The sequence below is a fragment of the Lissotriton vulgaris genome, chromosome 10 (assembly GCF_964263255.1).
Source record: "Lissotriton vulgaris chromosome 10, aLisVul1.2, whole genome shotgun sequence".
NCBI lineage: Eukaryota > Metazoa > Chordata > Amphibia > Caudata > Salamandridae > Lissotriton > Lissotriton vulgaris.
The window spans coordinates 971,964,974-972,109,152 of NC_141698.1; positions in this window are offsets into that span (position 1 = coordinate 971,964,974).

Sequence of the window (144,179 nt, forward strand, 5' to 3'; positions counted from 1 at the left end):
ATAGTAGTTGTCAATTTTTAATTAATTAAAATAATTAATAAATATTATTATTAAGTAAGTATATATTATATATTGTATGTTTAATTTTAATTAAAGTTTTATTAATATGTATTATTTATTAATTTTAAACATTATAAAATGTTTAAATATGTTTAATTTATTTATAAGTATTATTTACTTTATTTTACTTTTTGTTTTACAGAAAAAAACTGATATTTTTAATTACGATATTTTTAACATCGATATTTTAGTTTCGATATTTTTGTACTTACTATGTTGTAGATATGGTGTCGATACACTTGCCTTCGATATTCCAGCGTTGATGTTGCTTAGGTCGATATTCTGTCCGCCGATATTCTGTCAGAGATTCCCAGGAAAGGGGTTGAGTTTATATGGACTGAGGCATGTGAAATAGAATTCAAACAGGTGAAAGATAAACTGGGTAAAGCTCCCAAGTTGTGAAGTTTTGATCCCAAAGGAAAGTTGGTTCTAATCACTTATGCTGGTATGAAGGGATTGGGTGCTGTTCTACAACAAGAAGTTGGTGGTTCTGAGAAAGTGATTTTGTTTCTTTCACAAAGTCTCCCTGTTGCAGAGTTACGATGCTCAGTCATTGAGAGAGAGGCACTGGTGGTCCACTAGGTCACTAAAAAACTAAAGAATCTATTGGGGGTAGCAAGTTTGAAGTCCGCACAGATCAAAAACCATTGTGGGAAATGTTTATTAAAAAAGGTATTTATGTGGTGTCTAGTAGGATTACGAAATGGGTGGTGGCCTTAAAGGAATATGATTTTCAGATCAAGTAGTGACCCAGTGTGAGGAATAAAGTGACACCTCACTCTCAAGGTTGGTGGAGGTGAATGAGGAAGACCGGTTGATCAGTTGTGAAGAAGACAGGGAGGCAGTTTATAAAATAGTGGTCTCGCGTAGAGCGCATAGCATGTTGCCTGTTTGCTGGACAAAGGAATGCAAGATGTACAAGTTTGGTTGAGGGAAGGTTGGCATTCATAAATGAATGGTGCCTCTGAAAACTTTTGGCATATAAGGCATAAATTGTCAGTGATTAATGGGATGTTATCTAGGGAAACGAGATTGGTCCCACCAGTCACACTGAGAGAACACCTCATTCGGTTAGCACATGCTAGACACCAAGGAATGTCCAAAACCAAAGAAAGGCTCAGATTGATGTATTGGTGACCAGACATGGATATCCAGGTTGAAAGGATGATTAGGGAGTGTGTCTAGTGTGCCATGAGCGAAACAACTGCAAAACCCAAAGTATAACCCATGGAGATTAGAGAGAGTCTGACCAAACCATGGAAGGAGGCAGCTTTGGATATATTGGGCCTGATAGATGTGGGTGGTGGTGAATCATATTTGATGGTGCTCATTGACATGCATTCGAGTTGGCCAGAGATGAAAGTTTCCACCGGAATTGAAACTGAGCATGTTGGAGGTTTTCTTGAAAGAGTTACTTGGGAGAGAAGGCATACTCCATGTATTGTTAACAGTCAATGTGATGCAGTGTGTGTCAGAAGAAATGGAACAATTTAAAAATAAATGTAGGGTGTGGCACAAGAAATGCTTTTTATATCACCCAGAAAAAATTGGCATGGTGGAGAGGTTTAACTGTGCGTTAAAGGAGACAGTTGCCGAAAGCAGGCTGCTTGAATTGGAAAGAGGAGGTTAACAAGAAGATTGAGATGTACAGAGTTTCTCCACATGCAGTTACAGGGAGGTCTCCTTTTGAATTATTAAAGTGAATATGTCCTAATACTGGGGTGGCTCCACCTAGGGTGACACAGTGTCAGGATCAGTAGAAGTGGAAGGTGATGGTAGTCGGTAACTAAGAGAAATGAGTAAGATAGAGGCTTGCAGAAAAAGTTTGTTGCTAGAAAGTGTTGAAGGTAACAAATGTCAAGGTGGGAGATGTGTCTTGATTAAAAAACCCTGTAGGAGGGGAGGGTCAGCTGGATTTCACAAGACCATGAGGGTTGTGAAAGTCTTGTTGAATGCTGTTAAGACAGAAGATTACGCATATAGAACCGTAATAGGGTTGTGATTCTCAAAGAGAGGATTGTCAAGAAAACTGCACAAAGGTTACCCACCTCGGACGTTGGTACAGAAAGGATGCCAGCTTTGATCTTCTGTGTGAGGAAATCTAACAGAGAGGGGAAAATATTCAGGGTGTTCATTTTTAATCTTCTTTCTTTGAGGTGTGATTAGCACTTGTATATAGTTTTGCTTCTTGTTTGTGTTCAAGGAAGGGAGGTGTGGGGTATTCTATAGGTTGGGGCATGTATAAACCAACCTTGTTGGATGTCATGGTGATTGAATGGCAATGAGGACACAGTCTAAGGGGAGATGTTAATGCAGTTTGTCAAGGGCAGCTGTTATTAATGCATGGGACCTTTTACTTGAAGAATGAACTACCAGTTTATCTCAACTCTGGTCTCCTGGATTCAATTTAACCCACCTTGTTACAGGCAGGACACACCTCATCCCCCCAGTGGCTGTCTACAGTGAATGCTCATCCTCAGGCCCTCTTACTCCAAAGCCAGACAATCAATCCACAAACCAGCAGAGGCACACATGATGGCTAAACAAGAAACTACCCACTGTCTAAATGTGGTATTTTGAAAACACACAATATAAAAATAATCTCTACAAAAAGATGCAATTTTATATTCTGAGTTCGGGCATACTAAACTCCAACTTTCTACCTTGTTCAAATGGGAAGTTATACTTATAAGATGTTATAAATAAATCCCCCTTTCTTATCCTATGGGACAGACAGCTGTTCAGTAGTGAAAAAAGAAATACACTGTATTTCACTATCTGGACATGTCACACACATCAGTAAATGTCCTTCCATCCACAAACACTGCACCCTGCCCACATGGGGTACATTGGAACCTACCGTAGGGGTGAGTCAAGTATTAAAAGGGAAGGTTAGTGAAGCATTCTGTATAATAAGTCCAGGACTTAGGAATGGCAATTTCAAGTATTTTATTCCAAGAGAATAAATCCCATCCAACAGCAAGCAGGCAGTGAAGTAACTGAACCAGATCAGAACCTTTTACATGCATAGAACTAAATGACATCCAGTGGCGGTTGGTGGATTTTTAAAGTGGTAGGGCGGAAATTTTATACCCGAGTATAATGAGCATGTGAGCGACCACCAAGTGTAAAAGGAGGGTGCGGGGAGAGGTTTCTCCCCCACAACAAATAACAGATTTAAATGATAGATTTCACACCACATCTTTACTACAAATTGTTGAATGAAGGGGATCCAAATATAGCATTTTAAAACTCAAGTGTAAAGAAAACTCTGTGTGTCAAGGGTTAATTCATTTGACCCATTCAACGTCAATCATATAAGCATTTCGAGCTGTTGTGCAGTGGACTGGCTGCTTCAAAGATGTTCTAAATCCTGGTGGGTGGGGATCTCTCTGTGGCAGGCACAATTCTGATACAGATGCGCATCTCTATTTAATAAGCGACATGCAATGACCAAAGGTGTGACACCTCGAGTGACACTTTCTTGCAATCAAAATCAAGAAATTAAGTCCTTGAAACAGATAAATATCAGAAATGACACCCACTTGAGCAATGAGAAACTACAAGAATAGATAAACTGCTGCATAGCACCTGAACTTTGCTGCAGGCCATTAACCATCTGTGCTTTTTTATGGTGACTAAAAACTGCCACTAGACGAAACTACAATCTCTCTTAAGCAAGAACATCATTCAGTAGTTAATTTTCATTTATGTTGTTGCCTAAAAAATGTGAGACGCCCAAGTAACTCTGCAACAGCTGCTTTTAAACCTACACGTTCTTTCTAAGCACAATGACAGCACCCCACCCACCCCAGTGCCAAGTGCGGACAAACCTCAAGTAAGAAAAGGATCTGTGTGACAAAATCAGTAACCCACTGAGCTATCACATTAAATATATTTCTGTGACATTATGGTACTCATTCTTTGCTGCAGACATTTGACCCACCCCACACTTCTTCATGGTGCATTTATTCAAAACAGGCACCATGGAAAACTCCAATCTCTGTCTATCAGGTCTTTGTCCGGCCTGTTGCCTCGGATTGCCGCTGTTGCTTCAGCTGCAATCTGTGCCATCACACCCACTGAAGACTGCTGCACTGCAGCTCAGAGTTGTGGTGGGCCTGCGTAGTGGTAGATGATGCTCTTCTCTGCAGTAGTACCAGTCAAAATGAGAGCTCATGATGTGGATGTGAGTTCAGATGTGAGTTCTGCGCTGTGCCGCTCACGTGCCTTTTAAAGTTACTCAGACTCAGCAGCACCTGTTCTCACCGTGAGTGGACAACCCCCCCACCCCCGGAATTCGAGGTGGTGAGGAAGACAGGAATTGTCCTTAATTTATTTAATTCTGATGGGCATGCAATTCCCGAGGAGGTGGCGGCAGCAATTCCTGTGGGCCCGGGCTGTCAGGAATTTAAAATGAAAACATCCTGCCTGGTCCCACACCAACTGGACCCTTGAGTTTCTAGCCAGCTAGAATTGGTGCGGCAACCGGGCACCGAACTTGAGTAAACAGTACACTGGAGCCATGAAAACTCACACATAACCCATGGCGGCTAAGTCTTTTGTGTATTGTTTGCGGTGCTACACAATCAGTGATCGATTGGTGATTCTGACCCACATCCTTTGCCAGCACATTTGTATCTCTATCTAGCTCCGCGTTTAGCCCTATCGATATCTACAGATATTTCAAAGCAAACGAAGAACAGTGCCTTGGGATGTCTAACAATGCACTTCCATCAACTATCACAAGGCAGCTGCAAACTTGGTGTAACTTCAGCAAGGAGAAATATCACTTCTTAAAAACTTCTCCAGGGTAAGGAAATTGACCTGCTACTGAACAGAGCTAATAATTACAATTATTTAATGCTTATTCTAAGACGCTCAGTGTTGATGTGTGTGCATCAGAAGAAAAATCTGATGCATTTTGTTAATGTTTTAACAAACGATATTCAAATACTGTTGCCGTGCATTCACGCACATCTGCAGTTTCCATCTTTCAGTGTACTTCAAAGCAGGTGCGCACTCATAGGCATAGATAGACATCCCTCATCGCAGCCACCAACGACATCAGGACCCTAATAGACAACGGGGAGACAGCGCCCTCATCCTCCAAGACCTCTCAGCCGCCTTTGATACTGTCTGCCACCGCACCCTAATAACCTGCCTCTACAACACTGGGATCCAAGGAAAAGCTCTGGACTGGATCACCTCGTTCCTCTCCACAAAACCCAGAGAGTCTGCCTCCCGCCGTTCCGATCCACGGCCACCAAGATCATCTGCGGCGTACCCCAAGCTCCTCGCTCAACCCAACCCTCTTCAATATCTACATGAGCCCCCTCGCCACCATCGCACGTAAACACAACCTCAACATCATCTCCTACGCCGACGACACCCAGCTGATACTCTCCCTCACCAAAGACCCAACCACCGCCAAAACCAACCTCCAGGAAGGAATGAAAGACGTTGCGGAATGGATGAAGCTCAGTCGGCTGAAACTGAACTCAGACAAGACGGAGGTCCTCATCCTCGGACAATCCCCATCCACCTGGGACGACTCTTGGTGGCCCACAGCGCTGGGCACCGCACTGTCACCCACGGACCACGCACGAAACCTGGGATTCATCCTGGACTCCTCGCTCACAATGACCAAACAAGTCAACGCCATCTCATCCTCATGCTTCAACACCCTGTGCATGCTCCGAAAGATCTTCCGGTGGATCCCCACAGAAACCAGGAAGACGGTCACGCAGGCCCTCGTCACTAGCCGACTGGACTACGGGAACGACCTCTACACAGGAACCACAGCCAAACTTCAGAATCAACTTCAGCACATACAGAACACCTCCGCACGACTCATCCTCGACATCCCCCATCACAGCCACATATCGGCCCACCTGAGAAACCTGCACTGGCTCCCCGTCAGCAAGAGGATCACGTTCAGGCTCCTCACCCACGCACACAAAGTGCTCCACGACATGGGCCCCAAATACCTCAACAACCGCCTCTCGTTCTACTCTCCTCCCACCAGCTCCGCTCCGCCAGTCTCGCCCTCGCAACCGTCCCATTGATCCGCACAGTGGCGTCACTAGGGTTGGTGTCACCCGGTGCGGGTAACTCATGGTGTCACCCCCTCACGACTTCCTGCATGGACCTCCTCCGCTCCGAGTCCGCCATTGGACACAGATGGAAAATTTCCAGAGTACTGACATGACCACCACAGCATTTTCATGAAAAGTTACGGCTGGCCAATCAGAACGTCAATTAGGGCAGTACCATACCAGGTTTTGCAGTACCCCATTGGCTGACTGGAAAAAATGCTCCCTCAGGAAGTAATTTTTTATTTTTAGTGCATAATGGTCCAGATATCACTACTTTTTCTGAAAAATGTACCCCTTCATAAGTACACCAAGGAGATTTTTCAACAAATATTTCTTAAATCTACTAAACAGATTTACCATACGTAATAGCATTCTTTCTGAGTAAAATCCTAACTTCTGCCAAGTTGTTTTTTTTTGTCTCCGTATCAGAGAACAGTTTCCAATTGGAATTTCAAATGGAAAATCGTTGTTTTTAGAATTCCCTTTTTTCTTGTACCAGTACCACGTTTAACAGAACAGTGGGAGACCTTCTAAGAAAGAGCCAAAGCAAAAGAGCTTGTTTTTTAAAGAACATTTCGTGTAGTCGCACATAAATAATGTAGTGAACACCAGCGCTGAAATAAATCATGATTAGAGATCGCTCCTTGACACATCTCTTTAAAGCTGAAGCTCTCCTTTTTTATAGCACTGTGTGTGTGAGACTGTCTATTCTTGGGCCGGTCTTGGGGACTGTCTGGGAGTAATGTGATTGCCACGATCTGAATCTGATTGTGTGCCTGCACTGCCACATTTCTAACTTTATTGAGTTCATTAACAAATTATATATTTCTCTCTCACCATGACCGACTGCCTCCGGACCCAAGAAGTCAAACACCTGGGTATTGAGGCGCTGCTGTGCTAATAAATTGTACTATTACCAGCCACATTGGCACCGGCGAAGGGTAACACGCAGAGTTTTGGAGCTTTTGGACATCCTGCGCACAAACCTAAATAACTTGAAAAATACATATTTGCGTGGTGGAGAGTGGGGGGTGGGGATTCTCCTACGCCCAGGCCTGCTGACCAACAACACTTTTTAGACAGAATATACTGTTGTGCTGTTGTTTACCTAACAACCCATACACAAGAAAAATGCAAACGGCGCCTCGATTAACATATAAAGTTTTGCAGTATGACACATGCACGTAGTGTTTAGCCTTGAAATTCCCCACAGCACTATTAAAAAATCTGGCGCAAACAAATTGAATACCCTCATCAAAAACACCGTCGACTGTAGTAAAAGCACAGGACCAGAAAAACAATTTGAAAAGGAGCTGAAGTTTGCAACAACTGCGGCGGCTGGGTGCAGTCTGGCTGGGGGATGGGCCCTCGCAGGGTTCATCCTCAGAGTGATAACTGGCGACACAGGTATTCTATAGCGCCTCTTCGGGGGTGCCTCATCACAACTCCCCACTTACGCATTACTGACGAGCAGGCAGAAAGATCACCGTCCTCTGCCAAAGTGTCAGGTCACACACATAGCAGGTCGTACACACAGCCGCCCCCCTCCCCCGCAGCGCCTGGACAGGGTGCGAACACAGTGATCAGGGCCTGGCACGCACTCTAGACATCTCCGCACCTCAGCGTTGGCAGTGCAATCTGGTGTGCGCTGCCAGCGCTGGTAAGATCTCTACGACTGTGGGGGTAAAAGTTGGGGTTACGGAAATGTAACAACTGAAGTAAAAGTCCAGTGGTCAGACTGGGACAACGATCCAATGAGGGAATGGATGAATTTAACATTAGTTTATACAACAAATTCAAAAACAAAGGTGTCTCTAGGTGCTAGGAGAATGACGTCAGACGAAGTTAATACAAGGCGCTGTATTTAGCAAATGATGCTTCGGGCCGGGGACAATCTTGTGCCCCCCAGCAAGCCCTTGTGCCCCCAGACATCCACTTCTGGTACCATTAAAGTGTTTGAGTGTGTAACTCAGAGCACAGCACACAAACTCTTAGATCGCGCGCACTCACCCGCACGTAACTCTTTTCCACAAACACGGACAGCTCCAGTCCCGGGCATCCCATGCCAGTCCCGTCGTCACCCCACACTGCGCCTACCTCTCGGCTCCACCGGTGGTCCAGCAGCCCTGTCCCAAATTTGAAGGGGAGACAACGGCGCTCCGGCCGAAATATCAAAGAAGGTGGTGGCAGTTGACCACATTATTTCTTTATTCCAGCAGCCACTGCACGAACTCCCCTGCGCTGCCGTCAAGTCTCCTCCCTGGCGCGTAACCGCGACGCGTCAGAGCAGAATAGCACGCGGGGGCTGTCCCAGGGCCGTCATTGGTAGCACTAAAGATTGACGGCCCTGGGACCCACAAACTGGAGTACGCGCGCATCCTCATCGCACCAGCATCGTCGGTGCATGCGTGGTGACGTGGTGACGTGCTGCAGTGCACACACTGACTGCAGAGTATTTTAATTTTGTAAGCAGGTGCGCAACTGGGCACCGTGGCGTACGCTTGCGGCGGCTTGCACAATGCACGATAAAAGCACTGTGCAGTGCAGCGCAAGAGCGAGCCAGCCAGCGTAACTAACCAGATTGGTGTCACCCCATCATGGGGGTGACACCCGGTGCGGTCCGCACCCCCCGCACCCCCCTAGTGACGCCACTGGATCCGCAGGGTCGGATGTATGACGTTAGCACGCATACTATTACCACGCATACCTTTACAACACGGTATTTACAACGAATACCGTTACAACGCATAGCGCTTTGAGGTGCTGGATAGTGGTAAGTATAATTTTATATTCCAACTCCAGTCCCCGTGGACACTAGGGAAGGTGTTGGATATAAAATTATACTTATTCCCTATCCTAGAGCGCCCCCCAGCGCAATGCGTTGTAATGGTATGCGTGGTAATGCCTGCGTTGTAATGGTAGTGCGTTGTAAAAAATGCGTGCTAAACGTTGTATACCGCAGACCCACCACCGGAGGAAGATCGTTCTCCTACCTGGCCACCAAGACATGGAACTCCTTCCCCGCACACCTACGACTGATCCAGGACCATCTCACCTTCAGGAAACACCTCAAGACCTGGCTATTCGAGCAGTAGCGCCCCCCGTCCCTTCAGCGCCTTGAGACCCTCGCGGGTGAGTAGCGCACTCTATAAATGAACTGATTGATTGATTGATAGGTGGCCATGCCATCTTGAAACGGTTAAAAACATTTTAGGATGGCTGTCCACTCTAGTAGAGTGGCAGGCGACCTTCAGAGCACTAAGCACAGGCTGAGCATTTGACCGGCTCTCCAATGGGGCACGTAGAATAGATAAAGCAGCAAGAGGCATGACGTTTGTTTCGTGACCTTTCATAACTGCAACTACTTTGCTATTCAAACAACAGGGTTGTAGGTTGAGAGAGACCATTCCTTCAGCATGGGTCGAGTGTTGTTTTAAAAGGTATAACAGCATTATTATCAAAGCGAAACAAAGGAGCCCGTATCTAAAAAAGCAGCCGGCAGTCACCTTTCTGTCTTTCACACGCACATGAGGGCGTATCCGATGGCGGTTTCACTTTGCAAAATTAATGCCAAGCCTGCATTAAGGCAGCAGAACAAGACTTGTAATACACCGCGATTACGCGCATATTTTGTGAGTGGGGCCTGAGCAGCAGGCAAGGCCGGAAGGTACCTGACACACATACAGGGATGTTACCAGGTGCAGCCGGTGCTCTACTGTGTCACTTCAAAGTCGCAACCCCGATGGCTTGGTTTAGACCTGAGCCAATTAGCCCTGGAGATCAGCCCACTGCTCTGCCAGTGACTGCCTAGTGCCTACGTATAAAGAAGAAACTAAACAATCATGCGCCACCGCCGCCGCCATGTTTCAAACAATAAAACAACAGACCTGAGACCTGACTGTGTACACTACAGTTAAGTTAAAAACTTAAATATAAAAACTTACCTTATCAGATACTGTTGAGGAAGTGTGTACACTAACTCCTTAACACACACGACACCGGGTGGCACGAGGTCTCGAGACCTCGACTCTAGTCTCGTGACTGACTAGTCTGTGTGTGGGTGGCACAGCGCGCCAGGCGTGGTGACGTGCCGACAGCGCAGAGAACTGGCCAATCACCACTGCATGGCTCGCATAAGCCACAGTGTGATTGGCCATACAAGTGCGTGCATGCCACCACCCACGCGCGGCACCATCCAGGCTGACTGGCTGAGCAGAGACTGCTTTCAGCCAATCCTGCCGCTGCATTAGCAGCGCCACTGCGCCAGGATTGGCTAAGAGCAGGGTTACTGCCTGCCCATAATCAGACCTGGGGGCCCGGGTCCCTCGTCCTCTGAGTCACAATAGGGGAGGGCGGGGGGAAGGCACTGAGCTGTGTGGGCATGCGCGGGCCAGTACTAAAAACACCTAGCCCAAAAATTGACCTGCGCACACTGCAGCTGCGCTGTTTGTGCTGCGCTGTCAGTCACTGCCACAGCCCCGCCCCCACACTTTCCGCGATGTCGGGCGTGTCCCAAAGCACTCTGAGTTGCCGCAGACAGAGCGCTCAGATTAGACTCCTCAAGATTAATTTTATTATTTTGATCATGAATCCTGCCTGAATCGCGTGACAGTCGCCCATGGCTAGTGGGGCAACGCCCCAACGCCCCCAATGGACGCACCATTCTATTTCTAAATGACATGCAGCATTACAAAGATAAACATTAAAGAGACAGCAGAAGTGAAATACCACAGTTAAGGCCTGGCAAGTGGGTGCACTTTCCAGGTTGACATGGCACCAGAGTTTGCACATAGACACTGCAGTGGCAGGTCTGAGACCCCTTTGAAAGGCTGCTCGTGTGGGTGGCACTATCAGTGCTGCAGGCCCACTAGCAGCATTTGACTTACAGGCCCTGGGCACACACAGTGACCTATACAAGGGACTTAGTAGTAAGTCAAACAAGCTAATCATGGAAACACCAATCCATAGTCACAATTTAGAGAGGGAGCACTTGCACTTTGGCACTGATTAGCAGTAGCAAAGTGCCTGAAGCATCTAGACCAGCAAAAACTAAATCCAGTCCAAAGTAAAAATACAGGACGACGAGGCAAAAAGCCATGGGGAAACCACACCAAGGATGCCAGGTCTAACAGCCTAACTACAGCAACTTACAGTTTATGTTTAAAGTAGATTTTGACTCCCAAGTCCCGCAAAAAAATACTCTTTTCGGAAAACCCCATAAAATTAAAATCTAACTTATTAACCTGATGGAATACTGTTTAGAATCTTTGAAAATAATATTTATCTACAACATAATTCGATATTAGATCATTGATTTTAGGATTTTCGTATCTTTCACAACAAGGTGTGTGTGTTATGTTTGGGTGTATTGCTGCAATATTATACTTCTTCTTTAATAACATTACTTTAGATATGCAGATATTTGTCTTTTCCATATCTCAAATATCTGCTATGAATTATTTGTATCTGAATGGTTGGGTAAATAGACATTTGGCACCATCACTAGTTTAAACTTTTTACAATTCTTAGTACTCTGTGGTTTTTTAATGCATTTCCTCCAAATTAAATCAACATTGTGCTGGCAGGCGCACATTTTAAAATGAGACATATTGGAAAATTGACGTTACATTAATCATGGTATTAAAAAAAATTATTTGCTCACTTTTTACGTCTAAATAGTTTTGAGTTTAAAAATAAAAAACATGTCACATAACAATGAAGTCTCTTTTGGTCAAATGATCACGTTCTTAAGATACATTGTCGAAAATCTATTCGGGCAAGTTCGTGAAAAAATAAATTTCGAATAGGTATATGTGCAGTCAAACCAAAATTATCGTTGCACTGGCGGGAGAAAACTTGTAGCAATTAAGATGTAAGGCCCCAGAACATGTTAATGTGCTAAACATAAGACAGTCGCCCCTTTCCCTGCTCTTCTTTCACATTAAATGATGACAATTGAGATATATGACCAAGGTGTTCTAACGAAAAAGAAAAATTCCTATGTTATGTGCGGTATCTTCTATAAACCACAAGATGGCAGTGCAAGCAAATTAATGTACTTGCTTCAGCACGCTATAAAAGAGATACACTGTTCCATTAGATACTTTAAAAATTAAGCAAACTAGCGAGCTGGCCTCACAGTTAGGGCGGTCGATCCAAATCTGGGGAACCTTGATCGAGTCTCGGCAAGGACGCGCAACATCCAGTGAATCTGGGAAAATCACTTAATCTCCCATTGCTTAACAAGGTGTCTTGGTGCTCGTGTAAATCCATCTGATACCCAATACCTTTAGGTCAAGTTCGCGATATAGAAAACTCAGTATAAAAAAATATATCAGTTGTTCAGCAAAGACTCCCTCCCACTTTTCCGGAGGTGAATGTATTTATGGTAACGTTATATTCAAACGTTAATTTAGGGATGATTAAGAGGAGGAATCAAGAAACAACTACAACTCTCATGAATTGAAATTATGGACAGTGCATAGTTCTAAATAAATTATTTTATGATTATTAAGAGTATATATTTTGTCTTATTTTCTGTCAGGTGAAAGTTGTTCTATTTATTTAGCGTTTGTGTGTTTATGTATTTATTTACTTACTTATGCATTGGTATCGATGTTTATGCCTCTGGTGTTGTTGATTTACAGAATATCTTTGCAAAGCCTGCCAAGACTTTGTGGGGCATTCGTACAAGCCCCTATCGCCACCACAACGTCACTTTTTTCGAAGTGGTGGCGTTAGGGGCTGAGCCTTATGTACAAGGCAGCATTAAGCCACTTAACGTGGTTTAATGCTGCCTTTTTTGTAAAGATTCTTGTAGATATAGTGCAGCCTTGCATTTCTGAAGTGGCGGAGAGAGACTTTAAGCCAGGAAGGCTAACGCCTCTCTCCTCCATTTCATTGTACATATGGCCCTCTGTTTCTAATTGTTTCATTTGCTGGCTTTAACCACTTCCGTTGTTGACATCATCCCATTTGCGCTACACAGAAAATATCAAATGAGCCATGTTAATTTGTAACTAATCTGTGGTCAGTTGATCTAATTTGATGTTATTTAGAAAATGAGTAAAATCTTCTGCATTTCTGTTCATTTTATTTAATTTTATTCTTTAGTGTTCAGGCTGCGTATCTGTAATTGTGCATACCACCGTTCTATGCAGCCTGTGGTATGCTAAAAATTTTAGGGGCATATTATCAAGGGGGTTTATCTCCGCTTTTTTGGCTTTAAAAGCAAAGAAAGCGGAGATAAAATTATCTCCCTATTACCTAGCTGTCGCTAACACCAGTTAGCGACAGCTATTAGGAGATAGCGACCATCTTGGGCCCCACTTTGCATGTCAGTGAAATTTATCACTAATGACATGCAAAGTGGGCGTGCCAAGATGTTAGTGACTGAAAACAGTCGCTAACATCGCTATCTCCTATTACCAACTTTTGGAGATATTCGCGCTAAGCGCGAATATCTCCAAAAGCTAACACCTGCCCTGAGCAGTTCTTAGCCATGTTATCCAATGGGAGGTGGATAACATGGATAAGAGCATTAGCTCGGTAATGCATGAATATCACTGACTTTTCAGCGATATTCATGCATTGCGGTGATTTTTATCGCATTTGCGATAAACCTTGGTAATACCAAGGTTTATTTGCGGTACAAATCGCGGCAGCTCAGCGGTAAATTTTTGTCTCTAACCAAGCAATAGCGATAATTATCGCTATTGCTTGGTAATATGCCCCTTACTTCCTTGCTCATGTTCCGCTACCCAAGGGGCATCGGTATCTCTATCCTGTCATATTCTGAGGGTGCAGTCTTACTCTATGCTCGAGTGGTTCCTGAGAGGAAAGGAGATGCTTTACTTGATCCTGACTCTCATAACCACTCTAGAGCTGTGTTTTACAAGTTTTGGTGGGTACCGAAAGTTTCAGCAATAAATAATATGCCCTTCAATTCTGCATTTATCGTCTCATGTATGCTGCACTTTAAAGACAGAGGTCAAATGTCAGGCTATTCCTTCTAACAAATTCCTTCTTTTTAGGTTGCGCCTGCACATTGCGCTCTGTGCTTGTGTAATATATTGTATTAAATATATCTTAAAGCCTGTAGGAAGCTGGCTCTGCACATACTACACCAAAATGAGGTATAGTGTGCACAGAGTCCTGTGGAACACCAAAGGTAGGCAGAGGTAAAAGTAGATAGAACCTTACTCTCTATTTGTGGTAGTGTGAGCGAGCAGTAAAGCTTAATAAGAGGGTAGTGTTAAGCATTTGTTGTACACATTCAGGCAGCAAATGATGTCACACGCTCAAAGACTGAACTCAGACCAATTTGTTTGAATCAAAAATGTTATTTAGTTATTTTATTTCTAGAACCAAGCCAAGCCTGGTGCAGGTAAGGGAAATATTACTTTGCAAAATCTTATGCAATGTTTTACAGTTGAATGCAGGTTCAAATGCAGTTGATTGAATTACAGGTAAGTCAATGTATCGAAATTACTTTTCAATTACTTTTCAGATTGCTATGTAAATTACCTTTCAGATTACTTTTCAGATTAATTTTGCTAATGAGTGTGATTTGCCTAAATATCACACTGAGACACCTCACCTACAAAAGGTGAGTAATTCACTTTTTCTACATATGCAGTTTTTTTAATGTTCCATACAAACCAACACCACAACAATTTTCAAGAAAAGCAGTCAACGCAATCCTATAGAAGGAAATGAAGTTAACGGTTTGCAGGTAAGTACTTAGTTGTGGGAGTTGGTATTCTGGGGTTAGAACCAGTGTACCTCCATGGTCGAGGATGCACTCTCAGAACACCCTCAGCTGCACTAGGGCGTGCAGAGTGCTAAGGCCCAATGTTATCCAATTGGGGATAGGAGGCCTCCGGTTGGTGGCTGCTCACGAGCAGGCCACAAAGTTGTGGGACCAAAGCTCCTGGTGTTAGGCTCAGGGCAAAGCGAGATCCAAGTTAGCACCCAAAGTACACCTGCAGCGGCGCAGGGGCTACTGAAGTGCAGGGTGCTGGTTTGGCGTTGGGTGCCCTGTTGTTTTCAATGGGAGTGTTGGTTTTGGATTTTGGCTGCAGACTCAGTTTAGGAAGACTTTTAGGAGGAACCAACAGCTGGGCAGGTAAGTTGGAAGGATCGGGGACGTAGGTGCACCTCAATGTTCTCTTCTCCAGGGAGCTGGGCGTCTAGATGCAGGGGTGTCTTTTGAGGTTGCATTTCACCTTACCGGGCCACTCGCAGTTGGAGGGGTCTCCGTGCAGAGGCTGCTGGTGACGTGGGGGAGTCCTGGAGGGGTCAGCCCATGGTGGACTTTGACTCTGGAGTGCTGGGGAACCTCGCAGGTACTGGTGGACCACTCGAAATCGGGCCCTAGGAGATGGGTGCGGTGGTGGTCCAGGCATCGGGTTTCTTTGTCCTCAGCAGGCTCTGGATCTGTCTTGAGAGTTTCTTTTGAACAGAACTGCAGTTCACAAGAGATCCAGTCTTTGTTCAAGGCAGTCAGTCCTCAGAGGGTTCTGGAGGTCTCTGGGTGCAGGACAAGGTGACTTTTGGGACAGGAATTCTGGATACTGCAGACGGGCAGATCTTCTCTGCAGTCTGCTCTGCTGGGCATCTTCTTTCATCCTTCTTCTTCGTAGGATGCGGAAATCTGTCTTCTTTAATCATGGCTGCCCCCTAAATACTCTATTTAGGGGCGTTTTAGGGGTCTTGAGGTCAGTAGCCAATGGGCGACTGACCTTAGGGTGACTACACCCTTGGTGTGCTCACCCCAGGTGGGAGAGTGGGCATAATCCCTAATCCTGATTGGAGAGTGCCTGCCATCTGCAAGATGGCGAGCACTGAAGAGTGGGCCACACCTCGCCTCACCGACCTGAGGAGTGGGGTTGGCAGAGGAAAGCACACCTTCTCAGCTGCTCTAATTTTTCCCGCTTTTCATCCCACTGAAAAGGAGGGGAGACAGGTAGGGGGGCTACTCCTGATAGCAGTAGAGACTGGGGGTCACATTACAAAGGTGGCAAGGCCTTTGAAGCTCTCCTGACACAGATGTCTCTTCCTGACTTAGGGGAGCTATGACCATCTCCGCCCAGGAGAGGCTTTGATTCTGGGCTCAGGGAACGAAGGTTTCCACCCTAGGGGTCCTGAAACATGTCTTGTGGTGGCAGGCTGGTGTGTACCAGTCAAGGAACCCACCAGAGGCTGGTCGTTTTTCAGGGGGCATCTCTAAGATGCCCTTGGAGTGCATTTTTCATTAAAATCCGCACTGGCTTCAGTGTTGGTTTAATGTGCTGAGACGTTTGATATCAAACGTACCAGTTTTCAGTAAAGCCATTATGGTGCTGTGGAGGTCGTAATGACAAACTCCCCGCACCATATACTCTTAATGGCAATACTGCACTTACAATGTCTAAGAATTGGTCTAGGCACTGTAGGGGTACAGGGGTACAGGGCTCAGGCACCAGGACCCTCACCACTGGTATAGTGCACCCATGCGGTTTCCGTCCGCAGCTTTTCCGCCGCGGCTGGCTTACAACCGCGGCGGAAAAGCTCTAATCTGGTGACGGTGTCTCTCAGACACCGTCAGGCAGATTAGGATGGGATGTAAAACATGCTTTTCCGCGGCGGCTTTTCCGCCGTGGAAAAGCATGTGTAACTTCACTGCGGGGGCCCGTTGCGGGCCCCCTAGGTGAAGGAGGGGGGGAGGTGCACATGGGGGGTACCTATGGTACCCCCCCTGCATTTGTATGCAGAAAGCGGCAGGCACCGCGAGGTACCTGCCTCTTTCTGCATGCAAATGCAATGACTGCATTTTTAACATTGCCGCGGGTGCAGCTTGAAGCCGCACCCACCGCAATGTTAGAAAATAGAGGATGTGACCGCCAGGGTGGCAGTCACATCCTAATCGCACAGGAAGGGACTCCGCAGCCCATGCGGACATCCCCTCCTCCTCAGTGATCGCGGACGGACGCAAGTCCGACCGCGATCATAATCGGCCCCATAATGTGGAGAAGAGTGGCTCAATGGTTAGAGCGGCAGACCCTGATGCAGTGGTCTGGTCCGTGACCAGGGTTCAATTCCCGCCTCTGCGGCTCTTGGACTCAATCTCCCCTGACCTGATAATTCTCGCCTTGGTGCCTAGTCTAATCATGCGTCCCACTCTGTGACTCAGGGCAATAGTTTGCTTAATCTCCACAATGGCCCCAGCAGCGCTTGGATGCCTGGCTTCACCTTGGGGGTGCCCAGGAGTGGACATTTCATAGGGAAAAGCCAGGAAGGGTTCCACAGTGGTATGTGTGCAGCGCCGGGACGCCCCGTCGCTCGGGCAGCCGAGTGCTTTACAAGTACAACACATTTACATTTACAATGTCTGCCTTTCTCACAGTTTATGGGTGTACTCTGGTCCGAGGCCTCCTTGATGGATGAGCAGTTGGAGAAGACTTCTGAAAATGGTAATATGTCACCTAAAGAAATACAGGAAATGTGCCGTTCTATGAAGGAATCCTGCTTGGGGTATATTTTCCCTGAGAAGCTAGATATATTTCTATTTGTTTCTGGTTCATACATGATGAGGAGATGCCCTACTGTGGTTTGACTACTTAAAGGTTGCTTAAAGGGATAAAAGAAAGCTGCTTTTCGGTCTTGCCAGTTATTGCTCTCTGTCATACCAAGACATATTATACTTAAAAGTGAGATATGGGTCATCCACTCTCACCACTGTTTTTTTTATTCTTGCCCCTGCAGCCTGCAGCAATTGGCTTGCCGCAATTTCAATCACATCTTAAATCAGCCCACAGAAGATTGGCTCTGTCACCCCATTCTATCAAATGTTTCTGAATCCTTCCACCTTCTTTGGTGTACCTTTAATAAAATGCATGCAGGACTATTTTCTCGTATTTCTCACTTCCTGCTCATTGCAGCTCTCAGAACCCTCATCACCTACTGCCTTTTCTCCTGCTACTTCCACCTCTACCTCTGTGTTTGCTCCCTCATTCCTTTCACCTCCTGCATTTAAAAATAAATATATTAGCGCACATCTTGTTGATTGTATTGATTTATATGTCTAGCAAACAAAGCATTCTTTAGTTTTTATCATTCTTGGAATTATTAAATTATTATGATATATTATTAATATATATCATCATTATTTATAATTATTAAATAATAATAAAGTATGATAAGCATTGACAATGCCAGTAGGAAAGACTTTAATGTGTTTCACCTGGGATCTCACTGGCATGCCCCTTACCTTGCACTCCCATGGGCATATCGTTTGACTTCTCGTGTAGTGGGATTAGCGACAAGAACAGTATTTGAGAAAAATATCCGAATTAAAATATAGTGATAAAAAAAGATTGCATCAAGAGTATAGGGGTTTCAAAAATATCATCTATAGGAATATCGAAGGTAAAAATACTGCTTTTAGAGTTGTTTGGAATATTGTGATAAAACATATTGATGTAGAAAATGTCATTGTATGCAATATCATTTGTGTTAATTAGTATGTCATTTATTGTAATGTGTTTGATTGTACATGTTTATTCATTTTTATTTGAGTTTTTAGCAATAATTGTTTCATTATCAAATTGTTGACATTTGAATTTTAGTTGTATTAATGTTTATAAATGATTGTTTAATCTGTTTTTTAGTAGACGGATGTTGGATTTTTAGGAGTTAAGAATGGGGACATTTAAAAAAACTATGGGGCATTTTACCAAGGGTGGCGATATTGAATTATCGCCGCTAAACGACGATAATTCCATCGCCCTATTACCAAGATGTCGCGAACACCAGTTAGCGACAGCTTGTAGGCGATAGCGAGCGGTTTGGGGCCCGCTTTGCATGTCAGCGATATTTATCACTAATGACATGCAAAGTGGGCGTACCCAACCCGTTAGCGACTGACAGCAGTCGCTAACATCGCTATCGCCTATTACCAAGAAAGGCGAAGCGATTGAAATATTCGCACTAAGCGCGAATATCGCCAAATGCTAACGCCTGCAAATACCAGTTCTTAGCCATGTTATCCAATAGGAGGTGGATAACATGTCTAACAGCATTTGCACGCTAATGCGTGAACACCCTTGGTTTTCCAGAGATATTCACGATAACGCCTGCAATATTACCGCTTTTGATATAAACGTTGGTAATAGGACGTTATCTCCGCGATAATTTTGGGCGAAGCGCAGCGTTATAAAAACTAACGCTAAGCTCAGTCAGCGATAAATATCGCTAACTGTTGGTAATATGCCCCTATGTTTTAAATTAATTGTAAGTTAATAATTTTAAAGATATGGAAATTATTAATTTAGAATTTTAAATGCATTTTTTATATTAATATTTTTAACACATTTATCAATGAACATATATAATAATGATATGAATTTTTATTAGAAAAATAAATAGTATAAACATGTAAAATATAAAGCAACATTTTTTATAAAGTTAAATATTCAGCAAACTATTTATATAAAATTGCAAAATTGTATAATTTTTCGTACAAAAGTATTTAAATTGCAGAAATATTTAAAACATTTTTTGTTTTAAAATTGTCATTTTATTTTAGAATATTGTTTTACTTTTTTAAATTATAAAATGTATTTAAATATTTATTTATTTTATGATTGTTAATTTTGTGTTATGGTTTTAGCTGTCTTTTTAATATTGAACAATGTAAATATAGGTTTGTAGTTTTAGTTAGTTAGCTTTTAGATAAATATTTTTAATTCTATAGTAAAACAATTGTGTGTGAGTGATGGAGTTTTGATGGAATATTTAAAATGTTTAATTTGTATTACCTTGTACAAAATGTTGTATTTTGAAGTGCATTTTGTAACTTTCACCTCTTTAGTGTCCAACAGCTTCTTCAAATAGCCTTAGATTAGAATGGGAATGGCAAATGTCACCCGTTTAGTGTCCAACACCTTCCCCCAAAATGGTTTGATTGGAGAGGGAATAGTAAATGTCACCCCTTTAGTGCCCACCACCTTCCTCAAATTGGTTTAGATTTGAGGGGGGACAGTAAATGTCACCCCTTTAGTGTCCAAAACGTTCCCCAAATTGATTTAGATTGGAGAGGGAATAGTAAATGTCACAGTTTTAGTATCTAATACCTTCCTCAATTTGGCTTAGATTGGAGTGGGGTTAGTAAATGTAACTCCTTCAGTGTTAACGCCTTCACCAAATGAGTGTAGATTGGAATGAGAATAGTAAATGTCAAAACTTTAGTGTCCCAATCATTCCCCAAATTTCTTTAGACTGGAGTAGGAATAGTTAATGGCATCCATTTACAGTCCAACAATTTCTTTAAATTGTTTTTTTTGGACTGGAAAGGTAAATGTCACCTCTTTAGTGTCCAACACCTTCTCCGAATTGGTTTACATTGGAGTAAGAATAGTAAATGTTAATCATTTAGTGTTCAATGCCTTCCCCAACATGGTTCAGATTGGAGTGGGAATAGTAAAAGCCAACCCTGCCATGTCCAACACCTTCCATTTAATATGGTTAGATTGGAGTGGGAATAGTAAATCACACCAATTTAGGGCCAGTGCCTCCTCCAAATTGGTTTAGATGAGAATGGGAATAGTAAATGTCAACCCTTTAGTGACACCCTGACAAGAACTGTGGTTATTGCTTGAGTACGGATTTATCCCCCCCTGCCACTCCCCCCCCAACCAGTAAACCCATTTCCTGCAAGGGCCTACTTGGTCAAGAATTACTAGATAAAAGTTTCTAACTGCTTTCTTGTCTGTAAACCTCTCTTTATTTTTGATTCTTTCTCTCATTTTGAAACATACTCTTTATGCATATTGTTTTAATTAGAAGAACTAAAGAAAAGTCACATCCGTTCATGTTTGTTGGTTTATGACTGAACTTGATGCAAAAAAATCTATGCAAATAAGTGGAAACCTCTTGTCACAAAAATTGAACAAAAAATGTACAAAGAAACTTAAGCTCATGTTTGCCACTCATACAAGCATTTTTTAATGATATTCTAAGAAGGGATTCCCATAAAACTGTAGAAGTTTTTCCGAAGTGAGGTGCCTCTGCACCAGGGGATGTATGCAGAGGGACACATGGTGTGCCCCCTGTCTGCATGCACCCTCAGTTTCTGCAGGGCCTGGACTTGACAGTCCATGCCCTGCAGGAACTTGGAATTGCATTCCCATTGCGTTGCCTGTTATGGCTCTCCTATGAGCTTTTAAACAGGCACTGCTGTGGGCCAGCTGCTTCAGGACCGCATGACCTGGATTCCAGTCGGAATCCAATAGGCGGTCTGATTATGGCTTTGGCGGTGCAGGAACAGGGCGCTGGCATGAAGGTCCACACCTGTACTGCCAAGGTCATAATAAGGTCCTATGTGTTAAGCTACAAGGACACAAAAGCTGCAAGAACCCTACCTTCTTGAAGAACCCAACTGACCAGTTCCAACTGTACCTGCCCTGGATCCTGTTGGTGGGTTCCCCTGAAGTGAGTCCCAATCCCTTGAGTGTTATCCCTAAGGTCTTGGGCCCATGGATAGGTGTAAGGGTCTATTCCTCATACCTAACCCTAAAGGCTGGGACTGAGAAACTTTTTCATGGATTTTTTCCAAAAGAAACAGAGGTTACAGTATCCGGCCAGAGTGGGACTTTCCTTGGGTGTGAATTTCAACTTTCTCCAGAGTGGAGCTTTCCCGCCAAAAGTAAATCTTCAATGGAGATTCGCCCAATAGCTCTCTAGCCTCATAGAACCCATCTGGGCCACAACCTCTTGCCTTACCCCATTGATAATTTTTGACTTCCATTCCAGAGACTAAGCCAGAAGTTAAAACTTTACACTGAACCAAACCTGGTCCCAGTATCTGACCTGTATCTGACCTGCACATCATCGCAATCAGCTTAATCTTCGACTTTGACCCGGTGTGGCGTGACCAGATCAATGCAGTTGGTGCTTTGTGTTTTTTAGCGCTAGAAACATCCTTGAAACATTATGTCTCTTGTTCCCTACATCTGTTTTTTGTTGTATCACCATTTATTTACTCCTTAACACGTTCTCTATTTTTATAAATTGTAGTAGAATTTTTACTATTTTGAGTATTCTCCCTTTTAACAGTTTCGGTGCTGATAAATATTTTACACGTTTTTCCAACGTGAAGTCTGTCTTCCTTTCTATTCTTGTGTTTTTTCCACTAGAAACATTTTGATCTCACAGGGTTCGGACTGGATGGGTTATATTTTTCCATGGCATATTTGAAGGCCTTTTTTTGTTTTTGTGCAGTTCATGATAGTGCGTGTATTTCCTTGCTCTCTCCTCATTTTCCTCTTTTGTCCACTCTGCTCTCAAAGGCTTCTTCCCTCACTCCCATCTTGCTCCTCATGTTGCTGGCTATGGAGTCACTTTTTTCTTTTTCATTTGGTTATTTAAATATTTATTTATTTTACGAGTGCCCAGCTTCTGCCAACTCTGATATGCTTGGGTTTGAATTACGAGTTTAATTGTTGTATTTAACACATCTAATAATTAGCAGAGGCATTACATACCTCAACCTTCGTCAGATTTTGACAGGGCAACCCTGAAAAAATTGTTTGGGAGAAAATTATATAGTTATTACCATCTTATGCAGATTTTAGTGTGTTAAACAACAAAAATCTGCATGCTATTCGTCAAAAAGTTCAAATAGGTGTTATTTATTGCACCAGGGGAATGACGAACCGTGGAGTATCGTTATTTATCAGGTGTGTTATTTTACATTTAATCCAGTAATATGGCCCTAAGAAGGCTATAGGACATTTTTGAATGATAACTTAAAAATGATCATGATGACTACATATGAATGTTAAACTACACATGTGTGCATGCATCCTGATGTGTGTATGCATTTATGTGGTAATATTGAAATAGATTTCATTAATAGCAAACTCATTTCAAAATTACTGGGCACATGCATGCATGGATCATTCAGATAACAGTGTAACTGCCGATTTTGCACTTAGTCCAAAGTTTACAATCTGCGAATTTGCACAATGATACTGCTAGTCTTGACGTTTGCTTAATGTATATACAGCACTTTATCGCTATCCTTTGCACAATGGCTCTATTCTATCAATGAGGTTAGACTTGACCAAACCCTATTTTTATTGTTTTTAATGTTTTTGTCAATTGTTGATTGTATATTTTATGTCCTATTGGTGGTGATGATTTGCACTTTCATGGATATTTAATATCCGAATAAAGATCATTTGACTTGACTTGAACAGTGTGAAGCATTGCAGAGTTAAAAGCTGCGCTTTTAAAGCTGAGAGCTGTTAGTTTTGCTTGTTCTACATATAATCGTCATACACATTTTAATATTAGTAATATTATTTAGGTGCGCTTGAATTAATTTATTAGTTCTCTTATTGGACAGTGACTTCCTAGTCACTAACTTTAAAGAAGTGTGATGCAAAATAGTAGCTCACTGGGGACAAGACAAAACGTGAACATGTTATTAGAGAGTACAATTCAAACATGTGGACATTGCATGTATTTCACCACACACATCTTTAGGCTGAATCTGAATTGTACCTTGAAACTTTATAATTTCCCTAAATGCCACTTTGTCCAATGGTGATTTCGTCTAAAGGTCCAGGAACAGCGTTTCTGTCGGAAACGAAAAAGTGTTAACAGCATGCTGTGCTTTAACATATAAATATATCTCAGCATCTGTCAGCCTTCGCCTCGAGACACTTCATCTCAGACCAAATTATCACAAACTGGACACATATCCAGAAGCAGATGGGGTGTATTTCCACAGCTGTGAAAGTGATCTAAGAAAAGCCGGCATCTCTGCTATTTTCAAAGCTTACATGATAATGCCCTTTGGTGACGTTCTGAATCTCCCTCTTAAAATAGACATTACATTAAAGATGGATATCTTATGAACAAGATACATTCAACTTTCATTTATAAAATGTATTATTATCACTTAGAGGCGTATTCACAAAAAGCCTGTTCCACCGGAATGTTTTTACTCTCGGATGGCACAGGCCTCTCAATCATATGTATGCGTGGCTTTGCTTGGCCTCATAAATATGGAGTTACGCAAGGCAGCGCAAAGCGATGCACTGCCTTACTTTGCATTCAGGAGGTATTCTATGGGCATTCCAGTGGGTGTTCCACGCATCACCAATGGATTTTGATGCTGACAGAAACCTGAGGCAGCACCAAAATCTTGCACCTCCCCAGAGCAGACGTAACACACAAAAATGTTGTCATTACTCCTTGTTTTTATCTCTTTCCATGTGTCACACAGAATGAGGAAAGTCCCTTCATGGATTGTTTTTGTGCAGGAAGGCGACCCTTCCAGCACAAACATAATCCTGCCAACAATGCAGACTCCCTTGCACCCCTGTGCAAGGGTGCCTACGTTGGCGCTAGCTACCAAATGGTGCACTGGCTGAAAGGATAGGAATGTGCCTTATCTCGTAAATATGGTGCATTCCTGTTTTTTCAAACTGGCATAGGGCAGTGCAGCAAAATGACATGCAGCACTGCCCAACACCACTTTTTTGTAAATAAGGCCTTCAGGGTCTGATTTACAAAGAACTTGCAATGCCATTGTATCATTTATTTTGACGCACCAGGGTCACTTTCTTTTCTCCATATTTACAAGGTGAGCATGTAAGCAGATGCGTCACTTTTTGTCAGGCTGTGTTGTTCTTACCTTTGTCGGAATCGGCTGCGTTACGTCAGAATGAATAAATGCAAAGTAGGCATTCCCACGTAAAATTCCCAGTAAAACTGCAAAGTGGCATTTATGACTTTTTGAAAAAGTGATGCATCGTCGGGTAGCCAGCCGCTTTGTCTGCAATGCATCAAAATTCCTACGCCTCTAAAACCCAGGCATAGGAATGATGCATTGATTGTGCAATGGAATCTGACCAGCTAAATTCACTTCCAAGAATGTAATCTGCAAAGAAATCACATCCCCTCAACAGGTAAGTGCACACATAAGGTAGGTAACACAGTAAATGCTGAATTACACAACACTAATGACTTGTATACACCCACATAGTGAGCTCGACACAATATGTCACACATACGTCGGTGTAGAGGTACACAGAAGTACACTTTGCCCACTTGTCTGAGAGACATACAGGACCAATGCAAAAAAGTACAAGGTGAGTTTTTACCTTTTGACACTCTATTGAAATGGTACCCATACAGTAGGCAGTCAATGTTGAGGCATCACCTCTGTTTTTGACATATTGCTGTAGTTGCGTCAGTCTTATGACCAACTATAGCAAGGCGCCACATTTGGCCCTCATGCCTTTCGGCATCCTTCTCACATATGCATCGTGGAGCCCCGTATTGTATATAAAGCACATCCATTGCGTGGAAAGAATTTTTGCCGCAGGCGTAAGTAATTTTGACGCATTGATGCGTTACCACAGTGATGTGTCATTTCTTGTAAGTAAGGCCATCAGTTTTATATGAGTATGGAAAAGTACAAATATCCTATTAGGCTTACCACTTACGTAATTCACAGTAATGTAAATGTACATCTACCTTAATACATTTGTTTTTTTCATTTTTGAAGAACTGTGAGTGCAGAGTGATAAAACAAAGGGTTAATTCTCTTTCAAGTGAATCTAAAAAAACAACTTCTTGAGTTCAAATAAAGAAATTTGCAAGATAACTATTTTTCTCAGATGAAATTTCATGAAACATAATGTTACCTTAACCTGCACATGGCAAGACAGTGCTTCACCAGTTTCCATCTCTTCATCCTGACTAGTATCAATGAAAATGGTGGAAAACCTTTTAAGACACAGAAAGTTGCAGGACGTCCTACAGTAAGAGGGGGAGAAGGGACCCGATGGAAGCAGGACACGATGAAAGGTTGTGAGGGCCTGAGGGACATGGACGATCAGGAGGGTGTCAGAGCCTGGGTGACATGGAAGGTCAGAAGGCAAACAGGAGCAGATGAAACCCTGATGAAATTGAGAAACGGAGAATTGACAGAGGCCTCTGGCGAATCAAACCTGGGACAAAACAGTGATACAATGTGGCAGTGCACCTAAGAGCAGGTGGGAGCACAGAGAAGATTAAAGGAAAGAAAAATTAAAACAACGCGTAAAACCGGGACAGAGGAAGAATGAAGACGTGAGGTGGACTTGAAAGGGACAGTAAAGGCAGAACAGCATGCACAGAAGGGTGTGCCAATGCTGGAATGTAAGATGGACGATGTAAAAAAGAAGCATGAGAGAAGAAGCTCTAGGAAAGAAACTAAACACAAAGAAGAGGAGGATCCAAACCATAAAATGATGAAAAGAACGTACCTGCAGTCTTAACCCACATAATGAACAAGCGACAACACTGCCCATAAACTACAGACTGTCCCAAGACCCAAAGGGCAGACCGCAGACTATTTTATAAATTACTTGAAGCAGAACAGGAACGGTCAGTACTCGGATTTTAATGTTTAAAAGTGCTTTATAGTTTCACATAGTAAACTAGTCGTGGTCAAAATATATGAAATGTATTGGAGAGGACATGTTCACTTCTGGTTGGATTGCGATATGAAGGAAAGCTACACAAGAGCCAAATTGCCCCTCCTCCATGAATGAAAACTTGAATACCTATGTGTTTTTAACATTACTCAGTAGACTACGTAGATGTCAGAGAAGGCTGCACCCACACCTCCGCGCTTCCATATACCCATATCACTGCATGAAGAGAGAGGCACCCAAGTACAGTACCAAAGGGACAAGTGTGTCAGCAGAGACAGATGAAAGTGACCAGAGGAGGTACTTCCTGCTCTGCTGCTCACATGCCCCGGATATGTCTGGCTGCACAAGCCAGGAATGAAACTGACCATCTTGCACACAGAGCAGCTTTAAAGGAAACAGAACCTTTGGGGCCTGTCGTGTCTAGGGACCGCCCGCCATAAGGTCGGTGGTCCCGTTGGGGGCATTAGGATGCGCCCGCCACAGTGGCGGGCGCATCCTGTATCTTCAGCATTGCGGCGGGCGGTGCTGAATGCACCACCCGCTGCAATGCTGAAGATACATGCAATGCATTACAAAGCACAACGTGACAGGCACCACGCGGTGCCTGCCACGTTGTACTTTGTAATGCTGTACCCCCATGTGCACCCCCCAACCCCCCGGAGTCCCTGGAGGCCCGCAACGGGCCCCCGCAGGGTGCCGCCACGGAAAGGCATCTAACTAAGCCCATGCTAATATGGCTGGCCGTGTCTCATAGACACCGCTACCATATTAAACCTTGCGACCGGGGCGGTAAAGCGGCGGACGGTCTTACCGTCCGCCGCAATCCCATCTGCCATCCTGATATGGCGGGGGAATTTAGGTGCGGATGGCGGGCGGATTTCCCCCGCCAGGCTGGTGGTGGCTACCGCCAACCTTGCGGGGGCAATCCGCCCGCCCTCCTAATGGGCCCCTTTGTATTTTGTCAAAGCATGTCCTTGGACCCCTTTCAATCTCCATAAAGCCCTTTTAGTAAGTACAGGATTACTACAAACCGTAAGTGTGAAGAAAAACAGACACCCCTACCAGTATCTTCCAAAGTAGCCTTTTGCAAAAGCCTAAAAGGACTTGGAGGTGAGGATTCGGTCTCTTTTGCACCGTGGTCTAAGATGGCAGGGGGCAGCAATACCAAAAAGTAATACAATGATGCTCGGAGGTTATTCTTCCTGGCAGCAGAGAATCTCTATGGGGTAATATACAAAATATCTATGGTGGGGCCACTGGGAGTCTCTTTGTACAGTGGGACTCCAGATGCATGTGTAACAGCACTCATTACTTATTTGGGCAGCTGGAGATCCTAAGGACATCGGAGATGGGTCCGGTATCTATCCATCACATACAGGAGTATTCTACCTGTGTAAATGTCTATGGCTTGGGGAAGTAGGAGCTTCTACAGAAGGGCCTTGAAATGAACGGACTATTTCTATCTGCCTAGTGGAGGAGCAGTCTACCGGAAAATAGGTTTCCAAAAGTGTGCAAACCCTGATGAAAATAGCACTTTAAGAGCATGATACCTGGATGCTTCAATTTAGGGAGCGTTAGTAGTTGGCTCATCAAGGACAAATTCTTCATTGCCTGTAACTTGACAAAAAACCTGTGTTTTAGACATTTAAATTATTAACTTTCAAAACAAAAAAATTGTGGGATCTCCATTACTGTTTTTTTTAATATTACCAGAGTAGCCTATTAGGGAATAAACGGCTCAGGGAATACATACTATGAATAAAGAATCGAACCTTGAAGATAGGCAATGCAGATGAAGAAGAGGGGCAGTAGCACGGTAGTATTGTATTTGCCCTGTCACTTGTAAGGAGAGGAGTGGAAAGGAGTGTTTTCACACTGTGATGGAGCTCATCATAGGAACATACCAAGAGCTTTAGGCTTTCAAAGCCCACACGCCCTGTTGTTGGAGGTGGTGCTAAAGCCAGCTCCAGTTCCCACCAGATCAGCTAACTCATTTAACATCCAACACCACCTTTTCCCAAGTTTATGGGTTGGCTTCAGTACTTGGGAAAATGTAAGTGTGTAGTTGGACTACGAAGAATTCTAATGAGCTACAGGGGACGAAGTGATTCAGATGACAGCGACTTGAGCAGGTTGGGAGTCCTCTGGCTTCATGCTCCAATGTGAACAAAATTTCTCCCTGAGGCAAGTATTTGCTGGAAACATTCTTCAATTCTGAGGCTTTGAGTGATTAGAGAGAACATACAAGGCGGGCTGCACATTCGCAAAGGCTTGTGCTCTAGCACTAGTTTCAGCTACCACAACATCCCTCCAACCGCAAACTGTTTGATGAGTACGGAGAAGCAGAGATAAAATCACGCTCCCAAATCGTCAGCAGAGCCCCTAAATTCCAAACACATGTTCAGTTCTCAAATCACTTCCCATGTTGGAAACATGTCTAAATCTCCACTCCACCGCTGATGATATTCTAATTAATTTTATTAATATTACTAAAGCAATTAGTAAGGAGCTGCTCCGCAAACAAAAGCAGACTGGTTCTCAAGATAATGGGTGGTTCAATTCGGAATGCCGCAGAGGCCTTTCCAAATTAAAGGAGGCACTACACAAAACCGAAAGGGATCAGCAAGAAATCAGGAAGCTGAGACGGAATTATAACCTGGCAAAAAAAGAATGTAGAAAGGAAAGGAAAAAAGATTTATGGGAAAAGCTCCACGATAGCTGTAACAAAAAGGATGGTAAAATGTTCTCGAGAGTGGTTAATTCACCCTTCTTGAAGGATGGGAATATTGGACCAAGTTTAGAGGTAGCAATCAACGCAGACGGATGGGTATCTCTTTCTCAAAAACATTCTCAGCAAACGTTGGTGAATCAACTCCAAGTTCAAATACTACTCCATATCCAATCGACTTAACCTTTAGCCTAGAGGAAGTAATTGAGGCCCTGACTTCCTCGAAATCTGGTAAAGCCCCAGGGCCGGATGGTGTACCGTTAGATATTTACACCCATACCCAGGAACTCTGGGCTCCGGTATTAACCAGAGTACTTGAAGCAGCCTTAAAAGGGGGTCTCGTAAAATCTTGGTCAACTTCTATCCTGCTCCCCATTTTTAAGAAGGGCGATGGTAATAACCCGGCTTGCTATAGGCCCATTTCCCTCCTGGACTCCTTTGGTAAAGTTGCAGGTCGGTTGAATCTAGACAGACTTTGGATCTGGTCAGGAGATAAACACATCCTGACCGAACTGCAATATGGTTTCCGGGAGGGACTGGGCACAGTGGAGCAGCCTTTGAATCTCTCTCTCTTAATGGGGAAGTATATTCAGGCCAAGAAAGGCAATCTTCACCTGGTCTATGTGGATTTGACCGCAGCTTTTCACTGTGTTTCACATTCAAAGCTGTGGTCAATCCTAATAGATCTGGGTGTTGACCTCCCAATAATATGCTTTTTATGTGAGCTGTACCAGGGAGCAACGGCCAGGGTCAGATTCGGCGTGAATGGGGAGCTTAGTCATCACTTCCCTGTTACAAAGGGGGCTAGACAGGGATGTGTACTGGCTCCCTTCTTATTTAACCTCTATACAAACGGGCTTGAGAAGGACATGTTAGAAGGGAACCAGGACTTACCTGCTATTGTTCGTCGCCCTATTCCCGCGTTACTCTATGCGGATGACACAGTGATTATGGCGCGAACTCCAGTGCAACTCCAACAACAGTTTAACTCCTACTGTAATTTTTTGGCCTCATTGGACATCAAGGTTAATATTAAAAAAAGTTTTGTTATGCACTTTGGAAAAAAGACAACCAAAAATAAACCAATATTTATTGAGGAATCAAGGTTGGAGTGCACTAAAACATACCCTTACTTGGGTATATTATTTGATAATGTTTCATCTTGGAAACCTGCAATCATTAGCAGACATCTCCTATTTTTAAGAGCTACATCCGCCCTAATTATGTTTGCAGGCAAACTAGGGAAGCCCCCCCCCCAAAGAACTTTTACAAATATACTACGCAAAATGCCACAGCGTAGCTGTTTATGGCGCTGGGGTATGGGGCTATGTACCAGTCGATATTTTGCAGAGGGTGGAGAATACCTTGATTTGTTATTTGTTGGCCGTCTCACAGCGTTCTCCAACACACGCTTGTCATATTGAACTGGGAATGAACTACATAGCTGATTATATAAAACTTCAGCCTATTCTATTGTGGCACCGCATTTGGACAACAGAACAATGTACTTTAACTCGTGCTTTAATTGTAGACTGTTTGGGCTTACACAACTGGTCAAATATTCCATGGCTGTCTTTTGTACATGATACCTTCAGGGATTTGAACCTTTCTATATATTTTAATGAGCCGTTGCTTTTATCTGGAATCACAAGAAAGAGTCTGAAAATAACATGTCTGCCACATTTAAGAGAGCTACGCTTAGCCCAAGAATCTAATAAAGCTTCGTTTTCAAGGAGGCTTTTTCAGCGAGCACTGAAGCACAGCGGCGTTCCCTTCACCAAACCCGCCCACACCTCGCCGCACCCACTCCGCGGGTGCCGCATCGTCTTGTGGGTTCCAGGGCAGCATTTCCAACGGAGTGACGAGCAAGGCGGTACCGGGTGGGAGGCATCAGCGGGGCTGCGAGCGTGCGGGGACTCCAACATCCAGGAGTCCCTGCGAGACCGACAGGCAGCTTCCGGTCCGCTCTCCCTGCTGGCCCGCCCCCGCCCAATTAAGGATTTTAAGAGCATTCCTCGCCTTCCATTTGTGGGCTACCTGTTCGTTTTCAAGGAGGCTTTTTCAGCGAGCACTGAAGCACAGCGGCGTTCCCTTCACCAAACCCGCCCACACCACGCCGCACCCGCTACGCGGGAGCCGCATCGTCTTCTGGGTTCCAGAGCAGCATTTCCAATGGAGTGACGAGCAAGGCGGTACCGGGTGAGAGGCATCAGTGGGGCTGCGAGCATGCGGGGACTCCAACATCCAGGAGTCCCTGCGAGACCGACAGGCAGCTTCCGGTCCGCTCTCCCTGCTGGCCCGCCCCCCGCCCAATTAAGGATTTTAGGAGCGTTCCTCGCCTTCCATTTGTGGGCTACCTGTTCGTTTTCAAGGAGGCTTTTTCAGCGAGCACTGAAGCACAGCGGCGTTCCCTTCACCAAACCCGCTCACGCCTCGCCGCCCCCGCTGCGCAGGTGCCGCTTCGTCTTGTGGGTTCCAGGGCAGCATTTCCAACGGAGTGACGAGCAAGGCGGTACCGGGTGGGAGGCATCAGCGGGGCTGCGAGCGTGCGGGGACTCCAACATCCAGGAGTCCCTGCGAGACCGACAGGCAGCTTCCGGTCCGCTCTCCCTGCTGGCCCACCCCCCGCCCAATTAAGGATTTTAAGAGCGTTCCTCGCCTTCCATTTGTGGGCTACCTGTTCGTTTTCAAGGAGGCTTTTTCAGCGAGCACTGAAGCACAGCGGCGTTCCCTTCACCAAACCCGCCCACACCTCGCCGCACCCGCTCCGCGGGTGCCTCATCGTCTTGTGGGTTCCAGGGCAGCATTTCCAACGGAGTGACGAGCAAGGCGGTATCGGGTGAGAGGCATCAGCGGGGCTGCGAGCGTGCGGGGACTCCAACATCCAGGAGTCCCTGCGAGACCGACAGGCAGCTTCCGGTCCGCTCTCCCTGCTGGCCCGCCCCCCGCCCAATTAAGGATTTTAAGAGCGTTCCTCGCCTTCCATTTGTGGGCTACCTGTTCGTTTTCAAGGAGGCTTTTTCAGCGAGCACTGAAGCACAGCGGCGTTCCCTTCACCAAACCCGCCCACACCTCGCCGCACCCGCTCCGCGGGTGCCGCATCGTCTTGTGGGTTCCAGGGCAGCACATCCAACGGAGTGACAAGCAAGGCGGTACCGGGTGAGAGGCATCAGCGGGGCTGCGAGCGTGCGGGGACTCCAACATCCAGGAGTCCCTGCGAGACCGACAGGCAGCTTCCGGTCCGCTCTCCCTGCTGGCCCGCCCCCGGCCCAATTAAGGATTTTAAGAGCGTTCCTCGCCTTCCATTTGTGGGCTACCTGTTCGTTTTCAAGGAGGCTTTTTCAGCGAGCACTGAAGCACAGCGGCGTTCCCTTCACCAAACCCGCCCACACCTCGCCGCACCCGCTCCGCGGGTGCCGCATCGTCTTGTGGGTTCCAGGGCAGCATTTCCAACGGAGTGACGAGCAAGGCGGTACCGGGTGAGAGGCATCAGCGGGGCTGCGAGCGTGCGAGGACTCCAACATCCAGGAGTCCCTGCGAGACCGACAGGCAGCTTCCGGTCCGCTCTCCCTGCTGGCCCGCCCCCCGCCCATCACGCCTCCTACATCTCAGTTCAGGACTCCCGCAGCGCGGGATGCAGCTTGGGGCGAAGACCGGGCAAAGAGCGGGCCGTTTGAGGCCGTTCGAGTACGAGAGGACTGGACTGGGCCACCCCGCTTCGCCCTCTGCTCGGCCACTTGGATTACTCATAAAGCACGTTTTTTGCATAGGTGGGTCGCGTACCTTGTCTAGATATGTGCACTCGTGCAACCCGTAGTAGGGCTGCTAAGGGGGGCCGCTAACAAACGGCCCTATGGATGATTTTATTACACGCACAAATCTAGCTATAGACAAGGAAATTTCCAAACTGCAAACCCATGTCTCCTTGGACTTGGCTGCTGCTAGGAGATTGTCCCAGGACATTGCTAATTCTACAAAATCCTCCTTGGGACATATAGCATCTGCTATAACTCCAGAGCGTCTGGCCACTCCGCGCTGCGTAATCACGCAGGCAGTTGTCCATTACACTCCGGCGTCACTTGCCTTACCTCTATCCTTGTGTCCTATAACCCAGTTTGATACCCAGAATCCACCCATGGCCATCCCCTATCAGCATACTACTATCAAATCACCTACCCTGGTAACACCTGGTAAACCTGCATGCTCCACTTCCAAAGGTAAACTACACAAAAGGAAACGTAATTCTAGGTTCGCTTACTCTCGTAAGAAGGCTAAAATAGCTGTGGCACATCAGTTCAACGTTGGAAGTGTACCTGTGACCAACACTTCAGGAGGGTGTGCCTCCTTGCCACAGGTACACCGAGAGGAAGTTAAAGATGGTGCAGCCTCTGAATCTATTATCCCTAATACAAGTGCAGAGGAAGTTGGATTACATTCTGAGGGTCAGGAAGGGAGAGATGGGGAATTTATAGGCATAGTTTGGGAAACCTTAAAGAAGCTCCTTTCTCCCCTAGACCTGAGACTATCAGGCATTGAAAATAATCTGCTAGAGATGGAAAAGAGTATTATAGCCTTGGCTACTCTTGGCTTGAGAGGTCTAGAAAACCAAGGTCTCCTAGAGAAAGACCCAGCCCCACAGACCCTACAACCTCCTTCTTCAGCACCTGCTACAATACAACCGGTTCCCAAACCTCGAACCAAGGGGGTTGTTCGAAAAACCCCTGATCTTCCATCTAGGACACCTAAACTCCGAACCAACCAAACTCCTGTAAATATCAATGCTGGTGCTCCCTTAAGGCCAAATACCAGCAAAGCTGTTCACCAATCAACCCAGGGACCACGCAATAAGAACAATTTTCGAGGGGGCTACATTGATCTTCCTCCAGAGGCCAATTATTATGTGGTTGTGTTGACGGGTGTGCCCCAGATCATAAATGACCAGCACGAGAACCATTGGTCCCTGAAGAATAAGATCATGCACTGGCTCAACGTGAACAGACCGATTCAAATGGTCGGAGAAGTAGAGTCTTAATGGTCCGACGGGTTCCCTGGGTGGGTCCTTCAAGGAAATCCAGTCCTGGCGACTGCATAGTGGTATCATTTGAGGATCCATACACGGCCCACCATATTTGCTCATGGCCCATCGATGGCGAAGGCTCACCCATTGTACCTAGGCCACTGTCCTTTTTCTACCCACCGCGCACTACACATACCCCGGGAGGCGACTGGACACTGGTACACCAACAGACACGGAGGGGGTACTTTAATAAAGATCAAGATCCAACTAGACGCTGGCTTGGGGTGCCAACTTCGAACAGGTTTCGATGTCTTGAAGAAGTTGATTGACTCCTAAGGCAAGTTGTTTCTCCACCGCCTAAAAAGGCTCCCTTACCCTTTGGGGTCTCAGATTCTTCATTCCTGACAACCGAATCTGATGATATTAACTTCACCTCAATCCTACAACCAACGGCACACGCCCCGCTAACACAGGGGGGGTTGAACTCCCTAAACAATCTAGGAACCCATGCAGTAGTGCATGAGTTAGTCGTACCCCTCATGACTCCCATGTCACCCCATCAGATGGCCCTGCCCGATGGGAAGTGACCTATCGCAGCCAGGGCAACTACCCGAACCCAGAATGAGCCCCCCCAAGTGCTAATCAGAGATGTCGCAGCGGTGTCAGGATTGGAGCCTGTTCCCCCTATCCTTGTCGCCTCGCCTAGGCAGGATACCCCAGGTAAAACACAGCTAAAGATCCTAAGTTGGAATGTGGCAGGGCTTGCACGCAATTGTGACAATCCAGAGTGGAATTCCTTCGTAGAGCCCTTTGGTATCTGTCTATTGCAGGAAACTTGGTGCTTGGAACCGAGGCACAGGGTAGGCTATACAACTTACTTTGTTCCGGCCACCCAAAACTAGGGCAGCAAAGGTCGCCCTTCTGGCGGCCTTCTCATTTGGGTCAGTATTGCACTGGGTCTAAGTATAAGTCACAAACCTACTCAATCACCGGACCTTCAGAGAATAACAATACAGTGCCTTGGGGGCAGGAAGGTAGAAGTGTTTAATCTTTACTTAAGGGGGGCCAGGGGAGGGGCAACAACTTTATCCTCAACAGGATTAAATATGGAACTTGAATCCTGTAACATCGACTCCTTCGTAGTCCTCGCAGGCAACTTTAATTGCTGCTTCGAGCCCCTGGCCAGCGAGGATATTCTGGACACCTGGGAAGATGATGCAAAGAGAGGCATTCCCATGCTCTCCCTAGATCCGATTCAAAAATGGACGCAGAGTGCCATAGATATTAACTCACTCTGTATGGAACACGACCTCAGAGCAACCAATGGTCGTTCAAAGTCAGACCTCAGGGGAGCGCACACCTATAACAGGGTAGGACATTCCTCCAGAATAGACTACATTTTGTTGAACCACAAATTGTGGCCGTTCCACCAAGATATGGAAGTCCTATTGACCTGCGACAGTGATCACAAACCTCTGTCTCTAACCCTTACCCCCCCCCCCCGTGGCACGACAGGAACTCAGTCAAGACCACTCTCATATTGAAATCATCCCATGAGCTTGTCCCTTCAAACTGTGGTAGGCGGCTAAAATGGGCTAAGGTAGCAGCGGACGAGGGAAGGATGGCCCAAGCAAGGACCATAATGACAGCTGTGAGGTTGCGTCTAGATACATCGGAAACCACCAAACATGCTGTTCTTGCGGCCTTCACAGAAACCATCTCGGCCCTAAGTGAGCTGTTTATAATTCCACAAAATAGGGTAAGGGCGACAACGAGAGGTGCACACAAGGCAAGAGACAAATGGTATTCTTCAGAATGTCGGGCCGCCAAAGGGGAACTCCTTCTAGCTGTAAAATCCAAAGACCCAGGTATAATCAGACTTGCTAGGAAATCATATAAAAAAACTCTAGCTGTGGCAAGGGAAGCACATGATTCCATCTTCTGGAGTGAGCTAATGGATGCGAGCTCTAAAAAGGACTCTAAGGGGTTCTGGGATCTGATGAGAGCCAGGGACAAGCCCATCGACGCACAACTGACCTGCAATATCCCAGGGGAGACTTGGTTTGCCCATTTTTCTAAGCTTTACTCCATCCCATCAGGTGTAATACAATCAAACACGGGTCTCCCACCCAGACTGCCGGTTGCCACCACAATCAATGATTACCCCTTCAGTGTTAAGGAAGTAGAAGGGGCAATTAGGTGCCTTGTTGCTAATAAGGCTGCAGGCCGAGATGGCATTCCAGGCGATCTGTTGAGGGAGAACACATATGTATGGAGCAGACTAATTGCCTCGCTCCTGAATGAGGCTGTGTTGGGAGGCTGCCTACCTGACTCCTGGAGCGGTGCTGAGGTCGTCCCGATTTTTAAGAAAGGCTGCCGGGACGACCCAGCTAACTACCGCCCAATTAGTCTGCTCGACTCCACCCAAAAGGTAGCGGGCAAAGTAGTTCTAGGCAGGATCTTGCACTGGGCTGAAGAAAATCAGGTGTCAGATTTCCAGGCCGGATTTAGATCAGGAACTGGTTCCATCGAACAGACATTTTGCCTACTAATGCTGTATTGGAAAGTGGTCGTATTGGGCAAGGGCAGTTTGTATCTAGTTTTCATAGATCTACGGACTGCCTTTGACCTGGTCCCTCGAGACCAACTGTGGAATGTCTTAGAGGGGTTGGGTATCCCTCCATATTTGTTGGGATTGCTTATCAAGTTTCACGAAAGCAACTTTGCACAGATTAGGTGGGGTGACCAGGGGCAAAAAACATCTCGCATTCCTGTAGATAGGGGGGTCCGCCAGGGTTGTGTGCTAGCCCCCACTCTGTTCTCACTCTATGTTAACGGAGTGGTGGAGCATCTTCTTCAACATCCAGCAGATGCACCCTCCCTGGCTGGCAGAAAAATACCTACCCTCCTATTCGCAGATGACACCCTCTTAATCTCAAAAACTCCAGCAGGCATCCAAAAGTTGCTTTCAAGCTTTAAGGTCTTTTGCGACACCAAGGGCCTAGCTATCAATATAAGCAAAACCAAATTCCTCGTTCTAAACCCCCTAGGAAAACTGTAATCCCTCCCACTCTAGACTCAGTTCAACTTGAAAGGGTAAAGGAGTTTGATTATTTGGGCATTCGACTCTGTGACTCCTTGAATTGGAAGGCCCACCATCAAAAAGTCTATCTGACTCATAAGAGGGTTACAGGGGTCCTGCTAAAAGAACAACGTGCCTCATCCCTCAAACCCATTGGGGCAATATTAGACATCTATAGGGCAAGGGTTCTGTATGGTGCAGAATTGTGGGGTGTACAGAGAGTCGACACCTTAACTTACCTCGAAAACAATTTCCATAAGGATCTCATGAAGCTACCACACAGTACCCCTACACTCCCACTCTTACTGGATGCAGGTACACGCCCAATAAGTGAGCAAGCTAGGCTACGCCCCCTCTTATTATGGGCTCGGATATGGAATGTACCAGAACTGTCCAGCTATGCTGATGCCCTAAGAGAACTCCTTTCATTACCCGGCTGGCACACGGTCAGCTGGCTTAGGGAAGTCAAGCAACTGCTTTGTAAATTGGGTTTAGGAGAAGCTTGGGTCAACAGAACAGCTCCACCCAAACAGATGCTCAAGAAATTATATTGGTCATGGGCGGCCAATGACAGAATGAGCAACTCCAAACTATGTAGATCTGTTGTAGAGTTCCTATCAATCAAGGAGCTCCCCTCTAGAGAACCTTACCTGGACCTGATTCTTAATCCGGGTGACAGGTCGTTGTATTTCAAATTTAGGGTGGGTGTTCTACCTCTAGGGCAGCTAACATCGAGTTGGAAGCCACCGTTGCAAACCATTCCGTATTGCCCTTTCTGTGAATCAAGGGTTGAGTCTATTGCCCATCTAATGTTCGAGTGTCCTGCTTATGTAGCGCCCAGGTCTAGATGGCTGAAACCATTATGCAGGAGCCTGGGCACTAGATCACATCTGGAGGCTCTACGTATATTACGATCCGATGCTCGCCCTTTGTTCGCCTGCTGCCTGGCAAAATTCCTGGGCTGGGTGTGGCGGATTAGATCTATGAGGAAACTGCTGCTCCAGTAATATGTTCTGCATGATCAATCCCCTAGCTTGTTTTTACTATTCGGGCAATAATGCTATTTTTTACGATATTTATTACTGTTTTGTAGATTACATATAATGTATATTGTCTGTGAGGAATGTACTGCTATATTGCATTGTATTTTTATCCACTTTTTATTGTAATGCTTTTATGATATGACAAATATATCGAAATAAAGCTATTCAAACAAACAATAAAGCTTCAAATCGACACTTGTTAAGCATTCAATGTAACAAGGGTATTCAACCATATCTAACGTATAGTTTGACCAACTATGAAAAATATATGTTGACACGGTTTATATTTAACACTTTCTTTCGCCTGGTTACATTTCCGAGGAGACAAGATTGGTCTTCCTCAATTACTAGGTGTCCATGCGATGGTGTCTCGGAACAATCTAATATTCATGTAGTACTGTTCTGTAAGTTCTATGATTTACCACGCAAACGCTGGTTACTGCCAATATTGTTGACTCAAGGTCTAAGGAGATGCCGATCCGCGTTTCTGGTTTTACAACATCTAGAAACTGCACCAAATGCCAAAAGTATTGCTATGTTTCTTAAAAATTGTTTTAAAATACAATGTTCTTACGATCAACCATAGTCTCAATGTTGTAGTATAATATTTCTCCCTGGAGTCTTGGACTGTCTAATTGCCTCTGGTGCTGAAAATATACCATTAACCGGCGGTACCCAATCTTTTCATTTCATCATCTGTAGTTATAATAGACTCTATTTGGTAATTGTAACTAAACTGTTTAATATCAATTTTGCTTGTTTTTATGTTAAGTATGATGAAACTGTATAACATGTTGATTGCTTTTATGATTTTATCCAGTTTTAAAATCGAATAAAGCTTTTTACTACTACTTCCTACTTACTATATAATCTATATTCATATGGTGTATTCATTGTGTTACTGTGTGTCTGTGTGTTTGTTGCACAAATACTTTACACATTGCTTTTTTTTATTTAGATAAGTCTAGCTGCTCAGTGCCAAGCTACCAGAGGGTAAGCACAAACTATCTTTCAGTGTGTTGTTAGCTTACCCCGACTAGACTGGTGATTCCTGTCTGGCTTTGCTGCATACCTCAGCCAACCAGGAATTCCAGTTCTAACAGGCGTGTTCTGTCCCCATTGGCTTGAGAAAATCTGCAAAGTATTTACTGTAGTTCACCATGAAGATAATATAAGATGAAAGTTTGATTTGATGATGTTTGCGGTGGTCGAGTCTTTGTAACTGTTTATTGTTGGAGTTGTTTTACATTGTTAGGGAAATCTTCTTAGATTTCATGGAAAGGTTAATAGTTTCCAGTCTTATTGGTGTGATGATTGAATTTGAAGATGATGATGGAAGGAATAATATCATCTCTCTATGTAGTAGATATAAGGGCGGTACAATTGTTAGCAAGGTCTACATGAAGAGGTAATTTCAATAAAATTCACCTCATTACATTACATAGAGGGAGGGGAGAGATGATGAAAGATTACTATGTACTATTGAGCTTGTGATGAATCTGCCCTGTTTTTCGAATAATTGATTGACAGCATTAAAAGTGTCAGATGAATACAGCTTCACGGAGCTCTGGGGTAAACTAAAGCAATACGTTGTGGCTTTGATGATGGCACTGAGGGTTTTGAAGTTGCAGCATGATGGCTGACTTGTTACAGGTGGTTTTGGCTTTAGAGGTGAGAGTTCTTTATGAAGGGTGGATAGATATTAGTCATATTTGGACTTTGTGCTATTTCTTTTCATTCTTGCTGCTATCTCATTTGCTGTTAGAGTGTTCTCAGGTAGGCCGCGATGTGGAAATTTTTATTGAAAACAGCACACCTTCGGGAAGGTCCGAGCACCAATAGCGGATATGAGAATGGGAAGTACAGGAGGGTGCTTTAGAGTCACTTGTTATCAACATGATAAGTTATTTCTTCAGAGTTTCAATTGCAAGTCCACGGAGCTGCAGCATTGTGTTCTGGTAGATTTTGATTAACAATGGTGGTTCCTTAATAGGCCTGGGAAAACTTGTAGTTACGCTGTTGTATTCTAGCATTATATTAGCACATTCGCATCACTCTTGTTCTGCAAAATGTATTATGCTATCAGCCCAGTTTGAATATCTTTGGCAATACCTTACAATATATATCCTCCAAATGGGCCAGGGACTGAGCTTCTGTGCCTGTCCCAGCTCAGGAAAAACAAAATGAAAGTATTCATGTAAAATTTACATTGGTCAAGTCAAAGGCTTTATTTCGATAAAAATGATCATAAAAGCTTCATAATAAAATTTTACACAAGTTCATTAGCAAAAAGTACAACTAGTTAATTACATTGGAATTTAAAAACCTTGCTTTTCCATTAAAAGAAGCATTTCATAAGTATAAAAAAGGATTAAACTTTTTCTTTTATTCTTTTGCTCCTAATGCGCCAGGCCCACGATAGAAATTTTGACAAAGTGCAAACATAAAGCGGATGTGTGTCTGACATTAAAATACGAAGAGCCTCGACATGGTACCTAGTCCCCAGCATACGACACAAGTTCTTAAGCCATTTGCTTCTTGGTTTGGAATATTCTTGACACTCAAACAAGAAGTGTGCTACTGACTCCTGTCTGTGTGGACACGCAGGGCAGAAATCTGTAATCAGAGTTGGCTTTTTCCACCGACAGGTAAAGGAATGCAGGGGTAGTGTTCCAGTTCTAAATTTGAAATATAAGGCCCTATCAAATGGTTTCTCAATAATGTCCAAATAGAGTTCCCGGATTGGTAAGTCCTTAAAACACAAAAGGTCCTCTGTCAATCTGCCCAATGTGGAATCAGTGCTCCTTTTATTCTGAAACCAACTCCAATACAAGTTCTTAAGTACTGCCTTTGGCGGGGATGATTTGTTAGTCCAGGCTTTGCTTATACCCAGTTCGCACAAAAGGGATTTCATGTCCTTGAGCCATTTAATTTTATACCATCCAGGCAGAGACATTATTTCAGAAAGCCCTTTCGCATAGGACGCGAGCTCTGGAACTCGCCACAGCCGAGCCCATAGTAGTAGAGGTCTGAACCTTGCTTGATCTTCAATAGGTCGACAGTCTAGGTCAAGCATCAGTGGAGTTGTGGGAGTACCTTGTGGGAGTGACATAATTGCCCTACAAAACTTCCTTTCAGAGCTTGCCAGTTCGTTGATTTTGCATGAGCCCCATAATTCTGCCCCATACAGAGCAGAACTAACTCCCTTTGCTATGTATATATCAATGACTGAGCTATGGGTCTTATAGCACAAGAGCGTTGTTCCTTCAGAAGGGCCCCGGTTACCCTCTTGTGTGCTAGCAACATTTTATCTAGATGAGGGGCCCACTGCATGTTGTGTGACAAGCGGATTCCCAAGTAGTCAAATACGTCTACCCTCCCCAGAGGTACGCCATTCAGTTTAGGAGGGCGTATAGATTTTTTGGGGGGGTTCATTCAAGATATTTCGTTTTGTCGGTATTGACTACAAGGCCCTGCTCCACGCAGAAGGTCTGGAAGTTGTTGAGGAGCTTTTGGAGACCCATTGGGGATTTAGACAGGAGGAGCGTATCATCAGCAAAGAGAAGAGTAGGGATGCGCGTCCCCCCCAGGGATGGTTCATCTGAGGGATCTTTAAGCAGGTGCTCAACCACTCCATTGATGTACTAGGGAAAAAGAGTGGGGGCCAGAACACATCCCTGGCGAACTCCTCTCTCTACTGGAATGTTGGTAGTTTTTTCTCCCCCTGAACCCCATCTGATCTGGGCAAAGCTGTCCTCATGGAGTCTTACAAGTAGTGATAAAATGTAATTTGGTAGCCCCATGTCACTAAGAACTCTCCAGAGGGTCTCCCTCGGTACAAGGTCAAAGGCAGTCTTTAAATCGATGAATGCGAGATAAAGACTGTCTTTGCCTATAACCACCACCTTCCAGTACACTAGCATCAGTCTAAAGGCTTGTTCTATTGTGCCAGTGCCTGTTCTAAACCCTGCCTGGAAGTCAGAAAGGACATTATTTTCATTAATCCATTCCAGTATTCTGGTCAATAGTACCTTACTGACTACCTTTTGGCTTATATCTAACAGACTAATTGGCCTGTAATTGGCCGAGTCATCCCTGGTGCCCTTTTTGAAAATGGGGACGACCTCCACCCCTTTCCAGGATGTAGGGACTGGGGCGCCCCTACAAATGGCAATCAGTAATCTATGGATACATTTCCCCCATGTCGTGATATCAGAGCGCAGCAAATCCCCAGGGATGCCATCAGGCCCAGGTGCCTTTTTGGGCTTAATGGTACTGATGGCATATTCAACCTCTTTTATAGAGAAGTCTAGATGTATTGGGTCTGCTTCCCAGTCCTTTTGTATCCTAATTGGAACCACTTCTCGCACCTGATCTTTTTTAGATCTATCTAGGGGATTCTGATCAGGTTGGCGAGTGTATATTAGAGAAGTTGTCAACCCACTCTTGGCTAGTAATGTTGCAAGTTATAAGATCACTGTCTGGTCTGTTTCTTGTTCTGATGGTGTCCCAAAATCACCTTGAATCTTTCCTTGCACTAGCCTCTTTCAAGGTGCACCAGACGTCCTCATCCCACTCCTTTTTAGCTATTTCCAGTGTACGTCTGTACCTTTTCCTCGCTTCTTGTATTTGGGATTGTATTTTACCTTTAACACTTTCAATTAGGAGGGATTTTGCATGTCGGCATGCAGGATTATACCAATCATGCTTACCCATAGGCTTCCGGGATGCCTTGTTTCCTTTCACACACCCCATTTTGACAAATATTTCGCCTATGGACCTAAGAGTGTCTTCAAAGATTGCTGTTACCCCATCTATTACCAAGAGAGCGTTAGTGGTGTCTAATTCCGATTGTGAGGACACAATTAGTTCTCTTATATTTTTAAGCCTAGCCTCGTCACTGGCAATTTGGTTCCATTTTAAGCGTTTCCCACAGGTGGATACAGGGATTTCGTTGGCATCATTGGGAGGGTTCTCAGTTGCTTTGTTAGACCAGGGATTTGATGCAGATAGAGAAAGCGGATTATGATCGCTTTCCACAGTAGAGAGGACTACCATATCGTTGACTCGATCCCTTAGCATTACATCTATCAATATGTAATCAATCCTGGAAGTATGGTTGACTCTGTTACATGTGGCAGCACCCAAGGGGTCAGAGGGTGTTCGGCCATTCACAGCTCCTAGGCCAAACTCCACTGTCAGGGCGTTCAGTTGGATCGCGCTGTGCGACCATCTTTTGATCAGAGGAATATTTAGGAGAGGAATACCCCTTCTAGTATCATCCTCCCACAGGTCCAGAATATCATCAGAGGAGAGTGGCTCATACGTACAGTTAAAATCACCTGCAATAATGATTTTGGTACCCTCGGTTTTTTCTCTTAACTCCACTTCAAGTGTGGATACAATTGGGGACATAGACCTGTGTTTGGTGCCTCTAATTTAGATGTTATACAGGTCCAATGTGAGCCCCCTACAAGGACCATCAAAGGAGAGTCCTAAAATGTCCGGGCTATTAATCTGCCTAATTCTTATGTGGCAATTGAGAGAGATACTAATCCAGGTAAGCAGACCGCCTGAAGGGCGTCCCTTCCTATTTGTATGTCTCTCTGCAGGCACGAAATATGTTACGTAGTCTACTCTATGAAGTGATTCTAAGCTCCAAGTCGCCAGGAACAGGCAGATCTTGTGTGCCTCTACTAGAGAGTTCCATTCAGGTGATGCTAGTTTGCGGTGCATACCCGCTAAATTCCAACTAAGAATTGTTAGGGCACCCTTTTGGTCATACACATTACTCTTTTCAGGATCAGAAGCTTTAATTAAAGGCATAGACACAGGTAATGGTGTTAGCGCAACGTGGCCAGCCATTTGTGCAAGAATGGGGCTGGGACTAGAGTTAATAGTTTCCACTGGGACATTCCCTTCCTCTTTTAGGCTCATTTCTAATGATGGTGTATTTGTTTCCTCAATATTGAGTCAATCTACCTCATCTAATACGCAAAACCTGTTCCAGTGTGAGTATTGTGATAGGAATGGGTCAAAATTAGGGGTGTCCTGCCAGGATGGTTGTCTTTGCAGAAATCTTGGCTGGGGGACATATTGGAAAGCCCTGCTCATAGGAAATCTATTTCTTGGGGTTTGCCTTGGGTGCATTATTGGATGGAAGTATGAAAGAGGTAGGGGATAGATCTGTGTATTAGAAGCGCTTGCTGGAATGCTACATATGTAGTCAGCTGCAGCCATATCTCTAAAGTTGATGGTTATAATATCCCCTGCTATGGTTTTGATGTTTCTTCCTATCCATTCCCCTCGCCTAACCGCTAGTATTTCACCAGAAATATTGGGGTGTAGAGGTCTATTTACCTGCAGCCATTGTACGCATTTATTTTTTAGTTCAATTTGCGATTCCCTTTTTCCCTCCTTCAACGGTGGTACTCCTGCTAGTACAACCACAAAGGGTAGGGCTTTGGGGGGGAAATTAATTGTCTTACAGCGTGACGATCTCGTCTTTTCTACGTTACTTTTTGGCTGGACAGTATCTTTGTTTGTTCCCTCTGCATGCTGTTGATCAGTTTTACCTGCCAAGGATGGGGCCCCACCAATCAATGCCCTTTCTTTGGTGAGACCTGAGTATTAGTAGAAGGTGTACTAGTTTTCAGAGAGGCAGGAACCTTCTTCCCAGGCAAACTTTTGCTTTGGGTTGTGTCTATTGATGTAGCTAAGGGTTGTTTGTCTATAGTGACCTTGTCGTTCGAGGTTTTATTAGCAGTGCCCCCTTTTGGCCCTCCCTTGGATGGTGTACTATCCTTTACCGTTTGCCTAATGGGGCCCATCCCTTTGTTATTTATTAGCGACGTGGCCTGTCAATTTTTCACATGAGAGGTTTAATGTGGGCAGTGATTGTATCTTCAAGGTCTGCCTTAAGGTCAGCTACCATGTTTGCTACCCAACAAGGTATTCCTGATGTAGAATTAGGGATTGGGGCAACAAGATTATAATTTTGCGTGGCGCTCTGACCATTTTTCTTTTTAATATGTACCAAGGGATCACTAATCTTTTTGGCTCTTGTTTACTTGGAGTTAGTTTTCCTCCACCCTGAGGGTTACTCAAATTCAAACTGCTTTGGAGGGATTCAGTGACCCTTAATGGCTCAGTTGGGGCTTGGGCGCACGGAAGATCAGCAAATGAAGAAGTCACACCAAAACTAAGATCTAGGTCAACAATAGGGTCTATAGAGGTAGCCAGGGGGTCTGTAGCTACACCTTGCGAACCATGTAGGAATATTGTAGGTGGTAACAACATCCTTCTTTCTGTATTAGCAATAGCAGTTGCCACCACCCCTATAGTCTGTTGCAACATTTTGTCAATCGCAGTAAGTGGTGGGACCGGTTGGGGGGCGAGAGTCTTCTGCTTAGTGCTTGACCTTAAGGTAGGCATCCTGCTTGGTTTGGCAGTTTTTCTCATATTTCTCTGGGAGGGAGTAAGCCAATGGGTTGGTCACTAGTGGGAAGGCGCACACACAGGAAGAGTAAGTAAAAACAGAGTTTCCGGTAATATCAGGGTGAAATAAATACCTTCGGCGATGGTGTGCAGCAGTTAGGGGGGTAGCCCAGCCCGGCCTCTTCTGGCCTTGGAGGGCCTAAGAGGGCCTTCCCTTTGCCCGGGCTTAGCCCGGCTCCGCCTGCGCGCGTCCCACGAGGCGGGGAGTGACGCTTGGTCTTAAGCGCCTCCTGGCGCGCTTCCCGGGTGAGGCACTTCCGGACAAGGAGGCTGCTGGGAGGTGTAGTTCGCAGCCTCCAGTTGCTCGCCCCCACTCGGCGGCCGCTATAGGATATTGTAAGCGGCGGCGGGGGGTGAGCTGCACAGCCGGTGGCGGGAGAAGGGCTCCGGTGCAGAGGCAACAGGAATCGCACAAGTAAGGGTTCTCCGCTCTGAATAAGGATTGCAGCAGGTTGTCCCGCTCACCCGGGAGTGACGCTTGGTCTTAAGCGCCTCCTGGCGCGCTTCCCGGGTGAGGCACTTCCGGACAAGGAGGCTGCTGGGAGGTGTAGTTCGCAGCCTCCAGGTGCTCGCCCCCACTCGGCGGCCGCTATAGGATATTGTAAGCGGCGGCGGGGGGTGAGCTGCACAGCCGGTGGCGGGAGAAGGGCTCCGGTGCAGAGGCAACAGGAATCGCACAAGTAAGGGTTCTCCGATCTGAATAAGGATTGCAGCAGGTTGTCCCGCTCACCAGGGAGTGACGCTTGGTCTTAGGCGCCTCCTGGCGCGCTTCCTGGGTGAGGCACTTCCGGACAAGGAGGCCGCTGGGAGGTGTAGTTCGCAGCCTCCAGGTGCTCGCCCCCACTCGGCGGCCGCTATAGGATATTGTAAGCGGCGGCGGGGGGTGAGCTGCACAGCCGGTGGCGGGAGAAGGGCTCCGGTGCAGAGGCAACAGGAATCGCACAAGTAAGGGTTCTCCGCTCTGAATACGGATTGCAGCAGGTTACATTGGGCAAAATGGGTGTGTACTGTCCTGTGAAAAAACAGAAAGCATAGAAAATGATATTCACAGAGGGGCATAGTGCTCTGTTAATGCATGTTGATCTGTTTGCTTAAAGGATGATATACTGTCAAATATAGTTAAAGATCAGCATTAAGTAACCTCCTGTGCCTCACCACAACTGAGACTGCATAGCATTGTGCTTCCAAAAATGAAAATAACAAGCATTGCCAAGGCCAGTCGTTCTGGTTTTAAAATGTCAACACATGAAAACACATGCAGTCACAATTGTTGCTTGCATATGTTACGTGCACAAATGCTGTTTATCGCATTAAAGCCTGAAATATTAGGTTTGCTACAAAGTCGGTAAAGATTTTGTGACAAACAGTGTGATGATGATTAAGTGTACTTTGCAAATGTAAAATAGTCGTCCATGTATTCCAATTGAAGCACTTCCTGGAAGCAGGAAAGAGGCAACATCCAGTAGCACGAAATGAGAGTAATACTCCTCCTGGAGGAGCTAAGGTCTATTGTAAACAGTACATTTCAAAGAATTGCTAACAATGCACCTTGAAGCCAGACCAAAAAAGATGTAAGTACCACCCCAAGGCAACTCATTTATCTGGGCTGTCTTTTCATTCTGAAAAGGGGGGGCCCTTGGCCCCCTCGCCCGCATGGCGGCGCGGCGACCGTCCCCCTCCTCAGAGCTTCTCGGTGAGGGGGCGTGCCCGGCCGGGCACGCCTCCTCACCGATTGGTTGGCGCACCCCCTTGACCCGGATGTTATGGTTGGACTTCCGGGTCTGGGGGGGGCGGGATGCAGGAGGGGCCGGGTGGGGGCGGGTCCGCCCTCACCTGGCCCCTTGGGGATAAAGAAGCGGGGAGCGCCCGGGAGACCCTCTTGTTCCCTGGACGCTCCCCCACAGAGTGTCGTGCCCCGCGCTCGGGGCTTCTTGTTTTCCCACCCACCATCCCTGGAACTAGTTGATTGAAACTGTGTCAGTCCAATGTATATATACTTTGATGGATGATTGCTAGTACAAGGCCTGGTTTAACGAGCCTTTATGTGACTAAAGTATTTATTTGATATGTGATCTGGTAGGCCCTTTTTTCCCAGTTTTAGTGAAATATGTTTCATTTTGTCGCATTGTGAATTTTCTGTTAGGCCTTTTTTCCTTTGTAGCAATAGGTTGATTTTGATGTGATATTTGATAAATGATGTTGTAGGCCTTTTTCCCGTTTAGTGAAATATGCTTTATTTTGATGCATTGTGATGTTTGTGTTAGGCCTTTTTTTCCTTTGTAGCGATGTATTGACTTCTGATGTGATATTAGTTAGAGTAGTTGCCCTTTAGCTCCTTTTCTTCCATAGGTCGTCGTATTTATTAGGTTTGGGGCATGCGGTAAGGTCATGACCGGTGAGCAGCTATTTTAAGGTCTGAGGGGGCGGGCATCATCCCATGGAGGTGCCCGCACAAGGGGAGGTGCCCTTGGCACCTCATAGAACTTCAGGGGCAAGGTAATTGCTTTTCAAAGGGGCGCGGGTTGGAGTAGTCACGCTTTCCTTAGGCTGGTAGCCACCCCGCGCGCGCATACTCATGACGTCACCGGATGGCGCAGAGTAAGGGCCCTCCTTTAGTGGGTAAATGGAGTTCACGGCTTGGACCGGGTAAGTACCGGGCCCGGCTACGCATGCGCATATCTCTGGGTAAGGCGCAGCTAGTAATTGTTTCACGGCGTGGACCGGGTAATTTACTAGGGCCCGGCTACGCATGCGCACATCCTTAGGTGAGGCGCAGCTACTAGGACCTGACACCGGTTAGCGACCTTGCCATATGGCCAGAAATGTAGTATACAAAAATCTAGCTTAGGATGTTAGTTCGGTTAGGAAACAACCTGTATTAGAGTCTCTGTTAAGGTTAGTCTCTCATACTTGTTGACAACATTGTATCTAATGTCCTGCTGATTTTTGTATAAAGTATTTATCATGCTATTAAAAATTTTTAATTTTATAACTTAATAAATACGGCCGGGGGTCCCGCGACCCCCGCCTTCCAAAGATAACCATGTTTTGTGTGCACATGTCCGGGAGTTGGTGTGGTCATTTGGGAGGGGGGCGGCAGCCAGTCGCTGACCATGTTCTTCTTACACAGAGCTAACTGCTTCTAGGCAGAAACCGCAACTGAAGCTAAAATAGCCCTGCTGCACTTGGGGTTTCAGGGCAGGATGCGTAAGGGGCATCTTTGATACCATTAGATGGTGTTGAGCAAAACCAAACCGAGGGCACCACAACACAGCTCGAAATAACGCATGTTGGTGCCGTTCTAACAGGAGTCCTGCATAGGTCCTGGCTTAATTAGTCTAGACAGGATTTCCTCTTCTAAACACCAAAGGCTTTGAGGCCGCACATCACAGCTGCATGAGGGTCTACTGTGAGAAAGGGGAAGCCGCATTTTTTATTACTATTTCCAGGGTCGAACTAGGACAGAAAATAGGCCGGGGCACCAACATAAAAGTGGGCACATTAGTTAATTAGAAAGGTAAAAAAGTGACTCGTTTGCACATCAGGACGGTTTTTCACTTGTAAAGACAGGCTGCAGAAGTGTTTTGCAAAGTATGGAAGGGTGCATGGGTTGGAGCTTGCAGCAGACAACGACTGTTTTAATATCAGGGGAAATCAGCAAATAAAAACGACCCGGCAGACAATAAAACGGGGCCACAAACAGGCAAAAAAAATGGACTATGTACTGACCTTTCAGGTCTTCCTGTCAGGCACTGCCTGATTGCCCTATCGGCCAGTCCGACCCAGACTATTTCTGGGGGTTACTGCTGTCTTTATTAATTTACGGGGCAGTACTGGACATATATTTGTCCTGTGAACCTACACATTATGAACGCGCAATATACGGGGGCATATTATCAAGAGGGTTTATCTCCGCTTTTTTGGCTTTAAAAGCCAAGAAAGCGGAGATAAAATTATCTCCCTATTACCTAGCTGTCGCTAACACCAGTTAGCGACAGCTAGTAGGAGATAGCGACCATCTTCGGGCCCGCTTTGCATGTCAGTGATATTTATCACTAATGACATGCAAAGTGGGCGTGCCAAGATGTTAGCGACTGGAAACAGTCGCTAACATCGCTATCTCCTATTACCAACTTTTGGAGATATTCGCGCTAAGCGCGAATATCTCCAAAAGCTAACACCTGCCCTGAGCAGTTCTTAGCCATGTTATCCAATGGGAGGTGGATAACATGGCTAAGAGCATTAGCTCAGTAATGCATGAATATCGCTGACTTTTCAGCGATATTCATGCATTGCGGCCGATTTTTATCGCATTTGCGATAAACCTTGGTAATACCAAGGTTTATCTGCGGTAAAAATCGCCGCAGGTCGGCGATAGATTTTTGTCTCTAACCAAGCAATAGCGATAATTATCGCTATTGCTTGGTAATATGCCCCACGGTTCTAGTTTCATATGAGCGGTAATATTGCGGGTAAATCAAATTAAATGTCACCATTACTGCTGCCTTATGAGTAGATAAAGTGGAAAGGTATTAAGCCTACTGGACATTTATATTTTGTATGTGTAGTATGCCCTCAGAAAACTCCGTAAGCTCCTGCCGCGTACAGTTTAGAAACAAATGTCGACCTTCACATTCAAGTCACACGTTCCTGTATTTATCTTTCATGTTAATGAGATGAAAATGGCAAACAGAGGCAGCTTAAATTAACTCTTAAGTATCTTGCTTGACAAATAACAGAGCAATAATGCAGTGTTCCAGACCATATTATGTAATGTTGTTTGTTAAAAGGACAACAAATGCAGCAAACTAATTTGCTGTTTTTTTTGTTTTTATATAAACGAATGAAAGAAGCAACACATTTTTGTGAAGGACAAGTCTGTTTGGTTTCTTATTACGAACGCCGAATAATACATGAAAAAAATCACGGGCCTCATTTATGAGGAATGACGCATCGCTGCGTGAAAGCAGCGATGCGTCACTTCTCAGTGCGCACTCCTTGCGACATTCCTGATGCGTCATATTTAATGTATGACGCATCATGTCGCAAGGAGTTACAGATACGTCAGTATTTCTGACATATCTGTAAGCGCAAAAGGGACGCATTGCTGGAGTGTGTCACAAAAGTGACGCAACTCTAGCAATGCGTCCTTTCACATGGGGCAAGCCCCATGTGAAAGGGCCTGCGTCAGTCTTACGCCTGCTGTGAGGCAGGCGCAAGATTTTGACGCAACAGCGTCCAAAAAGTGACGCAGTGAAATCTCATAGATTTCACTGCATCACTTCTATGACCCTTCCTTGTGTCAATGCGCCCCCTTTGCATACATTATACCTGGTGCAGGTATAATGTAGCGCAGGGGTTTACAAAGTGACACATCTACCTAGATGCGTCACTTTGTAAATATGGCGCAACAAGGCGCATTTTTTACGCCACTGGTGCGTCACAAAAAGTGACGCACCGGCGGCGTAAAAGTGACACACAGCCTCATAAATGAGGTCCCTGGTTGGTACATTTTCGCACAACCGCTTTCAAGGAGCAGATTTATGGATAAAAACATATGATATGCATAACAATTTCTAAGCAGAAAGTGTAATTTTATTTTACAATCTTTTTTATTCATTTTGTTTCATTTCTTATATTATATGAACTAAAGTAAAATATGTTTGCACCATTACTCATTACTCTGGAAGTAAAAACGATGCAATAATGTATCTGCTACATACAATAATTGGTGCAAAGGTCAGGTGAGAAATCCATTGCATTTCCAAAAGGATAAATCCTCAATAAGTATACAACCTTGCAATTAAAATAAGCATTAACGTAGTACCCTGTCCGCCAAACAGGCATTCTTCCCGCCCTATTTAGGCTCTTCACTTGGCTCAGTCGAAGCATAGCTTCCCCCAAGGGACTGATAGAGTAGAGACTGTCTCAGAGAGGACATTACACTGCTGCCATATTTAGGGTAGACAATGTAAGGATGTATGACGTTACAACGTGATCAAAAAGATCGCGGTACATCACAACGCAGCTTTTACAACGCAAGTCGTTACCATGATTTGCGCTGTAGGGTGCTGGACTTGGGAATAGTATAATTTACTATTCCAACTCCAGCCTACGTACAGTAGGGAAGGTGTTGGAATAGTAAATCACACTATTCCTTAGTCTAGAGCGCCCTCCAGTGCAAGTCGTGGTAACGACCTGCATTGTAAAAGCTGTGTTGTGAATGTATTGCAGTGTTTTGACCGCGTAGTAAAGGTTGTTTCCCCAATGTGATGTCCTTTTTTTTGTCCGCCACATCCAGGTGCAATCTGATGTTTAGGGACCGCCAAAAACAAACGATATCCCCTATATGTAGGGGGAAAAATACCTTGATGTGGGGGTCATTGTTTTTTTTTTTTATTTTAAAGCAAATCTCCAATTTGGGACTTTTTTTTTGTAAAAGTTTGGTGGACTGGTTTCAAAACCAATGGAAGCCATCCACCAAACATTGTATTATTTGGCAGGATCGACCATGACAGCAGTTCTGTCAACGTACAGAGATCACCGCAGGGTCAACTGTCCTCTCTAAATTTGGCAGACAGCAGTCCGTTAGGGTGGAGGACATCACATCCTCCACCAATCTCATGGATGGGCTAATGTCTCCCAAACTATATCTGGTTCTTAGTATTTTGAAACTCAACTGTTAGACACCATTTGGGTGGGCTCCAGGGCAGACAGTGCTGCTGGGCCCCAAAGTTAGTGGATTGCTACTGGTGTCCTGGAGTCTTCCCACCTATGGCTGCGCAAACTGGGCCAAGTAAACCCTTTCTGTACTCAAACTGTCTCAGGGAGGTAGCATGGTGGACACGAACTCAGCAGTCAACCAACAGACATAATAACAGATCGTCCAGCCCAGTACAATTCTTTTATGTAACCTCAGAGCAAAACTAAATATTACACAGTTCAACAGGAATGCAATACAGAGTTATAATCTAAGTCGCATTTTCAATGGAGGCACTGCCCCCTCCCATCCTGTACTCTCTGCCCACTATGTTCAGAATCTCAAGATACCAGTCCCTAAAATACTACGAGCACAGGTGTCAGTTAGACACAGGTGGTATCAAACCACTCTCAATTGAACAACTCAGTGCCGTGTCTTTCACCCCTTATGTTTACATAGCAAAAGTCTCAATCTTACACAGCAGTCACCTGCACATGTTAGCCTCTTATCTCAGTTGCAGGGTAAGCTGGGTGTTTGCCTGTAGGACAATGTTGCAGTCCTGGGGGTGCAGCAGGTGCTGCTTATCCTCTTGCTGTCTTCATGATGCCTTCTTCCCTCTTGGTGCTCTGGTGACTGCCTTGCATTGGAACCGATATCACAGAATTCAGTTTCAGGGTCAGGATTGTGTGGCAGTATTCATCCTCAGATTTAGCCTTCCTCTCTGGTTGTAGCCAGATGCTCAAATTCAGCAGTTGCAGCCTCTTATGTGAGCCATACATGGTGCTGTGTCTTCAGTTTCTGAGACCTACAAGGCAAAATAGACTTTCCCATTTCAACAGCTACAGGGTGTCACTTCCTGATCTCAACGGGGAAGCACAAGTTTCCTGTGTATTTGGTCTTGGAAAGTCTTAATGTAGCTCAGAGGAACTATTCAGAGAGACTGAGAGGACACTTTCAAAGCACAGGTCACTCCTTACAATGGTCTCTGTGATAGTTTGATTTCTCTGTTGATCCTCACACCTGGAAGATAGTGGGCTTCTCCTCCTTTACAGTCTCTCCTCCTGCAGGGTCAAACACACTGCTTTTTTCAATTTAAAGTTTTCAGAACTGGCTTGGGTGGGATCTCTTCCAAATGCATTTTCTGACTGTTTCAGAGTCATAACCTTTGTGCAAGACAGTGGAGCTCACAGCAGATAGCAAAGGGTCTGGCATCAAGCAGGAGTACCCACAACAGGGACTTAAGGAAGTGTGAGATCTTGGCACCTGGCTGTCACCAGCCTTCATGATGAAGCAATCAGAGACAGACTAAAGGGCAGGGGCTTCCTAGAAACGTCTTCAACAATAGAAACTGCAGTCCCACTTCTTACCCGTACCATTTACCAAATGGCAGCGCTCAGCAAGAACTAATAAACAGTTCCTTTCTAATAGGTTCCACAATGACTTTCTAAAGATAGTGCTGGCTAAATCCTCTTTCACTTCAGTGACTAGGTCTCGATCCTCCAGCCACCGGAATGCAGGCAATTCAGTTCCACTGTCTAGGGGAATCTGTCCTCATCCTTTGTTGTGTGCCATACAAAACCAAAAACATCTAAAATGGATTATACTGCCCCCAAAACTGAGACACACATAAAACATAGGGGCAGATTTATGTCGGACTTGCGCCGCCGTTGAGTCACGCAACGGCGGCGTAAACGTGGCGCATCCCTGCAACCCATTTGCAACGTGACGCATCTAGGCAGATGCGTCACGTTGTAAAGCCCTGCGCCACATGTGGGCGTTCCGGCGCAGGGTGGGCGTTCCGGGGCAGGTGCACCTCGCAAAAGTGCCTGCGTTAAATCTACAAGATTTCACGCAGGCACCTTTAGGCCAATGCTGAGTCAAAACCCTGCGCCTGCTTGAAGCAGTCGTAAGGCTTGAGGCAGCATTGGATGGATATGGCCCCCAAGAGCATTGCTGGAGCTGCGTCGCGCTTGCGATGCAACTCCAGCAATGCGCCGCCTTTACGGCACAGATGCGTCACGCATCTGTGCCGTTTTTGCCCCATGGTGCACAATAACTGGCGCATCCCTGGGGATGCGCCAGTTATTGTAAATCTGGCCCATAGAGTCTTACTACCATGCATGTGCTACGCTCCACTGCACTTATTCACACTCAGTATGCACACAGTATGTCTGTGCAAGTTTCTGGGTTTACATTACAGAGAAACTTTATTTGAGAAGGGCCAATGGTCTCATTATCCTTGACACAGAGAAAAAGGTCTGTTACCACTGCTGATTCACAGCACACTGCATACTGTCACCAGCGTATATACGTGATGCACATGATAGTATTCTAAGGTCTACTGTGATGGCATGCTTGCTACACTCAAACTCAATTTAATAGTGTTTTTTGTTTTTTAATCTTTGTAAAATTACTTCCCATCAAAGGCCCAAACCCTTGCCTCACACTCCTAACAAACGTTTGTTCGGTCAAATAGAAAGATTCTGAATTTAATAGCTACTATCAGTGTATTAGTTAACGAATAAAGCTCAAAACTCAATTTACTAATCTTTTTTATGTTTGTTCAATAATTCCCCACTCAGGGTCCCAATACTTCTGACATCCCACTCCTAAAAAATGAAATTGTTTTTCGAATAGCAAATATATTTTTACATTAAAACAATGCTATCAGAGCAATAATTAAATATTAATACTCAAACATAATTCAATATTTTTTTTAATGTTTTTTAAATTACTACCCAGCAAAGGCCCCTGGCACCCTTACATCCTGATCCTAAAAATACATAAACTCACATTTTAGAGAGAAAATATTTCTGCAGGTATATTTTAAAACGTATTAAAATTATCAGTAATATTTTACATGATTATGATTGTTAATAATGGGGGGTTAGCCATGACAGCTCCATCTTTAATTTTTAAACTGATTTCCCCTAAGTTCATACTTTTTATTTATTAGGCACTTATGAGTTTCATAAAAACAAGTATACATTTATATAAAAAGATATACGATGAGACCACAAAATATAAATCCAACGTATGCGTATTTGTAATATTCCTCCTGGCTGGTTGTTAGGCCAGCCAGCCCTTGTAAGTTTTGGCGATATTAATAAGCAATTCTAAATGATCCACTGCAGTCCTAATGCAATGCTATGCAGTTCATAATGCAAGAATCAGGCACTATGCAATAATGCAGTTCCTTATGCAATAATCAAGCAGTTCGTAATGTCAAAATAATGCACTGCGTAACGCAACAATCAGGTAGTTCATTATGCAACCTAACGCAATACGTAATGCAACAATCAGATAGTTTGTAATGCAGAAATAATGCAATGCGTAATACACTAATCAGGTAGTTCATAATGCAGACGTAATACAATGAGTAATACGACAATCAGGTAGTTCAAAATGCAGAAAGAATGCAATGCATAATACACTCCAGCACCGATCATGGTGCCTTAGGCGGTCTCTCCGCCACTTGTACTGACTCGCGGTCAGCGTCCGCGTACAGATGTCTCCACAGGGGTATGATGTAAACTAAAGTACAGCTCCGTACTCCGGCCCCGGTACTGCCACGCCTTGGCGACTATTGGCCGGGATACGAGCCAAAGCAGGGGTTCGCACTGCAGGACTGGAAGAAGCCGAGTGTGTCTCTCTCTGAGCCTGCACCCCGCCCCAGGCGGCAACACATGTTACCTGGGGGGGTACGACCTCACTCTCCTCTCCTCTTCCCGCGACTTGGGCCTCCAATGCAACTTTGTGGATTCCAGGCAGTGGAACTCAGGCCCTCTCTCCATGGGGTTGGTTCGAGGTCCCGCTCTGGCAATGGCGGGCTCGGGCCGGGCGCTCAGCTACTCTGGGGCTGCTGGTCCGGGCCACTGGTGCTATGAAGATCTCAGGCTTCAACAGGGCACATGCTCACAGCGTTGCTGAGACTCACTTGAGCTTCAGTTGTGCACAATCACAGGGCACTCCTCACAAAGGTCTCAGGCTGCAGAAAGTACACGCACACAGCGTTGCTTAGACTCACTTAGACTCCAGTGCACACAATCACAGGACAATCCTCACGAAGGGTTCAGGCTGCTGTAGTGTAGTCCCTATATTCCCAATAGGCTCTGCGCATTGGAATAACATAAACGGCAGTTTAGACGTAGGACTGAGGCCGACTAGGTCTCTACTGAATATGTTAGACTTAATTAGGCATGCCAGCTAGCTCAGAGGTCACTACAAACTTTCTCGAATGAACAGGGAGGAGTTAACTTCCCTGATTAGACAAGAAGTGATTAGCTTCTGAGAACCGCATAAACATGACAACTTTGCTCCCTCCAGAATAAGGAGTATATCCCCAGAGTCGTGTGAAAACAATAGATAGCTATTTCACTCAGTTAATCGTGCATGCTTAGTTTCACCAGAGTGCAAAGAAATAGAGAGACAGGCGTTTTCAATAAAAGGTGTTATTTATTGAGCAGTCTTCTTTCTAATGCAAGAGAAGTGAATTGCCACAATTGCAATACTTGTCATAAAGTAAAGTGCGTAAAGTAAAAGGAGTATTATGAAATAATACAGTAAAAGCATTGATATGGTTTCTGAGCCATATGATACTTAAAACAGATAAAATATATACAATTATATACAATGATAAAAGTTGACTAAACGTACTCAACTGGTGCTTCTAAGATACACTTACCCCAGTGTACCTAACCTAAGCCTAGTACGTGGGAAGGAGTAAGGGAGTTGCAGTTTAAGTTAAGTTTAGTTTTGCCAAGAATCTGAATCAAGAATTCTCTAAGGGTCTAATCAGCTCCGTACTTTGGTTTTAGAAGGAAGTAGGTTTTGTATCTCATTCTCAGGACTCGATCTCCCAGTAACCTGCAAGGGTGACTGGAAACACCGGAGCTGGATTTTCTCGGCAGGAGAAAAGATAGCGTCTTTCTCAGTGCGTCAAATGGGAGGGACGGCTGCCTTCGGCACTCGCATCAGCTGGGCTTCGGGTAAGTAGATAGCCGCTCTGCTCCAAACCACTGTGTGTTGCTTAAGGCAAATGCTGATATATTTATACCTGAAAGGTGCCGTGTTTGACGTAAGGTTGGACATAAGATGTCAATAAGAACTGTCACTAAGAACTGGCAGTTCTTTCAGGACTCGCAGGAGTTCTAGGACAAATCAAAACAAAAGCAGGGGAAATTCCCGGGTTGCTGGAGGTTTGGTTTGTTTAAAGAACTCATTGTACTTTCTTGGAGTCTAAGGAAGTAGCCCTGCCGTATTTGGACTGCATTGGCTATTACTTAATATGGATATGATTCTTATGCCTTTATAAGGATATGATTTGTTATAACCACATAAGGGCATACATCGGGAATATTTAATTATGTTCCTAGATACGTTCACAACACTGCAAAAAGCACAAGCACACAGTGTCACTGAGACTCTCTTGGACTCCAGGTGTGCACGATAACAAGGCAATCCTCACAAAGGTCTTAGGCTGTGCAAAGCACTCACACACAGCGTCGCTGAGACTTACTTGGACTCTGGTGTACACGATCACAGGACAATACTCACAAAGGGCTCAGGCTCAAAAAAAGCACACGCACACAGCGTTGCTGACACTCTCCTGGAAACATTTGTGTTCCTGAGTTTCCGCAACAGGGAGGAAGCTCACCAAGGGGTCTTGGGGATAAGTTACTTCCGGACACAGCACACAGCAAAGTCCTTTCAAGCAGGGAGAAACAGCACACAGCAAAGTCCCTTTAGCCTCTCCTTAGTTAAAACAGCAAACTGCAGGCCAGCCCCTGAACACCCAGCAAGGTTCAGTCCTTTCCTTCAGTCTCTTCAGCTGTTTCTTCCTTGGCAGAGCTTCCGCTTGACCATGAAGTAGGTTAAATCCTTTTCAGTCTTGATCACTCCATTTCTCCAAAGTTCAGGAGCTTCAGCTCTCATAGTTACACCCCTAAATGTCTTTGAAGTCTTTGGCCTGGCAAACATAGTGCACTTTACTAGTAAGGCAAACATACCAATCATGGACAACCAATTCCCAATACACTTTACACAGGGAGCACTTGCACTTTGACACTGATCGTTAGTGGCAAAGTGCCCAAAGCATCTAAGTTAGTAAAATAAAATCCATCACAGCATCAAAAATAGAGGAGGTAAAGGCAAAAAGTCAGGGGTGATCACGCCAAATAAATGCTAGGTCTAACACTAAGTATGTGTGAATGATGAGGAGGGAGTAATGATTTAGCCTCTGATTACAGCTCAGTAGATATCTCTATCACTGGAGCCAAATCTCTTTTACGTCCAAAACAAGAATACAAATTAGGCATACAATGCTAATGTGTGGACCCATCAATGAGTGAATTCATGTACAATTTGTTTGCAATTCCCCATTCACTGGAGTCAATTTTCAAATCAGGTGAAACTTGTGCACTTGCGGTATTCCCCACCCCCAGGAACAGTAAATATAAGTTGACCAATTTGCACCCACATCTTTGCCAGAGTAGTGATCAGGTCCTTAATGTAAACGTTTGACAAGAAAATCATGAGATTTTGCTATAAATGGGAAATATGAATAACAAAGCCTTATAAATATGAAAAAAGGACATAAACCTTCCATGTCAACAGAAAAGTATTATGGCATTGAGGAATGGAATCAAGGGAGATCCCCATAATCAACTCAGAGAACATCCCACTGTGAGCTTAATAAATGAATGTGTGTTTTTGTATGCTCCTAGATAAGGATGGCACAGTTCTCAACCTAGCTGGATGTGTTACTGTATTGAAGCACTAAGGGTTATGTGCAAATAATATTCTAACCAGACCCCATTGTTCTTAAGACAGGCATGCGCAGAAAGTTAGGAAAATGTTGTGAGAAATTGGGTTGTTGGTTCAAGGGGTGACCCCCTATTCAAGCAATAGCCACAATCCCCATTAGGGTCAATGACAAAGAGTCCTAAATAAATCTGTGCTTGCACAAAAGCAGCAAAGCTTAACTTAGAGGCAATGTGTAAAGTGTTCATGCAGTACACAAATGGTAATGAAGGGAAAACACATCACAAGAAAATTCCCACACCAATTTTGAAAAATACAGTAAACTTTAACTAAATATTTGAACCAACATGACAAAAATCAGTAGAACCAGACTTATGAATTGAAAAGTGTTGGGTAAAATCTAGTAAAGATTAGCGAACCAATGGCAGAAATCTAGTCCTGAAAGCCTGAGGTCAAGGTCGAAAAATATGGCCAACCGTGATGGTCATATACAAGAAGTAGATTTGGGCTCTGTTGATGTTCACCTTCTGACTTAGAAGAAATTCTGAGAAGGTAAATTTCCATGGGGTAAGGCTCAGGCGGTGTTTGAAGAGTAAGCATTGTCATTGGACGCCGTAGGATAAAATCCTAGTCATAATTTCTACGTTCAGAATAAAAATCACATTTTTGGAACTCGAAAATCTCCAGCAGAAGAGGCAAGAGGCTGTAGCTGAGGAGTGTTCCAGGAGACCGGATATGCCTTTGGTGAAGGGCCATTGAACAGGACTTACCGATGCAGAGAAAATGTACTACTGTCACCATTTGAAAGGACTTAGCCCTTAATACAGTAGCTCAGACAAAGCTGGGATAATTCAAACCTCTCTGTCTGATCATTGCACAGTTGTTTGTAGATAATTCTAGCTTAGATGATAGGTAACGAAGAAGACAGAACCCAAGGGGCAGATTTATCAAAAAGTCAGAGTAGTAAAAAATTGACAGGGAGAGAGAAGAAATGAGCCATATTTACTAAGATGTGATGCATTCCTTCTCTCTCCCAGTGTTGACGCACTGAGTGATGTCTAGCACCAAAGCAGGCACCCTTGTACCATGGTGCGAGGGTTCCTGCGTTACAGGCAGTATTGTTTTATCCTGTCTGGCATTTGCCTCTGTCAAAATATCCTGCAGAATGCAGCACAGGTAGAACGAGGAAATAATGAGGATAAATAAAGACATTTCTCTTTCTCACACCTCTTTTGGGAAGCTGTAGCATTTTGATGCAATCCCAGGTTCAGTAACCTTTGTAAATATGGGATTGCGCCAAACGCCTTCCCAAAGCATAGTAAAGCAAGGCAACAATTTACTCTACCATGCGTTCATTTGGATTTACTAAGCCACAAAGAGCAACCCAAGGTGGTAGTGAGTGGCTTAGTAAATCCCACTAAAGGGCTTGCTTTGCCTTGGGTCACTTTGAGTGGCGCAAAGGAAAGGCAAGCCCTAGTTAACCCTGGGCCCAAATCTCCAAGCTCAGAATTATTCAGTAAACTCTGATACCTGACATGAGATGAGACATGTGGGCCTTCCCACAAGCTTCATACTTAAATGTTCTAGCAGAGATTGAGCCCTGACACATTTACTTTAAACTGCAGCTCACAGTTTTATACAGTGGAGGCTAAAAGCTACTGTGGTGCTCCATTACATCCAAGCATCACACTTTACCTACGAAGTTTAATTTCCCCTCGTTTCACAGTGTACTTTTTTCACACTTGCACTACATGGGAGGTCCGTGGTGTGTCATGCTTTTCCTTGGTTGCCAACTATTTTCCAGGGCTTTAATGTAGTAACTCGTGCAAACACAAGCATGCAAAGGTTCTATTGCATGCTTTAGCATATTAAATCCAGACCTTGTGGCTTTGCTAATGTTCAGTGTCCCCTGAGTGAGCAGTAAAAGCCTGCAGTAACATAGGCTGTTGCAAGGCACCCGAGTACCACATGCTTTAAAAGGTGCCCTGAGAGGGAGACATACAACATATGTATCACAATAGCACAGGAAAGTAATCGCGATATAAATGTGGAAATATTGAATAATTGAGGTATTATATTAGAAAGAACGGATGTATTTTTTTTCGTAACAAGCAACAATCAGGTGCACACTTTTATGCAATCCCTAAATTGGCCAAGTAAAGCATGTTTGCGCTCCCCATAAATTCAATATTAGACGGAAATACTGTGAAAACTTTTCCAGATTTACCTAAATTACCAATTAACCAGCATTATTTACTCAGACTCTGTTTCATAGTTCACCTTTCATCTGGGAAGCTATTTTGGTTTTCGGAAATTTTAGTGAGAGGGAATCACGCCTCAATTAAACTAAAAGGGAAACATTTAAACAAAAGGGCTTTCAGGATCGGTGAATTTGGGATGCTATGCGGTCTGTGGACCAAAGTGTGCACCGCATTACGTACCATTTACTACATTAAGTAACATTTAAATGTCAATGTCTTAACCGCTGAAGCATACATTATTTACTCAAGATTTTGAAATGCTTTAAACGTTTTCTTTTTTTAAGGAAAGGGTGGTTAAACGACAATTTATAACAGCGGAAGAGTACAAGAAAAACACCATGATTAAGTAGCAAAACCTCACTTAAAGATACTTTTTGGGACCTATCTATTCCAACTTTGGTGGCTAATGGGTTCATTTTTCAAACCACATTTCTGTTTCCTCTAATTACAATCCATATGTGTTTAAAAAAACACTCTTGTGACTTCATTCTTGCAGTGTCTGCCACTGGGTTGAATGGGAAACTGAGGGGCATATTCACAAGGATTTATCTCAAAATTATCCCCACTTTAACGCATCAAGAGTGGTGGTAGAATTAACACCCCATTTACAAGCTGGTGCAAACTGCAGACAACACCCGTATTTCCGTGATAATTGCCCCCAAATTTATGTACACGGTGGACACCACCAACTAAAACTAATGGGATGCAGAGTAAGCGTTCCCGTGCAAAAACACACGAGAAAACCACAACACCACATTCACAACGAACTGCCATATCTGAGAAGCAAAGCAAAAACAGGGGATAACCCGCGTAGCACGAGGGATTTTACACCTGCCTGTTGCTGGTGTTAAGCAAGATGACTACCTGCAGCATTGAAGGAAACACTGCCAGGAGCCTTTTAAGATGCAGGAATTCCAGAGGGAAGGTGTCTGCCTAAGTTAACACCACTAAAATGACATTATTTTTGATTAAAGCTAATGGTCAGACTTCGAGGAAGCTGATTGCTGTGGTTACCATGATGCCAGTCTCACAGTGACAACTGGCTTCAAGTAGGGGCAGTGTTGGGCCGGGAGCTCAAAGTATTGATGATGGGACTTTGCAGCCGATTATCGCCCATTCACAACGTATCGCCGGGTAACGCAGGATTTTAACTCACTATTGCAAAGCCTATCTCTCCTGTAGGATAACATTGGGATTACCTTATTACATTTTACAGGTGTAATTTCCAAATCAGAAGATATAATTGGCTCATGTTTCATATCTCTGGAATCCTAATTTAAAATCGTAAATTATGGGGAAGTTAGATATTAAATTACAATTCTGAAAATACCACTTTTAGAAAGTTGGCATTTTCCTGCCTTAGCCATATGGTGCATGCAGGCTGCCTCTGATCACATGACTGGGTGTAATTGGCAGTAAGGTTTTATGTATTCCACATAGACAGCCACTGACAATGGGAGCTTAGGTGTGACTGTGTGGGCAGCCCTGACAGGATGGAAGGGAGGAGCTGGACCCAGCCTGACTTACATCTAAATAGTCAGGGCCCTCCCCCATACAAAAGGCTGTCTACCCCTGTAGTTAGCCTAGAGCCAGGGATGTCAGGGCAGGGCATCTCTGCACCCAAAGACATGCCTCTAAATGTTTATCCCTACTTCATAGGCACAACTGTGTATAAAAGGAGGACCTCAGATATCACCACTTCAGTACACTTCTGGACCTGTGGACAATGCCAGGATGGACTGCTGTGCTGCTGAAAGGATTGACACTCTGCTGAACTTTTACTCTGCTGGACTCCTGCTTTGCTATGCTGACCTGCTTCCCTCTTGTCTTGGTGAGAAGGACTGAACCTGCATCAATTGAGCCAAGTACCCAGAGTGACCCAAGGGCTGCTTGGCTGGGCTCCTGATCTGAAGCCTCAAGGACATTAGAGGCTTCCAACAACTTTGCATCTGTACCTGGACTCTGCCATCTGTGCATCTATTCTATCAAGTTGTGCCACCTCAGTCCTGGACCCGTGGAAGTTGGTCTAACGTGCTTACCAGCAGAACCGTTGCGTATTCTCTGCTGAGTAGTGCATCCTCTGGCCAAACTGACACATTTCCTCATCTGAGGTCCACATCCTCAAGCAGAATCTACGAGAAGGTCTGCACCACCCTCGCATCTTTGGAACTGACACATTGCCAACGGCGCAGCACATCTCCTACCCAGGTCCTGGTATCTCTCAAATGCCGCTTGACGACAACACTGAAACTCCTCATATCAGCTTCACCACTCATCAGAACCGATGCATCACACCAGCTGCGCACTATATCTTTGACGCCCAGACTTCACATTTAAAGCCCTGTCAACAGGATCCTTTATGATAATGCAAATGGACCTCGCACCGCAGCCTCGCTGCATCTTGGAACCGGTGCACTACTTTGACTGTGCAACACTTTATCACCTTGGATCGATGCAGCACTTCACAACCATGATTTAAGGTACCTTGTTCAGTCGGCCTATCATGGCCCCTGTAGCCAGCCCGCACTCCAATCTGGTAAGCTTGAACTTGTAACTTTGTCCCCTTACAGCCTTACCAGATATCCCTTGTTGGCACGTTGTGCAATATTTTACCTTAACCCCTTCCAAGTGTGGGATGGCCAGGAGTGTGTGTGTCAGATGGCTCCCGGCCGTCCTAACACCCACCCACCAGGGGAGCTCTTTAGGTTGCCCCCACCAGGAAATACAGGGGAATCCCTTCCGATGCCCCCACCCACTCCACATCCTCTAATGACATCAGCGTAGGTGACCAACTGGCATGGGTGCAAATTTAGGATGGTAATTGTAAATATTCCAGACAAAGGGTCAAAATTCTGCCCAAAGATTCAGGACAGAAGGTCAATAGTCAGTGCAAAATTTCGGGACACAAGGCAAGTTTTACAGACACATGAGAAAGTTGCGCAATAGTAGAAAAGTAAGTAAAAAGACAATAACTTAATACAAGTCAAAATAAGTTTATATTAGGGCGAGACAATTGTGCACTTCATGTTTTTTTGCTATGCACACAGCTTTGAGCAACTGTGCAGGTCTTTTTGTGGTATTTCATATGATAATCTATTTATATGGTCACTGCACCGGGCTGTCCAGTCTGATATTTTGTTTACAACTCATGGTCCTGAGTAGGCATGTTTGGTGAGCGAAGTGCTCAGGAAGTTCTGCTTGGATAGACTTTGTTACTAGTATCTCATATCTGAATGCCATTTTGAGATGTAAAGTGGCAGGCATAGGTGAACTAAAGGGAGGATTGCTGTGATGAACCCACTATAGGGAATGCATTATGGGTGTTTCAGCAAGTGGAACTTAAAATATGGAATCTGACCCTGCTTATGGGGACTTTGCAGAGAATTGCACTAGCAGACATAAATCACAAATGTTCTTTTCCCTGCAGCTTTCCTAAATAAGGCACTATTTATACACTAGTAAATAGTGTATTTTTGACCCCTTGCCTATTCCTACAAACACAATATACAACTGAAGCACAGCTCATGGCACTATGAGGCTCTCCCTAAAACCTTACATCTAAAACAAAACAGGCACAAATTTACAATTACTAGTGTATCATTCAAGTAGCAGTTGAGTGTCACTCAATATGCATGATCTTTAAATCCCACACATAAGCACAAAGCAAATAGAGAATAGTAACACATAGGCAAGGGAGTAGCTGGAACTAAAGCATTATGGCACCAAGAAAGCAAAGTAAGTCATCACACCCCTCCTCAGAAGGGTTCACTTGTCCAAGGTTCTAGTCATTCATCCTTCCATCAAACCCCTGATATCCACCATTTCAAATACACATTCTGGCATCTAATAATTCTTTCATCCATCATTCAGTCTTTCACCATTCATTCTGTCCTTCCATCTGTGTGCCCATCAATATCCAAACCTTTTCACCATTTGCAAACCTATCAGCTATCCTTCCATCCATCATTTCACTCATCTATTTATTCGTCCACCCTTTCACTAATTCATCCATTATCCATCCAACCTTTCACCCAATGCATCCTTTCACTCATCCATCCACTCTCCAACCATCCAGTCATTTACTCATCCAACCAAACATTTCTCCTTTTACCCAAGCCATCATTTCACTCATCCATCCCCTCTTCCACCCATCCATCCATTCACTCATCAATCCAATCATATACCCTTTCACCCATCAGCCATCCTTTCACCTACTCATCCATACACCCAGTCACTCATCTGTCCACCCATTCAACTGTTCACTCATCCATCCATCCTTTCTTTCAGCTCTCCACCCTCCCTTTCACACATGTGTGCATCCTTTCACTCATCCATCATTACATCCTTCTTTTCACTCATCCCTGCACCCATTCGCCCATCCATTCTGCCAATCATTCATCAATGCTTTCACTCATCCGTCCATTCTCCCTTTCTCTCTCCATTCCTCTTTCACTTAGCCACTCATCCTTCTATCCACCCTTCACCCATTCACCCTCTCATCAATTACTCATCCACTCATGAATCCATCCATTGACCCTATCATTCATCCATCCATTCACTCAGCCATCCATCTTTTCACTCATCCAACCATCTTTTCTCCCATCCATTCACTCTTTTACTCATCTATCTATCCTTTTGTCCATCTAGCCTCTCTTTCACTCACTTGTCCTTCCTTACATCCACTCTCTCACTCACCAATCCATCCATTTATTCACCCTTTCACTTATCAAAGTATCAATCCAGCCGTCATTTCTCTCATCCATCCACCCATTCACTCGCCAATCATCCACCCTTTCACGTCCATTCTCCCTTTCTCTCTCCATTCCCCTTTTACTTAGTCACTCATCCTTCTAGCCACCCTTCACCCATCCACCCACTCTTCAATTACTCATCCACTCATAAATCCATCCATTGACCCTATCACTCATCCATCCATTCACTCATCCATTCATCCTTTCACTCATCAAACTATCTTTTCTCTCAACCATCCACTCATTTACTCATCTATCCATCCTTTTGTCCATCTACCCTCTTTCACTCACTCGTCCATCCTTTCGCTCACTAATCCGTCTATCATTCACCCTTTCACTTATCAATTTATCCAGGATGAAAAATCTGGAGGTCTCTCTAAGGGGCGTGTCTGAGGTGATTAAGGGCGTGGCTTAAAACACCTAAGCTGAACATAATGTGCCACCTAAGTGGTATTTTGCTGTTTCTATCATTGCATCCAGTAAGATTTGACCTACAACAAGCCATGACTATTGGCTTTGTCAATAGATGTTATTTGCATACAATAAATAAAAAAGCAGCAACTATGGCTTTGTTGTATTTAATATTAAAAATATTTCAGCTCTAAAATGATGAGACTGTGTAAGAACTATAAGTCCTTCTTTTGCCAGCTTCTTTTCACGAACGTTACATAGCAGTATGGACGTTTTTGTACATTTGTTTTGTACATATCTAAACCCTAACAAAATGCCCTGCCCTAGAGCACGACTGGAGGAGGCCGCCACATGCTGTAACAGCTCAAACTGGTCCATTATCATTCTGTATGTGACAATCAGCCAGCCTACAGAATGATAATGGGTGGGGTGGGGCTGCTCTTGTGCTCCGAGGATGAGTGCGAGGCAGGCTTTATAGGGAGCTGAGTCCTCTCGCAGGGTAGCAGCTCTGCTCCCTGCAAGACCCAAAATTACGGAAAAAAGGTATCTGTAAAAGGGAACCTCATGGAAAACGGACATGAGGTCCAAATTACAAATGGTCTGTGAAATTTACGGACGGTTGGTCACCCTACATCAGTGCACACTTATAATTGCTTCCAGAACATCCAGGAGAAAGGTACGCTTCTCCTCGTGGAGGGAGGGGAGTTTTAAAACAAAGAGGCATCGGGGAAAGGAAAGGGTTTTCCTTCCCTTCGATTTCTCTTTGGAGTATTCCTGCCTAGACCCCAGGTTTTTTTTTAATTCAATTTTATTGTGTCGGGGAGCAGCCCCTTAGGAAAGGGTCGCTCCCCTTTGGTTGGCATTTTGTGCAATTCTCTTGCTCATTTTGGATGTTGGAGCAGTGGACCCTTGGGCAAGGGTCGCGCCCCATTACTGGGGTAAATATTTTGGCTATTTCTGCCCTCCTTGGTGATGTCAAGGAGCGGCCCCGTGGGGGAAGGGTCACTTGCCTTTATTAGGGTGGTTCTTGGTTTGTTTCTGCTTCCCTTGGGGGCAGATCAGGTTTTTGTTTTAGGCCCATCTGCCCCCAAGTGGGTCAGAATCGAATAGACACCTGAGATTTCTATATATACCAATTTTGGTGATGTTTGTGAGCGACCCATTACTGGGGTGATTATTTTGGCTGTTTCTGCCTCCATTGTGGGCAGACCGGCCTAATGCTTTTAGGCCCCCTTGCTTCCAAGGTGGGCTGATGCCACTAGAAACCAGAGATGTTGCTTTCACGAAGTTGTTTTTGGGGAGAGGCCCCTTTTGGGAGTGCATGTTTGGGCTTTATTTTTAGGCCCATCTGCCCCCTAGCATGGTTGGTAGATTGTGTGTGGACTGGTGCATTATTTGCATATGTGATTGTAATGTTTTATTTCTCCTTTTAATTCTAGTGCAAAGCTTTTGATTCCTGTTTGCAGTTTCAGCAGTGGTTGATTTGCAGTTTGCGTAGTTGCAGGTGTTTGGTAAGAAAAATATTTTTGTTGTGTTTACTCCAAATGAGTATTATTGTCATGCATGAATGACATTTTGGTAAGTGGTATCATAATAGCAGCATATTTAGCTAATGCTTTGAGTGTGAAATTGTGGATTTGTGCACAATGTGTATTGCGTTGTCTCGTGTAATTTACTTTTTCTTTTTTTGTGGGATATTGTTGGTCCTTGCTGCACCTGTGCAGAGTAGGTGGTGGTGGTCTAGCTGTTTCTGGCAAGTGAGTGGTATCGTTTTAGAGTACATAGGCCTTTGTGATAAAGCCACATTTTGTTGATTACTTATTTTACAAAGAGTTTGTTGTTGTTGACTTGTTTGTCAAGTTACCTTTAATAGTAAGGATTATGGCTAGCCGCAAGATTACAGGTCAGCAGGTGGTTGGTATGCTTATTGAATCTTCCTCTGATCATAATTATTAGACTGACAGTACATCTGAGGCAGAGGAGGTAGTCCAAGATTCTGGCAGTAAGAGTTCTGTCCACGAGAAATCATCTATTGATGAGGGTACTCTCAGTGCGGATGAAGTGCCTGTTTTAGAGGAGGACACTAATGTGTTGATGATGCAGCAAAAGGCATCTGGATTTCAGCCTGGGGCAGCAAGGCTTCCCATTTGAAGTTCTGGACTTTGGGTTGATCCAAACATGGTGTCGCCGGTGTTGCCTGCCTTGAGTTGTGATGCGGGATATAGAGTGAATTGTGAAATGTCTTGCCTATACAGTTTTTTCAGTTGTTTATCGATGATGTATTTTTGCCTGAGATTGTTGAGCAGACAAATTTGTGAACTGTATTTGAGGGACAACAGTGCCAGACTTAGGCCCCACTCTATTGCTACCCGGTGGACTCCCACAAATCTGGATGAAATGAAGAAGTTTTTGTGTTCAACTTTTTTGATGGGCTTGATATTGGCCTACCAGTCCCTTGATGGCAACTGCTATATTTCCTGCACATATGAGTAGTAATCTGTATTTACTTTTGCTTTGGAGGCTGCATTTTGTTGAAAATGCTTCAGCGATGCCACAAGATCATCCTCACTCTGACCATCTTTTAAAGATTTGGCCAGTCCTTGATCACTTTGTAGATCGATTTTCAGAGATCTATACTCCAGGGAAAGAAATTGCTTCTGATGAGACTTTGGTCCTGTTCAAGGCCGTTTGGTTTTGAGGTAGTACATTCCTAGCAAGAGGGCAGGTAATGGAATTAGGAAGTATATGTTGTCTGATATTAGGACAGGATATATCTATATTTTCCGGGTGTTCACTGGTAGGGATTCCACAATAGACCCTCCCTCCCCCCCGGTTGTCCATCCACTTTAGGAGTTTCTGAGAAAATTGTGTGGGTTCTCGGTAGGGGTCTTTTTATTTGCCGTGCAATTGCTTAAAGAATTATTCAAAGTAGGCATTCTTGCTTGCAGCACAATCTGCTCTAGTAGTAAAGGTTACCCAAAAGAGCTTGTTTGCAAAAAGCTTGAGAGTGGGCAGTGCAGTGCCGTGTCTAGTGATGAACTGCTAGCTGTAAAATTTGTAGACAGGAGGAATGTCTACATGCTGACTACCATCCATGATGAAATTACTTCACTTATAACTGTTTGGGCTCAGGTTTCTGAAGTGTGAAAACCTGTGTGCATTGTAGACCACAATAAGCACATGGGTGGTGTGGATAGAGTAGATCAGAGGTTGGAAACTTACACTGATATTCGCAAGGCTTACATTTGGTAAAAGAATTTGGCCATCCATCTCTTCAACTTAGCAACTTTTAATGCTTTTGTTGTGTTCAAGGAGTGTTCCCCAGCATCAAGGATGACTTTTGTTCAGTTTCAGGAGTCTGTGATAGGCAGTCTTGTTGTTGTGGAACAGTGGTGGAGGATGTGGCTTTGATTGAAAGATCGCTACTTTCCTGATGTAATTCCTCCTACACCCAAAAAAATCTATCCCTGTAAGAGATGTAGAGTCTGTTGCGAAGAGATAATCCCAAGGAGAGTCGTATGCACTGTGCTGAATGTGTGCGTGGATTGGCGTTTGGCATGGTAGTGTGCATGTACTGGCGCGCATGGACTGGTTCTTGGCTGGTGGTGTACATAGACTGGCGCTTGGCTGGCGGTGTGCTTGGACTGAAGCTTGGTTGTCTGTGTGCGTGGACTGATACTTGGCTGGTGGAGTGTGTGGAGTTGCACTTCACCGGATGAGTGCGTAGATTGGACTTTGGCTGTCGGTGTGCATGGACTAAGGCTTGGCTGGCTGTGTGCGTGGACTGGTGTTTCACTGGTGGTGTGCATGGACTGGGGCTTGGCTTGGGGAATACATGGACTGGGGCTTGACTAGTAGTGTGTATTGACTGGCGTTTGGCTGGCTGTGTGTGAGTTGTGACTTGCTGCTGGTCATTACACACACAATGCTAACCAGGCACCACTGCACACAGTACGTCAGCCACCAGCTGGTGTGATGTCTGCATCAGTCATTTGGGTATATGACAGTGATGGGCCCTTGAATGCTGCTGTCTGTTGATATGAATGTTGTTAGTAACGTGCTGGGCCCGCAGTTGGTGGTGTGAATGGTCAAGTGTGTGTCACATATGAAAGATGTGTGAATGGCCTGTAAAGAACTTGATGCCTTGCCATGGCTTTACAGCTCAACAAGCTGTGAGTCATTGGTTCAGGTTTTCAACCTTGTAATTTTTAACATTGCATTTAATTTTTGTGAAATCTCTTTCATTACATTTTGAACTTTAACTCACCCTTGTACACAGTCCAACCAGTATGTGTGTATACTTGAGAAACAGATGGATAGGCAGAAATATTTGTCTTGTCTGTCTTTCTGTGCCAAGGGTAGTTTGTCTCTAGGGAAATTCTACCAATTTTAGATGTTTTAGTAAACTAAAAAAATGAGGAGTACTAGGTACACCTCTCATGGATCCCAACAACGTTTTTTACTCACAATACCATGCAAACCTCAAAATGTGAATATAATAACACATTTTCCTTGAATTAAAGAATCATAATCTTCTGGTATCAGAAAAACCACAATTTCACTAACACCCAGCATTCACCCAGGTCCCCCAATAAAAATGGTACATCACATGTGTGGGTGGACCAAGTACCCGCGACAGGCAAGGGTCCAAAACGTATTGTGGAGACATCAAAATTACCTGTCACAAAATGACCTGGTTTTGCAAGGGGGGTCACCTGGGTTTTTCTCCCTGGGATTGGCGGCCATCTAGGGAAACCTACCAAGCCCAGACATTTCTGACAAATAGACACCCGGTGGAGTGCAGAGAGGTATGGCTTGAGAGAGAAGATGCAATGTCAATTCAACTGGGGATGCAGCTCGGACGGAAGGTGAACAGGTTGGTCCCGGTCTCTTACAGATTCTCACTGGACTCCGGTGGAGTCCAGAGAGGTATGGCTTGCATTGACCCCCTAACGTTTTCCTATCCAGAATCCCCTTGAACCTCAGATTCAGCTGAATAAATTGCTACAGCACTTTGCTTCATCTTGCTGGAGATTTTTGACTTTCATTTTGCCTACTAAGTCTGAATGCGGCTTCGCCCAGGGCAATCAGATGATGATGCTCCCTTCACGGACATATCCTGCAGCCTTGCCCCCCTGAATTTAACTTTGTCAGACACTTTTTCTCAGAATTTCTTCTGTAAATGCTACGTCATATCAAGCCGAAAAAATGGACCTTCAACTGTCGGTTCTAAACTTACTGTCTATCTTTGTCGCAAACATTGATACCAAACTGGCGGATCTCAATAACCTGATCAGGAGGGCCCAAACAGAGTTGCAGTTTACCCAGTCCAGCTGCACATGTGTGACAATCGTAGACAAATTGTCAACTCTGCCATCATCGAAGGAAAATCTATTAGCCAACACAAGGGAAGCAACCACTAACATATCAACTAATACATTGGCCTCCTCCTCAAACAGGGGACTGCTTGTCTTGAACCAACCAAACCTGGAAAAGCCTGAAGATAGTCCAAACTTAGAATCCTGCCAGATTTATGTGGGGATCCATCCGTCGGAGGAAGAAACCAATGAGTTAGCTCCTCAAGGGGAGGCAACCACCCCAACGGAGGGTCCTGCACCCCAACGGAGGGTCCTGCATCGGTCTGCAAATCTCCACAGAGAAACTCCTCACCGGCAAAAATGCAAAATCCAAAACAATGAAGAAAACAAAGGAGAAAGGGTCAGAAAAAGAAAACGGATCTAACAGCATACTTCAACCATGGCCAGAACCAAACTCCTAGCAATCTTTTGCTGGGAGATTTAATGAAGGCTCCAAACCCAGAAGAGTGCACACTAAACTCAGTCATGAGGTAAGAGGGAATGTTACTGTGGATGAATGGCAAACCAGGGGGTTGGACCCCACACAAGAGCCAACAAACACCAACACAACTTCCAAGGACAAGTATCAGGGGAAAATACACAATCGGAACAAGATGCAATCACAGGCCATGGCACAGAACCAGTACAATCTGGTGAAAGGAACCCTCAAGACACCCTTGTTAGGATTCAACGTACAGTATTACTAAGAGATCAACTGACTCAACCAGAGTCATCTATCACCCTATTTCATCCTGAATACAAATCCAAAGGCCGCAGACTTACTAAACAGGGGAAACATCTTATGGTTCCTAACGTCAATCAGCAGTTTGAAGGACTTAAGTTCCCACAATTTGAAATCAATCGACTTTGTGGAGTCAACAGACCATCCAGGAATTGAAGCAACAGAAGCAACCTGGGCTTCACCAAAATTAGCCAAAATGATTCCGAATGAGCAAGCACAAATTAATGCCTGGGGCATCAGACTGCTGCCCTTTAACAAACCAAAATACCCAGAACCTTTGCTAGTCGTGCCCAAGAACTAACCTGAATCCTGTCAAGATCATTTCAAAGTTCGATCATTCTCAGTGCAGTGGGGGGCTCGTAGCACATCCCCCTGTAGAAAAGAATCACAGTGCTCTTCTGGCTTTAGGGCAAATAAAACAGGATCTTCAGCTTTACAAGATTGGAGATGGTTATCCAGGACAAAAAAACACCAGGAGCCACAACCCCTGGCAAAGCTTAACTACTACACCCAATACAAAAAATACTTGCATCTCTCCTCTTAGAATATAAACCGCATGGGGAATAGGACTGTGGATCTGGAGTTGCAATCACACCTTCTAAAGTTTGATGTCATCTCTTTACAAAGATTTAATTTACATCACCTACCTGCCACCAAAAGTGCCAAATTCAGTAGTTGCAAAGAAGGTCTTGCAACTTAGATTTCTACAAGGAACATCTATGTAGTTGATGCTCTTCCTACTACACTAGCACCCCCCAATACAATACAAGCTCTCACAATAATGACACAAGGGGAGAACAAAAGTCAGTACCTGGTACTAATAAACATATACTTACATCCATGTGACGAGACCAGGGGCATCATCCAGCTAGGAGAAAAACCGTTCAAAATACTAATGGATGAACAAACCACCAGGTTCTTAATCACCAGTAACTTCAACCTACACATGCTGGGCACAATAGTTGGCAATAACAATATGCAAGGTCACCCCCTAAAATGGATCGTACCAGCAGAGGAAGGACACAACTGGGGAAGACACCCCAAGCTAGCACAGAAACTTCTTCGGATCCTAAAACAGCTGAGCTTCCGCGCTTTAAATGGTTGATTTCAGGGAGACCAACAGTTGATTACACCTTCATCACTCCTTGGTAAAGTTGGTGACTACCACATAGGAGCCTTGGACTATAGTGATCACCTGCCATAGGAGATCACAATGAAGATGAAGGTTACAACCCCTGTTACTGCCAGTAAATGTAGAAAGCCCAGTTCACACCAATAACAATAAGAGATTAAGGGCCAGATGTAGGTAATCTCGATTTACCTACTCTTAAATACCAAATCATACCCATACGGTATTTAGGAGTAGGTAAATGGGATGTAGGTAATTTCTCTTTTAAATTACCGAATGGGTAAGAACAGGCTTCACTGAATCGGTATTTACCCATTCGGTAATTGCCATTCATTCCTATGGGCCTGGAATGAATATCAATTAGCGAATCGGTAAATACCGATTCGGTAACTGGGGGAAACATTGTAGGGTGGCAGGGTGTCACTTTGACACCCTGTTGCACCCCTCAATCGTGTATGGGTGCACATGTTGCAGACATACATGCAACATGGCAGCGTTTGAAAAGCAAAAAAAATGCTTTTTCAAGGCTTTTTATTATTTATCTCCAACTTTTAGTTGGTGGTAAATAACGGATTCTTAAAGCCCTGTAGCACTGATTACAGTGCTACCTACATCTAAAAATACAGATTCGGTAATTTTACCGATTGGGTAATTTTACAGAATCGGTAAAATTACCGATTCGGTAAAATTACTGAATCTGTGTTTTAGGTTGCCAACATCTCAGTATCCAAATACCGGTCGGTAACGGCCGAACATCTGTATTTTTGGCCGTTACCGACCGGTATTTGGATACCTACATCTGGCCCTAAGATGCTAAACCCTGGACACGGAAAAGCTAAGGGCCTTAACAAAAAAACTACAAATGGCAGAACCTAATACACCAGTAGGCTGGGAGAACTTTACAAAAGCGCTAGGAAAAGCATATACAGACAAAACCTTAGAACATACAAACCTCAAGAAAAATTCCCCTGCTTTCACAAACAATGTACAAGTAATACACCTCAAGGAAGCTACAAATCAAGCCGTACAGAGACTACAAAGTCAAGTCAAGTCAAGTCAAAGAATTTATATAGCGCACTACATACCCAGAGGGTCTCAAGGCGCTTAAGAAGGGGTGGGGAGTTACTTGTCAAATATCCACGTTTTAAGTTGCTTTCTGAATGCTAGGTGGTTCTGGGTAAGGCGAAGGTGAGTGGGAAGAGAGTTCCAGGTTTTAGCTGCCAGGTAGGAGAAGGATCTACCTCCCATGGTGGTCTTGTTGATGCGAGGTACAGTGGCAAGGGCTTGGGTTGAAGATTGAAGTTGGCGGGAGGGGGTGTAGAAGGACAGTCGTGAGTTGAGGCATTCTGGTCCGATTTCGTAGAGTGCTTTGTGTGCGTGGGTTAGGAGCCGGAAAGTGATCCTCTTATTGACGGGAAGCCAGTGGAGGTTTTTCAGGTGGCCAGAGATATGTTCTTTGCGCGGGATGTCTAATATGAGCCTGGCAGAGGCGTTTTGGATTCGTTGGAGTTTTTTCTGGAGTTTAGCGGTAGTCCCGGCGTATAGGGTGTTTCCGTAGTCCAGGCGGCTCGTGATCAGTGCGTGGGTGACCGTTTTTCTAGTTTCGGTGGGGATCTAACGAAATGTTTTTTTGAGCATGCGAAGAATGTTGAAGCAGGATGAGGAGACGGCGTTGACTTGTCTGTTCATTGAAAGTGAGGAATCGAGGATGACGCCCAGGTTCCGTGCGTGGTCTGTTGGGATGGGTGCTTTTCCAAGGGCTTCTGGCCACCAGGAGTCGTCCCAAGCGGAGGGGGAGGAACCTAAGATGAGGACTTCTGTTTTATCAGAGTTCAGTTTCAGACGGCTGTGTTTCATCCATTCGGCTACTTCTTTCATTCCTTCATGTAGGTTGGTTTTGGTGGTGCTAGGGTCATTGGTGAGTGATAGGATCAGTTGAGTGTCATCCGCGTAGGAGATGATGTTTAGGTTGTGTTGGCGGGCGATGGCCGCGAGGGGGCTCATGTATACGTTGAAAAGGGTGGGGCTGAGTGAAGATCCTTGTGATACGCCGCAGATTACTTCAGTGGCCTCTGACTTGAATGGTGGGAGGCGGACTTTCTGGGTTCTTCCGGTGAGGAACGAGGTGATCCATTCCAGTGCTTTTCCTTGGATTCCGATGTTTCTGAGTCGCTGTAGAAGGGTGCTATGGCAGACTGTGACTTCAGAGCCCATAGTGAACTGAGTTAATTAAAAGCTACACGCTAAATACTAATCTTACGGCTCAAAAAGAAAGCAGATGAGTGCTGTGGGCCACAAAGTATGACAAAAAGATTAATTATAGCCCACAATTTTGGCAAACAACCAGTACCTTATCAAACTCATTAAATCGTGGTATCAACTCATATGTGACAGAAGATGCTTGGACAACCTTTCTTTAATTTCACATCAACAGAAAATCTGGGAGTCAGTTTAACACAAGTACAAACCAGGCAATACGATTTCAAAAAGAACTTTCCAACCCACCGGTTAACTCAATTTCTATCACCAGCTATCAAATTTGTAAAAGAGTAGCTAAGAGCAGATGAGAGGGTGCACCAGGCCCAAATGGGATCCAGCCAATCCTGTTCAAACTCGGACAAGATATTGGGCCGAAGCACTGAAACCAGTCTTTGAAAGAATACTACAAACATCCTCAATTCCAGTATCATGGAGGGGCTCTATCATCTCCTGTGTATATAAAAAAATAGGAAATGGAAATGATGAAAAAAATTACTGGTTTATGCAAATTAACAAACTAGGCTACAGAAAACAAAGTTATCCCACTGAATCCAACAGGTTTTTCTTAGCACATGGGGACCAACACCAATATTTTATCCACTCTCTGATGATTGACGCCACAAATGCAGCGAAACAGCCTTTGCATGTATGCTTTATTGGAAATAGCTCGGCATGAGATCACAGCAGCAGAAACATACTATGGCAACAGCTCTCTAAGCGGAATATCCCGCCATATAATCCTTTTACACTCAAATACATGGGTGCACGTAAAATTGGGTGTAGGAGACTATCTGGCAAGGAAGATTCCAACAGGGCTGAAAAAGGGGCTGTGTGTTAGCCCCAACACTGTTTAACCTCTTCATGTCAGATCTGTCAGCCAGGCTGGATGAATGTATTTCACACGCCCGAAGATTGGAGGCCTTGTCCCTTTCAAACCTACTAAACGCAAATTACCTCGTATTCATCTGCCGAATTCCAGTCGGCCTTCAACGTTTACTAGATGTAACATTCAGCTACTCAGAAAAAAAAGGACTGGACATAAACCTGGAAAAAACAAAGATTTTAAGTATGAACTCATGGCAAGTAAAAGCACCCTACCGCTGGCATCCGGCAACACAACAGCTGGAAGCCGTGCAACAGCATAAATACTTGGGAGTTATTAACAACAAAGGGAATTTGGCCGCCCAGAGCGATGCCACAAAAAGAAGGGGAACAGCGACAGAGGTGGCACTAAGGAACCTAAAACACAAGCTTCTCCTCCCTGAATCAGATGACACAGGCAAAACTTATACCATATATCACCTATAAAAGCGAAGCTATAAGAGGGAGAGATGAAGATACACTGGATGGAACAATATAGAGAGCATTACGAATGATCTTTAGACAACACATCACACGCACAGAGACTAGAATTCGGGATTCAGCGTCAAGAGCTGGTCGATAAAGGAGCGTATATCCAAGTTGATATAAGATTAAAAAGGGGAAAACAGGGACCTTAAACGCTCGCCTATGGAAAGAACTGCTAACTGAGGAGACTGGCCTCGCTAAACACTACCTGGAAGACTCATTACAACAACTATGCCACGAGAGCTTCACAAAGCTAGTCAACATTAACATCAAAAGAGTCTCCCTCATGGAGGACAAAGGAACCTTTTCAGGGAGGGTACATGGCTCGTTCACTATACAGAGTTATACTAAGGCCATGTTTTGGATGCTATGAGGCATTCAGTATTTTATCAGAAACTTTAAGTCTGGTACAGTGTACAGTACAGAAGTAGAAATGTTTCTTGGAAGTAAAACTTTTATTGTTTGGTACTTTGAACTCTTCTTAAGACAATCCCATAAGCTTTAGCCAACAAGTGTTATAGTCGTATATGGGGAAGCCTCTCCACGACTGTCTCAAGACTAAAACAATAGAACATCCATTTAGCAACAATAGTTACAGACCTGCAATTAGTCAACAATTGTAAATTCTTTAGAAAAACACCCTTCAGTAGACGTACACTCTCAAAATGCATAGAAAACATTACGAAATTCAATTTTGTGGAAACCCATGACAATCTGGGGTTCAAAAGATTCATGCTCATTATTGATATAAAATGTGATTGTTTTTCTCATTATTATGTTGTGCGCAACGGGAAGGGGGGAACAACAGGAGGGGATTATTATAACCTAAATAACCTAATATCCCAATGGAAGTGTGTAAGTGGACAAGTCCTTCAATGTATGAGTACAGTGTAACTAGTGAGGCTGATTCTAATTTGTATCACTAATAATAAATCAATCAATCAATCAATCAGAGCATTTATATAGCGCACTACTCACCCAGAGGGTCTCAAGGCGCTTAGCGGAGGGGGGTCCACTACTGCTCGAACAGCCAGGTCTTGAGTTGCTTCCTGAAGGCGAGGTGGTCCTGGGTCAGGCGGAGGTGGGTCGGGAGGGAGTTCCATGTCTTGGCGGCGAGGTAGGAGAAGGACCGCCCCCCTGTGGTGGCTCTTCGGATGCGGGGGACGGCGGCGAGGGCGTGGCCGGTCGATCGAAGCTGGCGTTTGGGAGCGTAGAAGTTGAGGCGGCTGTTGAGGTATCCTGGGCCTTGGTTGTGTAGGGCTTTGTGTGCGTGGGTGAGGAGTCGGAAGGTGATTCTCTTGTTGACCGGGAGCCAGTGTAGGTCTCTCAGGTGTCCGGAGATGTGGCTGCGACGGGGGATGTCCAGGGTGAGTCGTGCTGAGGCGTTCTGGATCCGCTGGAGTCTCTTCTGGAGTTTGGCGGTGGTTCCGGCGTAGAGGAAGTTGCCGTAGTCCAGACGGCTGGTGACGAGGGCCTGGGTGACCATCTTCCTGGTCTCGGTGGGGATCCACCGGAAGATCTTATGTAGCATGCGCAGGATGTTGAAGCACGACGAGGAGACGGCGTTGACTTGTCTGGTCATGGAGATGGAGGAGTCCAGGATGAAGCCCAGGTTGAGTGCGTGGTCTGTAGGTTTGGGTGCGCTGCCTAGGGCGGGGGCCACCAGGAGTCGTCCCAGGCGGAGAGTGAGGATCCCAGGATGAGGACTTCCGTCTTGTCCGAGTTCAGTTTCAGGCAGCTGTTCTTCATCCATTCGGCTACCTCTTTCATCCCTTCGTGTAGGTTGGCTCCGGCGGTGGTGGGGTCGTTGGTGAGGAACATAAGTATGTACCTCTTAGATTCCTGAAATTGTGTGAAAGGTCCTGTAGTGTAAAAAATAAAAATGGTTCTTGCCAGCAGTCAATCAGTCCATAGTAAAAAGGTTAAAAGAACCATAAGCCAGAATGTGCCTACCTCAGTGTTCAATTATAATTTCATCAACAATATGGAAAGTCTAGCCTTAGGGACTTATCACGATGTTGGACAGACTTTAGTCCGCCCAACATAATTTTGCTGCTGGGACCAACTACAGATAAATTAGGATGCAAACGAACACTGTTCAGTCACACTCCTATTCTTTACAATGGGAGCGTGCATTACGACCTGAATGCATGCTCCCATTGTAAAACGGCAAGGTGCAGTTCATCCCTGCACCTCTTGGCAGGCCCATCAAGTGCTTGCCACACGGTGCAGGGATCAACAAGGGGGCCTCAAACCGGTGGCCGTGCATCCATTGGGGCCCTTCATGGGGGCCAAAAAGTCGACCTGCTTCAGCCTTTCTGTGTTAGAAAGGCTGGCAAAGAAAGGCTGTAGGAATCCAGCATTGTAATCCCTCGGGTGGAAAAAGCCTCCCCTGGGATTACTGAAGTCATCCTGACAGGCGGCTGGGCTCTACAACCCCATCGGAAACCAGTCGTAATGACCAGTAGGATTCCTTTCCGACAGACACCATCCTGATGGGTCGGTTGGAAATTAAACCGAACAGCTAATTACGATGCAGTAGGAATGGCTCCGACCGACGGTAGGAGCTGTAAACTATGGCCTCTTAATCAGCCCTTAGTGTATCCCACTGGAAATATAGGCATGCAATATAGTGCATGTTCCTTGAGAAACTGCCCTGTAAGGTAACAACGGTCACAGTAATCATACCCAGCCTAAAAGACGGATATGTATTTCCAAAACCGGTCACTAATGATGGCAATATGACATGAGGCTTACCAGAGTATCGGTTTTGTGGTTTACTCTATGTTATGGTTAGCGCAGAGAGAAATCAATAATAATCGCCTCTTCATAACCTTCTCAGTATGGCAATTGCACATCTACCTGTAACAAACAATGGTAGCTATCTTATTACCTTATGACTAAACCATGCCATCAATCTACAGACCAGGGGTATTGGTAATTGTAAGAGGCTTACCACACTGAATGGTCCAAAATCTAATCAATGCTGTATCCAGAAAATATAAATATGCACAGTCTTCAGATAGTAAGACTTCCTGTCCCTGCCCTGACCAGTGGAGAAACACAGACCGGGAGAGTCATCCCTAGGGAAAGTAAAGGCAGATGAAACTTAAATAACCTGCTTCTACTACACAGGTCAGGACCACTAAAATAGAGCATGGTCCGGTTGTTAGCCGAGAAGGCTCTATAACACTTACCTAAACAAAGTCCTGTTGCTCGTATCCGAGCCAGTGTGCTGCAGACTGGCTTTGTGTTCCGGACACCATGTTTGGCTATGTATAAGTCTCAGTAATAAAAGACGGACCCGGTCGTGTGATAACCAGTGTCATGTGACTTGACGCGATATTGCGGCCACCATCTTTGTACATGTTTGAGTAGTCAGAGAGTCTCCCAGTAGTGCAGATTCAAGAACATAACCGTCTGCTGTATATAAGAATATAAAAGTATATAGCCCTATGAACCCATTCCTTAAAGTCAGTGGAAATGGGGTTGCTATCATGGCACAGATAAGCATACTGACTGAGTGAGGAGCAGCAGAGAAGGGACTTCATTCAGGTAAGCGTTATAGAAGTTTAGAGCATCCCAGATGAGCACTGGGGGCAGCTCACAGAGGTGCATGTCCACGGTGGGCAGGGAAACATTTGTTACACTTGAGGTATTCTACCAGACCAAGTATGCCACAGTGAAGACCATTTGTCTGTCCAGATTTGGCCTGACCCCTGCTTGAGAAATACTGAAAAAGATTCAAGGACAACCACAAACTCCCAAACTAGTCCTTGGTGGACTTCATAGACTATTCCTGCAAGGCACTAAAGGGATGGGTGAGGAGCAGCAAATTGGATGATTGTGTTGGGATGTACAATCTAAAACTACGGGACCACATGCTCAATAACTGTTTTACAGAGCTGCGCCAACACCTGGCAGATAGCAAGCTTGCTGACTCCAGGTTAGCACCAGAGTGTCAAAGAAAGTACCTGAGTATGACCCCAAGAAGGGTGGTTCAGGTCTGCCCAGCAGAGTGAGGGGGAGGTCAAGAGAGACACAGATAAGTCTCGGTCTAAGGAGGAAAGAAAGGTTTCTATGCCCACTCTGAGAAAAAGGAGGGAGGGTCTGGTTGGCGGTTGCCAAGGGCAGCACTTTTCCAACACAACTGCTTTGATTGTTCCCATCTAGGACACAAGTAGAGGGACTCTATCTCTACAAAGAAACCCCCCACTGGGGGGACCTCTACAGGAGTAGCTAATATGCCCATAGGGGGAGGTAGGCTCCAGGGCCAGAAAGTATTTCATGCCCTACTCTCAGTTAGTTGAGGGTTGAACTCAGAGGGTAGATTAGTGATCCCTAAGGGCGTGAGTAATCCCTTCCACCAGGTCATGGTGAATAGGGTCTTTGTCACTGTTCTGAGGGATAGCGGAAGTGTTGTTTTCCCCAGTACACCACTCGGTGTGTTGGGTAACTCATGCCTTGTTGCACTTGTATTCCTAGAGTGGGCTATGGTATGGGATTATTCTTGTGTTTTCGCTGTATTGCTATTTGTGTGCTGCATAAATACTTTACACATAGCCTTTAATTTAGGCCTGACTGCTATTTGTGCAAAGCTATCCAGGGTTTAGCACAGGTTAATTTAATGACTTTTTGTGTTTCACCCTGAAAGGAATTCGCTGCTGCTGCTCTTGACCAGGGCTCACACATCAGTCAACCAACAACACAGTTTCTAACAGTTGTATTCTACCTAGAAAGAACTTTCTATGCCATCCACAGGGTATCAGGGACACATTCTGTTATGCTAATATAGATACTCAGCCAGAGGTCACAGTGCCTAGCTAATTGAAGTGCAATATGCACACAATCCAAGCAGGCACAGTTTGCAATCTATAGAAGGTTAATTAGAAGTAACATTTTATTTTCAAATTATCTTTTTACTTTTACAAAAGAAAAAGAAATAAATGCACATTTTAAAATGGATTTATTCCGAATTTGTGTCAATTCATAAAGTATGTAGAGGAAAAAATCTCAAGTGATGAAACACAAAATCCAAAAAAAGATCTATGCTATTAACTCATTGTTAATTACTTTGTTAAATGCCTGCCTTGATTTGCTACTCGGGTCTTGACCTGTACACCTGAAATGACTTGCTGCATTATTATGTTTCCTGCAATCAAATATTCGAATGCCTGTTTCTAGTTAGCTCTACAAAAAACTCAATTTGATTTTACGTTTCAAAAGCGCTAGCATTGAATTTGATGTAGAAGCAGATGGCCATGAGAACATGTTACCTCAAAAGACCTAGACCCAAATAAGCATCAAAATAATGACAGAAGCAGACTATTTTGCATGTCTTTTCTAATGATGGTTGTGGAAGGAACAGAGCATTCAAAGGGCCTCTTATTTAATTTGTATAATGTGACTATGAAAACATGCCATAAGGCAAAATCACTGTTGACCCTAAGCTGGGAACTATGAGTATATTTAAGCATGCAACATTTGACTTTGTAATACTTTTTAAAAATCTTTTTCATAGCATTAATGTCCCTGTATTTTTTTCTATATTCAGATGTTGAACATCACATCTGCATGGTGCACTTCTTATTGTTGTATTTTTCATTGATTTATTTAAAAAGTACATTAATCATCTTATTTTAAGATGTTCTTGATTTTCGCGACGATGTCACAACACATCGAGAATACCTTGTGTTTTTGACAAAGTGTTAAACACGTATATAGACATATTTTACATAAAGTTTCAATGTAACTGTTTAGTAAGATACGAATTTAACACATTTGTCAAAAAGAACAGTTGAAAAAAATACCTTTCCGCATCTGTACTCGCGAATGGCACATGACTACCAAATAAAGATATTTTATTGGATTGCAGAGTTTTCTTTATGAACTCTAGAACTAGATACTGGTTAGTTTGTTATAGGACCTGTCCCAAATTGATTTTGAAAATTATGAGTTTTTTTGGGTTATTTCTACAAAATAAAATGACATCAGAAGAACCAAAGGAAGACCTACAGCTGGTTGAAGTTGTTGAAGTCCAGGAGGACTCAGCTACACATGAACAGCCTTCTGATGAGGAACCACCAATGAAGAAACAAAGCATAGTTTGGAATTTTGTCACTAGTCCATCTGGTGAATGAAATACCACAACTAAATTGGTGTGGGCAGCATATGTGAGAAGATATTATCTTGGGACACATCAAACATACCACAATAGCAACGTAAAATTGCACAGAGAAAAAAAGGAGAGGGATCATCAGCCTCTAGACCTCCAGCCCCTGCTCCTGGCGACAAAGTTTGCTGAAATGGAGAGAAGATGCAGTGAAATGTCACCAGAACTAAAGCGTTTTGCTTCCTTCTGCATGGACTATAACACCATCATAAAAGCCAGGGTGCAATCTCTGAATGTAATTTTGCAGAATGTGAAATAGCATACTTGTTAATTATTTTTCCTTTTTTATTGCAGCCGTTCAACCACTGTGAAAAAATATAAACAAAGAAAAATGTATTAGGATTTCATTTTGAACATTATGCAATCAAACAAGGCTGCTAGTATTGTAGTATCTCCATTTAGTTTTTATCTGTGGTAACTGAATAACAAAATATCGACTGACAAAATATCGAGTTTCTATCTTCAAACAGGTAAGTACAAAAATATCGAGTTAAAAATATTGTTTACAAAAATATAGTTTTAAAAAATATCGACTTTACTAAAAACAATGTTAAATTAAAATAATAATAACAATTAATTACTAAAATATACTTAAAAATACTTAAATTAACTTATAATAAAATAAATAATTAATGAAAGTAAAAAAAAAATGTATTCATATTTCTTAAAACATATATATAGAGTAACAAAATATAATTAAATAATAGCCAATATTATTAACGTACAATAACAAAAGTGTAAAAATTACTATTCCCACTCCAAAGAGTGCAAACATACGGTAAGCGTTGGATAGCGTAGGGGTTAAAATTCCTATTCCCACTCCAGTGGGTGCAACAGTAGGGAAAGCGTTGGATAGCGTAGGGGTTAAAATTACTATTCCCACTCCAGTGGGTGCAACAGTAGGGAAAGCGATGGATAGCGTAGGGGTTAGAATTACTATTCCCACTCCAGTGGGTGCACAGTAGGGAAAGTGTTAGATAGCGTAGGGTTAAAGTTACTATTCCCACTCCAGTCGGTGCAACAGTAGGGAAAGCGTTGGATAGCGTAGGGGTAAAAATTACTATTCCCACTCCAAAGAGTGCAACAGTAGGGAAAGCATTGGATAGCGTAGGGGTTAAAATTACTATTCCCACTCCAGTGTGTGCAACAGTAGGGAAAGGGTTGGATAGCGTAGGGGTTAAAATTACTATTCCCACTCCAGTGGGTGCAACAGTAGGGAAAGCGTTGGATAGCGTAGGGGTTAAAATTACTATTCCCATTCCAGTGCGTGCAACAGTGGGGAAAGTGTTGGATAGCGTAGGGGTTAAAATTACTATTCCCACTCCAGAGAGTGCCACAGTAGGGAAAACGTTGGATAGCGTAGGGGTAACAATTACTATTCCCACTCCAGTGGATGCAACAGTAGGGAAAGCGTTGGATAGCGTAATGGTTAAATTACTATTCCCACTCCAGAGAATACAACATTAGGGAAAGTAAATATTTCATATATTATTCAAAAATCTAAAAATGAATATCTATTAATAATTTATTAAACATAAATTAAAATGTTATCTAATATAATAATTAATATTTTAAAATTACTCATTAACAATAATTATTTCAATTAATCACCTAATAATACAAATTAATTAAACATTAACAATTAATTATTTAATAATTAAACATTATTTTACAATTATTTCCAAATAAATACATTTTAAATAATTTTAGTTTAATTTAATTAATTATTAATACATTACTTCCCACCCTATTCCCCTATAAACCCACAACCCGCTACAGAAATTGAAGTAAAATTTACATAATTACCAATTAATACACATTAATTAACAATTATAATTAAATTAATTAACAAATATAAATTAATTAACAATTAAATACTAATTACTAACACTAAATAAATTTACATATTTTATTAATTATAATTAAATTACTTCCCACCCTATTCCCCTATAAACCCACAACCCGCTACAGAATTAAATTAGTAAAATTTACATAATTACCAAATAATCAATTAATAATAATTATTTTCCAATTACAATTAAATTAATTAACACATATAAATTAATTAACAATTAATTACAAATTACTATCAATAAATACATTTACATATTTAATTAATTATAAATAAATTACTTCCCACCCTATTCCCCTATAAACCCACAACCCGCTACAGAATTAAATTACGCAATAATTATAAAAACAAAATTCATTAAATAAACTTATTTATAACATAAATACACACTTTTCACACATATTATTACATAAAAATACACTATAAAAAATTATATATTATTAAAAAACGATATTTTTAACTATCTATATTATAAACTTCGATATTTTAACTATCTATATTTTTAACAGTCGATATTACTTCACTTACCTTAAAAACGATATTTTTGTTATCTATATTCTGTCCTGTCGATATTTTGTCCAGTCTATATTAAAAACTCGATATTATGTCCAATCGATATTTTGGACTCGATATTATGTCTGTGCACCAGCGAAACCATCACAGGTCACCTTTATGCAACCATTGTTTCTCTAACCACGTGCCGGGACCAAGTGGAGCCCTCAAGCTCCCACATCTGAAACATAGTACACAATTAGTAATGGCAGAGTATATATGACTCCGTATGCCTAAATCGCTGTGCCGCCTTTGTGCATCCAAGCTGCTGCACCCCATCCACTCCAGCCGGCCAGAGGTATCAGCCACCCGCTGCGCACCCAGGCCTCACTGCTCACCTTTTTGCAGACAGGGCACCCTCCATATCATGCAGCCCCACTCCGCAAACCAACAAGTCTTACATTTGGTGCTGCATCTTGATTTTGCCATGGCAGAGAACATACTAGTGCACCCATCATCATCATAGATTGCACACCCGCTCAGTCCTTGCGGTGTCACTAACTCAGTGACCAGTGAGGCCATGCATGTGGTGGTAGGCCCCTGCTGTTGCATGACTCAGGCCTACACTGCGTTCCGGCAGGGCACACAAAACATGTGGTGTTCGAACCACCAGGACGGGCCATCTCTGTGGAGGTGTGCCTGTGCCGGCTGCAGTGCATCTAGTGGGAGTAACTCTAAAATGGCGTAGGGCACGTGCACCCGGTCTTTTTTATTGGTAGGATCACGTGTCCTGTGATGCCTCTGCTGATTGGGTGTGGTGTGGGTGTACACCAGCCGTGAGGGAGTGACAGTGGCATACTGACAACTAGACCTGTGACCAGCAGATCACTACAATGAAAATCTTGGCCATGTAACATTGTTGTTCTTCCCTGTAAGTGTCAGCGGAGTGGGCTGGTCTGGCGTATGCAGTCTTGTGTGAGGCTCTTGACTCCAGAGCTATGGGCATGGCTCCTTCGTAAGCTGTATGAGGAATTAACTGATGCAGGCAGTGTTGTCAGATTGGGCTAGATCACGCATAATTGGGCTATATTTTTCCCGGTTGTGCGGAAAAACTTTGGTTTGTGCTAGTTGCCAGAATATAAATATAAATACAGCGCTCCAGCAAAGTAGTATGTTAAAGCGCTTTATTAGACAAATATTTACTTGGCAGCCTGTTGCAACATCAATTCCAATGCATTCACCACCTGGTTAATGCTGTCCCTGCTACTCCTTCCTTAAAGTAGCAATATTGGACTACGTTAAGCTACTTTTTGGTTGGCTTTCGGCTAGAGAATGATAAAAAAAATCTGGCAACACTGGATGCGGGTGTCCGTGTTGAAGTGCTGACATCACCCTGGTCGCAAGCACCAATGTGTCACTCTGTGAGCCAAGTCCCACAATATGGCCAACATGAAAGGTATGGGGAATCAATGACCCTACATTCAGCCATAGTTCCAACAAGTAAGTTGGGGGACATGACACATCTGTGTGAATATGAATGTTTATTGCACATTCAGTGGAGTGTTGCAGCTGTAGAAAAACAGGGCCATGCTCAAATTTCAGTTTTTGTCATATGAAGGGCAGCCAATTAGAGACAAGCTTGTTGTCGGAGTTAGGCTGCGCCAACATATGCACTTATACAATCACTACGCCAATCCCCACGCACTTATAAATTCACTATACACTGTCCTTGCATTACTCTAATGATCCAGTCTCCACGTACGTACTTGTACAGTGACCGAGACAAAGTTACATAACCAAAGTTTTACCCTACTGTCAAGGTTAAGTTGGTTGCATACGCTGTGAAGAGCACAACGTAATGTGGTAGGGCCCAGGGGCACCATGTTGCATACATAATGAACACACGGCCACAGATAGATAGTGGAACTGGGTTTCGGGCACGTGCGCTCAACTCCTTTTTAATACCAAGGTCACATGCCCAGTGACATCTGTGCTGGATGCGTGTGACACAGAGATTCAATCATAAAGGGTCAATGATTTTTGCTGCACTAAGTTAGGGGTGCTAGCTGTGAAATAATACACAAAGGATTCTATCGTAAAGCGTCCTTGAGTTGTGGCACACTGAGGTAGGGAAATTATACACAAAATATTGTATAATAAAGGGTCCATGAGTTGTGCTGCATTGAGATAGGGGCAACAGAAGCGCTTAGTATCTGAGCAGCCAGCGATTATGTGTGGTTTGGGCAAGCCACTCTGGGAGCATTGTCTGTTGCCTACTGGACTGCATCATCTGCAATCGTGACTCAATGTGAATTGTGAGCCCTGCTATCCGCAGTGTGGATCGAAGGCAGTAGTCAGCACAGACATTGAGGAATACTTTTAGTCACTTCCTCTTGACAAAATTCGAAGACATGGAGTACAATTCTCTCTACAATAAATAAATCATGTCTCAATTTAAATTGTGAACTTTGGTGACGGCAGTGTAGGTGTATAGAACAAAAGATGAAACATTTATGGAATACACTGTTGAAATATGTAGGTTTCAGGGACGTTATAGTTAGTTGAGTACTTGACTCTGAAATTAATGAATGAAGACTGAATTTGAATTGTGAGCCCTGCTGAGCACAGTGTAGTCCGGAGGCAGCGGTCAGGAAGGGCCCACAGCCACATGTCATTGACTTGAGCTGCATAGAGTTAGTGGTAGGTGTGGAACTCAGGGTGTGCGCAGCCAGCGATGATGTAATGTCTCTTGCCCACTGGACTGCATCATCTGCAATCGAGACTCGATCTGAATTTTGAGCCCTGATGACTGCAGTGTAGGCCAAAGGCATTGGTCAGGAAGGGCTCAGAGCCATGTGGCGTTGATTTGAGCTGCATAGACTTAATGGTAGGTGTGGCGCTCAGCGTGTGCACAGCCAGCGATGATGCAAGGTCTCTTGCCTACTGGACTGCGTCATGTAAAATCGCAACTCGATCTGAATTGTGAGCCCTGCTGTCTGCAGTGTAGACTGGCATTCAGTGTTTGTTTGGAGTTGCAAGATGAATTTGGTCATTGTAATAAAGCTAAAACTGATAGAAAATAAGTACTTGAAACAAGAATACTAAAAGGATATTGTGTAGATTTGAAGGACGTTATACTTAGTTGCCTACTGCACTCTGTAATTAATGAATGAAGACTCAATTTTAATTGTGAGCCCTGATGACCGTAGTGTAGTCAGAAGGCAGCGGTTAGCAAGGGTCCACAGCCATGTGGTTTTGAGTTGAGCTTCACCGTTATTGGCAATTCAGCGTATGTGCAGCCAGTGATGATAAGTGGCGCACTGAGTTAGTGGCACCCAAGCAACCTGGTGTCTTTGCACCCTGCGATGTGTGGTCCGGGCGGGCAGCACTGGGAGCAATGTCTTTTGCTTACTGAATTATGCCTTTATAAGTCCACGTGCCGATGACTTATGGTGCAGTGAGTTAGTGGCACCTGAAGCACTCAGTGTGTGTGCACCCTGCATTGATGTGTGGTCCGGGCGGCCAGCTCTGGGAGCAATGTCTTTTGCCTACTGAATTCTGCCTTAATAAATCCATGTGGCGACAATTTATGATGCAGTGAGTTAGTGGCACCTGAAGCACTCAGCATGTGCACCCCCTGCGATGATGCGTGGTCCGGGCAGGCCGCACTGGGAGCAATGTCTTTTGTCTAATGAATTCTGCCTTAATAAGGCCATGTGACGTTGACTTCTGGTGCACTGAATTAGTGGTACCTTTGGCGCTCAGCGTGTGCGCACCCTGCGATGATGCGTGGTCCAGGGGGTCCGCACTGGTACCAATGTGTCTTGCGTACTGGACCGTGTCACCTGCAATCGCCACTCCATCTGAATTATGAGGCCTTCTGTCTGCAGTGTAGATCGAAGGCAGTAGTCTGTACAGATATATGTCTGCGGTGCTGTGGCACTGGGATCGCAGGGGGCCGGTGTCGAGGAGGCCCGCGGTCATGGAGGCAGAAATTGAGTTCTACCATTATCAGAAGACTTCCACCACAAACTAGACAAACTGATCTCTAGATTAATTTGGCAAGATAAAAAAGCTACAATAGCCTTGAAAAAACTCAGACTACATAACTCATTAGGGGGTGCTAATCTGGTCAGCTTCAGGGACTACCAAACTGCTTTTCTTGCCAAACAGGGTTCATATTGGATCCATCTCCCAGGTAACTATACACCAGTATAGTTTGAAATTGAGAGAACTTTACTAAAACCCATTAACCTTGCTAACAGCCACCACGAAGCACCTTGATAGATCAAACTACATATTCTAGAATACAAAAAGCTCCCTCCTAAAAATTGATAAGAAGCTATCCTCAGGTATAAGATTCTCTATGTGGGCTTCACTCTGGAACAACCCAAACATGAAACATTACAGCAAAACTATGTACTACCAATTATGGATAGATAAAGGGATCTTCTTCCCACATCAACTCAGTTCACATCACAACCCCTAACCTTCTCCGAATTTCAAACAGTATTCCACATAGAAGAAATTGAGTTCTACAATTTTCTTGAAATCAAATCTGCCATTTTGAAATATAAGAGCCACAAAAACACATCATCCCTACTGGATGTCATATTAAAACTTAACAATTCTGCCCAGCAAGTATCCTACCTGTATGGACTTATATGCTTAAAACAACGTAGCTAAACAAAATATATAACAGCCTTCTGGGAAAACCACTCTTCTAAGCATATAACAGACTCACACTATCCAATATCTGAAAATCAGTTACATCTCAGAAAATTTCGGCTGCACTCTTACAAACCAAGTTCTGGTACATACACATAACATTCTGGACCCCATCCGGACTACATTCATTAAACATTTTAGATAATCCCACTTGCTGGAATTGTAAAGAAGAGGTAGAGGATCTTGCTAATTTCATCCTTCATTGCAACTTCCTGTCTATTTTTGAAATAAGGTATTTTCATTTTTATCAGAACTATTCAATTGCCATCCTAAATAGGAACTCACCTTTCTTACTAAAGGCTTCCTTAACACTAACCTTGATAATTCATCCAGCAGTGCCTTGTTAGACTTATTAATAACTTGTGCAACCAAAATAGCTCCATCCTACTTGAAAGCCTCCTTCAACTCCTGGATCAACCTGGTTTCCCACATTAGAGGTGCATAAAATATCTCACTCTAACACTCACCATGGAAGACAACATCTAAACCCATTTGGAACACCTCGGACAACTACTTTGCCACCAGAAAGCCACCTTAGAAAAGCCCCATGTACAGTACTCTCTTTCTACTAAAGTCTCCCTAATCATCATTCATAACTAATTCTGTGACTACTACCATTGTTATGTCTCACCTCATTCTCTTTTCACAATTATCTCTATTTGATGCTTGGTTATTCACAACACTTCTAAGTCTCTGAACACCAGTTATCACTCGCAATCCACTCAGGGCACTCAGGAGACTGAAATCTTGTATAACGCACATATACTATAAAGCTATACGAATACCAGATTGTTGCCACACTCTTGTATTTGACTTGTATTAGTTGATTTATATACCAGACTAACAAACATGTATTATTGTTTTCATACCATTATGTATTACTGTTATCACACCAGCAAACTTGAATCATCTAACACCAAAAAACTCTCATTAGAATGCTTGATGTCTCTAACCTTGTCATCGATTAATCTGCTCATAAAGTGAGACATATAGTGGTACCCCCCACGTAACCCTTGCACCATGACAGGTTGTATCTCAAACCTGACCCTGTATTCTCATCCCCCTCTCCTTACCTTCTCCTAGCCTTTAGGTTTATTTGATATAAGCCTAAGTTCTCTGTATATCATTTTTTGTATGATTTTATACATGCTCACACTTTAAAAATCAATAAAAAAGCTTTGAAATAAAAAAAAGAAAATCTGTGACGAATGTTTGTTCATACTTTTCGTGTGGTGTCTTCTTTGTGGTGGTGATGTGTGCTGTTATTTTTTTGTGTTTATGTTTTTGTTTGCCACATTATTGCAATATATTTTTGTGATGCTGAACTGCGGTTATTGTGTTGTTTTGTTTTGGAAGTGATATGCCCTGGTATATTTGTGTTTTGTTACTGTGTGCAATATTGGATTAGGTACTGTTATTTATTTCAGGTGTGTCAACAAAAGTTGCTACATTTCCAGCCAAAAGCAGCACATCTTTAAACTTCCTGGGAATAAAACTATTTATGATTGTCTAGGTGGTAAAATAGCACTACTGTTATCTCTTAAACCACTAAGACACCAGTTTTCCCCATAGTGCGGCCACCACCACTGCTCAATTTATGTGATATGCCCAGTGTCTATGTCCCGAATGAACTAACATGTGTTTCACAGTTTAGGAATCGGTTCTAAACTAGGTCTGGGCAGAGTTTGCTGAGTTCCTTGAGACCAAAATACTGCGCCGAGCTACTTGGAGTTCCGCAAGCGGTGGAGTGCATTACGTCGCGCCATTCATATTGATTTTTATCGCTTGGTGTTTGTCACACACTGAAAAATCTGCGTGAACTGCACCACGCGGAGCGCAAGAGGATACAGCTTCTTTCTGCCACTTGGTAAATGTTCGCCTTGACAGCAGCTTCCTCAATGCAAACAGAAGGATTCTCAAAGCGAGCGGTAGCGACCATCCATGACCGTCACCAGTGCTTAATTTGTGCTGGTGCTCTCCGGTGCTTAGCACCAGCACTTATTTGACAGGGCTGGATCTTCATAACACCACCACATGTCTGCAACCCTGACTCTGCACATCACATATTTGCCTGATCATATGGTAGGTAATGTCAATGTCAGTCAGTACATAAAACTAAATTAACTCAAGCTCAGAGGCGGCGTGCGGTGCGCATCACATATGTAATCATGTAAAACCGTCTTATTCCAATGATGCCGATGATGCAGCATTTAAAGTTTGCTTTCAGCTGCGTGGCACCGCAGTGGGTGGGCTGTGGCCCTTCATTGTTGCTGTTAGTGTTAATTGGCGGCCCGCTGCCCCGGGATACTGATTGGGTAGGGGGCAGAGTGGTTCTGCGGGGATGATAATATGATATAATATGATAACTGGTATTTCTAAAGTGCTCGTTCACCGACGGTTTCTTGGCGCTGATTATGGGACTACGTGAACAGGTGCAAAGCGTGAGCTAGTGAACGTAGGCCTGAGGGAAAGCCACGTTTTCAGGGACTTTCTGAACAAGGGATATGAGTCGATTTGACAAAGTTCAGGGGGAAGCGTGTTCCAGAACTGAGGTCCTAAGAACGTGAATCGAAGTCCACCCAGCTCCTTCCGTTTGAAGCAATGAGGGGTCAACAGATTGGAGCTAGCCGAGCGAAGGCCGCGACGGGGAACATAGCGCTGAATTCTATTGGCTAATGGTGTAGAGCGGGAATATCGACGGGAAAATATTGACTTACCTTAATATCGCCGCAGAAATATCTACAAGAAGAAATATCGATGTAAAAAATATAGTTTGACAAGAATATCGACAGACAGGTAAGAAATATCGATAACAATAATATAGTTGTAATAAATATCGTTTACAAAAACATAGTTTACAAAAATATCGTTATTTAAATAATTATAAGTAATGTAGTGTTTTTAATGAGTATTGTTAGTTAAAATAGTATATTTTTTAGCATTTTATTAGTGAATAATGTATTTTATGTTGAATTTAGTGTTAAAAGTTCCGTAGCGGGTTGTGGGTTTATAGGGGAATAGGGTGGGAAGTAATTTAAATATAATAAAATAATTGATTAATTAAAGTGTTAAATTAATATAAATATTTTAATAATTATTAGTTAATTAATTTCAATTAGTTAATTGATAATTAATTACGGTACTTAATTATGTTAAGTTTTTAATTAATTTTAGGTGTGTGTACTGGAATTGTAAATAGAAAATGTAGTGAAGTAATTACATTTTAATTGAATAATCAATTAATTAATGATTAATTAATTATAATTAAATATATTTTTATTTTTAAACGAGTAAATACATTTTAGTTTGTGTTGTGGTGTTTATAAGTGTATATGGTGTGAAAGCTGTCAAATAATTATTTATGTAAATATTTTGAAAATACAATACTAATCAATAATTAATTAGTAAATATTTAATGTAATTGAGTAATTAATTTTAGGTGTGTAGGTGTTTGTTAATAATAATATATTTTAATGTATATATTAAATAAGTTTATAATCTACATTAAATGTAATACTAAATTTGACAGATGGTTTACTGTTTTTTTTTTAGTTCCTGCGTTTTCCCTACTGTTGTACTCACTGGAGTGGGAATAGTAATTTTTACCCCTACGCTATCCAACGTTTTCCCTACTGTTGCACCCTTTGGAGTGGGAATAGTAATTTGTACCCCTACGCTATCCAACGTTTTCCCTACTGTTGCACCCTCTGGAGTGGGAATAGTAATTTTTACCCCTACGCTATCCAGCGCTTTCCCTACTGTTGCACCCTCTGGAGTGGGAATAGTATTTTTTACCCCTACGCTATCCAGCGCTTTCCCTACTGTTGCACCCTTTGGAGTGGGAATAGTAATTTTTACCCCTACGCTATCCAACGCTTTCCCTACTGTTGCACCCTTTGGAGTGGGAATAGTAATTTTTACCCCTACGCTATCCAACATTTCCCTACTGTTGCACCCTCTGGAGTGGGAATAATAAATGTAACCCCTACGCCATCCAACGCTTTCCCTACTGTTGCACCCTCTGGAGTGGGAATAGTAATTTTTACCCCTACGCTATCCAGCGCTTTCCCTACTGTTGCACCCTCTGGAGTGGGAATAGTAATTTTTACCCCTACGCTATCCAGCGCTTTCCCTACTGTTGCACCCTTTGGAGTGGGAATAGTAATTTTTACCCCTACGCTATCCAACGCTTTCCCTACTGTTGCAACCTTTGGAGTGGGAATAGTAATTTTTACCCCCTACGCTATCCAACGCTTTCCCTACTGTTACACCCTCTGGAGTGGGAATAGTAATTTTTACCCCTACGCTATCAAATGTTTTAACTAATAATATTTATAATATTTAAATTAAATGTATGCATTATTGTTGTTATATAATTTTATGTGTTAAATATATGTATATGTACACAATTATTAAGTTTATAATGAAAAAGTGTAGTTCATTTGTTATAAATAGTTAAAATATTAAAGTAATGTAATGTATTTTGTTAATAGTACTTATATTTATTAATTATTTATTGTAATTTTAATTAATTTAAAAAGTCCATATTTTTAACATCTATATTTATTACATCTATTTTTTTGAGTCGATATTTATGTACTTACCTGTTTAGGTATAGAGTGTCAATATTATGTAAACGATATTTATACAACTATATTTTTGTCAACGATATTTGTGTAATCGATATTTAAACACCCTACCAGTATGCCACGCCTCAGCACACCAACGCACGCACACACCTTTCCTCATCAGGGTTCACAGGAGTTAATTTGCCCGACGTAAAATGCAGGCAACACAAGGCCTTTTTGAATAAAGGCAGCTGCAGGCCACTCCCCGGCCGCTCACCACTCCACCACCAGCAAACCATAAGTAGCCACGCTGCTTTTTTATTTATTTTGGAGCGTGGTGGGTGGAGTATGTCTGTGACGAACAGTAACGGGCGAGGTAGGCGTAGGTTAGTTCTGGCTCCCACGGGTGTGATGAAGTTCAGACCTCCGGGGTTAAGGCCTTGCAGGCTGCACTGGCCCTGCTGCCCTGCGTTCATCCAGCAGACCAGGCTTCTCCTGCCACTTGCAGTATGCAGTCAATAGAGTAGGTAGTTTTTGCCCGTTTCCCTCACCAGGGCCAGTACCATAACGCATGGCTGCCAGGCCTACTGGGGATCCCTACCATGGCATTGTACTTGCACACGGACAGTGCCGAATGCGGAGGCATGATTGCTCAGGGCAGGCCTTGGACATTGGACTTCACAGTTCACTTCATGTGAGTCCAAGCAATCATGCCTCCGGTGCCGGCACCGTCCATGGGCAAGTACAATGCCAAGGTCTACTGTAGCGGACTTTACACTCATCGTGCGGTCAAGACACCCTACATTTTGACCACTTCTACAGATTTTAAATAAAAAGTTAACATAATTGGCATGTAACGTACAAGAAAAAGGTTACATTTAATCTGAATCTTTCTGTGATTGTCCAGTTTCCTCCACAAAAACCTACTCGGGCCAATAGTATACTTAGGTTAATTTAATTATTTATATATAACAATGCCGGGGCAGTGGGACCCATGGAAGTAGGGGCCCCCAGTAGGCTTTGCAGTCATAACTATATTTTCCCGCAGCAAATCCCAGGGGGAGGGGCCCCAGTCTCGCACCTATGACCTAACACTAGGAGGCCCAGGTGGAACGGCATGTTTTTCATTAGATTAGGGTGGGTGGTATTTGTGGTGGTTTTTGCATCGTTATGTTTCTTTACCCTTCTATTCTGCCCTGCATTAACTGTGGGAGTTCTATGCTTTTGTTACCAGAGTAAAGCAAGTTTACTCTGGAGGTGCATTAGCATAGAAGCTGCACGTGGATGCTATGTTTTGCTGCTGGATATAATTGAGGTGCATTGTGCTCAATGTTCATCTTGTAAAACTGTAGGCGCAGGGTCCTCGAGTATTTCTGGGGCCCGTCAGCACAGCCGCATGGCAAGGTTACTTATTTTCCCCCATTGCTCTTTCTGTACCTCGCTCCAGGGGCGGATTGGCAAGGCGGGCATTCGGGAATGGGCCGAAGGGCCGGTGCCTCAGTGCCCTCTGTGGGCCGTTTTTTTTCTCCCCTGTCCCAGTCCACAGAGAGTGGACTAGGAAAGGGGAGAAAAGAAACCGGCCCACAGAGTGCACGGAGACAGACAGAGAAATGAAAGCAGCCTCGCTGTGCGGCCAGACAGCGATTGTCAGCTGTGGCCTCTCCTTCACCCCTACCCTGCCAAGCAATCAAGCTGAGGCTGGGCTGGGGAGGGGTGATTGTTTGCAATAATCGGCCTCCCTGGGGGCCCGGTGTTTCTCAGGCCTTTTGAGCCATTTGCACCTCAGCCCCCTGGCGCTCATGCAGCCCAGAAACGGTGTTAGTCTTAACACCTCGCCCACAGCCCTTCACATTCAGGGCATAGTGGGCGAGGAAGAATGAGTCTTGCTGTGGGGGCCTGGTGATGTTTGGAATTTTTTTGTTTTATTTACTTATTTGTGCGATTTTATATAGCGCAGACTTTACCCGAAGGTGTCAGAGCGCTTCACACTAGGAACAGCAATAATACATGAGGAGAAAATTATAAGTGGACAAATTACAAATGCAAACGTTAAGTTACATGAATCAAAAGTGACAATAGTGAGCAACCAAAATACAAGAGGAGCAAACGATACATTACAGGAGGAAAAAGAGATATGTGTGCAGGTTACAAAAGCGAACAAAATACAAGTAGAGGTATAATACTGCAATTAATGGCAGACACTCCAGCACAAGAACAAACGTTACGTAGGCAATGGTGGCACTTGTGCAAGCATCTAAAGCAAACAAAAAGTGAGAGGTAGCAAACAGTGTGTTACAAGAGAAAAGTGACTTGTGCAAGTTACAAAAGGGTACCATATACAGGTACATGGGTAATACTATAGTAAATGGTAAATACTCAAACTGCCAGAACACACTGGGAAGGCACTTCCCATGCACCAGCTTCACCTCAGCCTCCCCCCTGGCTACCTGGCTACCTTGGATGACCCAGAAAGCTGTGTTTTGTGCTCCCCTGCCAGGACATTTTCCCAAGGCCTGGAGGGTTGATTAATTTACTAATTGCAGGGGCCTTACCTCTGTTCATGTGCTCCTGAGCTGAAGGTCTGGGGAGGGCTGAGTAGGTTAGTAATAGCAGGGGCTTTGCTGCTTTTCGGGTGCTCCTGTGCTGGAGGGCTGGAGTAATTTTGTGACAAAAAGGGGCCTTGCTATTTTTTTTAGTTGCTCAGCATGTGGGCCATTGTCACCTTGGCCCTGTGTCGTGTGCAAGAACAGTATCCTCCCACTTTCATTCCTTGTCTGTGCAAATGGTGTTTCATGAAAGGGCACGCCCCTTGAATGTGGGCCATGCCCCTTAAATATGGGCCACGCCTCTTGAATGTGGGCCACTTTTTTCGTCAGTGCCCGGGCAAAATTGTGATCCCAATCCGACCCTGCCTCGCTCCACTTCTGTTCATGTTTCTCGCTCATGCAGGTGCTCTATTTTCCGTTGTCCTTTCCAATCATCTCTCCCCTCTTCTTTCTTCATATTCCTCCCCTCTCTTGCTATTTCTGAGGCCAGGGCTGCCTCTTACTCAGTGAAATAAATATGTCTTCACTTGATCTTAATTTGTAATTCTGGAAGGTTCAATACAAACTTGTTTACAGTCCTCTGCATCACCTTTTAAACAAGTTTGTTCTGTGTTTATTTGTGTTATTAATCATTTATGGATAGATGAGCTGTGTCTAAAACAGATTTGGAATTGTATGATTACTATACATATATATTTTTTAATGTGTATATGTTACAAAAGGGAAAACACAGACTTTGGATGATTTCCTCAGTAGGTTTTTTTTTCTGTCTCTTTTTTTCTTGATTTTTATTTATCTTGAAATTAAAATCCCAACCATGCCGGTAAAATATTGCCCACAAGAGCACAGCAACTGTGTTGTAATAAGTCAAAATACATAAACATAGTCTGAATTGTATCACTTTTAAGACTGAGATGGTATGTTGTTTTGTTGGTACTGTCGCTGCTGGCAGGTGCCATGGGTGGTGCAGGCTGTTGTAATCTCCCGCAAAGGTCCCTGGCACTTTTTTTTTTTTTCTTCAAATTAAGCACTGGGGTAGAGCAACTAGAGTCAGTGGGTGGGGCCACTGGTGAAAGTGGGTGGAGCTGAGAGAAGTGGGTGTGGCCTCCTACAAAAATTGGAGCATCTGCACCTCATATTTTATAAATTAAGCACTGACCGTCACCGTTGAGAAATCTTGCTGGAAGGTGGTCTGGTGTAAGATTTTCCTCGCTCAAGGTCGCCAATTTAACGTTGGCGAGCCCGAGTGACGAAAACATCGGAGCAGAGTTTTTCAGGACTCTGTGTGCTATGTATGCTGAGTGAGGAGTGGGAAAAACTCTACAAACCCCGCGAGAAGAGCGGCATTTCACCCCCAGTTCTATTCTATACTAAGCATGCTGCAGGAAAGTTAAAACTATTAACATTAGGATGAAAGGCAAGGTGGCTTCAGAAAATGACAGAGAGAGCAGAGGGCGCTGTAATACAGTTATTCGTGTCGCAAATCTGAGCCCTTAGAAAGCCAGGAAGTGTGCACTGCTTGTTTCTCTTCATGTTCACATCATATAATTGACCCCTGAACACACTGATATACCTCTCAGTACAATGATTGAACGTGGTGCAATAGTTTATTTTCAGGTGTATTATTGGTTAGCTAGGAATAATAAAGACAAAAATGCGATAACAGAAGTTCGCCCTCGTATACACACACCTAGCCAAAAACGAAACAAAAACATCCAAGGTAAACGCAGAGTTAAACGAGTTTACCAAAGGGGAAATGTGAAATAAACATACGTTCTCCATGCACATATTGTTTTATTGAGCCCCCTGACTTGTAGTACTTTTCGGCAGTGCAGTGTAAACAAGGCATATTTGACAGCCTCGGTGTGAGTGACGGCTTCCAAACTCGAATAAAACACTTCAAATGGATAATTAAGTAAAGTGTTCCCGGAGACCGTAAAATGCTTCCTGTAGAGTGAAGTGGAATTCTGACCGCACTTGTTGCCAAATACCTGCACGTGTGACTACCCCCAATGTGAGCATGTGCTGGTCTGAAAGAAGTCCATTTATAGTTCAAGTTTATTTTTGTACAGTGAAAAGGAAGTCTGCCCTTAAAAAGTGGGACCCAAGCGAACTTAAAAAACATCTCAGATGAGGCCACGAGAATGATATGAGCATCGTAGTCAAGCTACACAACGTAAACACGCATGTAACTCAAGATGAAGAATTTACAGACGCTTGGAAGGCCTCGTAGTTTTGAAATTATTCACACTTAAAAGCCAAACCAGTAACAGATGTGCATGCTTTGCACAGGCGAAAGAGCTCAAATGGGTACCCTAGAAGGGTACTGAAATGGAAAAGTGCATATAAGCCAAAATATATGCAGCAAATCGCAATATACATTAGTTTGCAGGTTGGTAGCAGCACAACAGTTAAGGTTGCTTAAACATCGGCGCAAGCTCTAGTTTCACTTCCTCATGGGCTGGGAAGACCTCAACCGACCTCAATGTTAGGGAAGCAGAACGGTTAGTCAACTTCTCTTCTCCCTGCCAAAAGATATATGGAACAATGAACTTTTGCCACTCCCTTGCTCACAGGACGTTATTCATCAGCCAGCTGAACTGATTGAAGCCAAAAGAGGAACTCACCAAGCCCCGCCCGATATTATTGTATTTTTGAGGAAATTATGAAAATTGTTTCAGGCTAGTAAAACCGAAATCTCAGAAAGTTGAGGACTGGTGTAAGAAATTGAATTGCTATTTGGTGTGGGTGACTACTCACCTCAAGGAATAATCACAACCCTTGCCAAGGTTGTCCACCTTGCCCTAGGGATCCCTAAAAGGCAGTCTATCCAGCAAGGTCTGAAACAATTTCTTTGGTTAGTGGTCAAGTTGAGAATCAATTTTAGTGGACTTACTATTACCCGTAGGGTTTATCATTATAACTACCCGCAGTATATTCAGGAAAATATTAAAAAATATCTTCCTGCTAGGGCATTACGCGCTGTGAATCAAAATCTCTTATGCATTCCCAAGTGCATAAAGCCGGAGCAGGGGCCAGATCGTTTTCCTTCCTGGCACCTTGCTTCTGGAATTTTTCAGCAGATCTGCTTTAGAGTGCACTCAGGGAAAGTCTGTTCAAGGCTCAATTGGAGACTTCCCAATATTTGACTACAGAGTCAAGCGTCCTTTGGTGCCTATAGCCTATGAGGCAACCCTGTTCCGCTGGGCAGCTCACTGACCATGTACAGATCCACGACATTCCAAAGATGATGACCAGAAGTCATTGATTGCGTCATCAATGCACACATTTGATATTACACTCTTTTCCCTTCAGAGTTTTTGTACTGGTGCATGTTAAACCTAGATCTGGTAAGGGGATTGGAGTAGCTTAGGATCTGTCACACTGCAGGACTTTTGACTTTAACATATGTGTTTTATATTGACTGTCCTTTAAATGTATATGTTTGCATTTTACTCCCACTTCTGATGTACATACATTGTGGCTGGCACCCTCTAGTATCTGGAACCAGAGTAGTATTAAGTATCAAATGAATCAAATGATGCGGTTAAGAAGCCAGCATAGCAAAGTCTTCTGAAAATGTTCTCATCTGCACCTCAGAATCATTCGAGTGGAAGAGCGACTCCAATTTCATCATAGAGAGAGAAACAGGCACACAGTTCAAACGTTGGGTAAGCGAGCTGTAAGCGACGTCTTTCGTGAACTGAGAAATCCTTTGTTTGAGTCTTCTCCTCCTGCCATCCCGGCCTCCTTTGCGCCAAACCAAACACTGCCAGATATGAGAAGCTGCCACTCAGGACGCCAAGGCCTGCAATGGATCTGTCATCGGTGAGCACAAAGGCCTTTTGTGTGATATCCGCCCTGAGATGCTGGCGGCGCCCAGGGAGGGAGAGCTGCGGCCTGGGCGCTTTTTTTCCCTTCAGTCGCCAGCTGCAACTTCTGGGCAGAACCATGCAGAGAATGTGTTGAGTTGATTCATCTAGACATGCATGCATATTGATGAATGATGATTCTACTGTTGGATGTGGCTTCGCCTTGTGTGGAGTGCCTTTCCTTAATCGGAACACGACTCTCGCCGTTGGTGTTAACTAAACAACTGGATCTGTAAAAGAGGCGGAGGAGCCTTCACTTCACTCGAAGTTAGCCTTGCGTTGCAAGCTGTGCTTATATGCCATTTGGAAATAAATCTTTGAGTTGCACTCAAAAAACGATTGTAAGGGATGTGCGCATTTTTTTCACACAAACTTTGCAAAGTGCAATGGGAAACTTTGCAAACTTCATAAAGTTGCAAAGTGTTATGTTAGCCTGCATTTAGGTGAAAATATTGACATTTGCAACAATTTTGCAAAGGTAAATGAACAATAAAAAATATGTATTTTAGGGATGACAATTTTTTTAAGTCATGTAAGCAGCAGGAGCGGCTGTCAGATAGATATATTGGTGAGGCAGGCAAATGGGTGGTGGGTGGGTACATGCATGCAAGCAAGGCGAGTGGCTACGAAAGTCAATTTAACTTGCTTGCTGCATGTCCGACTTCATTCTCGCTCCAGTCCCTCAGCTCTGAGTGCTCCTGCTGCAGCCAATTCCATTAACCAATCCAGGTGCTACTCTCATACTGGTGACCAGAATGAGAGAGGTGGCAGGACTGGATTAAGCAGGCTGGCTGGAGGCCTGTGCTTGGTCTCCACCCAGCTGTTTAAGACAACTGGTTAGAGAGCTTCAAAGTGTGCATGTCACTTTGGCAGGTGTGAGAGAGCCAGCCGGCAGGCTGGCGACTGGGGCACCGCATGAAAGATAAAATGGCAATGACATTTTTTAATTGGCATTGTATGTTTCACGTTTAGTGCGGCTGCAGCGGGGGAGGTCAATGCTCCCGCCCTCATGCAGAAATGGCTGCTGATGAGCAGAATGTAATGGTTTGCTTCCATCTTACAGAATATAATGATCAATGAAATTTAAAAATGTGGTATTTGTGCGCATTACAGCATATTTCACAATGAAAACAAGGATGAATGAATGAATGAATGAAAATTTTATTGCTTGGTTACTCAAAACCATTGCATTAAAAACAAGATACAAAAGTTAAAAAGGGAAAAAATCATCATGTTAAAAGAAAGTCTGTGTAACTGGAGTCAAGATATTTGGGATATGAAGGAAATAATGTCCGTAGACTTTCAGCACGACGTACGTTATCTAGTTCTCAGGTCACTTGGCCCGAGGTGGCCATCAGCTTCGTGCGAGTCTTTTGGATGAATTTACCAAACGTGGCCATCTATTTTTCTGTGTTCAATGTGTAAAGTAGCTGGACTGCCTCTTTTGCAGTGCGCATGCCCAGTTGAAGAAGAATAGGCCTGAGATAAAGGCTGGGCGCTGCGCGCAGAGCAGGACAACAAAGTAGGAGGTGGGCCAGGTACTCACGTCTGTATTCACAGAGCATTCCTTGATCGCTGTTCCTCTAGGCTCGGTGGTGTATAGTTCTTTAAGGGGCGGGGGGTGCAGTCTGAGTGCCAGGATCCTGTGTAAGGCAGCGCGGCCCACAGCCTGCGGGAGGTGGGGTTTGGAGTTATGCGCTGTTTGTGGGAGACTTTGGGACTCGTGGAAGCCTCTTTTGGCCAGCAATTCCAGGTCCGAGGCGCGGGAGCAAATGCAGACTTGTTTATTAATGGTACTTTTGATGACAGAGTACTTATTTAACTCAGGGTCCCAGTTCTCTAGAGCTAAGTTTAGACGGTCAGAGGCCGCGGCAAGGGTCGCAGACCAGGGATTCCCAGATTCCAAAAAGATGTTTTTTAGGACTGCCTTCATTGTTTTCTCTTGTCTGGCTGTTGTCAGGTAAAAGTATTTACTCAGGACAGCCATTTCTTCCAGCTTTTGTTGATTCAGGGAAAATTCCAATTGCACAAGGGTGTTTCTGGTGCACGCGGGTAGGTGGAATGACTTTTTGTATGCACCGCAATGGATTTTTTCCAGGTCCTTGATCAGTTTTCCAGGAAATGGTTGCTGGGCATAGTTAAGGGCTGGCATTAATTGAATGAAAACAAGGAGCCTGATTCTCAAAGGTAAACTTACACTTTTGTATACGATCATAATGTTTTTTGATAGTCACAAACTTGGAGTTCATTTTTACATACCGTAATTTCACGCAGGCAGATACTCCATAGTCGTGGTGGAAACATTGCAATTAAAAATATAGGCCTGTCCTATATTTTTATGTGCTGAGTATTTTTGCCCCAACTGCCAAGTCGCTGTACCTGTAAAATTACTATTAGTAAACAGTCAATCTACACAAAAGTGTACGTTTATCTATGTGAATCAAGCCCACTGTTTACTGGCAAAGCAAATAGGCCTGGTTTACATTTTGAAGTTTGCCTAAAGCATAAAAAACATGCAGCAATGGAAAAGAGAAAACAAGCATTGGCAATGCCATTAGGTCTGGATTATAACTGAAAGTGTCTATTTAGTCACAGGTGAGTTTATGCTAGGAATGACTCATTTTATATGCTCAGTGACATACTCTTGCACTCATGCATCCATTAATCCAACACCATGTTCATCTTGTATTCAGCCACTTATCCACCCAAAAACAAAACACACACACAATTAACAAGCATATGCATGACAAATTACTGAATAAAAGTACAGAAGAAAAGAAAAAATATGCCTGAAAGAGTTAGGCATTTCCTTGCAATAAAAATGCGAATAAAAATACTTAAACACAGCAGAGAGTGGCTACATTAGAATTTTGGAAAGGCTTTGTGCATAGTATATACACAGGGCAATAGAATTTCACACTTAAAGGTCTATTGCTTTTGCTATGTGTGCTTTTCTTTTCACAATAAAAAAAGTTAGGCCTACTGTGTGTCACAGTTCTTCATAATAAACAGAACACACCTATGGCATCGGACACAAATTTTTCCAATTAACCATTTAGACTTTTGGCATTTGCGTATCACCTTAACCAACTCAGGTGTACTGTATAGAGTACTAGCTTTCCCACATGGCAATCATCAAACATACTGGATAAAATGACAGATATGTAACAAATTACAGTTGTCAAAAACGGTGTAATTTATCATGACCTGTGCCGCTCTGGCCATGAAAGAAAACATTTTCCAATTCGAGGAGACACTGTTCCTAAAGACCTCTGGCACTTCGATGAGCAGCACATTTGCCCTCACCCTGGCAAATTTGTATGTCCATTCGAAAGAAGCTGAAACCATCTTGACTTCTAATAACCCTTTCCATTCCAACATTTGTCTTTGGAAACGTTATATTGACAATATCCTCGTGATATGGCGAGGGACTGTGGAGGACATCAAACTTTCTCACAACTGGCTCGATTCTTGTAATGAATTCCTGAAGTTTACCTTTGAATTCAGCAAAGAGAAACTCCCATTCTTGAACCTCTTGATGTACACCACTAGGGGCAGTGCTTGTACAGAACTGTATAAAAATGCAAAGGCCAAGAACTAACTACTCTCATACTCTAGCTACCATCCCAAATCTTTAAGGGGGAATTTGCACTTTGGGCAATTTTTGAGGATTCGGCGCTGTTGTGCTGATGTTGCAAAATACAAAAAACATGCATCAAAACTGGCAGGACAACTTCTGCACCTACAATACCCTCACTCAATGATTAGTAAGTCTATGAAAAGAGGAAGAAACAATCATCGGGAAGCTCTCTTTGAGATGCATCCCATTAAGGAAACCACAGAGAGGTTGATTTCTATCAGCACCTTTAGCCGTAATCGGGTCTCCAGCAGAAATGCATTGACAAGAACTGGAACATCTTGAATAAATACCTCCAGAGGTTAATCAAACCTATATTTTCCTTTAAATGTTGCGCAAATCTCAGGGATCAGCTAGTCCGAATGAGACCACAGATCAAACAGCCATCCCAACAGAATACACCTTGGAACATTCCACCGATCAAAGGGCATTTCCCTTGTGGGAACTGTAGTGTCTGTGCACAGACTTCACATACTACCTTCATAGATATAGGTACGGTTCACCCCAGGGAGTTGAGACAACACACTAATTGTAGCTCCCCTGGGAGTTGAGACAACACACTAATTGTAGCTCAGAGGGCTTAATATATCTAATCACCTGCCCCAGTGGACTTAGGTATGTAGGAATGACCACAAGGAAGGTAAAGACATGTATGTTTACACACAAGAGCACAATACACTGCAAAAAGCAGATTAACAAACTTACCACACATTTCCTGAAAGTGAGACGTGATGCCAACAATTTTTTGTGGATTGTTTTAGACAAACCTAACATCAGCCAGCCCATTACTATCATGAACCAGCTCCTATTTAGAAAGGAGGAACATCGGGTCTTCAGGTTGCACACTGACACTGAGGGTCCGATTCCGATCCGGCAAAATTACCGTCCGTACGATTCGCATCCGGGGCCGTCTCCGTACCGTAGGGTATCAGGACGCGATTCGTACGGTCCAAGTCAGGTAAGGGCGATTCATACGGAAAAGCGCACAAACACATACACACCGGCGCGTACCCCCTATGATCATAGGGGTACGGCGCGTACCCCTGCAAACATGGGGGTGCGCACCGAACACTCAGCGTACATGGGGTACGCACCGTGCACCCTGCGTGCATGGGGTACGGTGCATACCCCATGTATGCTGGGTGTACGGTGCGTACCCCTCATGATCCCAGGGGTACACGCCATACCCCTGCGATCATGGGGGGTATGCGCCGTTCACGTCGGGGCCGTACCATACCTGTTTTGGGGCGAAGTCTGCTTTCAGCTCCCGTAGAAAAAGGGTTGTACGGTGCTTACCCGACACAAATCGTACTTGCGGGGTCGTATAAACCAGCTGCAAACTGTAGAGAAGTTGCGTACAGCGGGTTATGAGTGTGACTGGTATGGGGATATGATTCGTACAGTCTTTGTACGATTCGTATGGAGTCCAGCGCCTGGTACGAATCGTACTTCTTCGTAAGTACGGGGGACATTGCAGGGTACGACTTGTACGCGAAAAATGCTCCGAGCGGCTATTCGGACCGCTTTTTATCAGATCGTAATCGGCCCCCAAGGGTCTAAATGATGATATTCCTTTGGTTCAGCCTTACTCATCCGTAAATGGTTATATGTGCATGCCATTTTAATAAACAACGGTACAAAAGGGGGTGGTGATGGCCGGAGCATCTGAATCAATCAAACACTCACACCCAGTCCAAAGATCTGGGTTTAATCCATCACCGTTCTTTAGCCCACTCTGCCACCCCAGTTCAGACATGGCAATATGCAAATCAGTCTGAGCCTGTGCCTCATGGGAACAGTCCAGCCCAAACTGCCAAGCCATGTCTTCCCTGGAACGGAAACAAGCTTCCGAGGACCGGTTTCTGGCATTCCAGCCATCTTCAGCCCGGCTTGCTTGAATCCAGTGGCAAAGTGAGCAAGGGACTCACGTCTGAGAATACCCTGCCACACTTATGGCGGCCAAAAGCGGTACAAAAGGGGGTGGTGATGGACAGAGCATCTGAATCAATCAAACACTCACACCCAGTCAAAAGATCTGGGTTTAATCCATCACCGTTCTTTAGCACCTTCTACCACCCCAGTTCAGACAGGGCTATATGCAAATCAGTCTGAGCCTGTGCCTCATGGGAACAGTCCAGCCTGAACTGCCAAGCCATGTCTTCCCTGGACCGGAAACATGCTTCCAAGGACGGGTTTCTGGCATTCCAGCCATCTTCAGCACGGCTTGCTTGAATCCAGTGGCAAAGTGAGCCAGGGACTCACGTCTGAGCATACCCTGCCACACTTATGGCGGCCAAAAGCGGTACAAAAGGGGGTGGTGTGGACGGAGCTTCTGAATCAATCAAACACTCACACCCAGTCAAAAGATCTGGGTTTAATCCATCACCGTTCTTTAGCACACTCTGCCACCCCAGTTCAGACAGGGCTATATGCAAATCAGTCTGAGCCTGTGCCTCATGGGAACAGTCCAGCCCTAACTGCCAAGCCATGTCTTCCCTGGACAGGAAACAAGCTTCCGAGGACAGGTTTCTGGCATTCCAGCCGTCTTCAGCCCGGCTTGCTTGAACCCAGTGGCAAAGTGAGCAAGGGACTCACGTCTGAGCATACCCTGCCACACTTATGGTGGCCAAAAGCGGTACAAAAGGGGGTGGTGATGGACGGAGCATCTGAATCAGTCAAACACTCACACCCAGTTAAAAGATCTGGGTATAATCCATCACCGTTCTTTAGCCCACTCTGTCACCCCAGTTCAGACATGGCTATATGCAAATCAGTCTGAGCCTGTGCCTCATGGGAACAGTCCAGCCCGAACTGCCAAGCCATGTCTTCCCTCGACCGGAAACAAGCTTCCGAGGACCGGTTTCTGGCATTCAAGCCGTCTTCAGCCCGGCTTGCTTGAATCCAGTGGCAAAGTGAGCAAGGGACTCACGTCTGAGCATACCCTGCCACACTCATGGCAGCCAAAAGCGGTACAAAAGGGGGTGGTGATGGACGGAGCATCTGAATCAATCAAACACTCACACCCAGTCAAAAGATCTGGGTTTAATCCATCACCGTTCTTTAGCACACTTTGCCACCCCAGTTCAGACAGGGCTATATGCAAATCAGTCTGAGCCTGTGCCTCATGGGAACAGTCCAGCCCGAACTGCCAAGCCATGTCTTCCCTGGACCGGAAACAAGCTTTCAAGGACGGGTTTCTGGCATTCCAGCCGTCTTCAGCCCGGCTTGCTTGAACCCAGTGGCAAAGTGAGCAAGGGACTCACGTCTGTGCATACCCTGCTACAATTATGGCGGCCAAAAGCGGTACAATAGGGGGTGGTGATGGACGGAGCATCTGAATCAATCAAACACTCACACCCAGTCAAAAGATCTGGGTATAATCCATCACCGTTCTTTAGCCCACTCTGTCACCCCAGTTCAGACATGGCTATATGCAAATCAGTCTGAGCCTGTGCCTCATGGGAACAGTCCAGCTCGAACTGCCAAGCCATGTCTTCCCTCGACCGGAAACAAGCTTCCGAGGACCAGTTTCTGGCATTCAAGCCGTCTTCAGCCCGGCTTGCTTGAATCCAGTGGCAAAATGAGCAAGGGACTCACGTCTGAGCATACCCTGCCACACTTATGGCAGCCAAAAGCGGTACAAAAGGGGGTGGTGATGGATGGAGCATCTGAATCAATCAAACACTCACACCCAGTCAAAAGATCAGGCATTACTCTCTCACTCGCATATCTAGATACCCTTTACCTGGGATGGTACTCCTCATGTGTTTCTCATTTAGTATGTTTGAATACTTATACTTACCGCTGGTCTGAGCCATTGGTCCAACCACGCTTATCACTGTTCATCGTAATGTCAACACAACACATTCATTGCCTTGTTTTTAACACTGCCAAGGACCCGCTAATAAAATAACCTGTTATAGGAATTGGGACCCGAGGACAGTTTTTAATTCGCTCTCACACGCTATCACTGCACACTCAATCACCACTAAACCAGCTCAGCTGTAAACAGGCGTTGATATATAGCAAAAAACAGTGGTTCTTGTGGAGACAATGAAATATGATATAAGTAATAAGGATGCACAATGGCAATGTACATGGGTTACATGGATATCAGACAAAAAAGTAGCCGAGTACACTGCAGTTGCGTATTTGTAGTTCACATAAAATATTCAGACAAATATCAAATATATCATCCAAATCTTTATTTCGGTTAAAAAACCATAAAAGAATCATATAATAATATAAGACAATATCTTAAAACATCCATCATAGTCAGGCAATGTCAGTACCCTGGTGAAAAAACAAATACATAAATAAACCATGGCCTCAATACAAAATTATCTCTGAGGGGACGCACAATTTTACCAGACATTAATAATTTACAAGCACACTATTTGAGTCAGTCCAACATGTTTGTGCATATTCAAGCATAAATGGGTGGGGAAAAACAATGTTAACAAATAGTGTTAAAAAGATACCAGGTGCTATTATTAGTTAATTAAAATAGCATTATAAGAGTGATACAATGTTAAGATCATGAACAATTTATAAGGTATTACGTCCATAATATATTAGAAGCTAAAGTGCATTAATAGTGCTTCAATGGCAGATCCACCGCTGTGTACTTGATTTCATTCAGTCAATTTAGTTAAAAACCCAATTATCTTATACTTACTAGTCCAGCTATTACAACTACAATGTTAAGCCTCGTCTTTTTCGGACTATTGCTACAACAAGGAAGAAGCAGCTTTAACTAAAGACGATGGTCTGCGATGTGTCACCTTTAAACACTCTTTCCCCTTCCTTAATACGTCGGAAACCTAAGAGTCGGCAAATGGGTTTTATCCACTTTTTCCTAGTCAGGAGGTATGCCGGGCATAAAAATAAAACATGAGCCTCGTCCTCCCTTACGTCCATATCACACAGTTCACAGGTTTCTGAGAGAACGTTCCCTGCGGGGCCCTTGTTACAAGCCCATTTTGATGTGTTAGATTTGATTTGTAAAATGCCTTAACGATAATTTAAATACAATGATTTTGCCATAGTAGGCAAGATTTCGTCCATAAAACATTCAAATTTGCTGTTGGCTTTCACATCAAAGAACTTGAGAGTCAATGCCCCAGCTTTTGAGTTTTGTAGTGAGCGGTTATGGACGTATTCCCAGTACCTTGTCCACAACAGTTTTTTACATAATAGACTTGGGGAGTCAGGATCTGTCCAAAAGTGATGTAGTCCCAACTTTAGCAGCCAGGTTTCGATGTGAGTCAACCATGCCAACCGGGTCATATTTTTTATTCCCATTATTTCCTTTAGTGCTAATACCCAAGTATTTAAAACTGTGCACATGCTCTATCTTTTCATTATTAACAGTAAAAACTTTATTAAACCCTTGTGAGGACTAATCGTCATAAACTTTGTTTTGGACAAATTAATTTCAAGCTTTTTGTACAAACAGTAAAATAGGAAATTATTAAGTAGGTTCTGTAATCCTTTTGGGGTCTGGAGATTAAAATGGTATCGTCGGCAAATAGCAAAGCTGGTACGGCTTGGCCACACAACTTGGGAGAGTCATGCTCGCAGCCCAAGAGGGTGTCCGGGATGTCATTTACATAAAGAGAAAAAAGGGTCGGCGCCAGCACACATCCTTGCCTGATGCCTATCTTTATGTCTATTTTCTCCGTTAATTCTCCGTTAGGACCCCACCTCACTCTTGCGTAATTTCCCTCATGTAGCCTGATAAGTTGTTCAAGAATGTCCCCGGAGACCCCCAAATCCCTCAACGATGTCCACAACTTTCCCCTGGGGACCAGATCAAAGGCAGCTCTGAGGTCCACAAAAGCTACATATAGGTGAGAGTTCCTTATATTAATATATTAATATAATATATTTCCATATTAAGTATAAAAACCTAAAAACTTGATCAACAGTGCTAATTTTGCCTCTAAAACCAGCCTGGTATTTTGTTAAAATAGAGTTTTCCTCAATCCATGTATTTAGCTTGCTTAACACTTGGCGAGCAAAAACGTTTTGAAGGACATCTATCAAGCTGATAGGTCTATAATGTGCTGGATTGAGTCTGTCTCCCTTTTTAAAAATAGTCACAACTTTTGCGCCCGCCAGGTCTCGGGGATTGGGGCACCTCTCGCAATCTCGTTGCTGAGATTATTAATGTACGGGGCCCACAGCAGGTTCTCCTGTTTCCAAAGATCCCCAGGTATTTTATCTGGGCCTGGTGCTTTATCCGGTTTGTTTGCATTGATGGCTGTTTTAGGTTCAATCAAACTAAATGATAACGGTGTCTTAGATAAGTTTGATCCTATGTCTTTTTCTATACATCTTTCGTTGTTTCCACCGCATGAATATAGAGCGGAGAAGTGTTTGACCCAAATATTTTCCTCTAGAAACAAGTCCCTGAATGGTGCCCCTACTTTCTTGCCCCTAGCTACAAGACCCCAAAATGAAGACTGATCTTTTAGCTTATATGCTTGCAGTAGATCAGACCAGACTTTTTCGTCCCAGCTCTTTTTTGCTAATGTCATGTTTTTTTTGTATTGCTTCCTTTTTTCTCTAACAGTGGCTATATGTTTCCCTTTTACAGCTTTTATGTATTCTGTTTTAGCCTGACAGCAAGCTTTGTCATACCAAAGGCCATCTTTTGAGGTGATGCTTTGCCCAGACTGTACCCGTTTAGTTACTTTAGAGAATATCTCTCTAAGCTCCGATATCAGTTTCCCATGCACTTCTGTTAAGGAGGTACTCTTGATATTGAAATCTACTAGCGGTGATATGAGCTTTACATAGAGCTCATAGATTTTCTTAATGATACAGGCATTCCCCATGACAACAGGCCATTTTAAAGACCTGCGATTGTTGGATTCTAGGGGATCATAGGTCGAGTTATAGGTTTGGGGTACTACCTCCATGGGTAGCTTGAATACTAATCTTGAGATGGTCAGAGAGAGAGGATAATGATCACTCTCTATGCGGTCATCTACCGCGAGGTCCAGAGTCATTGGCCATAACTTGATGAACACAGCCACCCCGTCTGAAAGTGGGTTTACTTGGGCAGTCTGACGGTAAGCGTCCATTACAGGGACGTAAACTGTGTTCCGCTGCCATTCTTAATAGTTGGAGGGCCCCTCTTGTACAAGTTATTGTAGGGCTGGCCTCGATGCCTGGGATGTTATTAGCGTTGGCTTCCAGCTCAAATACATCTTCTAGGCCTATGATTGGTTCGAACTTCCTATTGAAGTCTCCTCCTATGATCAACATGGTTTTATGGTCTAGACTAGAAATAATGTTATCTAGCTGGGCTATAGACTCTTTATTTGGTGATACGGTTCTGTTGTAGATGTTGAAGATACAAACCTCCCTTCCCTTAGTATCTTTAAATTTTATGGCCAAGATGCCAGGGCTATTTAAATCTATTTGCCTGAAGTCAATACTCAATGTGATCTTTGCCCAAATTATCAGGCCACCAGAGGGTCTTCCTTTGTTTAAGTTAGTAGCTGGTATATGGAATGACCTATAGCCTATTTTGAAGTAGTTGTTCACCCCCCATGTTTCTTGGAACAAGATGATATCCCCATTGTCGATGTAATCCTGCCATGGGGGGGTCACTCAAGTTTTTTCTCATGCCAGCAATGTTCCAAGAGATTAATTTGACCTCAGTGTGGACCTTGCTACCCAGTATATTATCTTCTATATTTATATCTCCTTGGATCATCGGTATTAAGGAATTACCATTTCCTAACTGCTCCTGCTCAATAAAGTTGCGGCCTTCTGGGATATCTTTTATTTTATTGGACTTTTTCTCTGTCCCGTTTATGGATATAACCCTTAACCACATGCGTGCGGCGGTTATTTTTGCGCTGTGCAGCTTTTTTCTGAAAGCCGCGTTACATGACGAGCTCAGCTCGTCATCCGCACACGACCACCGTGGCTGATGACGAGCTGAGCTCGTCATCAGCAGCGAAGGGGTTAAATCAATTATTTTCCTGCCTTGGTTTTCTCCCAGTCAATCAACATCCTCTAACCCATAAAATCCAGTAAAGCGGTTTTTGGTGGCTAGAGAATAATTAGTATTATAGCCGCCCGTCATCTCTTTTTGCATCATAGTTAGGTGGGGCAGGGAAGTCAACATAGCCTTCAAATTATAAAAGTAGGTGAGATCTTGTATGCCAATTGAACCCCTGTCCATATGATGTTGGCCATTACAGATTGATTTCACTACGTTACTGTCCCTAAAATTTACAATGATTGCATCCCCATGTATATCCTTTGGTCTTCTACCTACCCAATTGACTCTTCTGACCAACAGGACCTCTCCATTCATGTCAGGGAAGTGGACTGTTCCTGTTCAGCGAGAATGTCACTTTATTTTTTTATTCTTGATGGGATTCAGGTCTTTCACTCTTTAATTCAGGGACACCAGTGAGCACTATTACAAATGGCAGTGACTCTGGTGGTAAGTCGACAGTAGCCAGTGAGGTTTTCGGATTGGTATCATGGCTGTCTTTTGTTGTGGCTGCACCTTCAGAACTGATACCCCTCCCCATCTGACGTTTGCTTGCACTAGTGATTTTACCTTGTGTACTTTTGCCAGTAGCTGTTCGTGTCTGTTTATTATTTTTAGAGACATTTTGGGACCTAGTCTCTACTGTCTGTACAGTAACTTCACTAATTACAGCTCTTGCCCCGGTTACAGATTCCTCATGGGGGGCCATAGTGTTTTCTATTCTCCCTCTGGTTTCAGATTTTATCAAATTCTTTAGGGAGTAAAAGTTATCTAGAGTAGACTGTTAAAATCTCACTAACCTTTCATTGATCACTTTTATCCTCTCAAGGAGGGGGAGAATCATTGATTTTACAACATGCTCTATATGGGCTATTGGTCCTCCAACTTTCTCGGAGGTAGTGGTAGAGATTATTTCCCCTCTGTTATTTGACTTATTTTGACTTTCACCCGATAAATCAACATCTGGCATTAATAGGGTCCTGCCAAGGGGAAGCGCTGGCTTTGGAACTATGGAATCAGCAATCTTGGGTGTTTTTGGATTTCTCCCTTTCTGTATAGATTCTACCCTTTTCCTTTTTATTATTCCTCCAGTATTCAAACGCGTCTGGGGATGTGAGTTTAGGGTTTTACGGGGAGCCTCATTTTCAGGGGCCCGCTCCACTGAGATAGTCTCATTGGGGCCTAACTGAATTGCATCCTCATTAATTAGTCAGGTAGATGGCCTATATAATACATTTGGGGAGTTGACTTGCATTATGGGCCCCAGGGATGAACGCCTGATGTACATAGGTTCCTGTGAGAGGCAACGTTCGGTAACAGCAATTTCATACTCGAGGACCGAAGCCACCCGGGTGATGAATTGATCTAGCGTGCCACTCACTGACCCTCCAACCCCTGTTTTCTTCCCCTTTGGCATTGCTAATACGTCCAAACAATCAATTGGGGAAGTGTAGAGGAGATGAAAGATTCACCCTCCTGAACTAGACTTGTAAACAATGTGATTCTATCAATGTAAGTGGTGACTAATTTTGTATGATTTTGTATATTCTCAAAACTCGTGGATACACTGCAATTTGAAAATCAGGCCTCTCTGTGAGTGGCAGAATGAGGGCACTGTGTGTTTTTAAAATACCCCTCACACACTATGAATCCCATAGTGTCATTCTCCCATGATTGGGGTCTTCCTGACTCTCTACGGGGCGGGGCGTGCTTCGACCTATGAGTGACGCGGGAGCACTTATATTTTTGAAAATAGGCTATGTGATGTGATGAGGATAGTGATATGTGTTGGGGAGTGTAGGGACCTATTTACGTGAATGGTAGTGTACAAAAAGGGTAAAAATTCCCTGGCTAGTCGAAAAAATGAACTTTAATGGCTTCGCAAGCTGGGAACATTAAAAAGGGGGTTAGTAAGTAGAATTACAAGTGTGGTCTACTTTGTCGACATGACATGTTTCATAGGCAGACCCCTCCTGCCTACTCATCAGGACCTCTGTTGATCCCTACAAAAAAACTCAATTCTAAACTATCCACGGAGCTGCTGAAGGGTATGGAATAAAGCCAGAATAGGCATGCAGTCACTAACCAGTCAACTAATCACCCTAAGACGCAGGCTCATGAGGCCCTATCACCACGCTTCAAATAGACCATATTAGGTTATTTTTCATGATAATGCCTCACTACGGGCCAACTCAAGCCCCGAGGCTAAACCTAGCAGCCGATTTTTGCTGTTAAGTTTTAGGACCATAGGCATTTAACATTTAGTTTAGAATTGAGTTTTTTTGTAGGGATCAACAGAGGTCCTGATGAGTAGGCAGGAGGGATCTGCCTATGAAACATGTCATGTCGACAAAGTAGACCACACTTGTAATTCTACTTACTAACCCCCTTTTTAGGGCGAGCAGACCTAAAAGCAGGCGGAGCCTGCTTTGTCTGCGAAGACAACTGTTGTTGGCGTGTTAGAAGGAATCTGAGACGGAGCTCACGCACGAGCGTCGCTGTCTCAGATTCCTCCTCGGGGCCGCGCACAGCACCACACACGCATGCGCATACACAGAGACACACAAGCGCCCATGCACGCACCCATACATACAGAGAACCCACCCCCGCCGTCACATACACACACGCGCGCAGACACACACACACTGCATACACAAACTGCATACACACACGCTCCCCCCCTCCCCCTCCCTTCACGGCGCTGTGCCCATCTCCTGCCTCGCAAGCACCACACACGCATGCGCATTCACAGAGACACACAAGCGCCCATGCACGCACCCATACATACAGAGAACACATCCCCGCCGTCGCACACAAACACACTGCATACACACACATACACGTGTTACCATCCTTGTGGGGACTATGTGTTTTCACCAGCCTTGTGGGGACTAACCCTTCCCAATGTTTTAAAAATATACCAATAACAGAAAAATGTTAAGAAAAAATTCATAATACAGGATCCTGCTTCAATTTTACAAATATGTTGTTATTTAGTCACGCGCACAGAACCATCATTGTGGGGACTTGGACATGTGTTACCATCCTTGTGGGGACCTACTAAATAATTCTCATTTCTGATTGAATACACTCATTATCTAATAGATAAATGCTATTTTTCAGTGCCATACATACATAACATGATACTTTAGTCAAATTTGAATAGGTCACTATGTCCTAGGTGCACCTAGAACAGAGATTTGTCTAATAATGCATTTTACAGTAGAAAATGATCATATATATAAGGTGCATGGACAGGGATTCACGGATGTTTAGCTATTACTGAGTGCACACAAACATTAAGGAATATGAAAACAACACATAGTTAAATTAATTTATAGGCTTAAGATCCTGCAATGGGGTCAGATGGCAAAACCAAGTTGCCATCTGACCACCTAGTTGTTTTTCATCAACCTCACCAATTGGCACCATCTACGTATGGCTGTGCATTAATAGTCCCCAAAGATATGGCATGATATTATGATAATATTCTAGAGCTGACAGAGTAAGTGTATGATGATGATAATTTTCAAGCCCCCACAGAGATATTGCATGATTAGATTGATGCCCAAGTCCCTACAGATATTGTGGTTTTGGTGTAGGATGATAGTCATGCTGCAGTTCATGCAGAAATAACACTATTACAGTAATGCACAGGTCCCACAGAGATAGTTTGTGATTATAGGAATGCCCAGGTCCCCACAGAGATAGTGTGTGATCATAGTAATGTTCAAGTCCCCACAGAGATAGTGTGTGATCATAGTAATGTTCAAGTCCCCACAGAGATAGTGTGTGATCATAGTAATGTTCAAGTCCCCACAGAGATAGTGTGTGATCATAGTAATGTTCAAGTCCCCACAGAGATAGTGTGATCATATTCACGTTCAATATTTATTTTATTATTATTTTTATTATTTTATTATGATTTGGAATTCCAAGGAATTCCACATAAAAAAAACCCATCATTCATACGAGTCAATGTGCAAAACAGTCAAGAATTACAACATCAATATTGTTAAAATACATTCATTAAATAGTAAGAAATCTCTTTTCTTCAATAATCTTTGTCACTACAATAGTCGGCATAATTCACGTGTGGAACACTTACGGTCAATATCAATCTTTTCCCAAGTAGAACCCCGTAATGGTTGTCACCCTGTGTTAACAAATTAACTGACATTTCGAAGGAACACACATGGAATAGTATACAATTTTCAACCAATATACACATATTGATAAAACCAACACAATTAAAAACTATCTTTCTGGGTAGATGATCATGGAATAGTATTAGCAGCAAATATCCTTATAAAGTGCTTAATAGAAGTGCTAGTACAATAAGTAAAGTGCATAATGCATAACCCATTATTATTATTTTAAAAGACATTTAAAAATTCTTTAAAACATTTTTTTTTTTTAAAACATATCAATTCAGATGGGGGGAACAGTAAACAATTGCGTGCCTGTTCTGCTGTTGAGATGTTATACTGTAAAAACCCATGCCTTAAGTATCTGCGCCGTATTAAGTAGAGTTAAGGAATATGGTCAAGTGGAACCCAGGGCTTAATTAGCTGCTTACATTTTTGCAAAAATAGATGTTCAAGTCCCCACAGAGATAGTAGGTGAAGATCATTGTGTTTAAATCTCCATAGAAATAGTGTGTACATTCAAAGCTTAAATTCCATTATAAATAGTGTGAAGCTAATGATGTTCAAGTCCACACAGAGGTTGTGTGTAATTATAGGAATGCTCAAGTCCCCACAGTGATAGTGTGTTATTATAGTGTTGTTCAAGTCCCCACAAAGATGGTGTGTTATCATAGAGATGTTCAAGTCCCCACAGAGATGGTGTGTTATTACAGTGTTGTTCACGTCCCCATAAAGATGGTGTGTTATCATAGAGATGTTCAAGTCCCCATAGAGATGGTGTATTATTATAGTGATGTTCAAGTCCCCACAGAGATAGTGTGTTATTAGTGTTGTTCAAGTCCCCATAAAGATGGTGTGTTATCATAGAGATGTTCAAGTCCCCATAGAGATGGTGTGTTATTATTGTGATGTTTAAGTCCCCACAGAGATAGTGTGTTATTACAGTGTTGTTCAAGTCCCCATAAAGATGGTGTGTTATCATAGAGATTTTCAAGTCCCCATAGAGATGGTGTGTTATTATTGTGATGTTTAAGTCCCCACAGAGATAGTGTGTAATTACAGTGTTGTTCAAGTCCCCACAGAGGTAGTGCATGAAGGTGATTGTGTTTAGCTCCTCATTAAAATAGGGCCCGATTCACAAAGGTAAATTTAGACCAAGAGTCTAACTTTACTACTTTTCAATATTCACAAAGCCCCATACAGAGAATGTTAAGCTGATCAAGTCGAAGCAAACGCAAGAAGATGATGGACGGAGTGCTGAAACTTTTTGGTCACTCACTCCAAGTCACGGATCTGGGTTGAATCCATCCTTGTTCTTTAGCTCACTTCACCACCCCAGTTCTGACCCAGCTATATGCAAATAAGTGTTGACCCTGTGCCTCATTGGGAACAGTCCAACCCAAACTGCCAAGCCAGGTCTTCCCGAGACTGGAAACAAACATCCTGCGACCAACTTCAAAAACAACACCCCTCTTTAACCAGGCTAGCTTGAATCCAGTGGCAAAGTGAGCAAGGGACCCACATGTGGGCCAACCCTGCCAACTTAGGACGAACAAATCAAACACAAGGAGATTATGGACGGAGTGCTGAAATGTTTCAGTCACTCACCCCCAGTCACAGACCTGGGTTGAATCCATCATCGTTCTTTAGCTCACTTTGACACCCCAGTTCATACCCAGCTATATGGAAATCAGTCTTAACCCTGTGCCTACTGGCACCCCCTAGTGCTTCAAGTCAAAACAGAGCTTGTGTTTAATTACTGGAATGCTCACGTCCCCACAGAGATGATATGTTTTTATACTGATGTTCAAGTTCCCACAAAGGTAGTATTTTATTATAGTTTTTTTCAAGCTGTCACAAAGATAGTGTGTTATTATAGCGATGTTTTAGTCCCCACAGATATAGTTCATGAAGATGATTGTGTTTAAGTCCTCCCTAAAATAGGGCCCAATTCACAATGGTAAACTTAGACAAAAAATATAACTTTTCTACTTTTCAGTTTCAACAATGTAAACTTAGACCAAAAGTCTAACTTTACTACTTATCAGTATTCACAAAGCCCCATACAGAGAATGCGAAGCTGATGATGCTCAAGCCAAAACAGAGCTTGTGTGTAAATACATGAACGCTCAAGTCCCCACAGAGATGGTTTGTGACTATAGTATTACCATGGTTGTTAAAGAGAATGTGTGATTATAGACATGCCCAGGTCCCCACAGACATAGTGTGCGATTAGACATTCCCAGGTCCCCACAAAATGTTGAGGTCCCCACAGAGATGGTGTGTGATTATAGACATGCCCAGGTCTCCACAGACATAGTGTGTTATTATAGACATTCCCAGGTCCCCACAGAGATAGTGTGTGATTATAGACATGCCCAGGTCTCCACGGACATAGTGTGTTATTATAGACATTCCCAGGTCCCCACAGAGATAGTGTGTGATTATAGAGATGTTGAGGGTCCCCACAGAGATGGTGTGTGACTATAGTATTACTACAGTTGCCAAAGAGAATGTGTGTGATTACAGACATGCCCAGGTCCCCACAGAGATAGTGTGTGATTATAGACATGCCCAGGTCCCCACAGAGATAGTGTTTGATTATAGACATGTCCAGGTCCCCACAGAGAAAGCGTGTGAATAATAGGATGCATAGAGATAGCACACAGTTATAGCGAGTGATTATAGTCATGTACAAGTCCTCTCAGATAAAGTATGCGATTATAGTGATGTTTAAGTGCCCACAGTGATAATGTGTGATTACAGTCATATTCAAGTCTCCATCGTGATGTTTGCAATGATAGGTGTGTTATTTTATTAGTCTGATGGCTTATTAAATGAAATAATCCACTTGAGGAAAATGTGTTTGACCACTCTCTCACATGTCTGAATCCTGGGGCGACCACTCAGCCTTTATTCCTTCCAAGGTCTATACAATAAGTATTATTTACTTGGATAACTAAAAACATATGGTATTCAGCAACAAGTACTCTCAGGTGTGAATGTGCACTTTATATATGCTAATGAGATGATATGATGTGATAATAGTGGGACTCAAGCCACCACTAGAGAGACTGTAACTATCCCATATCTAAGAATCCCACTTCAAATGCAGCATTAACTGATTTAAACTGAATTCATCCAGGAAGATTTACACTTCCTTAAAAATCCAAGTATCAGAGTTCTCATTTTATTTTCTAGCACCCATCTTATCTACTCTAGTCTCCATTAAGAAGATAAAACTGTATTTCTGATTGCAATAAACTCCCCATACCGATTTGTTCTGATACTTTAGGATGATTACAATAGATAAATTGATTTAAGAACTGTTACATCTTTATAATGTTTGTCATTATAATTCAAGAATGAAATGGTCCTCTCCTCACAAAGCTCTTCTTTCTCTCAAAGTATTCCTTACACCTGCTCTTGGGGCTCTTTCTAGGCTCCCTCACTGTAAAAATCTGTATAAACATATGTCCTCCCGAATGCTGCATTTGAATTAAATTGGATAATTCCAGAGATTTGAGTGCTGGCCCATTCTTCATGTGAGAAGTGAAATTTTTCGATTGTTACAGGTGTGATGTGGCATCGCCTCAAACACGTACCACTGGCGATTAGGAAGCTCTCCGGAATTTATATATATATATATACTCCAATTTGTACTCCAGTCCAAGTGGCGTGTGGCACAGGACTGGAGTACCACAAGGGCATGAATGTCTCTCCAAATGCGGCTCCTGTTCCTTCAGAATCCCGCCGTTAGGACGGAATCACAGGAGTGCCTCTCACTGACACCAGGGCGTTCCTCTACGGCTCAGGCAAGCCGTTAAAAATCCAAAAGTGCAGTCGCCTGCTAACAGAGGAGCCCACCACAGGAAAGTATAAGCCAAGGTCTTTATTTGCAGAGAGCGCTCGTGGAAACGCCAAGCAAAGTCCACTGAAATCGCACACCCAGCCCGACGCGTTTCATGTCAAGCATTTCATCAGGGGCTCTGGGTAAGTAGTTCAAGTGCTGGCAATGTTGGGTGGCTTTATGATTGAATTCCCCGCCTTTGGTGGGCGTAACCATTGAGGTGTCTGCCATTACCTTTGGTTGATAGCGTGTCTGCCATTACCGTTGGTTGACAGCGTGTCTGCCATTACCGTTGGTTGACAGCGTGTCTGCCATTACCTTTGGTTGACAGAGTGTCTGCCATTAACATTGGTTGACAGCGTGTCTGCCATTACCGTTGGTTGACAGCGTGTCTGCCATTACCGTTGGTTGACAGCGTGTCTGCCATTACCTTTGGTTGACAGCGTGTCTGTCATTACCTTTGATTGATAGCATGTCTGCCATTACCGTTGGTTGATAGCGTGTCTGCCATTTCCAACAGATTTCCAGTGTGTCTGCTGACTGTGTGGTGGAAGTCTGTTTACCACAATAGCGTTGGTTAACAGCGTGTCTGCCATTACCTTTGGTTGACAGCATGTCTGCCATTACCGTTGGTTGACACCGTGTCTGCCATTACCTTTGGTTGACAGAGTGTCTGCCATTACCTTTGGTTGACAGAGTGTCTGCCATTACCGTTGGTTGACAGTGTGTCTGCCATTACCGTTGGTTGACAGCATGTCTGCCACTACCTTTGGTTGACAGCGTGTCTGCCATTACCTTTGGTTGACAGCGTGTCTGCCATTACCTTTGGTTGACAGTGTGTCTGCCATTACCCTTGGTTGACGCGTGTTTGCCATTACCGTTGGTTGACAACGTGTCTGCCATTACCGTTGGTTGACAGCGGGTCTGCCATTACCTTTGGTTGACAGCGTGTCTGCCATTACCTTTGGTTGACAGAGTGTCTGCCATTACTGTTGGTTGACAGCGTGTCTGCCATTACCGTTGGTTGACAGCGTGTCTGCCATTACCTTTGGTTGACAGAGTGTCTGCCATTACTGTTGGTTGACAGCGTGTCTGCCATTACCGTTGGTTGACAGCGTGTCTGCCATTACCTTTGGTTGATAACGTGTCTGCCATTACCTTTGGTTGATAGCGTGTCGGCCATTACCGTTGGTTGACAGCGTGTCTGCCATTACCTTTGGTTGATAACGTGTCTGCCATTACCTTTGGTTGACAACGTGTCTGCCATTACCGTTGGTTGACAGCGTGTCTGCCATTACCGTTGGTTGACAGCGTGTCTGCCATTAACTTTGGTTGACAGCGTGTCTGCCATTACCTTTGGTTGACAGAGTGTCTGCCATTACTGTTGGTTGACAGCGTGTCTGCCATTACCTTTAGTTGTTAGCGTGTCTGCCATTACCTTTGGTTGACAGAGTGATAATGGTTTTTTAGGGTTTACGGTGAATATGGGTTTTTCGGTGGTAAGGGATTTTTTAGGTTTAGGGTAGGTATGGGTTTTTAGATGATATGGGCTTTTTTTGGTTTTAGGGTGCATATGGGTTTTTGGTTTTTGGGTGGCAAAGGTATTTCCAGGGTTTAGGGTGGGTATGGGTTTTTGGGTGGTAAGGTATTTTTTAGGGTGAGCATAGGTTTTTAGGTGATAAGGGCATGGATTTTTGGGTTGCAAGATAATTTTTAAGGTTTAGAGGGGGCAATGGATATTTTATGGTTTATTTTGGGTATGGGTTTTTCAGTGATAAGGAATTTTTAGGGTTTTGGGTGGTTATGGGTTATGGGTTTTTCGGTTGGATGGTTTGTCTTAGGGTTTAGGGTGGGTATGTGTTTTTGGGTGGCAAGCGAATTTTTACGGTTTAGGGTGGGTATGGGTTTTTGGTGGCAAGGTATTTTTGAGGGTTTAGGGTAATTATATGTTTTTGGTGGAAAGGTATTTTTTAGAGTTTAAGGTGATTATAGGTTTTTAGGTGATAAGGACTTTTTTAGGGTTTGGGTGGGCATGGGGTTTTGGGTGGCTAGGGAATTATTAGGGTTTAGGGTGGGTATGGGGGTTTGGCTGGTAAGGGCTTTTTTAGGTTTTAGGGTAGGTGTGGGTTTTCAGGTGATAAGGATTTTTTGGTATTAGGGTGCGTGTGGGTTTTTGGGTTGCAAGGGAATTTCTATGGTTTAGGGTGGGTATGGGTTTTCAGGTGATAAGGGCTTTTTTAGGGTTTTGGGTGGGTATGGGTGTTTTGGGTGGCAAGGGAATTTTTAGGGTTTAGGGCGGGTATGGTTTTCTGAGCATAATTAGGGCACCCCTGTACCCCAGTCTCAGAACTCGACTAGACTGGAAGAAGGACTGTAGAAGGACTGCCTGCTGCACTGTGGAACCATCAAAGAGAGGCTGCCCCAACCTGGCCTGCACCTGCTGAGCCTGATGATTAGCAAAGGAGAGGTACTATGTTTTCTGTGCCTTGCTACATGAGAAGTCATCTCCTGAGTCCAGCCAAAGCCAAGAGACTCCAAGCGTCAGTGAGCTGGCCTCCTGTTGACAGCACAGTAGCACAACAGCTGTGAATGAGCCTGTTAAGGTAAGGGGGTCAGAAGACCGGGGCGAAGCCTGCACAAGGGCGGGCCCGTTTGAGCCCGTTCGAGTAAGGGCGAGACCGGACCGGGCCACCCCTCTTGGTCTGTGCCTAGTTCACTTGTGGGTTTCCTAAGCTCTTTTTCAGACCCAGCTGGGATTTCCATAAAGAATAAGGATAATGCCTTTGAGGGAAACGAGAAGTAAAGCCACGGCATCAACTTCCATGGTTGCAGGTTCTTTGGACAGTTTCCTCATTAGAGCGAACAACGATTTAACTGTTTTGGAAAGACGGCTCTCAGATGGGATTGAAAGCGCTAGACGATCCTCTTTGGGTCTAATCACGAACACTAGAACCCCTGAAAAGGTTGACGATTCTTATATAGCTCTTCTGGACAGTATTGACCAAACAATTGAGTCTGTCTTGCAAGAGCTAAGGTCTACCTCATCCACACACCGAGACTCACTCCAGACCATACCGGAGGTTGCACCTGCTTCGATATCTGAGGCAGTTCAGATCTCCGATGAGGGGAGTGACCCAAATATATCTCATTCACGAGGACTGAGGGAAGGGGCTGTCCCGAAAAGGAAAAGAGGGAGGCAGTTTAAGGGAGGAAAAAGGGCCAAATTAGATCTACCACTTAATAACTCTGAGAACACGACCCATATAGTGGAGTGTGCTCCCCCTCCTACTGTTAATGTAAATGACAGTTCCATCCAGCTCTCACAAACACAGGCGCTAGCGCAGCCTGCTTCTTTTATCTTTGAGGAGGGGTCCTCCGGTGGCAGGGAACAGCTTACCCATGCTCTCACTAATGTTTTGAAGAATATTTTAGATCCCCTGTTGGCCAGACTTGACCGTATTGATACAAGGTTACAAGTAATAGAAACGGTCACCGGGGGTATTGAGGACCATCTGAGAAGTATGGGCAGCACCCAAAGAGTGTCTCTGACGAACGGGGGGCCCCCTTCTAGCTAATCTATCTAGTCTGCCAACTGCCAAGAAAATCAATTCCCCCATTCCAGCAACTGTACCTCCATCCAACTTACCAACCCCTATCTTAGTACCTTCCTCCAGGCAACCAGTCCCTCTGCCCTTAGCACAGAAATCCAACTTGGCAGTTACAAAGAACTCAACTAGGCCGGTAAGGATCCCCACTGAGATGGGTGACCGTTCTACCCATGATTCAAAAATGTAGTTAACCTACCCCCAGAGGCGGCACCCCACGTAGTAATTCTAAGTGGTGTGCCCGAGCTTACCAACTCTGCACTAGAAACTTTTGATTCCTTAAAAAATAAAGTCATCAGTTGGTTGAACATCCACAGGCCCCTACCCCCCAACATGAGAAGTGAACTGCTGATGGTTAGGAGGGTTACATGGGTGGGATGCACCACAAAGAAAAGTAAAGGTGATTGCATCCTGGTAAACTTTAGGAATCCGCAGATCGTTTCTCATATCTGCAATTGGCTGGATAGTTCGGGTAACACAACCATTCAACCATTGCCATTGTCCTTCTTCTACCCACCTTCAAATACCAGATTGCATCCAGGGATTGATAAAGGATGGACAAGGGTGGGAACAAGTTTTCAAGGCAGAAGGTATAGGCCTATCTGTTATGATGCACCTACCCCTGGTGATTATTCGTATATTAACAGGTATAGCTGCCTTGACCAGGTAGATTGCCCACAATGGGACGCAGGTTCAGGGGGAAGAGAAGGGGGGCTGGCCAAAATAAATCTCTGTAATAACCAGGAAATAGTCTGGGCTATCCCAGCTCCGCTGGGGACAGTGGCGGATATTCTTGATAGTGGTCACCTTTCCCGAGACCACTCACTCCCTGGTCCGGCGAGCACTATCACTATTAATGATGAACTCTCTATGCAACCTCCTGGCAGTCCCCCCAGCTCTTCTGTATTAAAAATCCTTTCCTGGAATGTAGCGGGCCTTTGTAACAAACTGGCCTGCCCTGTCTGGGGAACATTTGTAGACCTGAATGACATCTGTCTGTTCCAGGAAACATGGGCACGGGAGGAGCAATTCCGCTTAGGATTCGCCTCATTTTCAGTCCCCACAAGGTGGGCGGGAAAAGGCAGACCCTCGGGGGGTTTAACAATCTGGATAGCAACCCACCTGGGCTGCAGTGCTAGCATTATGGGCACAGCATCAGAGGACGTGCAATGTGTGATTCTAGAGTGGCAGTATGGCTACAGACTCGCACTTGTCAATATCTATTCGAGACCTGTGAGTCCCACTTCTGAGTCGGGAGCCACTGAAGAGTTATCCTCCTTCTTAACCAAGATTCCTGAGGGAGCCATGCTTGTGGTGGGAGGAGATCTCAACTCCCACTTCGAACCACTTGAGGGTTTGCTGGATAGTGTAAATCAGGAGGAGGATGATACCTGGAAAATTCCTCAAGTGGCAGGCCCTTCGGCAAGGTCATGGGCTTAACAAGGTATTACTTAACAGCCTTTCAGATATCTTAAATCCCCCGGGTTTGAGTGGGAGAAGGGTCAGAAGGAAGCCAACTTGGTATAACAGGGCCTGCAGATTGGCGAAAAGAGAACTCCTTGGCGCATTGAAACAGAATAACAACAGGGAACTTATAAAGCGCAGGAGACAAGAATACCGGCAGTTAATCCACCATGCTAAGATCGAGTGGGGGAATGAAAACTGGGCGAAGTTAACATCAGCCCTAGCGGTTAAAGATGCACGGAAGGTCTGGCAGATTGTGAGCACTGGTTCGGTGGAACCAGAGCTGGCAGTAGGGCCGAACATCGCAGCTGAGGTATGGGAGGAACACTTTTGTACCCTCTATAAGGGGGACAATTCCCATATGGAGTTCCTTCCAGGTGACATATTGAACAGCTCTGTCCCTGGCTCACCAGAGATTAGGTTCACTCTAGGCGAGGTCCGGGCTGCTATATCTAAGCTCCCTGGGGGTAAAGCTCCCGGGTTGGATAAGGTTCTGGGCGACCTTTATAAACATGAACCCGGGATCTGGGCTCCCTATCTACTAACGGTTATTAATGCAATCCTTGGAGGTATGACGGTCCCAAGTACTTGGCTGGGAGCACAGTTGGTCCTTATATTCAAGAAGGGGTCGCCTCTGCTCCCAGCCAACTACAGGCCAATCAGCCTAATAGATGTATCTTAGAAACGTTTTGCAAGGCTGATTTTGGACCGCCTTTTGGACTGGATAGAGGACTCTGAAATTTTAAGCCCGTATCAGGCGGGCTTTAGGAAGAACGTATCCACCACAGACCAGATTTTCAGACTAACTATGCTCTTCTGGAAAACGGTCAAGGTAGAGGGCGGTTCATTATATACTGTTTTCGTAGACCTTCGTGCGGCCTTCGATCTGGTCCCACGTAGGAAACTCTGGAGCGTACTAGGGGACTTAGGCATCCCGCCCCCCTTTTAAACATCATAATACGACTTCATACCCAGAATTTCGCGAGGGTCAGGTGCGGGAGAGAAGGCAATTTGTCATCTAGCTTCTCCGTTGGCAGGGGGTAAGGCAGGATTGCGTCCTGGCGCCTACCCTGTTTTGCCTCTATGTCAACGGAGTAATCCACCATCTGAATGCGGTCCCCAATAGAGATGCCCCAAGTCTCGCTGGGTCGGGGATCTCTGCGATTATGTTCGCAGATGATACCCTGTTACTCTCTAAGACTCCGATGGGTATTCAGCGAGTCTTGGATGGCTTTGTCACCTTTTGCCACGACCGGGGGCTGGAAATAAATACATCTAAAACGAAATTCATGATTTTTAATCCTCCGAAAACATCACGCCCAAACCCTGCTATAGGAGGTGTTCGGCTTGAAAGAGTGCAGACGTTCGAGTATCTGGGTCTGACTCTCAATGAAAAGATGACCTGGGTTCAACATCAGATTAAATCTCAACTAAAGCTCTCTCAAAAGGCGGGGGCATTCTTAAATTGCTAAATAAATCCACGCTAAAACCTATTGGCCCACCTCTTGAAATTTATAAAATACAGGCCCTTGGGGCGGTAATCTATGGTGGTGAGCTGTGGGGTCACCAGTGTGCCCCTGCAATTACCGTCACGGAAAACAAGTTCCTTAGGCAGTTGGTATCTTTGCCTATAAGTACACCCCCGCTCCCCCTAAGGCTTGATCTGGGACTGAGACCATTAAAAGAGGAACTGGGCCTTAAGCCTTTAACTTTTTGGAGGCGACTCTGGGTAACCCCAGAACTCGCCACTTATAGGCAAGAACTGGTGGAGCGGTTAAATCTCCTGAATGCATGGAAACTTCCCTGGCTAAAATATATAAGGCAGGAATTTGAGAGGCTAGGCTGCCCCCTATTGTGGATTAACCTGGAACAAGCGTGTAGAAGCATATCCGGTAAAAGGCTGATTAACTTGTACTATGATCACAATCTGTCTGTCTGCTTATTGAATGCCCAAACGGGGACACTGTAGAGCACATTCTTAGCAAGGAAAGACTATTACAAAATGGAGAACGTTCTTGATGATATCAGTCCTACTGGTCTTAGGAAGTTGTATCTCCAATGGAGACACGATTCTCTGCCAATTAGAGCCCTTACTAGCCGTTGGTCCCCACCTACTTCTAAAAATTGTCCAGCCTGCACTGCAGGGCTAGAAAATTACCTGCATGTACTGTTCTTCTGCCCAGCATATCGGACATCCAGGAAGAACTGGATTGTTCCAATTTGCAAAAACTTGGGGATCCGATTAGGCAGTGTTTTCACTCCTACCGAATATTAAAAACTGATTTATCTCCAGTAATTGTTTTTGCTGTAACCAAATCTTTAGCTAATATGTGGAACATCAGAAGGAAATTTAATGTAAAATGAGATCCAGTGTACCTTTGTATAGCTTCAGGGTGCCGAAAGGTTATTAGCGAGGGTAGGGAATTTGAGTCGATTTTCCTTTTAACTGTTTATAATGCTTTTCTATTTTAGTATGATGAAATAGTTTTTTTGGCACGCTGTATTTCTGGTCTTTTTTATGCTAAAATGTAATAATTCCAGTGGAAATTGTATTGTCGATGCATTGTGACCTCTTTTATGACATTCATGTTGAAATAAAGATGATAAAGAAAGATAGTAAACCGTAATAATGGGAGTTGGTGATATGAGAAGTAGCAATGTACCTTTTTTTGAAGACCGGGACACTGCCTAGTACTGTACGATAAAATGTCATTGACTTGGGGAAGAACACCATGATGTGGAAAGACTGATGCTCTGAAAATGTTTAAACTAAAAGAAGTGCCCTCATGCGATGATCTTATAAAGAGTAGGGCATGTTATAAGAAAAAGAAGGCAATTGCAATATATATATGCTTCTAACTATAAAAAAAAACACACAAACATTGGTATGCAGTCAATATTTCTACCCAAATGTAAATATAAATTAAAGCTATAGGTTTTCTTACTGTTTCTGGAAAAAAGGGTATGACATCAAATTACAATAGAAATGTGTTTTTAGGTGATATGGGCGTTTTTAGGGCTTAGGGGGTGTATGGGTTTTTTGGTGCCATGGGAATTTCTAGGGTTTAGGGTGGGTATGGGTTTTTGAGTGGTAAGGTATTTTTTGGGGATTTAGGGTGAGTATAGGTTTTTAGGTGATAAGGTTTTTTTTTAGGATTTAGGGTCAGTATGGGTTTTTGGGTGGTAAGGGAATTTTTGGGGTTTAGGGTGGGTATGGATTGTTGGGTGGTAAAGTATTTTTCAGGGTTTAGGGTGGGTATGGATTTTTGGGTGGCAACTGAATTTTTTAGATTTAGGAAGGGTATTTGGGTGGGAAGGGTTTTTGCGGGGTTAGAGCGGGTATAGGTTTTTGGGTGGTAAGAGCTATTTTAGGGTTTAAGATGGGTAACATTTTTGCGCGGCAAGTGAATTTTTAGGGTTTACGGTGGGTGTAGGTTTTTGGGTGGTATGGGATTTTTTAGAGTTTTGGGTGGGTATGGGTTTTATGAGTGGCAAGGGAATTTTTAGCATTTAAGATGGGTGTGTTATTTTTGGTGGCAAAGGATTTTTTAAGTTTTACAGTGGGTAAGGGTTTTTGGGTGGCAAGGGAAATTTTATGATTATAGGTTTTTAGGCAATACACAATTTTTTAGGGTTTAGGTTGGGCATAGGTTTTGGGTGGCAAGGTAACCTTTAGGGTTTAGGATGGTATGGTTTTTGGGTGGTAATTAATATTTTAGGGTTTAGTGTTTGTGTGGGTATTTGTGTAGCAAGAATCTTTTTTAGGGTGGGTATGGATTTTTGAGTGACAAGGGAATTTATAGGGTTTAGGGTGAGTATGGGTTTTTGAATGGTAAGGGATATTTTAGGGTTTAGGGTGGTATGAGTTTTTGGGTAGCAAATTAATTTTTAGGGTTTAGGGTGGGTGTGGGTTTTTGAGAGGCAATGGAAATGTTATGGTTTAAGGTGTGTATGAGTTTTTCGGTGATAAGGAATTTTTAGAGTTTAGGGTGGCTATGGGTTTTTGGTTGCGAGCTTTGTCATAGGGTTTAGGGTGAGTATGTGTTTTTGGACGGCAAGGGAATGTCTAAGGTTTAGGGTGGGTATGGGTTTTTGGTGGCAAGGTATTTTTTAGGGTTTAGGGTGATTATAGGTTTGTAGGTGATAATGGTTTTTTGGGTGGTAAGGGATTTTTTAGGTTTAGGGTAGGTATGGGTTTTAGGTGATGTGTGCTTTTTTGGTTTTAGGGTGCATATGGTTTTTTGGGTGGCAAAGGAATTTCCAGGGTTTAGGGTGGGTATGGGTTTTTGGGTGGTAAGGTATTTTTTAGGGTGAGTATAGGTTTTTAGGTGATAAGGGCATGGATTTTTGGGTTGCAAGATAATTTTTAAGGTTTAGAGGGGGCAATGGAAATGTTATGGTTTATTTTGGGTATGGGGTTTTCAGTGATATGGACTTTTTAGGGTTTTGGGTGGTTATGGGTTTTTCGGTTGGATGGTTTGTCTTAGGGTTTAGGGTGGGTATGTGTTTTTGGGTGGCAAGCGAAGTTCTACGGTTTAGGGTGGGTATGGGTTTTTGGTGGCAAGGTATTTTTGAGGGTTTAGGGTAATTATATGTTTTTGGTGGAAAGGTATTTTTTAGAGTTTACGTGAATATAGGTTTTTAGGTGATAAGGAATTTTTTGGGGTTTGGGTGGGAATGGGGTTTTGGGTGGCTAGGGAATTATTAGGGTTTAGGGTGGGTATGGGGTTTTGGGTGGTAAGGGCTTTTTTAGGTTTTAGGGTAGGTGTGGGTTTTCAGGTGATAAGGGTTTTTGGTATTAGGGTGCGTATGGGTTTTTGGGTTGCAAGGGAATTTCTATGGTTTAGGGTGGGTATGGGTTTTCAGGTGATAAGGGCTTTTTTAGGGTTTTGGGTGGGTATGGGTGTTTTGAGTGGCAAGGGTATTTTTAGGGTTTAGGGCGGGTATGGTTTTTTGAGCATAATTAGGGCACCCCTGTACCCCAGTCTCAGAACTCGACTAGACTGGAAGAAGGACTGTAGGAGGACTGCCTGCTGCACTGTGGAACCATCAAAGAGAGGCTGCCCCAGCCTGGCCTGCACCTGCTGAGCCAGATGATTAGCAAAGGAGAGGTACTATGTTTTCTTTGCATTGCTCAATGAGAAGTCATCTCCTGAGTCCAGCCAAAGCCAAGAGACTCCAAGGGTCAGTGAGCTGGCCTCCTGTTGACAGCACAGTAGCACAACAGCTGTGAATGAGCCTGTTAAGGCAAGTTGGTCACCCAAAGTCTTCAGCCGCCGCTAACCTCCGCTGCATAGCACCAGTGATCAGGAGACCTGATGCACATAGCTGCACCCGAGTTCAGTGAACCAGGGAGTTCTGTTGGAGTACAGCTGGAACCTCCAGAAGACACAGTTGTGGAGACTATGCACTCATAAATTTACTACACTGAAGTTCCTTTCTGAATCGGGTCCAATGTAGGAAAAAATGTCAGTCATAAAAGAACACTGGAATTCTGCAATTATAGTTTACTGACCTAACTATAACTTACATCACACCATGCTCTGATTATGACCTCAAAAACACATCACAGCAGTGTCAGAACACCCTTGCGCTTAACAGTGAGCTTTACAAATAAATATATAAATATAACATCTCTCATAATATGTTCAGGCATCATTGATGACATTACTGATAACATTTCAAATGACATCATTGATGACATCACTGAGGACATCATTCAAGTTACGGCTGGGGTCCGCTACTCCTTAGCGCCAAATTTTCAACACAAATGGCCTTTAGCCAGGCCCTATGGTCAGCCTGTGTGGGTGGGCAATGCACCTGCAGTTGGCAACCCTCTGACAGCTGGCAACCAACCAATGACCCTTACCCCACATTTTCTTCCTATTTTGAGTCCTGTTGGAATCTCATAGGAGTCAGCGCAAATGAGAACTAGCTTTTTCTTTCTTATGACCTGATTTTTTCTCAAGTATACAGTAATGAGTAGAAAGGAGATATTTAAGGTGCCAGGTTTAGCATTTAGACACAGCAAAGTTCAAAGCAGGAAAAATACAATGTGTCGGCCATTTTCCTACACACCAGCATTCTTTTAATGTGCCTTCTGTTAAACTGAGTATAATATCTTCCTTCATATTGCTAACTGATTTTTGAAGTGTTTAATTTCACACTAGAATCTTCTTTTATTTTTCGTGGCTGCAGTCAAACTACAGCTTTATATGAAAGAAAAAGACACCAAAGATTTAACTGGTTTCTAAGAAGGGTGATTCTGTCACAATGTATTATAGGGAATAAAATACCCTCTGCCATATGTTAAAAGGATTTTGCACATCGCCTTTGAGTTCCATGGCCTTATAAGGGAACTCGGCCTTCAGCCCCATTCCTCTATAGGATCATGAAACTCTTGAGTAACTAGCAATATTCTTATAATGTATGACAGGGGATACGTTATACAATATATAAATATTGTAGGTTGCAATACAGCTCTAGAACTATTTTGTCCATGTTTCTAAAACCCTTAAATATACATTCAGACACTTTATGGATAGTCACCTCATTACCTTTGGGTTTTTGTTGTCGTAGTAGACACTTCAAACTCTTAATTCATTCTGTGTTTACAGTCATCCCTTTCCCTCTCACATGACTCTAGATTCCATCATTTCTGCATCCTCACATATTGCGCACCAGACCTCTAATTCTCTCTGCCCTCCTTTTTCTATCACAGCTCTTCCATTCTCTAATTTCTCAAATCTTGTAATTTTTGTCCTCATCTTCTTTAATATCACAGACGTCCTATGCTTTTTCTTCCTGTTATTAAACTCCCCAAATCTGTTGTTCTATTTTTTAATGTTTTTCCATTTCTCCCTTTTTTGCCCATATATGCCTTAGTCTCCAGGATTGCCATTTTTCAATTCCCTGAATCTCTCTATTTGTAATGTGCATTGTCTTCAATCTGAGGATTTTAAGAAAGTGCTTCAAAATAATGTTCAGCGTTTATCTTGTGAATGGATCTGGGAGTTGGTTGTCACTATTACCTAGTGCAAATTCCGGAGACAACTGCAGACACAGACAGGAGGATTTTTATGAATTACAACATTTACTATAAACACACTGATGCATTGATACACTTTAAAATTACACACTTGGCTTTATTGTTTTAACGCAAGATAGCACCAAGCTGTAATCAGAGTCAGCCCAGTTGGACACCTGAGTCTCAGGAGCTCAGGAGCCCCCGATGTTCCTTCTATCTCAAAGGTGTGCTGTCTTCACAGCAGGGATATCCCCTAGTGTGGAAAGTTAACTGACTTCAGGAGGTTACAGCGCACAGCCTGTTGAAGTGCTAATGGTTCCTTTGTTTTGCGCAAAGGTGTATTTATTTGTATACAACTACTTAGTCCTAAGTCCTGCCTTATATTTCATCTTAAAGCAGTTGGTAGTAATATCTAAGTTGAGGGACTGAGGGAAAAGTTTTGTCTAGAGGGTGGAGCAAAATGCTTTCGTTCATCAAATTCAGTGTGAAAAATGATTCTTTATGAGTCATGACATTGTTTTGTTTCATGTTGATGTTCATTCATGTTTATTCCACATGCTATTTTTAATGCCGAAAATCTTCAGACACTTGTGAAATTGTTAGTTATTGCAAGAGGTCTTTCATATTATAATAAGGAATTATAATACAAAAAGAGGGCACTTCGTATTTAAAATAATACCTAAAATATCGCTTTTTTTTTTAGAAAAAGGTTGACAGCTTCTCTGATAATGTGGCTCAGAGTGAAACACATTTACAATATATAGAAGTGCACCTTGAGGCTCTATAGTGATGAATCAAGTGTGTCTAGATTGCTCCAGCCCTGACGAGTGGAGTTCCCAGTCTGGGAGACTGCGAGCAGGGAACCACAGTGTTCTGGGGGTAGGCTATTGAGGACACTTAAATATTTCGCCCCAAGGATGGGGTCCCCATGGTGATCACTAGGCACAGATCTGTAGCCTAAGACTGGCACAAACTTGCAGTCTCAATTGGGTACATAACACAGTATGGATTTGAGTGATTTTGTATTTAACAAAAGAATTGAGTAGCATTGTATGGTTATTCTTTGCTGTGAAATAAGATCAATGAATAACCAGTTTTATTTCAAATGCAGTGTCCATGGAGGATAACACAACATATATGTTTATAGCCCCAAAGACAGTGATATTAAACTGTCCATATATAATGATAGTGATATTTATGGTGGGGCAAACGTGAACACACATTTAGAATTAATAAGTAGTGGTGTATATCTAAGCATGCACGTAGACATGGTTTGGTGAGTAAGGATTCAAGCTTGGCATGTAGTGAAGATTTCTAGGTAGTGGTGCAAATCTGACCATATACTAAGAATTAATTATCATATATGCAAACCCAAACAGGCACTGTTGATTACTGAGTCATATTGGACATCTCAGCATGAGCTGATGATTATAGAGAGATGGTGCAAATTCCAATACTTACTAAGGATTACTAATGGCCGGTGTAACTATGAATAAGCAGATCTGTATAAATAAATTAAAAGCCAGACCTATTGGCAGGTCAATTAATTTTAATTATATTCCCTGCAATTCATACTTTCTAATTAAATTAAAAAATATTTAATTATTTATAGCCCTACTTTGACAGGGTTGGGACAAGTAGCTATTACACTTTTGGAGTTGACAGTACCAATGTTCAAAATTATTATTTTATATAGATCCAAATCTATAAGCTTGGCACCCCACTACTCAGAAGCTTACAAAGTCATCTCTAGGGTGCTGCAAGGTCCATTCCTCAGCACAACCGTCTTCAATATATACATGACCCCTCTGACCACAATCATCAGCACATACCTCAGCATGCTTTCCTACACCAACATCACACAATTCATACTCTCCCTCTCAGACATGAACCCAACACAAGAAACAAGTTCATCACTTGCATGACGAAATCGCTAACTGGATGAAAGCTGACTTTCTCAAACTCAACACCAACAAGACAAATGTAGTGATCTTTACCACACCACGGGACTCCACCTGTTGGATGGCTGCACTCAGACCCACAACCACACCTAGCACCAGAACCTCGGAATCATCATTGACACCAAGCTGGCAGTAACAGCACAAGTAAGCACAGTCATCCTGCTTCCACACCCTAAAGATGCAGAGGAATATTCTATGGCTCCCAAGTAACACCAGAAAAGAATGTCACCCTCACCACCAGCACACTAGACTAAGGAAACATTCTCTCTGGTCGTACCACCAAGCATTCGCTCTGGTTGCTTCACCAAGCATCTCACAAGAAGACAACAAACCATCTAAAATGTGGCAGGCAGACTCATCCTCAACCCACCACGTATAACCCACATAACATCACATCCCAGCGAGCTCCACTTACTCCCAATCCACAAATGTGTGCATTTCAATCTTCCCACACACATGCTCAAGCCACTACACAACTTAGGCTCCACTTACCAGGCCACCCACCTCTCCTTTCACCAACCACCCAGTCAGCTACGCTCTGCAGTACGACTCGCACACATTCCATGCATGCACAGAACCAAAGCATTCTCTTACATACACCTAAAGCATCAAATGACCTTCCACTTCACATCAGACAGAGTGTAATATCTTCTTGAATTCCAAAAGAACCTGAAGATCTGTCTCTTCAATTAACATACGTACCCTCGACTGGTTTCGATGCACAGACACCTGGTCATCACTAGAATTCCATCATGCATGAGAGTACATTCTACATACCATTATTGTATATGGTACATCATTATTCTCTAGAAATCAATAAATAAATGTGATTGCATACATAACGCAACCTGAAGAAAATTAGGAATATTGGATTGAAATGTCTTTCCCGCGCACACACAATTTGATGTATTGAGTAAGTTAAGACCAGAGCCTAGACTTCTGTCACAAAAAATGTAATTCAGTAATACAAATTATTTACTCCTGTACTGGAATTTATATGAAAAAACAATGCATTTATAGAATGGCATATGTAGCTGGTGAAGGTCTGAAATGTATTTGTAAATGGGTATTGTGCTACTCTGTGGCAGTGCTAAGGATTGGAGAATGTGTGAAGATAAAGCAAAAAGTAGTGTGAGATAGTGTGCTTATACCTTAGTGTCAAGTCTATGGATGGGGGAAAAGTGAGTCGTTGCAATCTGGCCCATGTGGGAGGTGTTTCTTCGTGTGTATATGGCAGCGGCTTTGCAAAATTTGTCTCAGCAGCTGTATAGCTGTGTATATGCCTAGGTAGGGGGGAAAAGTGTTAGAAAGATGTTGCTGTTCATGCATGTGGACAGTAGGAGTATGAAAAAATCATGTGATTTGCTTTTACGCACTTACACAACATTTTAGGAAAATTATACGAAATGACATGTAATTATGAAAAATGTAGATCTGGCTTTTAGTGCTATATTTTAGCACAAAATAATCAATGTGTCATTTTTTGACACAATCACACATTGTGCAGCATATTACAGCTCAAAAAAGACAATTGGCATGAGCAATACCTGCTCACGTTCTGTTTGTCTGCATTCCTCCTAAGTGTTCAACATAAATGTTTGTAGCAAATGCCTCATAATTAGGTGATGTGGCATAATGGCATACTTTCAGGGATTTTACATAACAAGTGTAATACAAAATTCCCCAAATTACTTAAACTATGCAAGGGTAATTTACATTTTTCTCAGGCCTAGTGGACATCTACCATTTGGATTGGACTATCAAACAGTTTAAAGAGCACTGAATATTGGCATTGGAGGTGTCCAGATGTGAAAGAAGCTCAAATGCGAGGGAGCTGTGGTGGGGGTCAATCATGGATAAACTATAGTAAATACTCTTACCTTCACACTATTTTTTAACCAGAAAAAATATATACTCTAATGAATCCACTGTGTACCAGCAGAGGAACAATCATTGTATGGTAGGCTATAGTCAGGGCCACAGGAATTATGCAATTGTGTGTCTGCAGCAATTTTAACATAAGTATAGATATGCCGCATTCGTCACATAATCCACTCTCTACCGCATAATCTGCAGAATGTAACCAAAAAAATTGTTTCTTGTTTGAACGGTTCAAAAGTTCCTAAAAAAGAAGCAACATCTATTGCCACACAATGGAAGGATATTTGCAAAGGTTAACTAGTCACCTTTCTGTTGTTATTACTATATTAGGGCGGTAAACTGGTTCCAAAGAGGCACAGCCAATGCACTGACAGTGTTACCAAGTTTACAAATGAGAAAAGAATCAAGTAATACTATTAAAAAATCTGCCATATTTTGCTGCATAATTTCCCTCTTCTTACTGCATAAGCTGCTCAAGCCTGCTGCATAATTTGGTCCTCCCCTGCTGCATACTTCCAGTGCCCCTGGCAATAGCATATGCCTGAAGAGATCACCCAGGTATTCCAGGCGCAACCTATAGAAATGGGCATTACACCAGTGGATCGCTTGTCTCTCGAGTGCTGAATCAGTGCACTGCATTTAAACAACAAAAACAATAGGAGACATAAGAGGCCTCAGTCACAACATGTCCAAGAAGACAAAATACAAATACTATGTGAATAGGTAGTGGAAATCAAATCAGTGAGCAACATGGAACGAAATGCATGTGCTTTGCTCTTTGTAGCACTAAATGAATTGCTTGGAATGCAGAGCACCCTACATATATGATGGCACTCCTCTAATTTAACAAATACAACTTTTTGCAAAGTATTGCAATGTCTCAAGAAATAACAAACATGATTTAGAAGTCAGTGACTTTACAGAAGGTCTCAAAAGCACATTGACGCCTCGTCAGGGGTAGTAAACGCTATATAAATGCAATTACAAACTCAACTTCTTCAAATCTCCAAAGGAAATTTAGTAGGCCATGCCTACAATTTTGCTCTGAGACGTTTTAAATAAAATTTTAGTGAAGAAAGGAATAAAAGTTTGAAATCTGATTTTGCAGGTAGTGCTTCACAGGTTAACTAACACAAGAATGCCTGCGTTAATCTACACCTGCTACATATGCTGTTGCCTTTTTTAACTGATCGGGGATGTGCATTGCCATTCACAGCTAGAAATCGTTTACAATTTGGCCTCCACATAGCGCTTTACTTTTTACCTTGTATGTCTGCGCCAACTCCGTTTGAAAACAGCCTAAATGGTGGCATCCTCGAATTGTTTGCATAGAGCTGTGCTCACCATTCTCTTTGATTATCTTAGTCATGCCTTCAATGAGGTGCCAAAGTGCCTTAAATAGGTTTAGGAATGTGCATAAACTCATGAAAAAGAAAACGGTAAAATTGCCTCCTGCTACACCATGTAAAACCACGTTATAATTTAAACAGCAAGAGAACATAATTCGGCCCTCACAAAACAACTGTAAAGTAAACTCTCCCCTTCCTCAGACAGCAGGTGCAAGCAGGGCGTTAACAGTTTCTTTTGGGCAGAGCACTTCCTGGTCAGCCGTCAAAGTGTTAATGTATGCAGATCGCAGCCTTTGTGTTTTGGCTGATCACAGAGGTGAGCCTCAAGTTAGGAATGAAAGAAACACCTCCCCTTCCCCCAACCACCAAACACAGGTTGGTTGAAAGAGTGAAAACCACTCTTGAACACATAATACGACACTGAATTTAACAAGGCAACCGCGGAAGACCCATAGTTTGTTTTGCGTGTGACAATTTGTGCCATTAATAGGTCTTTGCAGTCTACCAATAACCACATGATTATGTACTAGAAATTCCAGGGTGACAACACAACAACTAAAGTCAATAGTTCTTGATACATTTTATTTTTTGTTAGTGAAGCAAACGAGAGGGAGGGCGTTGGTGCACTATATGCTGGCAAATAATTCAAGTCTAGTTATTCATCCTTCAATGTAAACATTGCAGGTCTAAACTTCCAGGACTGAAACCTTTGCAGGTTTATGTAGCAGAAACTTGACCCGAAGGCATTGGAGTGCTTTAGCATCAGGTACGTTACACAAGGACACATTCATGTTCATAGCCACAGGGAGAATAAGTGACGCCCAAAATCACAGGGTGTTGAGCTGACGCTGAGCGCCGAGAATCGAACCAGGATCCCCATTTATGGAGTCGGCATCCTCTTCCTTTGATTTAGCATAAATAGCTGAGCACAGGAAAATAAAGCATCGAGCCTCGAATGTACATTTCACTCAAGACAGTAAGAACGGCCCAGGGGAGGAAAATAGAGAGGGAATGGGGGAAATAGTTACAGGATCATAGGGAGAAATGGGCACAGTCAGACAAAACAGAGAGAGATGGGGAGAGATACAAGGTGAGTCAGAGATTTAGGGAGAGAACGACGTGGTAAAAGTCATGGAGACAAACAAAGAGATAGGGATAAACAGGAGAGAGAGATTTAGAGATAATGAAAGTAAAATAAAACCAGTGAGAGAAATAGACAGGGAGAGAGAAAGTCAGAGATATAGGGAGACAAGGGGAGGGCACAAGAATGACAGGAGAGGCAGATAAATTAAAACTAGTGAAAGGCACCGAAAGTTAGAGATACAGAGATAGACATGGAACAAGAAAGAAAGACAGAAACAGAGAAAGACAAGAAGGGAGAGAAAATAAATAGGGAAAGACAGCCAAATATGAGACATATGTGAGTCAAGGAGAAACAGGGTTAAAATTGGTGAGAGAGAAATAAAGCCAGATACCGTCATAAGAGGGAGAGATAGGTAGAGAGACAAAAACAGTGGGCGAAAGACAGAAACAGATGGAAAGATAAGAAGAGAGAAAAAAGAAAAAGACAGGGAGATATGTGAAATCGAACTGGAGTGAGGCAGTGGAAGAGACAGTAAAAGACAGGGAAAGAGTAAGACAAGGAGAGGGGTGGGTTGATGAAACATACTAGAAAGACAGGAAGGAGGACAGAAGCAAGAAAGGAAAGACACACTGAACTGAATCTAAATGCATTTCTATCTAAAGCTATTTGTCCATTAACCTCTATCCCATCCTCTCTTGATCCCTCTACCTGTAACAGAGACATCTTTAGCTACATAGATCGGTCTTTGTCTATATATGTTTCTCTTTCAATCTAGCCCTAGTAGTGCATCTGTCCATCTATATATCCCTCTATTTGTATGTACATCTGTACATCTGTCAGCCCACCCCTCTAGCTAGTTGTAAATCTGTCGATCAGTCTATCTATCTATCTATCTGATTTATCAAAATTGTATCCACTATACATCTGAAAGCACTTTCGGAAATGAGATCCCTGGCTACACAATTGGGAATGGGTGAATTTCACCCAGTAAGTGACGTACAAAAGGGGATGGCAACCTCCCTCAGGCATCAGGAGCACAGATTTTAGGAAGGTAGGAACAGCCATGGATTACAACCATGCTGAGATTTCGGAGATAGTCAACACCAGCTTAACGCAATCGGACCCATCATGCTATGCAGTGCAAGCAATGGATCCCACTATGCATCAATTCAGTACCCGCCATCCCACCCACATGAAGCCAAGCACACTCCAGACCATCAAGTTGGCAAGACCTGTTGTGTCCAAAACATTACATGTACATAGAGTGGGCTTTGGGACAGCCACTTGCTCGTGATTGGACAGCCATTGTTGTTTATATCAGATGTCTTGTTTCATTTTTTTTCTTACTGTTCCTGTGTTTGTTCCACCCAGGGGCATTTTGATCTCAGTGTTGTGAGTGAATGTTTTTTATCCTTCTTCCGCATGCTTGAGTAGCTGTTTTTTATTTCTGATTTACCATTCCATGGAAGTGCAGGTATTTCCTTTGTGTCTATATTTATTGGTTTACAATGGGCTGGTATCTGCAAAATGCTTCTGCGCCATTTGCTTCCTTCTGTATAGTGCACTCTTTTATTTTCACTTTATTTACATTTGAATTTACTAATCTAACATGGTTGTCCGCCTTGTTAGATTAGTACATTAAAAGCGGAGGCTTGTGTCATGACACCTTGTGTCGTAAAGCACATTCACACATGCATTAGGGCACATATCACGGCGCATGCTTGTGCATGTGGCATATTGCAGGACACCTTAAAATGAGGTTTCTTTAATAAAAACCCTATTGCAAGATTGTGAACCATACATCTGTTAGTATGTGGTGGCCATCATGTTCAACTCCCCACATAGGTAGTAGTTGTGATATTCATATCCAAGACATGCAGAAATAGTGTGTGATGAGAGTAATGGGCAGGTCCCCATGGAGATAGTATGTTATAGTGTTCTTATTCAAGACATGCTGAGAGAGTGCGCTGATAGTCGTGCAAGTCCCCACACAGACAGAGTGGGATTACTCTAATGACCAGATTGTCTCAGTACATGATAAAAGTCATGTTCAAACCTCCCCACAGATAGTATGTGAGGAAAGACAAGTTCAATGTCACACATATATAGTATGATAATCAAGTTCATGTCCCTGAAGAGGTAATAAGTGATTACAGTAATGCTACGGCCCCCACTGAGATAGTCTAATGATAGTCAAATGATTGTCCCCTCAGAGTTTATGCATCATGATAGTAATCGCCAAGCCACTTCCGAGACCATGACAGACAGTGAGATGGAGGCCTTTCCTGCGTGGGGACATCAAGGAAGATGAACTAGCAATGAACTGGATAATATGAGTAAGGGGAACGATATGCATGATGATTGCTTTCCAGTTAAATATTATAAATTGAATAAAGTAAAATTGGTACCACTATTATACAGGTGTACACGGATACAGTGGTGTTTTTTCTAGGCTTATGAGCTGGCAATCACCTTAGAACCATTATACACATACAGTGGCACGTAACAAATGAAGCAAATGACAAACTAGCAATATTGCTGGTTGAAGAAAAGGCCTTTGACTATGTAGAGTGCAGGTATCTATTCATGGTAATAGGTAAATTGAGTCTGTGCAGGGATTTCATTGAAAAAGTGCAGAAGCTATATAAAGTGACTGTGACTTAGATAAATTAATTGTTTAATACTTGTTTTTATGAAAGTATTTTAGAATTAGTATTTATTGTATAGCGTTAGGGTCAAAATGCTTTTATGACTGCTGTCGAATAAAGCTTTGAAAATTGAAATTGAATTGAGTTAGATAAACCTTTAGAGCTTTATCTCACAACCGTTCCTCGTCCTAAGGGGCACTAGAATGGTCTGTCTTCTGTCCCCACTCTTATTTTTCTAACTCTGTTTTTATTTGAGATGGCAATCGCACAAAGCAGTGACATATGGAGCACAATGACACTTCTGTTTTATGCAGATGGTACTGTGGTTGCACTTGTAACGATCGAGGTTTCCGAATCAACATTAATATCCTGATAACTTTTTTACAAAATTAACTGGTCTGTTTGTAAAGCTCTGGCCATGACAAAAACCACAACAGCAGCATTACTAGGAGGTACTCCCATTAAGTAGGAACCCTTATGCTTTAAGTACATAGGCTTGAATCAAGAGACTCGAGAATATGGTTAAATATAATATAATTCCCTACTGAAAAAAAGATCAATGATTCCTCATTCTTGATGACTTTACAGTTGTAAATGTGGGGGAGGATACAGATGGTAGAGATGATGATAGCCTCATGGTATAGCAATATAGTCAGAATGGTTCCCCTAAAGGCTCCTCCTGAGCTAGAGAATCATGCTAGGAAAATTAATTAGCTTGTGTATGGGGAACACAAGACCTAGACCGAAATCACCAAGCGTTCACGTGCCCCAGATGACCAGATGCCTTAGACTTACACATTTGCGTATGTTTTGTGTTTTGGCCTACCAAATGGCCTGTGCTGTGTATATACTATGTCCTGCACTGACCACTGCTATGGATCATATAAAAAGGGCTATACTACCTCTCGAAGAAGGAAGAGTGCTTTTTTCTACAGTATCCTTGAAACTTGTAATGGCCAAATACGCTAATACAACACTTCTTGTTGTAATACCCAAATACTATTTGTTGATGATGTACTTGTGGGCACAATCATAAAAACATTTGAGACCCTTAGCAGTGATTTTTCATTTCTGCGTTCCCAGTTTTGGGAGTACAGACAATTCTTGTACTGTCTTGGGCATGTGCCTGACATGTAGGATCTAATCTTGGAGACCTCTCTTAAGTTGCAATATTTGAGGAAGTAGAGCACCTCCGTAGGCAGGGTCTTTAGCATTTATGATGTAAGGATTGGCCTGTTTTTGATGCAGACAGCTGCCAAACTTATATCATGATTGGAAAACCACACCCAATGTAACTTCACACATAAGACTTGGGGGGACTTCCTAAATTCCCATGAAAAAGAGCTACGTGAGGTGTGCCTTAATTGAGTTAGTAATAGATTTTGCATTCTTGGCATTGGTCGTCAGCCCACTTCCAAACACCACTCAGAATTCTAGTGGTGCTTTCGACTGGGGTGTGACATACTACATATTATATGGAGATCCCAAACGCTGATACAATAGTGGGTGTGAATTTGGGGAGATGTGGTTATAAACCTTGAGTTAGATGAGCCCCTA